General features: G+C 42.5%; 2 protein-coding genes, 1 long non-coding RNA gene and 2 other non-coding genes across 5 annotated transcripts; 1 reads left to right on the top strand and 4 right to left on the bottom strand.

Moving 5' to 3' along the window:
* Positions 1–25,790: 25,790 nt before the first annotated feature.
* On the bottom strand, positions 25,791–43,728 carry LOC142385946 (protein NLRC3-like). The gene is made up of 7 exons (XM_075472621.1): positions 43,679–43,728; positions 42,751–42,882; positions 37,853–37,931; positions 37,490–37,697; positions 35,825–37,342; positions 27,791–27,989; positions 25,791–25,986 (listed from the first exon to the last, which is right to left on the bottom strand). Exons 1-7 carry the CDS (start codon positions 43,726–43,728, stop codon positions 25,791–25,793), a joined length of 2,382 nt encoding a protein of 793 aa, XP_075328736.1.
* Positions 43,729–55,143: 11,415 nt separating this feature from the next.
* LOC142385839 (uncharacterized) lies at positions 55,144–55,680 on the bottom strand. The gene is made up of 3 exons (XR_012770236.1): positions 55,635–55,680; positions 55,461–55,549; positions 55,144–55,344 (listed from the first exon to the last, which is right to left on the bottom strand). It is a non-coding gene; the product is annotated as an uncharacterized LOC142385839 (long non-coding RNA).
* A 3,477-nt stretch (positions 55,681–59,157) lies between these two features.
* On the bottom strand, positions 59,158–59,229 carry trnam-cau (transfer RNA methionine (anticodon CAU)). The gene has a single exon. It is a non-coding gene; the product is annotated as a tRNA-Met (tRNA).
* A 14,027-nt stretch (positions 59,230–73,256) lies between these two features.
* trnah-gug (transfer RNA histidin (anticodon GUG)) lies at positions 73,257–73,328 on the top strand. Its single transcript has one exon. It is a non-coding gene; the product is annotated as a tRNA-His (tRNA).
* A 19,412-nt stretch (positions 73,329–92,740) lies between these two features.
* Positions 92,741–105,849, bottom strand: LOC142385473 (NLR family CARD domain-containing protein 3-like). Its single transcript, XM_075472049.1, has 7 exons — positions 105,807–105,849; positions 104,887–104,997; positions 104,677–104,802; positions 99,650–99,728; positions 99,287–99,494; positions 97,354–99,139; positions 92,741–92,936 (listed from the first exon to the last, which is right to left on the bottom strand). Exons 2-7 carry the CDS (start codon positions 104,952–104,954, stop codon positions 92,756–92,758), a joined length of 2,448 nt encoding a protein of 815 aa, XP_075328164.1. The 5' UTR covers positions 104,955–104,997; positions 105,807–105,849; the 3' UTR covers positions 92,741–92,755.
* Between the last annotated feature and the right edge of the window lie 22,476 nt (positions 105,850–128,325).

The raw sequence follows: 128,325 nt of genomic DNA, 5'->3' as shown, positions 1-128,325 counted from the left end.
CTGAGCTGTGAATGTGATGAGCATCGGCCATCTTTGCATGTCTGAGTTTACAAGCTGAGATTCCTGTTTGAAACGGCTGTTTTCAACCGGCTCATGAAGAAATCTATCAACCCCTCCAAAGTATAAAACATTCAGAGTAAAGGTTTGATCAGAAACAAAAATGAAAAAGATGTCGCTTGATGAAGAAAATTCTATCAAGATCTTCTCTAACAACTTTTTCTTTAACCTTCTTCTTTCTGCATCTTTCTAATAAGTAAAGAGAGACTTTACCTCCAGCTTCATCTTCATCAGGAGGATTTAAAGGACAAGACCGTTTTTTGACATTGGGCCCTTGATTTCACATTATAACATGATGTTCTACTCACCCCTGCTTGTTGTTGGTCATTTGGAGCTGTTCCGAAGATATTCGAGAGGCGTCTGGCTGCTCTCTTGAGATATTCGGCCATGAAACGGTTTCCTATGGGCAAGCTTATACAGGCACAAACTATGCTGTTTATAATTTATTAATTACTCTACACTAGCACTGATGACGTGGAGGTGCGTCGCTTACTTAAAAAAATCCGGGTTACTGTAATTTTGATTTTTTGTCGTAAAGTGGGTGTTACTGACGTCATCGTCGTGCTACTGCCACAGACAGCCCACAGACCTGCTGCCTGTTTATTCATTCGGCTAAAATTCAAAATTAGTAACCCGGATTTTTTTAAGTAAGCGACGCACCTCCACATTATCAGTGCTAGTGTACAGTAATTAATAAATTATAAACAGCACAGTTTGTGCCTGTATAAACTTGCCCATAGGAAACCGTTTCATGGCCGAATATCTCAAGAGAGCAGCCAGACGCCTCTCGAATATCTTCGGAACAGCTCCAAATGACCAACAACAAGCAGGGGTGAGTAGAACATCATGTTATAATGTGAAATCAAGGGCCCAATGTCAAAAAAAACCGGTCTTATCCTTTAAGTGAAGCAGCTTCTTATCCTTCATCCGTGTGTGCAGCCACACCTTCATCTCTTCTCTGTGAAAAAATGTCGTCTGGCTGCTCTCACTGAGCATTCTTATCATTTTCTTGTTTCCATAACATGCATGAGTTGTATCTTGGCGTGTCTTGTTGTCCCTCTGTTCCCAGCTGCCTCTATTTTAGATCTAAAGAAATGAATGATCACTTTTCTTTGTGGGACACATTTTCATCAAAGTGTGGAGAATCAGTGTAAGACGATATGAGTGAATGGATGGATGAATGAATGAGTTCAGAGATGGTTCAAACAGCTCTTCAACATGTTGAAGTCATCAGTTACAGAGGAGACTGAAAGCAGTTTACAGCATTTAAGGGCTGTCAATCATCTTTAATGGTGCCACATGTGACCAGTTTGTCTTTGTTACCATAACTGGACAAACACTGATGATCAGGACTGAATAAATGTCATTGATCCATGTTCAGTTCAGCTCTAATGTAACTAATGTCTGCTGGAACTGTGACGGAAGGGGACTTTTTTGCCTTCTTGTGGTGTAAAGATAAACTGCATGATGTCAGTTTCATGATGCAGAAACTCCGTGAAGAAAATAAATGTGGAAATATATAGACTTTTCTCTTCTTTTTGTTGAAGCTCCAACCTCCATCATATCATAAAGATCTAATCCATCCTTTTCCTGTTCCTGCTGCACACACCTGTTATAGGATAACCAGCAGGATATCAGAGTCTCCTGAGGTGACACCACAGTTTGTAATATAGATGTTGGAAAATTGATCAGAACAACATACTCACACTAAATTAAGCAAAAGCTGTGTTTGTAGAACCAATAGGAGGCTGTTGATGTCTGCAGTGATTTTAGTGACATTAAGACTCGTTAGAGCGGAGTTATTGAATATTCCTGTAGCAGGTGTTGCACTTTGTAGATGGTCCCTTGGCCCTCGCCTCTGCGCCACTGCGGTCACGCCATCTGCGCTTCAGAGAGGCGCGGTCGCGCGATCTACACTTGAAAATCGAGTGCGCGTTGCCGTCTACATTGCGTCGTACGATAAAGCGTTTGAGCCCAATGCACGATGTATATGGCCAGATTAAAATATTCATAAAATATTCAAATTTGTTTCTGAAAAATCCACCTGATTCTTGTTCTACATGTCCCCAGCTACCTCTGTGGTGATTTTTATTATCATTTTGTGATTATTTGATGCTGAAATCATCGGTGACATCCCCCCATCTCTTTAAATCACTCTTCTTCTTTCCTTTTTCACAATCTGGTTTCATTTCAACATTTTTGCCTTTTACTTGCTTGATGTTCTTGTATGTGTGTGTGTGTGTGTGTGTGTGTGACCATATTCCTTATTGGACATCCAGCCCTACCTGCACCAGCCCAAATCAACTGGTCATCTCTACCTTGTCTGCACCTCTCATCAGTGCACTGCAGCCAAACAGGGAAGAGACAGAACCAAACTGAAATCATCACCAGAACACCCCACAGTGAGCAGTTTAAAAAATAAGCAAGCTAACTCAAAACTGTGTATCAAGGAGGCCCAGGCATGACCTGATTCTTGACTTGGAATGATGTGACGTTGTGGAGCTTTAGTACCATGGACTGGCAATTCCAGAGCTCAGAGCAACAGTGGATGTGACAAATATATATGCTGCATGTAATCTACAACACATCTGCAGATACTCCTATCCTGGCTTTCATGTTGCTTTACTGCTGCATATTCCTAAATATTGAGATTTCAAACACAAGGTTCACGGCTACTTCTGACATAGCTTTTAATTTTGCTTTACTGCAGGAATTTCCTATAAAGACATGTTGGAATTAAAAAAATACACTGTTAAATAAACAAAACAAACAATTTGTCCTTTTTTTCAGCTGTTGCCCAGATGTTCCTGTGTAATACCATGTATTTTATCGAGATGTGGTTTTATGGGGTTAAATATACCATATCTCTCCATTATTTATCTGCACTCCTTCATTTTTTGACTTATTTCCCTTTTTTTAAGTTTCACATCTCCATGTTAAACTTAATTTTCCAGCTTTTTAGAAAAAGTTTGCATTCATGTGACACAGCAAATAAACTATTTCTTGATAACAATTTGATGTTGTACACAGCTAGATAGATCACCTATACCCTTAAACCTATAGCCACACTATATCGACAGTTCAGTGTAGGCATTAGGATGGAAAATAAATGATAGTTTTAGTTGTGTAACGGCTTAACTGTAATGTCCTCATAATGTGATCTTCACTCATATATAGTTCTGTTAAATCATTTTTAAATATGTTGAGTTTTAAATATGTTAAATCTGATTGCTACATCAGATTTATCAATATTAAGTTTCTTTGGGAATCTGAGAAGACATTTTATTAAAATTCTCAACAAAATCTTCCATGCAAGTGGCCACTATGATAGGGTTTATTTTTTTAAACTGCTCACTGTGGGGTGTTCTGGGGATGATTTCAGTTTGGTTCTGTCTCTTCCCTGTTTGGCTGTAGTGGACTGATGAGAGGTGCAGACAAGGTAGAGATGACCAGTTGATTTGGTCTGGTGCTGTCACGCCCATGGACTCATGTTTTTAGTTTTATGTTTTAGGTTACGTTTTAGTGTTTTGGTTCATGTCTTGGTTTTTAGTTTTGCCATTGCTTTTCCCCTCACATCACGGGCCAGTTCATTAGTTGATTCACTGCACCTGTTTATTCCCCACCAGCTCCACCTTGTGCCCAATCACTCTCACTCCCTATTTAGTTCTCACTCCTTTGTATTTCTTTGTGAGATTCTTACCTTACCCACATGACCTGCCTGCCTCGCTTCCCGTTGTTACGCATGTTCCCCGTCATCTTCTAGTTAAGTATTTATTTATTGCCATGCCAAGTTCCTTGTTTATTTTTCCACAGTAGTTTTTTTAATCCGGCTCAGACGCGCTTTTTGTTTGTACTTTGTTTTTGTTAATAAACCCAGTTTTCTATTTTGAAGTCCGCATCCGTGTCCTACCTTCACCTCCCCTACACCCCCCTGACAGGTGCAGGTAGGGCTGGATGTCCAATAAGGAATGTGGTCTCTCTCTCACACACACACACACACACACACACACACACACACACACGGACATCAAGCAAGTAAAAGGCAAAAATGGTGAAATGAAACCACATTATGAAAAAGGAAAGAAGAAGAGTGATATAAAGAGATGGGGGGATGTCACCGATGATTTCAGCATCAAATAATCACAAAATGATGCAGTGAAATAACTTGAAAATCACCACAGAGGTAGCTGGGGACATGTAGAACAAGAATCTGGTGGAGTCGGCAGAGAACATTTTGATTTGGTTCAAAATTAAGTTTTCAAATCTGACTGCAGAAATGAGTTTGATTCTGAATATGCTTCAATAATTTTGTTCTATCATTTTGTTTTAATCATTAAAAAGAATGTAAAACCACCAAGTAATGACAGGTGTATGTATTCCAACAAATGAAAAATCAACTTCAATATAGATTTCTGAGTTTACGGGGTGCACTTGAATGCACCATAAATCCGCTCAAACGCTTTACCGTACGACGCGATGTAAACGCGTATCGCTATCGCAAGCCAACGCTGCCATATCCACACGTCGAGAGCACACACTATATATCTTAAAGATCGCGTTCTGTTTTTTTATATCACGCATGGTATAAGGACACCCGTAAAAAGCGCCCCTTTTCCTCCTTACGGGACGCGCTGTATAATGCTTGAGCACGCGTGCCGAAATACACCACGCGTCCTCTAGATGGACAGCTGAGCATTGTCCCTTTAAAGTATTGCTGTAGCAGTTATTATTGCTGAGGTTGAAGCACCATTTATTGTTACAACCAGCTGTGTCCTGTGAGTTTTAACATTATATAATCAATCAATCTGTGGTCTATAGCAGGTACAGTCTAGATCAGGCCCAGGACACAGCTGGTTGTAACAATAAATGGTGTGAGGATCATGTTCTTTGATTTCTCCAGTGCATTTAACACAATTCAGCCTGATCTGCTTCGTCTGAAACTCCAGAAGACTCAGGTGGAGGCCTCAACAATCACCTGGATTAATGACCACCTGACAAACAGACCACAGTTTGTCAGACTGAAGAATTGTGTGTCTAACCAGGTGATCAGCAGCACAGGAGCACCACAGGGGACTGTACTCTCACCATTCCTTTTCACTCTGTACACTTCAGACTTCCAGTACAAGTCAGACTCCTGTCATCTACAGAAATATTCAGATGACTCTGCAGTTGTCGGGTGTATCAGAGATGGACAAGAAGCTGAGTACAGAGAGCTGGTGGACCGCTTTGTGGCATGGTGTGGGAACAATCATCTCATCTTGAATGTTAACAAAACAAAGGAGATGATTGTAGATTTCAGGAGAAACAGGGTCAGATCAAACCCTGTTTCCATCATGGGAGAAGAAGTGGAGGTGGTTGAGGAATATAAATACCTTGGTGTTCATGTGGACAACAGACTGGACTGGAGACACAACAGTGAAGCCATCTACAAGAAAGGACAGAGCAGACTGTACTTCTTGAGGAAGCTAAGGTCCTTCAAGATTTGCAACAAGATGTTGCAGATACTCTACAAGTCTGTTGTTGAGAGCGTCATTTCCTCTTGCGTCATCTGTTGGGGCAGCAGCATCAGAACCAGGGACCTAAAAAGACTCAACAACCTGATAAGGAAGGCTGGTTCTGTTCTGGGGACGACTGTGGAACCTCTGGAGACAATAATGCAAAGAAGGATTTTGCATAAAATCAAGAGAATTGTGGACAACCCTGAACATCCTCTCCATGAGACTGTTATCAGAAAACAGAGTCTCTTCAGTCAAAGGCTTCTTCAGTTTGGATGCAAAACGGACCGTTACATGAAATCTTTCCTGCCCACAGCCATCAGCATCTATAATAACTCCTTGATTTAATTGAGCTACATCAACATTTAATTTCCTTCTGGGATAAATAAAGTATTTTTGAATTGAATTGAATTATTGGGCTGTAGGATATTCCTTCTTTGATAAATGTCAAACATCCCCCTCCTCTGTCAATCTCTCTGTCATATCTTATATTATTATATCCTTTTAAGACAAATTCTAGTTGTGGCTTTAACCATGTTTCTTGAATGCAAATGATATCTAGCTTAATTGGTAACTCCTTTACATATCTTTTGAATTCTTTGCAATTAAACTACGTTCATTCCACTGTAGAATAGAAAAAAAACCATAATCCATTTAACCAATATGAATTCCATCATGGTTAGTATTTAACATTTCATGTACTTTATCAGCCACTGTAATGATCCCCAGGTAATTATTGGCTGCTTCCACTACTGATTTTATCCTATCACTTTTCTTAGTATGCTGCATAGTGACATTGACTATTGAACAGATAAATGCAACAAAATTGTTCTTGTTTACCAGCATTGTATCTTCTGATGTTTTTGCCTTATATTCATTAACTTCTGAGATGGCAGTCAGAATGCTTGCTTGCTGTATTCTTTCATGGTCATGACCTCTGTCATTCACCCTTCTGTCTGGAGTTTTAGCATCAACCCTATTTCTGTTTTTTTTCCATTGGAAGGGCAGACCTGTGACTGGCTCTGTCATTGTTCACTTTTTTAAGTGCTTCTGCATATGACGTTTGATGTGTAACTTTATATATCTGAGCTTCTCTCGCCTCTTTTTTGCTTTTCACAGCCCCCATTTGCTGCACTATGCTTTCCTCCACAATTACAGCATTTTATTTCAGCTATTTCCCCACATTTACCATAGTCATGCTCCCCTCCACATTTAGCACATCTAGTCTTGCCTCTGCATTGTGCCGCAACATGCCCAAATCTTTGGCATTTAAAGCATCTTAATGGGGGTGGTATGTATTCTCTCACTTGATAACTCATATATCCCATTTGAACTTTAGAAGGCTTTTCCATCTTAAAGTAAAGTAGTATCGACAAGCTCTCAACTTTCTCTTTTCCTTTAGTCAGCCTTTTTGCATCCATAATCTCACCTCCTTTTAGACTCTTTTTAATTTCATCAATAGAAACAGATATCGGTATTCCTGAAATCACCCCTCTTGATTTTGATGTTGTACCTGGTATATGGGTTGTAATCTTGATACCATTTAACTTTTCTTTGCTTAATATTTTTTTTCGCTGCTCTTCAGATGCTGCAAATATAAGCAATCTGCCATTACCCAGGAATCTAGCATGATTAATAGTTCCTATCTCTTTCTCAATTGCTTTTGTTATATGAATTGGATGTAAATCTGGACCTCCACACTGATCAAACACTACTACAGCTTTAAATGTTTCAGGGGCTTGGCACATCTAAGGTGAAGCTCTTTATGGAGCAGCTGACGAGCTGTAACACAAAACACCTGTGGTAGCAAGGTAGGCCTGAAACACAGGAAAGGGTAAGAAAAGGTGTCTCATGAAGAGAGCTCCCCTCCTGGAGGTCAGGGACCGTAACACACCTCAAAGCTGAGATTTAACATCTCTCATTGTTTACATTTCCTGTTAAATAAATCTTCTAAAAACTAAAGTGTAAGAGTTCAAAATGTTGAAGTGACTGAAGCTTCCAGGAGCTGCTGCTTCATCATCCTCAGAATCATGCTGTGTGCTGGGCTGCAGCTCCATGCCTCCATCTACTGGGCTGATGGTAGAACTCCAGCAGCTTCCTCTGCCTCAGACTCTACAGTTTAACTTTATCACCTTTCTGAGAAATCAACATAATTAATATAATTATGATAAAAAGGGAAGGGTTTTAAACCATGTGTTTAACCACCAATAATCTCTGGTTACAGCACCAAAGGGTCCAAGATGAAGAGATTAGCTTTAACTAATCTCAAATATAGTGAGGGGCGTCACCGTGCTGCAGCTGATGTGCAGATGAAGGTAGAAAGTGTGTGTGAGCTGATGTGAGTTCAGCAGCATGGATCAGTGTGAGGACACTAAAACCTCTCTGTGTGGGGAACATGAGAGCCAGAGCAAAGCTCAGAGGGGAGATGACTATCTCTAACTGTCCATGACTCTTCTATCAGCTCTCACATCAAACCATCAGCAGCAAACTTCTCCCAGTGCTGGAACTGGAGCCAGCTGTGTCCTTCCAGAGTGACACAGAGAGGATTTTATTCAGCTTAGGAGCAATATTCTGCCTCAGTGAGTTGTGTTTGAGTGGTGGTGGTGAAATGTAAAGAACTGTCTTTCTGCAGGGAAGTGGCTTTGGTGGGGTATGAACATGTAAAAACTATCAGAGGGTGCATGTGTGGCTCTCTGCTGATGATCATCTACCCCACAGTTTGTTGCTCTGCGTGGACTTGATTGTATGCGAGCTTCCCCTGAATAACTATTTGCATATGCTGAGCAGCTGCTGCGGTCCTTCATGTGCAAAACTTTAATCGGAACATCAGTGAAACGAGTAACCAGAATAGCTCTGATAATTCTAGTGATCCAGTTAGTGATCTAAATGTAACTGGCTCTTAGATGAAGGAGGACCCAGATTCACCTGCAGGAGTCAGAGGAATGAGAACTTCATCATCGGCCGGCACAAACATAGAGCAGCAGCAACATGAGCAGCTTTGACATCAAATCAAAGCCACTGACCCCCATTGTTGACATGACAATGAGACACAGTTGATGCTAACCTAGGACTTGCACATCAATGTAAAAGTGCTCTCTGTCTTTATTGATGCAACATCAGAAGGTGCAGGTTCACTACCACTTACTTCAACAAGCCACCACTGTCCCAGGTTTTGGATGAGGCCCGATCAGACCTTTAGTTGTGGAAAAAACCTCGAGAATAAGTGGTTGTTGTTGCAGGGTCAGAGCTTCTCTGCTGTCCTTGAGTAAGCTGCTGCACACATGCATTGGGAGGAAGACATCTATAAGGAGGGGGACTGTTATTTTTCCATATTTTGCCAGTTATCACGTTATATGTTTTACTTTTCGTGTTGATTTTGTTCTGTTTCATCTTGAATTAGTTTACTTTTGCACATCAGTCAGTTTGTTTCCCGTTTCATTTGGTTTGCTCAGTCCCTTCTGCATTTTATTTAGTTTTTATCTGCTTTTGCTTCACTCCTGGTTACTGTTACTGAGTGTATTAGTCATCACCTCCCTCAGCCCATGTATGACCACCTGGCCTCAGTTTGGCTCTTCCACCACATAAAGGCTGAACAACACCACTCCCGGTTTGCCTGTTGAACTTGACTTTATTATCTTTAGCCTCAAGGCCTCTGAACTGCTTGAAAGTCAAATTTCTTGCCATCATTTGTTTCACAAATGTTTACAATAGACTGAATTACAAAAGGTTAAAATCACTGGACGTTATCCAACAAAAAGAATGTCACAATGACTGATCTTGTAAGAGGTTTCATTTTCTTTTATACACCAGCCTGCCTCTTGGATATTACCCAGATACATCTGCAGCAGCAGAAATGGTTGTATATGCAACTCAAGTTGGCAACTTTGTTGATACGCCATGTTTCACACCTGCAGGCCGTTTGAAGTGCTGGACATAAGGCAATGCATTAAGAGAAAACAGCCTAAAGCTTTCAAATGGCAGCAAAATGATAAAAGCCATCATATAAACCAGTAAAAAGAATATCTCCCTCCTTCTCTGGGAGCACAGTAACAGATCTAACATGTGTTTTATTACATCCTTGTGTGATATGCAGCTTTGATGCTCAAAGCAGAGCAGTGACTGCCACCTCTACAGTGGGGGAATGTGGTGACCTCTGCAGGGAGAGTCCAGGGAATCAGAGCTGAAGCACAGAGGAGAGGGAGCAGCAAGAACCTACAAGTTGTATTTGCTCAAACCTTTAAGCAAAGACAACTTTCTCCTTAAGGTGACAGAGTTCTGCTTTAATGTTACAGTGGGTTTAATTTAGTGTCAAGATACCAGACTCCAGGGCCCAAAAGCCAACCGGTTTGAAAATGATTGATTAACTGATTTCTTTCCACATAGTAAACTAGGAAAGCCAGATTTAAGAGTTAATTCCTCTTGAAGCAGACGGAGACAGGAGCTGGAGACTGAGGCAGGTACAGGTAGGCTACCGAGCGTTTCCAGGTGGATGTTGAATGGAGCAGTCGGTGAAGTGAGTGCTCATCAAACACAGCTCCAAAGCAGTCCCCAGGTCAGAGCCAGCCTTCTTTAGCAGTTTGCTCAGTTTCTTTGAGTCGCTGGCTCTGATGCTGCTGCCACAGCAGATGGTGCTGAAGAAAGATGCACTCTCCACCACACACTTAGAAAAGATATGCAGCATCTTGGTGCAGACACTGAAGGATCTAAATTTCCTTCATAAGTACAGTCTGGTCTGTGCTTCTTTAAGACAGCTTCAGTGTTGCATATCCAGTACAGTCTGCTGCCCAGGTAAACTCCCAGGTGTTCCTCAGCCACCTCTTCTCCTGGGATGGAGACGCTGTTTGGCTTATTCGTGCTCCTCCTAAAATCAGCAGCTGAGGTGATTATTCCCACACCAGGCCACAAAGTGGTTGACCACCTCCCTGCCTCTTGTCCTTCCTTCCCTGGTTACCTGTCAGATTTTATTACTCATTTAAAAGCTTTGAATAGTTGGACGGTTGCCTCTGTCTATGATCTGTGAACTGCTTACTTACTCCCCTGATTGCTGCTCACACGGCCCACTGTTTAATATAACTGACCTGTTCATTAGATGGAAATGAATCCCTGCATACTTCTAAAAATCACTTTATTTTGAGGCTTTTTCTTCAAATTAAAACCCCACTTTCATAATTACTCGGGACTCTTTGTAAAATGCAAATAAAGCCAGAAAGATATGATCTTAGAACTATTAAAAAGTTATATCTAATTAGAGATAGTGTAAGTTCGGTGCCATCTGTTGGTTTCCTTAGCGAGGAAATAGTTTTTGAATTGCTCTGTATGAATGAATTGGATTAATTGGATTATAATTATAATGAATTGAACTCCAATTGGCCTGAATTGGACTTTATTACTGAAGTGCCCTGAGATAGAATAGAAAAATACTTTATTTATCCCCCAATGGGGGAAATTCAAATTCGTCAAGTAGCTCAACATTTTTTTTTAAATATTTACAATGATTGAATTAACAACAATAAAACAACAATAATAATACTACTACTAACTAAATAATAATAAATGACGAAATGCCAAAATAAACAAATAAATAAAAATCAATTTGAGAAGAACTCAGCAGTCACTGCTATAAAGCCTTATGGCTGTGGGAACAAAGGACCTCCTGAACCTCTCAGTCCTGCAGCTGCAGAGAGATGAGCCTCTCACTGCAGCTGCTCCTCTGTCCTGCCAGGATGCTGTGGAGAGGATGTTTATTATTCTCCATCACAGAATCTAACTTCCTCCTCATCCGTTTCTCCACCACAGCACTGAGAGGGTCCAGCCTTCTGCCTACAACAGAACCAGCCTTTTTCACCAGTTTGTCCAGGCGCCTACAGTTTCTGTCTGTAGTGCAACTCCCCCAGCAGACAGCAGCATAGAACAGTGCACTCTCAATGATAGTGTGATAAAACATGCACATCATATCACTGCAGACATTGAAGGACCTGAGCCGTCTCAGGAAGAATAGACGGCTCTGGCCCCTCCTGTACACTGCTTCTATGTTGGCAGACCACTCCAGTTTATTATCCAGCACCACCCCCAGGTATTTGCAGGTCTGAACAGTCTCTATCTCCCCTCCATCAATGCAGACTGACTGGTATGGAGTTTTAGATCTCCTGAAGTCCACCACCAGCTCTTTGGTCTTGGTGGTGTTCAGGAGCAAACAGTTGTTTTTGCTCCAGTCAGTAAAGGCCTCCACAAGGTCCCTGTACTCCTTCTCCTGTCCACCGCGCACACATGCCACAACAGCCGCATCATCAGAATACTTCTGAATGTGGCAGGACTCTGAGTTGTACCTGAAATCCGATGTGTACAGGGTGAAAAGAAAAGGAGCTAAAACAGTACCCTATGGAGCCCCAGTACTGCATTCCAGTGTTCCAGAAACACATTTCCCCATCCTGACATACTGTGGTCTGGCAGACAAATAGTCTATAATCCATGATGTCAGGGAGGGGGCCACCCATACCGAGCAGCTTGTCTTTCAGTATGGGAGGTCATATGGTGTTGAAGGCACTGGAGAAGTCAAAGAACATGACTCTCACTTATGAACCAGGCACATCCAGATAAGCATATGCCCGATGCAACATGTACATAATCGCGTCTTCCACTCCTATGTGTTTCTGGTAGGCAAACTGGAGGGGATCAAGAGCCTCAGCAACCTGCAATCTCATGCGACGAACAAGAAGTCTCTCCAAGGTCTTCATGATATGAGATGTCAAAGCCATCGGTCTGCCGTCATTCAGCTCCACCGGTTGCCCTAATTTGGGCACCGGTATGAGACAAGAAGTTTTCCACAGTACTGGGACTTTTTCCATCTGAATGCTCATATTGAAGAGCCTCTGAAGAGGGACTGCTAGTTGACCAGCACAGTCCCTCAGAAGCATTGGACAGACTCCATCTGGGCCTGAAGCCCTCCCTGACTTAAGTCTCCTGAGCTCAGCTCCAACCTAATCTATAGTTAGATACAGAGGTTGTAGTGGAGGGATGGCGACAGGAGTGATGTTGCTATCATTCATAGAGATGGGGGTGGGGGTGTAGCTGGACAGAGGAGGGCCAGTGATGGGTGTTGCTGCAGAGGTGGAGGTGCAGCTGGACTGAGGATGCCTGGAGATAGAAGCTGCCAGGAACTGCAAACTTAACCTGAAAGTCCTGCAGCTCAGAATCATAGTTTAAGAGTAATTATTGAGCCTGAATATCACAGCACCTCTGAGCAAAGAAAGATAAAAAAAAATCATCTTATGAGGAAGTGGGGCTGACCCCGTTGTTGGGCAGGACACCTGCTTTTCAAGACTGTGATAGCTGATCAAAGGAAAAACCCACACACAGTCACATGTGAAAGTGCTCCTAAATATGACAGATTTTAAGCCTTTACTTTGAAATAACTGGCCTCTCTGTACCATAATCACTTACAGAAACACATACAAGTAGTGTTCATTTTACTTGTGGTCTTGTTCACATGTAAACGCAACACATTAGGATGGAACTTTGTCACTTCCTGTTTAGGTTTAGCCAATAACGCAGGGTTGGGACTTTAAAAATCCAGATTTCTTAGCGAGGGTTAGGAAATGATCATGGTTAGGGGTCAAATGTAATCTTTTGACAGGGAGTTGGTACCTTATTTGGATAAAGGACAGTCTTTGAGTTAGGATTCAATTCAATTCAAGCAAGAAAGAATGCCTTTCTAATCCCAAATTGAAAAAGAAAACGTTACAGTGATTGCTTTTCCACAATTTACATATTACCTTTACATGTGACTATGTGTCCCAGCAGGAAGCTGAGGACTTCTGTCCTGTGAATAGTTTTATCAGCTGTATAAATAAATATATATGATTTAATGTTCAACTCTTCATACAAATTTCTGTGTAACTATATAAAAGATTTATAAGAAAAAATGACCCTGTTCTACACTTAGTCCAATTTGAGAAGAGCTAATGTTTGGATGCTGTTTTTTCTTTTGAAATGAGTTTAAACCTGACTTCAGCATACTTTGCCTTTAAGCTGAAGGTGGGAAGTGTTTATTTCAGAGGTTTTTGGTCATTTGAATATGAGTGACTATGAACTTTTTAAAAATCTTCTCAGTGGAAACTTTAGAAAAGAGTGCAGACTTTGACATTTCTCAAACCTGATATTTTTCCTGTTGGAAGTATGTTGTTCCACTTTTCTGGGTTTCTGAGAGTGTTTTCTTCATGTTGGGATGCAACAAGTCCTCAGCAGAAGTTAGAATCTTCCAGAACTGGTGGAGTTAAATGTGAAGACAAAAAGTTGTGTAGACTGATGGTGTTTATGTTTGTTTTTAAATGATGCTGCGATGATGCTTCTGAGGAGGGAACCATGGCGATCATGGAATTCCTCTGGGCTGTGGCCAGAAAGCTAAGAATCCTCTCACGGAACTGCAAACTTAACCTGAAAGTCCTGCAGCTCGGAATCATAGTTTAAGAGTAATTATTGAGCCTGAATATCACAGCACCTCTGAGCAAAGAAAGATAAAAAAAAAGTCATCTTATGAGGAAGTGGGGCTGACCCCGTTGTTGGGCAGGACACCTGCTTTTCAAGACTGTGATAGCTGATCAAAGGAAAAACCCACACAGTCACATGTGAAAGTGCTCCTAAATATGACAGATTTTAAGCCTTTACTTTGAAATAACTGGCCTCTCTGTTCCATAATCACTTACAGAAACACATACAAGTAGTGTTCATTTTACTTGTGGTCTTGTTCACATGTAAACACAACACATTAGGATGGAACTTTGTCACTTCCTGTTTAGGTTTAGCCAATAACGCAGGGTTGGGACTTTAAAAATCCAGATTTCTTAGCGAGGGTTAGGAAATGATCATGGTTAGGGGTCAAATGTAATCTTTTGACAGGGAGTTGGTACCTTATATGGATAAAGGACAGTCTTTGAGTTAGGATTCAATTCAATTCAAACAAGAAAGAATGCCTTTCTAATCCCAAATTGAAAAAGATAACGTTACAGTGATTGCTTTTCCACAATTTACATATTACCTTTACATGTGACTATGTGTCCCAGCAGGAAGCTGAGGACTTCTGTCCTGTGAATAGTTTTATCAGCTGTATAAATATATATATATGATTTAATGTTCAACTCTTCATACAAATTTCTATGTGTAACTATAAAAAAGATTTATAAAAAAAAAAATGACCCTGTTCTACACTTAGTCCAATTTGAGAATAGCTAATGTTTGGATGATGTTTTTTCTTTTGAAATGAGTTTAAACCTGACTTCAGCATACTTTGCCTTTAAGCTGAAGGTGGGAAGTGTTTATTTCAGAGGTTTTTGGTCATTTGAATATGAGTGACTATGAACTTTTTAAAAATCTTCTCAGTGGAAACTTTAGAAAAGAGAGCAGACTTTGACATTTCTCTAACCTGATGTTTTTCCTGTTGGAAGTATGTTGTTCCACTTTTCTGGGTTTCTGAGAGTGTTTTCTTCATGTTGGGATGCAACAAGTCCTCAGCAGAAGTTAGAATCTTCTACAACTGGTGGAGTGAAATGTGAAGAAAAAAAGTTGTGTAGACTGACGGTGTTTATGTTTGTTTTTAAATGATGCTGCGATGATGCTTCTGAGGAGGGAACCATGGCGATCATGGAATTCCTCTGGGCTGTGGCCAGAAAGCTAAGAATCCTCTCACGGAACTGCAAGTGTAACCCATAGTTACTAAACTGTCACGTTTTATTGTGGCGGGTCGGACTGAGGGTGCGCGCCTTTAAATGCCGGGTCGGAGGTGAGCTGATTGCTTGTTCCACAGCTGTTGCTGTCACTGCTGTCTCTGTGACAAGTGTTGGTGTTCCTTAAATTCCTTAAATCAGCGCTATTCATGCATCTGCTGAAAACAACTCAGCCGACAGTGTTTTCTTTTCTTTTTTTCCGATAACCACTTGACGGTGAGTCATCTGTTACATTTGTTTGTTTTAAGAAGTAATCATATTGAACGCCCATGCAACATTTTGGTGATTGGATGCTAATTAGCATTGCTAGCGTGATGTTATGTTTGTGGGGACTTGTTTGAAATTCATTTGATGTTTTATCATAAGGAAATGAAATTGATTGTTTATGGAATATTTTGTTGATATGCATTTACTGACCGTAGTCATTAAATGTATATCATAAAGACTTGGAAGTGCACTTAACTGGATTCATTTTACTAATTTTGATAGCCTTATTGAAATAAAATGAAACGATTATCATGGTGATAAGCTTTTTTGTTGATTAACCATGATTACTTAATTTATGATTTATTGTTTGAGCAGTCAAACTATTTAATGCTAATTGTCCTTTTGTTTTGACCTGGCTTAGGTCAGGTTTTTGTATATGTATGTCGAGTTCCGACCCACCCAGGATGGCGAGCTACTGGATCACCGCAACAGGGTGGTAGGAAGTATCAGACACCAAGTTCCTTCTATGGACCTGTTGCCTTTGAATTATCGGATTTATTGCCTTGGATTATTATTGATGAACTATTAATTCATTTCGTCTACAATTGGACCAAGAAAAAGTGAAACTCTTGGGTGTCGTCAGAGGTTGTAATTATTTATTTCTCATATGTTTATCCAACTGTTATTATTGTATATCTTTCTAGAAAATATACAAATGATATTTGGATCCTGATTATTTTAATACAAGTACTAAAAGGTATTTTCAGTCTCTGAGTGATTTATTGACACACACTGGCTCCGTAGTCAAACCTACCTCTGATTGCTTTATTTTAGCATTTGCCGCAGTACCGTGCCTAGCCGACTCAGCATTACACAAACTTAACCTGAAAGTCCTGCAGCTCGGAATCATAGTTTAAGAGTAATTATTGAGCCTGAATATCACAGCACCTCTGAGCAAAGAAAGATAAAAAAAAAAACTCATCTTATGAGGAAGTGGGGCTGACCCCGTTGTTGGGCAGGACACCTGCTTTTCAAGACTGTGATAGCTGATCAAAGGAAAAACCGACACACAGTCACATGTGAAAGTGCTCCTAAATATGACAGATTTTAAGCCTTTAAGGCTGAGTTATACTTCTTTTAACTGCGCTTGCGTCTTGCGCGTATGTTAATGGCTCGAGATGTTTATACTTCATTTTGCTTTGTCGGCGGTTGCGTGTGCTGCGTGGCGATTCACCGCCAGGACAGTAGGTGGAGTAGCGGGTTTTTTCAATGACAAGCCTACTACGATGAAAGGAAATTCACCGCCAGGACCTCTTTGGCAAGTCTCTCTTCTATAGATTCATGCTTCTTCTTCTTCTTGTAAATAGCTGGTATTTTGTCAGATTTTCAACACCTTTGGGGTCTAAACGACTACTTTCTCGCCTGCAAATGTTTCAAATGTTGCTAAAGTTCTATATTTACAGAGTTTAGCCTATAGCTTAAGGGAAATCAGCTTTTCAGGCCGGCTGATTTCGGCTCGGGCAGGAGTGAAGTGCACAGTGTGTAAACGCTCTGCATACTGTCAGATCGATCAAGTAGTAGGCGGTTTCGAACACAGCCAGTGGCTTGCGCTTGCGTCTTGCGTGAAGTTTAGAAAATTGAGGTGACACACGCAAGCGCGCAAGGGGGGGCTTGCAACCGCGCAAGGGCTTGTGTTGCGTCTTGCGTTACCGACTATAAACCAGGCTTTACTTTGAAATAACTGGCCTCTCTGTACCATAATCACTTACAGAAGCACATACAAGTGGTGTTCACATGTAAACACAACACATTAGGATGGAACTTTGTCACTTCCTGTTTAGGTTTAGCCAATAACGCAGGGTTGGGACTTTAAAAATCCAGACTTCTTAGCGAGGGTTAGGAAATGATCATGGTTCGGGGACAAATGTAATCTTTTGACAGGGAGTTGGTACCTTATTTGGATAAAGGACAGTCATTGAGGTAGGGTTCAATTCAAACAAGAAAGAATGCCTTTTTAATCCCAAATTGAAGAAGATTACATTACAGTGATTGCTTTTCCACAATTTACATATTACCTTTACATGTGACTATGTGTCCCAGCAGGAAGCTGAGGACTTCTGTCCTGTGAATAGTTTTATCAGCTGTATAAATAAATATATATAATTTAATGTTCAACTCTTCTCACCAATTGCTATTTGTAACAATAAAAAAGATTGATTCATAAAAAAAAATGACCCTGTTCTACACTTAGTCCAATTTGAGAAGAGCTAATGTTTGGATGCTGTTTTTTCTTTTCTATGAGTTTAAACCTGACTTCAGCATACTTTGCCTTTAAGCTGAAGGTGGGAAGTGTTTATTTCAGAGGTTTTTGGTCATTTGAATATGAGTGACTATGAACTTTTTAAAAATCTTCTCAGTGGAAACTTTAGAAAAGAGAGCAGACTTTGACATTTCTCAAACCTGATATTTTTCCTGTTGGAAGTATGTTGTTCCACTTTTCTGGGTTTCTGAGAGTGTTTTCTTCATGTTGGGATGCAACAAGTCCTCAGCAGAAGTTACAATCTTCTAGAACTGGTGGAGTGAAATGTGAAGAAAAAAAGTTGTGTAGGACTTCCTGCTTCGTCCTGCGGACGCTTACTCTTCCTGCTCTCTGCTTGCTTTGCTTATTTTATTGATTTTTATCGTGATTTTTTTTTTTTTTTTTTTTTCCACGTGAGCCTACCTGCGATAGCTTCTGGACACTTATAAATCTCTGGGATTAAAGTTTTTTTAACAGAAACAGCAACATTTTTTATAGTCCTTTATCTTCAGCGCTACGTGTGCGTGGCCTACACACAGCTGAAGCCTGATCTACAGCGTCCGGGCACCTAGCACTCAGCTTAAGCTAAATAACCTGGAAAGGTGCTAACCGTTAGGCTAACTAGCAGCAAGATGCCTCCCTTCTCCACAGATGACTACTACAGCCTCCTGCAGAAGATTGCAGTACTGGAGACAAAAATCCATCGCTTAGAAGTAAATGTGGAGGTAAATGGACTGTGTGGAAATGAAACAACCTTGCCATTGATTCAGAATAGTGGAGACGAACAAGCTAACTCACAGCTAAGGAGCACAGATAACGCGACCAAGAAAGCAGACTCTGTGCACTATAATAAATCATCGAATAATAATCCTCCCTGGAACCGTCTCGGTGCAAAACCAAAAAGTAAATCATGTCTCCTGGAAGTGGGAGGACGTATCACAGGCAGGGCACAGCAAGCTGAAATATGTGAAACCGACTGGCCTTCACTTCCCACCAGACAGAGGAGGTCTTCTACCCCTGTACCCCTGGAAACAGGACTGGACATCCGTGAATGGGAAGGTTAACAACAAACTTCCAAAACAACCGAGTGTGAAACTGCAGAACAGATTTGCTCCACTATCGAAGGACTCTGGATCTCTATTGGATGACCATCCATCCCAAAGCAGCAAGGCAAGGACTGAAAACCTGTCAGAAAGTAAAAGGCCACAGGGAAAGCTAAAGGCTGGGCCTGAAACTCTGATTGTGGGTGACTCTGCCGTAAATGATGTACAAAGGATGTGCGGTAAGAATACTAAAGTCCTCTGCTTTCCTAGGGATATGGTCAACGATATGAAGGAGAGAATTCCTGAAATTGCAAATGGATATCCAACTGTGACAAACATCGTTCTGCATACAGGGTCAAACGATGTGTCCAAGCAACAATCTGAGGTTCTGAAACGGGACTTTATTGGATTATTAAACGCAGTGAGCTTGCTGAATGCAGCTGTATTCATCAGTGGACCTGTACCACCCGTCAGAGGAGGAGAGCAAAGATTCAGCAGGGTGTTGGCTCTGAATAAATGGCTTTTATCGGCATGTGCTGACCACTCAGTGCATTTTATTAATAATTTTAACATTTTTTGGGAACGCAGGCATCTTTTTAAGGCAAATGGATTTAATTTTAACAAGACAGGGGTGAAACTGTTCACCTCCAACTTATTTTACTTCCTACGTCATCCATCTGTGCTCGGTGCCAAGACTGAGATAAACCAGGAGTTATCTCATAGAAAGGAACAAACAAAGCCCAGCAGAAACCTTGAGGAGGAACTCCATCTGCCCCCACCCGGGAAGAGCTTCAGAAAGGAGAGACATGAGGCAAGAAGAGTTAGAACACAGAGAGTTGCACTCTAAAATATCTTTAAATAAAGTAAACATACCTAGTGTGCCACAGACTGCTCCCAAACACGAGGGGGCAAATAATACCTCTAAAACACTCAAGTTGGCTTTATTAAACGTTAGGTCTTTAGCTGGGAAAACATTTTTAATGAATGATTTTATCACTGAGCACACCCTGGATTTTATGTTTTTAAAGGTGATAAAGGTTGAATGGGGCATTAATCCTTGTTCTGTGATGTGATATGTAGCCCCAAAAAAAATTGGTTGGGTCTGTAATGGCTCAGAACCTCCCTAAAAGGTTCTCTGAAACAGCTATGTTACTATGCTGGGTTTAAAATGCGTCGTTTCAGAGCTTATCTGGCAACCTCATTAGCCGCTTTCGGACTGTAGGCACCTTTGGCAGTTCTAATAACCTTTTAATCCGCGGGGCCGTTTTCTCCCGTGTTCGGACATACAGGAACTCGGGGCTTTCTCCCTTAGTTCCTATAACCATTTCAGCTCCTTCTCCGAGGTCGGGTCTTTTCATGGTTCTATAGAACGCATCTAACGGAGGTGTTTGGTGGTCGGTAGCTACGCCCTTTGTCATGCTGTCGCGGCTGCAATGTTTACTCATACAACACGGACAAAACCGGCGCGTGTTTAATAAGTTAAACTTACACTTTGTCTCCTTTGTCTGCAGCGCTCTGCTCTCCTTTCTTCCTTCATGAAATGAAAAAGTATCGTCTCCTGACTCTCTCTGTGAGCTTTTCCAGCCTTGATATTAGACGCCTGATGTGATCGTCCATGATTAATATCACCATCATGCAGACCATGCACGGTGGCCTCCCCGCTCTCCATATTAGCTTCTTGGTGGTGTTTTTTCTTCTCTCCTTACTTTTACCGGGTTTTGTTTTGTTTTGTTTTGTTGTTGAATGTGGAGCTAAACGGCTAAAGTAACACGTCACTGACGCAGACGGCTGCGCGCGGCGCATCAGTCCCGACCTGGTCCCGACTCTTGGAGAAATGTGCGAGGCTAATGTTAGGCGAAATGTTAGCAGAATGACGACATGTTTTTTTAATGGGAGGACTGAGGGCTCTCCGTGTGCGTGGAGACTTAAATTAGGTATTTATAGATAAACGACTGGTGGGCTACATCTTCACTACATCAGTATGGGGGGAATTGATCATGCTGAAATTATTACTTATTTTATCCAGTCAGGCTGGAACACGAATAAAAAGCCTAGCCTGTTTGTGGACACCGACTGTGGTGTGTGTGTGTGTGTGTGTGTGCGCGTGCGTGTTTTGTGGAGGAATAAAATCTCGCTTAAGTCAAATAAATGAACAAAGTCCGTTATGTGCCCTGGTAGTTGATTTAATCAAAACACATGCTCATACAGAACATGGAGAGCTCTCCCGTTGCGGCGCGTCACACAAGCTTTTATACAGTGATACAAACAAGTTACACAGAAAGGAGTTATTTCTTGTCTGGCACGCGAGGCGCGATCTCGTGAGGTACATGACGTAGCTTAACGTAAATCAACAGGACCTTCTCACAGTAAGGCTTAGCGCATCCCACGCATGAAACTTACAGATAAGGACACAGATGTTCGCAGGTTGCAAGTTGCAGGGCAGATTATACTATTAATATCATGTTTTTGCAAAGCAGAGACAATCGTGTTGTTGAAACAGAGACAGAGTGCAATTAAAGTTCAGTGTCTGGTCGTTCAAAGTTCAGTGTTTGGTACAGCACACATTACATAAATATAAGATTGTCTGCAACATGGGTATATAAGATTACCTGTAACATAAGTATATAAAGTATATAAATTCTTTCACAGTTTCTGTCACAGAGACCATTCAGAGTCTTTATTTTCAACTAATGCTATGAGTAGATTTACTTTATTTGAAGGTGTAAAAGTGACATGCGCCTGTCATTAGCATTACAGTACTTAAAGGTCCCATGGCATGAAATTTTCACTTTCTAAGGTTGTTTAACATTAATATGAGTTTCCCTAGCCTGCCTGCGGTCCCCCAGTGGCTAAAAATGACGATAGACCTAAACCATGCACTGGAAATTATTCTCCGCCTTTGGAAATGTGACCATGCAGGTGGCCTGATCGGGAAAGCTGCCTGGTATGATGTGGCACCTGTTATGACGTGGAGGTTGTTTCCACCCAGAGCCAATAAACTGCCTTTCTCCGCCCACAGCTCTTTGGCCAGCTCATTGCTCTGTACGTAAAAAATCTGTTTAGAGCTCCTGCATCAGAACCTCTAAAGAGCCAGTGGACAGATTTTGTTTTTTTCTGGGAAAGTGATGACAGAACCGAAGAGATTTGTGTATGTGTGCGCCAAATATTTCACCGACGAATGTTTCCAGGACTTGGGCTAATACCGAGCCCAAGGGAGAGCCCAGACACCCTGCGTAGGAAACTCATTTCAGCCGCTTGTATTCGCGATCTCATTCTCTTGGTCACTACCCACAGCTCGTGACCATAGGTGAGGGTAGGAACATAGATTGACCGGTAAATCGAGAGCTTAGCCTTATGGCTCAGCTCATTTTTCACCACGACGGGCCGGTGCAGAGCCCGCATTACTGCAGACGCCGCACCGATCCGCCTGTCAATCTCCTGCTCCATTCGCCCCCTTACTTGGGGAAGTAAGTACTCATTCCCGAGTAAGTAATTTAACGCTCTATTATTGTGTTGCTTTCCTGTATGTACAGTATAGTTACATAGCTTGTTACCACAGGAAAGGGTTTGTATCGTTAGCAGCTAACGTTAGCTAACGGTTAGCTATGCAGCTAATAGCATCTGCAAGCTGTTATCTCTGCCAACTGGGCTGTTGGAGGTGTTTGCATGCCCATGAGATGGTTAGCTCGCTCATTTTAGACCAAAACCCCCTACTTCAAGCTTCCTGAAGAAGAATGAATCTGCAAATTCAGTGCATTTCATCAGGATAATGATTCATTCATGGTTCCAGTCAAAACGGTCAGTCTGTCTGTGTCGTTAGCTCTGCAGCTAACAGCTCGGTCATGTAACAGTAAATAGCATGAGGTATACAAGTGGACACCTCATTTACTGTAACGCGAGTGTTGTGTACTTATTTGTTGTTTTGGTAGCCGTCCTGCTGTTGGTGTTATGGCGCGCACGATATCTGCCTTTCCCCGGATTGAAATGACTCGCTCCGTGCATCTTTGCAAACCAGAGCAATCAGCTGAGAATGTCAAAATCCTCACTCCTGCTTTCCCCTTCACGCACCCCTTTTTTGCTGTGTCTTGTGTAGCACTTGCTTGATGTTTGACTGTGTTAGGAGAGGTGTTCAGTAACTAGTTCGTCATATTGTCAAAGTAAGCTCATATCAACAGGTTTCGCTAGTTTTACGGCATAGGGCTGCCGTGCCATCTACATGCCATAGCGATTCACAAAACATTTGCGCAAGGTACAACGGGCGTAAGTAAGGCCACACCCCCACAAAACAGCTCATTCTGGGGATCCTAAGGAAAGCTAATTTTTGGGACTGGCTGTAATTCAGAATTTTGGGGAAAAAAAACTCAGATACAGTATTAGGGGACCACTAAAGCCTATAGAAATATATAAAAGCCTCCATTTATTTTCATGCCATGGGAACTTTAAACCATCATTAATGTAGGCAAGGCTATAACGTATCTAGTGCCATTCCATTTTGTAGGCTTATGTAAAGTTGACTGGTGTGCAGATATTGCAAATACCCAATGACATCAGTCATAGATATCAAGTGTGTCATTAATGTTTATGACACTTTCATGTAGACACCAAAGTGTTCAGTGTTATTTTAGCTTGTTATAACTATATTGTTTGCAGGTGTTACAGGTTACAGTTGCCCATGTAATATTAGTGAAACATTGCTTTGCTGAAATGGATTGATAGGTAACCGGAAAAATACGAAATTAATATTCCTGCCTCTGTCATTTTCGGTAATTTTCAACCCTCCGCTACATCAAACACAGACTGAGGAGTTGCCTTTTTGCCAGCAAACTGGAAGCTATATGTTGATGGTCACCGAGAAAGATGTTCTTGTGTCCCTTGATACTGACACAGTGATTGACAGAGTGGCAGAGAATTCAAATTCAAATTCAATTAAAAAATACTTTATTTATCCCAGAGGGAAATTAAATGTTGATGTAGCTCAATTAAATCAAGGAGTTATTATAGATGCTGATGGCTGTGGGCAGGAAAGATTTCCTGTAGCGGTCAGTTTTGCATCCAAACTGAAGAAGCCTTTGACTGAAGAGACTCTGTTTTCCGATAACAGTCTCATTGAGAGGATGTTCAGGGTTGTCCAAGAGTTGTCTAAGAAGAGCGATTTAATGAAGAAACTGCTTTTGTAAGGTGAGGAGATTTATTTAAATGAATACATTTGTGTTAGGATTTAATTGCATTTTTCACAGGAAGTGATGAGATTACTTGTGTGATCGTATAAATATTCATGGTGGGCCGCCATGGCCAAAAATGCCCGGGCCATTTTTTGGTCCCAGTCCAGCAGCCCCGGGTCCCAGCAGCCCCGGGTCCCAGCAGCCCCGGGTCCCAGCAGCCCCGGGTCCCAGCAGCCCCGGGTCCCAGCAGCCCCGGGTCCCAGCAGCCCCGGGTCCCAGCCGCCCCGGGTCCCAGCCGCCCCGGGTCCCAGCAGCTCTGGGTCCCAGCCGCCCCGGGTCCCAGCCGCCCCGGGTCCCAGCCGCCCCGGGTCCCAGCCGCCCCGGGTCCCAGCCGCCCCGGGTTCCAGCAGCCCCGGGTCCCAGCCGGTGGTCCTTTGCTGCAGGTCATCCTTCCTCTCTGCCTACTTCCTGTTCATCTTGCTGTCAAATAAAGGCCGTCTGCCATGGTCTATGAATCTTTGCTAGTGATGGAGAAACTGAAGCTTTCTGAACCACTGAATCAATATGAAGCCATTGTGTAGAAATAGTTCAGTGTTTCAAAGCATTTGATCAAATTAATTATGGCGCCATCTGCTAGCCACCCTTCAACAGCATTTTAAAGGGCAGGGTGTCATAAGACAGTGAGCCACTGTTCTGCATAACAATAAAGGTTCGATGAGCATCTTCAAATGTTTGACTGTTTGATTAGAGAAATTAATAATATACTTGTGTTATAATGTGATTGTGCCATCATAAAATGTAACAGAGATATGATTTAGTAATATTTATAGAAAGGTTAAAAGATGTTTATTTAACAACAAGATCATTTCAGCCGAGTTGGGCTTCAGTCTGTTCCTCTTCTTTGTTTGTCATAATAATAATAATAATGATAATAATAATCAAATGTTCCTTTCAGGTTCCCACATTTCCATCAGGTCAGTCGTCTCTAAAGCTGCTCGTCTCTGACTGAATCACACCGACAGCTTTTCATTTCCACTGATGGATTTAAAGATTAAAAGATGAAAGATTTACAGATTAAAAGTCCGTTTTTAAAGGCAGAAAATTAAGCCGAGAGAATAAAACAGGTGTCAAACTTTAGACTGTGGCTGTACTTTGAATTCAGATGGAACTGAAGGTTTAAGGATCGTTTCCATTACTGATCATTTCTAACCCAACTTTAACAATATTATCGCAAAGGAAGAAAAACACAGAATACCAACACACACCAACAGGATATACATCATCATCATCATCAGTCAGAGTCTCTCTGCACACAAGCTGCTGCTGCTTCATCCTCTCAGCTCACATCGTCCTGTTCATCACCATGACTCCCACCTGTAGAGAGAAGAGAGGAGATAAACGAGTGTTTCAGAGCATCTCTTCCTCAGCTGCCATCAGCTTTAATAAATATAATGTAATAAATAATAAATAAAGTCAAATAAAATACAGCTGAGAGCTGCATGGACCTCCAACCCTCTACTGACCTCAGAGTCTGCAGTTTGTTGTGTGGACAAACAGCTCCTTCACATCTGATTTCTTCAGGTAGTTCCTGCTCAGGTCCAGTTCTGTCAGATGGGAGGGGTTGGACTTGAGAGCAGAGACCAGAGAAGCACAGCTGATCTCTGACAAACTGCAGTTCCTCAATCTGAATAAAGAATAAAACATAATTTAATGAATCATCATTTCATCAACTAAACCACTGAAGAAGAAAACAGACTTTACCATGAAGACCAGCACAACTTTCACATCATATTAATCTGAACAAACAACTAAAACATGGTGTCTGACCTCAGAGTCTTCAGTCCACAGTGAGGACTCTGCAGAAAGCTGCACAGCTCCTTCTCTGCAGAGTCACTGATGTTTATGTTCCAGCTCAGGTCCAGTTCTGTCAGATGGGAGGGGTTGGACTTCAGAGCAGAGACCACAGAAGCACAGCTGATCTCTGACAAACTGCAGAACTCCAATCTGAATAAAGAATAACACATGTGAGCTGAAGTCAACAGGATGCAGGTTAAAACAGTCAAACAGAACAAGTGAAAAAGAGCTCTCATTAATATTAATGACAACATGCTGCTGCTTCAATAAAGACGGAGTGACTTCAGCTCTTAAACTCTGCCAGCTCCACCAGTGGCTCCATCCATACAAACTCATGTTGTGCAGCCAAATGATTCAAGTTTCAAAGAAAACAAACATGTCAGGAGGAACTTTGGAGCAAATGGGAACAAACTGATAGAAATGGAGATCAGGTTCACTGTTTTATTGAAGGTTAAAGGCACAAAAACATGGTGCAGTGATGTTTAATGGAATCAAACTTCTTTAAAGAGTCGACAGCAGAAGAACTTGTTACTGTGACTTGTTGTGTTTGAATATTTCAGTCAGTGCAAACATTACAGAGCCTTAGAAAAGTGTTGGAACCATCCAGAGGTGGACTGATTGATCAGTTTGGCTGATTAATGGATGCTGATGGACGCTTTGACTAACTATCAGAATCAGTCAGGTATTCTGGCAGTCAGGATTTAACCCCCCTGTCAGCTGACGTCCTGGCTCTCAAAGCAGGTCAGCAGCAAAAGTTTGAAAGTGAAAAAACGGATCAGAAGGTGGAAAAAAGTTCAGAATCTGACAGAAAGTTTGAATCTGAAAACAGAAAACATCTCAAATATGAAGAAATGAGACTAAAGTGGAAATAAAACATTATGAAAGAAGAATGAACTTTACATTCAAACTGAAATAAACGTCTGCTGCACTTTTTTTCACTTTGAATCTCGTTTTTTGTTCCTCAGAGAAACTGATGAAGCTTCATGTTTGTTATCTGCTGTTTCTCAGCCTGCATTCACTCACATGCTGCTCACAGCAACTCTGAGCTCTTACTGAATAAAACAGGTGGGAACAGCTCCCACACAGCCAGCAGGGGAACAGAACAGCATGTATCTGCAGTGATGCAGCAGTCCCTGCCTCCCTCCTTCATGGCAGCTCAGTGATCATCCTTTGTGTCTGTGTTGGGCTCACCTGCACAGGGTCGCAGCACTTCACCTGTTCAGCTTCTCTTTGGCTGCACAGATATCAAACACTGACTCTGCTGCATGTTTTCACACATTTCTCACCTGATGGAAAGCTGCTCACACACACTCACAGCCTCCTTCCATCTGCTGTTACCTAGCAACAAGTTAGCTCACAGCTTTTCTTCCATCCATCATCCAATCATGTTATTCTTCTTCTGATAAACTCTTCTTTGTGTTTTCCTCACAGTCACTAAATGTCAGCATCACTTTCAGTTGGACTTGACATTGTGTAACAGAGGGAATTATTGATAGAATTCATGAAATAAAGCTCAACTGAAAGTGATTTCCTTTCAGTTATCAGTGGGAGAAGCTTTTTGGCTGGATTTTGTCATCATGAATGAATCTGACTGAAGATAACTGCTGCTGTGATGAAAGCTGCTTTCTAACCAAGTCAAAGATTGTTCATTTCCAACAGTGTTGGAGGGGAGTTTGTTATTATCAGCTGATTAACGGGCTTTTGGAGTTTTGCTGCTCCAAACTGTTGTTATTGTTTCAGCCAGAAATATTCACCAACTCTGGAGCTCTAGAAGCATCAGCCAGTGATTCTAGATTTGTTTCTTACTGACAGATTCACTGTGTTTTCTTATTATTTAATGAATTATCATTTCATCAACTAAACCACTGAAGAAGAAAACAGACTTTACCATGAAGACCAGCACAACTTTCACATCATATTAATCTGAACATACAACTAAAACATGGTGTCTGACCTCAGAGTCTTCAGTCCACAGTGAGGACTCTGCAGAAAGCTGCACAGCTCCTTCTCTGCAGAGTCACTGATGATGTTCCAGCTCAGGTCCAGTTCTGTCAGATGGGAGGGGTTGGACTTCAGAGCAGAGACCAGAGAAGCACAGCTGATATCTGACAACCTGCAGCTCCTCAATCTGAATAAAGAATAAAACATGTGAGCTGAAGCCAACAGGATGCAGGTTAAAACAGTCCAACAGAACAAGTGAAAAAGAGCTCTCATTAATATTAATGACAACATGCTGCTGCTTCAATAAAGACGGAGTGACTTCAGCTTTTAAAGCTGCAGTCTGCAGGATATGTTGTTGTCATACGTAAAGTCCTAATTTTTGGCATTTTAAGAGTTTACATGATCTATCAGAACTCTTGAAGTTGAAAACGGTGACCTCCGTAGTCGCAAAATGCAAGAAATGCTTATTTTTTAACCGAAAAATAAAAAGTTATTCAACTTCCTGTCCCGCCCCATCAAAACACATGAGAACTCGTGCACATCTACATGCACGCCAGATGTGCGTACACGACTCCTCATTCATCAACTCACCTGTCATTTGCGATCATGGAAGACACAGTAAGTAGACTAGCCCGTAATGAAGTTCAATAGTCTAGATAAATAAGCGTGGGGACGAGCCTACCTTGTATCGCGCGTGCACAATCGGTGATTGACAGGCAGCAGAGCCCAGCTCGTAACCTGATTGGTTACCTTTTACCGGTCCGGTCTGCAATTTTGTAAACAAACCTGCTGGCTTTGGAGGGACCTAGCAGGACATATAGGGGACCTAGAGAACTCTTTTTTTTTTTGTATTGAGGTATTTAATGTACTACTTTCAGAATCCCTGGAAAGTTCCAGGCATTATGCTTGAAAAAGAGTTGCAGACTTCAGCTCTTAAACTCTCCCAGCTCCACCAGTGGCTCCATCCATACAAACTCATGTTGTGCAGCCAAATGATTCAAGTTTCAAAGAAAACAAACATGTCAGGAGGAACTTTGGAGCAAATGGGAACAAACTGATAGAAATGGAGATCAGGTTCACTGTTTTATTGAAGGTTAAAGGCACAAAAACATGGAGCAGTGATGTTTAATGGAATCATGGAATCAAACTTCTTTAAAGAGTCGACAGCAGCAGAACTTGTTACTGTGACTTGTTGTGTTTGAATATCTCAGTCAGTGCAAACATTACAGAGCCTTAGAAAAGTGTTGGAACCATCCAGAGGTGGACTGATTGATCAGTTTGGCTGATTAATGGATGCTGATGGACGCTTTGACTAACTATCAGAATCAGTCAGGTATTCTGGCAGTCAGGATTTAACCCCCCTGTCAGCTGACGTCCTGGCTCTCAAAGCAGGTCAGCAGCAACAGTTTGAAAGTGAAAAAACGGATCAGAAGGTGGAAAAAAGTTCAGAATCTGACAGAAAGTTTGGGAATCTGAAAACAGAAAACATCTCAAATATGAAGAAATGAGACTAAAGTACAAATAAAACACTATGAAAGAATAATGAACTTTACATTCAAACTGAAATAAACGTCTGCTGCACTTTTTTTCACTTTGAATCTGGTTTTTTGTTCCTCAGAGAAACTGATGAAGCTTCATGTTTCTTATCTGCTGTTTCTCAGCCTGCATTCACTCACATGCTGCTCACAGCAACTCTGAGCTCTTACTGAATAAAACAGCTGGGAACAGCTCCCACACAGCCAGCAGGGGAACAGAACAGCATGTATCTGCAGTGATGCAGCAGTCCCTGCCTCCCTCCTTCATGGCAGCTCAGTGATCATCCTTTGTGTCTGTGTTGGGCTCACCTGCACAGGGTCGCAGCACTTCACCTGTTCAGCTTCTCTTTGGCTGCACAGCTATCAAACACTGACTCTGCTGCATGTTTTCACACATTTCTCACCTGATGGAAAGCTGCTCACACACACTCACAGCCTCCTTTCATCTGCTGTTACCTAGCAACAAGTTAGCTCACAGCTTTTCTTCCATCCATCATCCAATCATGTTATTCTTCTTCTGATAAACTCTTCTTTGTGTTTTCCTCACAGTCACTAAATGTCAGCATCACTTTCAGTTGGACTTGACATTGTGTAACAGAGGGAATTATTGATAGAATTCATGAAATAAAGCTCAACTGAAAGTGATTTCCTTTCAGTTATCAGTGGGAGAAGCTTTTTGGCTGGATTTTGTCATCATGAATGAATCTGACTGAAGATAACTGCTGCTGTGATGAAAGCTGCTTTCTAACCAAGTCAAAGATTGTTCATTTCCAACAGTGTTGGAGGGGAGTTTGTTAGTATCAGCTGATTAACGGGCTTTTGGAGTTTTGCTGCTCCAAACTGTTGTTATTGTTTCAGACAGAAATATTCACCAACTCTGGAGCTCTAGAAGCATCAGCCAGTGATTCTAGATTTGTTTCTGTCTGACAGATTCACTGTGTTTTCTCATTATTTAATGAATCATCATTTCATCAACTAAACCACTGAAGAAGAAAACAGACTTTACCATGAAGACCAGCACAACTTTCACATCATATTAATCTGAACAAACAACTAAAACATGGTGTCTGACCTCAGAGTCTTCAGTCCACAGTGAGGACTCTGCAGAAAGCTGCGCAGCTCCTTCGCTGCAGAGTCACTGATGGTGTTCCCGCTCAGGTCCAGTTCTGTCAGATGGGAGGGGTTGGACTTCAGAGCAGAGACCACAGAAGCACAGCTGATCTCTGACAAACTGCAGCCCCACAATCTGAATAAAGAATAAAACATGTGAGCTGAAGCCAACAGGATGCAGGTTAAAACAGTCAGACAGAACAAGTGAAAAAGAGCTCTCATTAATATTAATGACAACATGCTGCTGCTTCAATAAAGACGGAGTGACTTCAGCTCTTAAACTCTGCCAGCTCCACCAGTGGCTCCATCCATACAAACTCATGTTGTGCAGCCAAATGATTCAAGTTTCAAAGAAAACAAACATGTCAGGAGGAACTTTGGAGCAAATGGGAACAAACTGATAGAAATAAAGATCAGGTTCACTGTTTTATTGAAGGTTAAAGGCACAAAATCATGGTGCAGTGATGTTTAATGGAATCATGGAATCAAACTTCTTTAAAGAGTCGACAGCAGCAGAACTTGTTACTGTGACTTGTTGTGTTTGAATATTTCAGTCAGTGCAAACATTACAGAGCCTTAGAAAAGTGTTGGAACCATCCAGAGGTGGACTGATTGATCAGTTTGGCTGATTAATGGATGCTGATGGACGCTTTGACTAACTATCAGAATCAGTGGAGTTTGAGGCTGATGGTTGGGAGACCTCCCCCATCTCCAGCAGGAAGCAGCAAAGCTGAAGTCAAGGAGGAGTCAGAGTGTTAAGTTCAGTGTTTCCATTCAGTCTTTAAACATCACAGCTTCCATCAGAGTCACATGATTTAGAAGCAGACAGAAACACAGCCGGCAGCAGCTCCACTGAGAGACTCATCTTCAGGAAATCCAAACACTGGACTAATGAGCAGATCAGTACAGATGCTCGCTACCAAAGCAGCAACTAAAAGATGTATCTTCTGCTGTTATTGGCTCATCCTGTTTTGTTACTGATGATCTCAGCTCAGCAAAGAACACCATGTGAGCAAAGCATCTTCTCACACTGACAGTCAGCTGTTTTGCCGGAGTGAACAGGGCAGACAATACAGCCTCTAAATAAGATATTATCTGTCTTTATTTCACCAATACTATAAGACCAATGACTGAATGAACGCGTACTATTGCACTGTTAGCTCAGAGCTGCCATGTTGTTGTTATTTGGGGCTATCGGGGGATTTCTATACACACGTCTCGTGGCACGGCACGCGTCGATGATGTCATCCCACTGTATTGTCTAAGCCCGGTTCACTCCTGTTATAGGGATATACGCGGATCTCGATTGATATAAATAGTGTCCGAAGGACGCTGACTTTCACCAAACTGTTATCGGTGAGTAGATGAACTTATTTTATGCCAGAAATAAAGTTCAGGTTTAAAAAACGAACTTCCCCTTTAAGGCCCTCGGCCTCTGGAGAAGTCACTCAACCTCCCTCCTTCATACAAAGTCGAGTGTGTCATCACCCAGCAAGGATTGGCTCTTTTAGCCCTTCTGCCCTGAATTCCTCAGGTTTATCTTGTCTTTTTGATCCCCTTGTTCCCTCAATAAACCTTTAAACTCCAACTTAGCATGTGGAAATATTTCATATTCCTCTCCTCTAACCCTAGCTGAGCTGGGCTCTGTAGCTGCAGCCTTTGTGTGTCACTCTGCAGACCGCCATGCTTTCTGTAGGACTGACAGACCTTTCTTCCAAGATATGAATACAGAAAGGACAACTTTTTTTCTCTTACTTTGACTCACTTTAAAAAGTTTCCACAGAGAAGTACATTTAAAAAGCTTAAACTGCACTTTAGTTATTGATTTATTTATTTTTAGAGTTTCTCATGTTCAAAACAGACAGCAAAACTAAATCTACACTTCAGGACGTACTGCGATAGAAAAAATCTGATCCTTTATGCTCACATTATCATTTCTACTTCTGTGTAACTGCTTATGTTGACGCATGCATGAGATTAATAGCTGCACTCGGGAGATCACCACTGTCCGCTCTAAGAACTGAGTGTCCCACAGCCTGGGCGGTATCAACACCGCTATCTGCTCCCAGCAGGACAGAAGGAAATGTCTCATGCATAGACGCAAGCATCCGTCTTCTCTGCCCTATAAAAGCTTCCTGAGAACTCTGCATCTCTGAACATTTGCATCACAGCTTCTGTATGTAAACCTTCCCTTGCTGCAGGATAATTAAATGTCCTCTGCTTTGGAATTTCAGACAGTATTCCTGAGTAGGGTGGAATGCTCTCTCTGGGTCGGGAATGAGATCCTTCCCCAAGTGGAGGAGTTCAAGTATCTCAGGGTCTTGTTCAGGAGTGAGGGACGAATGGAGCAGGAGATTGACAGACGGATCGGTGCGGCGTCTGCAGTGATGCGGGCTCTGCACCGGCCCGTCGTGGTGAAGAAGGAGCTGAGCCAGAAGGCGAAGCTCTCGATTTACCGGTCAATCTATGTTCCTACCCTCACCTATGGTCACGAGCTGTGGGTAGTGACCGAAAGAACGAGATCGCCAATACAAGCGGCCGAAATGAGTTTCCTCCGCAGGGTGTCTGGGCTCTCCCTTAGAGATAGGGTGAGAAGCTCGGTCATCCGGGAGGGGCTCGGAGTAGAACCGCTGCTCCTCCGCATTGAGAGGAGTCAGATGAGGAGGCTCGGGCATCTGGTTAGGATGCCTCCTGGACGCCTCCCTGGTGAGGTGTTCCGGGCCCGTCCCACTGGGAGGAGGCCCCGGGGGAGACCCAGGACACGTTGGAGAGACTATGTTTCTCGGCTGGCCTGGGAACGCCTCGGGGTCCCCCCAGAAGAGCTGGAGGAAGTGGCCGGGGACAGGGACGTCTGGGCTTCTCTGCTCAAGCTGCTGCCCCCGCGACCCGACCCCCGGAGAAGTGGAAGATTATGGATGGATGGATGGATTCCTGAGTATTCTTATTCATGCTGACATACTGAAAACATGCAGTCATCATGACTCTGAGGAGTCTGGGGAGAAAATATCTGATAAAAACAGCAACATTTCTGTGGACTGTGTGGAGCTGCTTTTGGACAGCTTCCAGATTTAGTCTGATTAAAAGCTGTAAAATATCCTTTTTTGTGCCATTTTAATATTAGGAGTCAGACTTGGTGAGCAGCTGGGACTTGCAGATCCTGATTTTAGTCATCTACAGGCATCTGTTTAGAAAAATCACTTGGACATGATTTTTTTTCCCCAGTGTGTTCAAACATGTCTTATTCACTTCCAGTAACACTTAGAAGGATTCTGTGTGTTTGGGAAATACATTCAGCTTCTGATTCACTAAAGGATTATGTGGCTTTGTGGCCCGTTAAATGGCAGCAAACCAGAGGCTGCACATCTGTCTAATTCACAGTCGCCTTCACAAAGGGTCAGGTTCACCTCAAACCGAATAACCATAAAGATATCATCACTCTGTTCCAGTGCAGTGTGAGGAAAAAACAGCTCATATTTCTGTAAAGTAGTTTACTTTGGGTATGTGATGGATCTGTGTTTCAGGACAAATCTACAGGAATGGAAAGGAGTTCAAGCAAAAGAGCACTTTGGTATTTCTTTAAACTGTGTGTTATGTTTTATTATCAGAGTTATTTAAGCCAGATAATCAAAAGGCAGAACAGGTCAACCTGTTTCATTGATCAAGGTACCTGGAAGCTGTTTTTAATCCATTTAAGCCAGAATTATATCAGCTCGCAGCTGAAAAGGTCATGAATCCTTACCTGAGTTTTTTCAGTCTGCAGTTTGGACTCTTCAGTCCAGCAGAAAGCTGCTTCACTCCTGAATCCTGCAGGTTTTTGTTGTTACTCAGGTCCAGTTCTGTCAGGCTGGAGGACTGGGAGCTGAGAACTGAGGACAGAGCTGCACATCCTTCATCTGAGAGGTTACAGCCATCCAGTCTGAGGAGGGAATGAGATGGAAGGAAATAACTTGATCCATTAATCAATCAAACTACATTTATATATGTGTAAGAATTATTTTTCCCTGTTTGTTTCTGTTTATATGCAGAGGTGGGTAGAGTAGCCAAACATTGTACTCAAGTAAAAGTAAAAAATATTCATCCAAATAATTACTTGAGTAAGAGTAAAAAAGTGCTTGGTGAAAAAACTACTCAAGTACTGAGTAACTGTTGAGTAACGTCTGATTTATTTGTTAACACAAGCATTCAATCAGACAGACAAAAATACTAAATAATCATCATTAGGCAAATTAGAGTTCATCCAATTGATGAAATAAATTAAAATGAATTAATTAATAACAAAAAAGCTTAAATTAAAATAATCCAGGTAAATTCAAGTACTTCAATAAAAAATAAAAGAGACTTAGGAAATGTTTAAAACATATGTAACCCATATGTAACCTAAAAAAACAAACATTCGCCTATCCATGGAGGAAAAAACGAGTTTAGGAAACTTACCGCTACATGTTTCCTCAAGTTAGATGTTGAGTTTCTGAATGCTGAAATGTGTGTTTGTTTTGGTTGACACAGAAGACACATAATGTAGCTGCTGTTTCGCACTCTTTGTAAGGTAAACATGCTTTCAGTATGAGGCCTCGTCTGTGTCTTCATTTCCCACCGTTGATTCTGACATTTTTCATCTATTTCTTTTTTAGTTTGCCACGACTGTAAACTGTAAAGCTAACCCGTCCCGCCGCTGAGATTGAGTATGGTCACGTGACGAGACTGCACGGCTACGTTTGATTGGTGAAACACAGTCAGGTGGTAGAGCCTTTGGCGGAAGTCTCCCTCTGTCAGAATAAAACATTAAAATGAGGCGTACGCGGGGGGATAAAAATAATGAGGCGTAGAATACCAAAGAGGTAAGAAGAAAAGTACCGAGCTCATTGTGGCCTAATGTAGCAAAGTAAGAGTACAATTTCTTCTTCACAAATCTACTCAAGTAAAAGTAAAAAGTATAGTGATTTAAAACTACTCTGAGAAGTATATTTTTTTCAAAAACTTACTCAAGTAAATGTAACTCGTTACTACCCACCTCTGTTTATATATCTATGGAAATAAAGTAAAAACATAAAATAAAATCAGCTAAATAGAGTTTTTTTCTCTGTTAATAAGTAAAGAATGTATTTAAAAAGAAATATATCTATGTTGTATGTACAGAGCTTTGTTGGAGGCTTTGACCACTGGCAGCAGCCTCAGAAGAGCCTCCTCTGAAGCAGAGTATTTCTTCAGGTCAAACACATCCAGATCTTTTCCTGATGACAGTAAGATGAAGACCAGAGCTGACCACTGAGCAGGAGACAGATTATCTGTGGAGAGACTTCCTGAACTCAGGGCCTGTTGGATCTCCTCCACCAGAGAACGATCATTCAGTTCATTCAGACAGTGGAGCAGATTGATGCTTCTCTCTGCAGACAGATTCTCACTGATCTTCTTCTTGATGTAATCGACTGTTTCCTGATGGGTCTCTGAGCTACTTCCTGTCTGTGTCAGCAGACCTCGTAGGACACTCTGATTGGTCTGCAGTGAAAGACCCAGGAGGAAGCGGAGGAACAGGTCCAGGTGTCCATTTGGACTCTCTAAGGCCTTGTTCACAGCACTCTGATGGAGATGTTTTAGACCTTGTTTATTGAACCATTTAGGCCACCAGGGGGTTGTTTGCTGCTCCATCAGGTTGAGTCCAGAGTTGATGAAGGTCAGATGCACATGAAGAGCAGCCAGAAACTCCTGAACACTCAGATGGATGAAGCAGAACACCTTCTCCTGGTACAGCCCTCTCTCCTCTTTGAAGATCTGTGTGAACACTCCTGAGTACACTGAGGCTGCTGAGATATCGATGCCACACTCTGTCAGGTCTGATTCATAGAAGACCAGGTTTCCTTTCTGCAGCTGCTCAAAAGCCAGTTTTCCCAGAGACTCAATCATCTTCCTGCTCTCTGGACTCCAGTGTGGATCTGTCTCAGCTCCTCCTTCATACTTGACCTTCTTCACTTTGGCCTGAACCACCAGGAAGTGGATGTACATCTCAGTCAGGGTGTTGGGCAGCTCTCCTCCCTCTCTGGTTTCCAACACATCCTCCAGAACTGTAGCAGTGATCCAGCAGAAGACCGGGATGTGGCACATGATGTGGAGGCTTCGGGATGTCTGGATGTGGGAGATGATCCTGCTGGCCTGCTCCTCATCTCTGAACCTCTTCCTGAAGTACTCCTCCTTCTGTGGGTCAGTGAACCCCCTGACCTCTGTCACCATGCCGACACAGTCAGGAGGGATCTGATTGGCTGCTGCAGGTCGTGTGGTTATCCAGAGGCGAGCAGAAGGAAGCAGCTTCCCCCTGATGAGGTTTGTCAGCAGCACATCCACTGAGGTGGGCTCTGTAGCATCAGTCAGGGGCTCCTTGCTGTGGAAGTCCAGAGGAAGTCGACACTCATCCAGACCGTCAAAGATGAACACAACCTGGAACTGTTCAAAGCTGCAGATTCCTGCTTTTTTAACTTCATTAAAGAAGTGATGAACAAGTTCCACCAAGCTGAACTTTCTCTCTTTCAGCACATTCAGCTGTCTGAAAGTGAATGGAAACATGAACTGGATGTCCTGGTTGGCTTTGCCTTCAGCCCAGTCCAAAGTGAACTTCTGTGTTAAGACTGTTTTCCCAATGCCAGCCACTCCCTTTGTCATCACTGTTCTGATTGGTTCATCTCTTCCAGGTGGGACTTTAAAGATGTCTTCTTGTCTGATGGATGTTTCTGCTCTGCCTGCTTTCCTGGATGCTGCTTCAATCTGTCTGACCTCGTGTTCATCATTAACCTCTCCGGTCCCTCCCTCTGTAATGTAGAGCTCTGTGTAGATCTGATTCAGAAGGGTTGGCTTTCCTGCTTTAGGAATCCCCTCAAACACACGCTGGAACTTCTTCTTCAGAGCAGATTTAAGTTTACGTTCACAAAGTTCTGAATGAAGACAAGAAATAACATCAGTAAATAAACATGTAAACCCTGTACAGAATGAGTATCTGAACATCTGCTGTTCTGTGTGCTGAGACATCAGTAAATGTGTCCTTTATCCAGCAGGTTAAATCTTTAGAGGAATCCTCTTACTGCTCTGCAGACGGTCAGCCAGCTCCTCCTGCTTCATTCTCCTCAGGAAGTGAACTGTGATCTTCACTAACGCCTCTCTGCTGCTCCTCTGCTCTTCATCCTCAGCCTCCCTCTGACTCTCTAAGCATTCTGGGTAATCTGGACTCAGAACCTTCTGCATCTTCTTCAGCTCCTCCTTCACAAAAGTGAGCATGTTGTCCTCCAGCAGCTGGAACAGAAAACTATATGAATGAGCCAATCAGACTGAAACCATGGAGCCAAACATCAGATGGACACACTGACAACCCACTGGTCTACAAAGTGCAGCATGGAGATGGCTGTGAACAGAACAGATGGAAAAGTAGTTGTTGTACATGTACAGACCATAAATATGGAGTCCAGCTGTGTTTGATGCTGCTGGGCAGACGGACCACTGGGACCCTCTGAGCTCTGCTGGTCCACTCTGTGGAGGAATCATGAAGAATGAGCTCACATTCTGTCTGTCCACACAGAGACAAACACAAGGTGAAGGTCCATGAAGCGATGTGTGGATGTGAGCAGTGGATCAGAGGACTCCCTGTAGTGGGAAAGCTTTACTGGTCCTGCTGATCCCACTGAGAACCAACAGCTCAGTCTGCAGCTGCTTGGAGCTTTCAGCTCACTTTGGTTGGGTCCCAGCAGCTCTCACCAACCCCTTCAGAAAGCTTTCCCTCCCTGCTGAAGTGCCCTGGAGCAAGGCAGCCAGAGCCAGTGTGTGCTAGGATCGGACTGGTTGTACTGGGCAGCTCCCAGTGTGAAGGCCTCAGACGATGACTGTTCAACATCATCTGATGATTATTTCCCAAAGAGAGACAAACTTTCATTGTAGCTTCCAAAAGCTGTGTTTAGTTCAGTGGAAGAAGCAGAGTTCCTGTCTGTTTACCAAGTTTCATTTCAGTCTTTCAGGACAAACTTTTGTTCTGTTGCTCACTAATTTGAACTTCTCAAAGCTTGAAGCAGCTAACCAGCACCCTGCTGACTGTTCCTCTGCTGAACCTGGAACACATCACACCTCCATCAGCTCCATGTGGTTCAGACGTTCAGGTTTTTAATTCTGAATAAATCTGTCTGTCCTCCGCTTCTGATGAACAAACTGTTTGGAACCCATTCAAAGTTAACCCAAAGATCATTTTCTGTATCATACATGTTGAAAATGTGTCATTTAAATCAACACAAACAAACAGACACACATATCAATGCTGATAAGTGTGTGAAGGTTCAAACTCTAATGATTAAATCTGTTATCCTTGTAGCAGTCACAGTGCCGTGTGGATTAAGAGTTTTTCAAACTTTGACAAAACCAACATTCCTGTGGGGGATGTTTACGTATGTGGATATAAACCAGGTCTTCATTTTCTTTCCACAAAGGAAAAAGAGACAGAAACTGCCTAATTTACGTTAACCTTCTACCCTTTTGAGAGTTTTTGGGGAGTCGAACTCGCAACAGACGCTCTCCATAAATTGGGATAAACTCGAATGAACAAAGAACCTTTCTGTTGGAAATGTTGGAGACTTACTATCTTATCTTCACCATGAATTGCGGTTGACATATTAACACCCTCTCCCACCAGAGAACCGACCAGATGGCTACACACAAGACTTCACTAAGACTCACTTTTAGTCGAATCTTAAAACTATATTAAATGTGTTTGATAACCGTATACAATTTCTTTCAGGTTTCCAGCTTGATCACAAGACGCATATAGAGACAATTTGTACGATTCTGGCTTAAATATTGACAAGGAACTGATCTTGGTGGAAAATGCCCAACCTGCCTGATGGAACCACATTGCCCCCTAGTGGTCTGCAGTGTTGATTAGTTGAACATTTAAATCCCAGAGGACTCAGTAAAATGGACAATATATGCAACTATTAACTTCTAACGATGTCCCTTCGGTATCTATTTGGTATTTGTTTGGTGTCCCCATTGTTAACACAGAAAATTAACATTGTGTGGTTCACTATTCATATGTCACGATTTCATAGATATTCATCTGAATTTTGAAAGTCATAATCATCAATTACGTTGTGTGTTATTTTGATGTCTTTATATTGCAAGTCTATGTTATAGCTTTAATCTGCATATCTTAACAAGATGTGGTGTTTTCAGAATCACCGAGACAAATGTTCTATGAGACACAGTAATGGAGAAATAAGAGTTTCTTTGTCTCATCCAGAAATCCCCATATAAAAACAGATCATCTTACACAGACACCCAGGCAGACATGCACACAGTTCAAGCATATCATTGGCTGAAAGAGTAGTGTAAGCTTACGTCATGCCCCGCCTCCGAGAATCAAAACCCGGAGCCCGCGAAAAACATCTCGTCTCTCGTTCTCTCGCCTCTCGCCTCTTGCTTCTAGTTTTTGTTCCAGAAGAGTTCCAACCCAGAGTTTCAGAAGGAGATTTGAGCAGAGAACAGTTGCTCAGAGAGATTTGGAGATGGTTTGAGCAGAAGAGAAGAGCTCACCAGAGTTTGGGAGTTTTCCCATAATCTCAGGAGAGAGCGGAAGGACGTGAGGATGAGCGATGCAGAGGACGACCGGAAGGAAGCCCTCCAGAACCCAGTGAGACCCCGGAGACGAGAAAGAAAGACCCGAACAAAGATAAGAACAGAATGAAGTTTTCCTACCCAGAAAGCCAACTCCAAGCAACCTTTTATTAATCTTCTGTGAACTTAAGTTCACTTCATCAGAGAAGCAACGGACCCACTGACACTCGGAAGATTCGATCATCTAACCACAGCCCTCGGCACCATCGTTCCCGTTTCCCAGTGAAAGAACCAACTGAGAAGCTAAAAAGTCAGCCACCACAGCCAGGAAGGCCCAGAGAGCGGAAGAGAAATCCCCTCGGACCCCGCGTGGCCGCTGCCGTGTTCCGAGCTGACTAAGCAGAACTTCAGCACAGTAAGACCGACCCGTTTTCACCTTAAAGTGGGTTTGATGGATGTCTCGAGGCTTTCACAGAATGATACATTAATCCGAAATGTCAGTATTTAGCGTCAAATAGTCAGCCAACCTAAACTATTTGAATACATCCAGTATCTCCCCATTCCCCATATTTTATTTTCCATTCACTAAGTGTTTTATATAATCACCCATATTCAATGCATCTCCTGTTTGTTTTAAAGGTTCATGTTTTGGTCATATCATTTTAATAAATAGTTCATATATCTTTATATGTTATAATCACAGATTGTGTCGTATGCTTTCTTTACGTAATGTCTGTCCAACCAAACGAGAACTTCACGAAAGTAGCGAGATATGAGACTGATTATTACTTGATTATTAACTGATTATTAATTTAACATACCAGGATCGTAAGATTTTAACAGTTTTCCTACCTGACTGTAACGTAAAGTTAAGATTACGGTAGGTGGTGCCCTTAATTCGAGGTTTAAGATAAATCCTTATATTTGATACATATATAATTGACCAAGAACGCTACATCCTCTACTTGGTAATGTCAGAACAGAAGTCCATCCAGACTGATAAAAAGTTTCACTTTACATGAGGACGACTAATCAGTTGCTCAGTCATGACTCAGATAAACTGCCACAAAACCAAACAGATCACAGCTGCTAACATGATGTAGCAGCATCAATACTGACTCCCTCACACTGGGTATCCATGTAACCATCATCAGCTGATGATATGACACCTCCTGGAGTTGGAAATAGCAGCAGGTTACTATTGGAACTAATGAGCTGCTCATCCCGCGTTAGAGCAGACAAACACATGTAAAGCAGCTTTGCTTCATGGTTCACAACCAGAAAAAGAGTGCAGTTACCCATCAGGCTCAGGGATGAGTCTCACCACAGCCCTTTTACAGACAGCCGTTCCGCTTCCTATTCGCCCCATTATACAAAATTTGGCTGCAGTTCAGTTGATTTTGTCTGGGGACGCTGGCGAGCGAGTGCAGAATGACCATTTTCCATAGGACTGGCGCTAATAACTCAAAAAATGTCCCCGCTAGCGGCTGAAACCTGAAAATATTACTGTGATTTCTGACAGAGGGATGTGGATTTATATCAAAAGTAAAATAACCTGGGAGTTATATCTTTCTGTTTTCTTACAGGTCTGGCATTTGCGAGTCAGTATCCGCTAGCATCTAGCTAACGGAATCTGAAGAACGCACGGCAGATTACGACCGGCTGCTTTACGGCACTCGTCCACTGTGCCAGAGTGCTAACCTGGTGCCGCTAACAACAACCAAAGCTAAACCAGAGGCTAGTCAGAGAGTATGTAAAAGGGTTGTGCTGAAATCTGTAACTATTTGAGCTAACACCCCTCTGCTAGCTCAGCGCTAGGACTGACCATGCCCTAAAGTGATGCCACATGCATGACATCACTCGTGAGGCAATACTGACAATAAATGAGTATTTTAAAAAAATCTAGTGAGTCTAAAAAATCTAATCTAAAAAATATAAAAAATTCTATTCAAAGCAATTGCTGCATCTAAGGTGGATCTCATAGTACCACATTCATTCTGACTGCTCTGCACTGCTTCGTTGGCGCCCCCTAGAGTGCAGTACCACCCGGAAAAAGCCGCCAGCTTTCCCTCTCCTCATAATAGAGACTCTCTGGTCTCACCCCCAAACAGAGGAGTTTAATCATCTTGTTCATGAGTGATGATGACAAACTGGAGTAGGAGAGAGATTTTGGGTTTAGTCAGCAGCAATGAGGGCGCTGTGCCATTCTGTTGTGCTGAAGAGGGATGTTAGGACCCGGCTCTGCTCGGGACAGCAGCCTTCTTACTGTGAGGTGACGGTGCTAACCACCACACCACCAAGCAGGCCCCAACATGGACTCCTTTCTTTAATTATCTTTGTATGAGAGACTGAAAAAAATGTGTATCATTTTTATTTTGAGCAAAGTTTAACCGTGGCAGCAGGTGATGGAGGGCTGGGAACAAAATCTATCTGTCCTCCTCCATCCAGCAGCACCTGCCGCCTGAGTGGAAGTTCCTGCCTACACTGTGTTAGAGCCAAAGCACAAAGGCGCCCCCTGCTGGACCAGCTGCTGTCCTACAGACACTCAGAAACACCTGTTGGAGGCAACATCCATTCTTTCCTCTCTGACTCCTGTGTTTGTGGGAAACATCCAACACACACCGCTTCACATATGAACACAGAAATGGATGTGAAGCAGAGCTGAGCTCACATTAAACACATGTTCGAGGAAAAACTGTTCAAACTGACTCTGCTACATTTTACTCTGTTACAACATTTACACTCAGCTCACCTGTTAAAGGATGGATGTTGGTCTGATTTGAATTCAATTGGACAACCCATTGACTCGTTGCTCTTAAAGGACACACAGCTGGGTTCAGGTTCAGGTTCAGGTTCAGGTTCAGGTTCAGGTTCAGGTTTGGATCTGAGAGAAAAACATTTGTTCTATTAAAACTCACAGATTTCCTGAAATTTAACCACAATAAAAACACTGTTTTAATAAAGGCTGTGAGACCAAACATATAATTACAGACCTGGTGGACCAAATTGTTAAGAAAAATGAATAAAGTATTAAAACATCAACGATCTGAACCATTATAACTAATTAATTTTACACCAATAATGTCTTCCTTTGACCAGGGACTCTTCCAGGACACACAGCTGTAATCAGCTCTGAGTCTCTGATGGACTCTGACAGAAAAACACTTCTTTTATTAAAACAGACATGTTCAGGAAAAGTCTCCTTCGCTGTTTCATCAAACTCAGAAATACATGATGACCGGAAAAACATCAGGATACTTTCAATATATTAGACTCCCAGTAAAAATCCATCAATGTTGTTTCCATGGAGACTCATCTCTTAATAAGAGGAGCAGCCAATGAGGTAAACCCTTTTACAGCCTGATAAGAGATCCAAATCAGTCTCCAGGTGAGAATCATCTAAAAGACTTCAGTTACATCTCTGACCACAGGAAGTAGGCAGCAACTCTCCTGCAACTCTGTCATCAAGAGGGAAAACAATTTTGTCTTTCCTGAAACCATTTCACTGACCAGTTAGTAACTCATCACTGAGACAGCTTTCTGTATTATTAATGTTGAAAATGTGTCATTTAAATCAACACAAACTAACAGACACACATCAATGCTGATAAGTGTGTGAAAAAGTGTTCCAACTGACTCTGCTACATTTTACTCTGTTACAACATTTACACTCAGCTCACCTCTTAAAGGATGGATGTTGGTCTGATTTGAACAAAAGAGGAAGACCCATTGACTCGTTACTCTTAAAGGACACACAGCTGGGTTCAGGTCCAGGTTCTGGTTCTGGTTCAGGTGGGTTCCTGTGAATAAAGGTGGTTTGGTGATGTGAGTGCTGAGCTCTGACATGGAGAAGAGTCATGGACAGTTAGAGATGGTCCTCTCACCTCTGAGCTTTGCTCTGGCTCTCATGTTCCCCACGCAGAGAGGTTTTAGTGTCCTCACACTGATCCATGCTGCTGAACTCACATCAGCTCACACACACTTTCTACCTTCATCTGCAGAGGAAACACAGATCATTCATCTGCACATCAACTCACATCCTCCTTTCCATCATTTGGGCTGTAAAAAGATCAGCTGCTGTACTTCCATCAGTCCACTAGATGGAGGCATGGAGCAGCACAGACATCATGATCCTGATGATGATGATGATGATGAAACATTTCCATTCACTGACACACACTGATTATCTGAACCTGCAGCATGATGATAAATCTGCTATCTGAAACACTCTGATGGGCTGAATACAGGACTGAACTGTACATGAAGACCTACACTGCAGATAAGTAGCAGCAGGACTCCAGAAATCCATCCTGCAGGATCACTGCAGACTGACAGGAACCACCAGGGGGCGCTCACTGCTCTCTGTTAAATATTATCTAACTTTATTATATATATTATTATATGAACCCACTGATGAGTCCACATGGTCACACCCAGAGGCTCCAGACACACCTGAATTATGATCCTTCATAAAACAGGTTGAGGATCAGAGTCCAACAGGATCAGAGTCCAGGATTTATCTGGATCTCATATCAGGACAGAGTTTTACTGTGAGTGTGTTCAGAGAGCAGTGATGAACAGAGTGTGAGTGAACAGCACATTCCAGGCAGAGTTCCTCTGTTGGAGGAGAAAACAGCAGCAGACTGAGTGGGAAACATTTCATGTTGCTAACAAGCTGCAGCTCCTCATCAGCACACTGATTGTTGCTGTTTACTCTCAGCTCACATGACTTGTGTCTCATCAGCAGAGGAAATCTCTCTCTGCTCTGAGACTTTGTTAAATGAATCAAAGTGTCACTTACTCAGCTTCTTCCATGAATGTCTTCCCTCTGCAGCTCTCTGCTGTGTGGACCAGGTCTGTGTAGAAGAAGAGGAAATCCTCTGCTCCTTCTCCGACATCAGTCCTCTGTGTCTGCAGGCTGCTGTCACTCTGAAACTCTGCACACCGTAAAAGAGTCTTAAAGTGATCAGAGGTCAGCTTTATATGACGGTAATTCATCAATAAGTAACCTGCAGCAGCTTCCTGCTGCCACTCTGACGAAAGCTGACAACAAACAAGTCTCTTTGTTTGGAATCTGGACCTTTTATTTAAATTAAGTTTTTGTTAAGCAGTTTCTCCGTTTCTTGTCTTTTATATCAAATCAAAAATTATACATTTACATTTCTTGAGTTCTGAGCGCCGGGTAATTTAATCATTTCCATGAATTATAAAACTTACTGAATATTTGTTCTTGATAGAGGCAGACAATAGTTAGGTAATAGTTTCCAGCGATTATCAAGGTAGACTTGACATTTTTCTTTATTTACAGCAACTAATAAAAACTTTAGAAACATCTCAGTGAATGGGTAGGCGTGTCCAGACTTGTGACTGGTTCTGTGTAAAAATATAAAGACGATATGCTGCAGCAGGCCTCTCCATACCTGAGTTTGTGTGGATCCTTCAGAGCAGCCGTCAGCAGCTTCTCTCCTGAGTCTGCTGGATGGTTGGAGCTCAGGTCCAGCTCTCTCAGATGGGGGGGGGGGGGGTTGGAGGTCACAGCTTCAGCCAGAGAAGCACAGCCTTCCTCTGTGATCAGACAGCCTGACAGGCTGCACACACACACACACACACACACAGAAACTCTGAGGCTGTTTTCACATGAGACAATGGTAACAGCTTCATCAATCTGTTAAAGTGACAGCGTTCACACATGGGTGCCTTTTATATTCATGTTCCTCCTGATTCTTTCTGCTGCAATATATATTTGTTATTATTAAATGAAACAGCACACCCCCTTCGTAGAATCCCCACCTTAACATGGTGGAGGGGTTATCTCAATGGGCCTCATGCAAGAACCACTCGTAGGAACAGATTTGCTGTTAAGTGGTGCGTACGAGTTATTTAAGAGAACTTTACACATTCACCAATTTTTTTGTATTTTGAGTTTTCTTTCAGGTATGAACAGAATTTACAATGATGCAGACCTGTCGCAGGAGTCCCGTACTGTTGTTATTCAGATCAAGTTTGCTCGGACTAATGGATTATATTGCAACGACCCAGAATAAGGTTAAAAGCACACAGCTGGCTTGTTTCCTCCTCTCCCTGTCAGTCACTGGACCGCAGGTCATGCCACTCAGGTGTGGGCTGGTGGTTGGTGGAGCAGAGTGGGCGTGGGCCAGTCTGTGTGCAGGTTTGGTGCTCTCCTGCGGGTCGGTTGCAGAGCAGGACTGAGAGTCACCCGTGTTCCTTGGCCAGAATGACTGTACTGGAAGTTGTGATGTGTAAAGCTTAATAAAAGAGCAGTTCGGCAACCGCTGGTCTCAGAGCCTCCGCCAAGTCATTACAATATACTTAATTAACTTTGAAGCAATCAGATGTAGATATATACATTATACCCCATAATTATACTGAGATTATTCTGTTTGACTTAAATGATGCACTGATGGAAGGTTCATTTGACTCTGTATATAGTCCTCTGTGCCTGCAGGCTGCCGTCACTCTGAAACTCTTCACACTGTAAACAGAGCTGAGGCCTTCAGTCCAATCACTGATCAGCAGCTGAACTTAAAAAACAGAAGAAAAGGATTAATCAGTTCATGTAGTTGGAACCAAAACTCTGGTGAAGAGACGACTTCAGAGCAAACTGAAAAGTGTTTTTGTTTCCAGTTTGTGTGTGAAGGAAAAAGCTTTCAGTGTGCTGCATTCAGGACCAAAGCTGAGCCATCTCTGGTGATAAGTCATCTCTCTCAGTGGTCACTGCTGGTGCAGGAGTTACAGGTGAGATGGAAACACTTGATGTCGGAGAATCAGGTGAAGTTATTGGGACTTATAGAAGCTGCTGGACTGCAGGAAAACACTTTAAATGTTTCTGATAGCAAACATCCAATCAAAGGTGTCACAACAAGGTAATAAAAACAAGATTAATGATAAACCTTCATGGGCTGGATGGGAATCCTGTGAAAGTTTGTAATTTATTGATCATTTTCAGGAGGAACTGATAAAAACATGTGGTTAACATGAGTGGTTTTAGAAGCGATGTTGAATTATTTCCATTGCTGTGAGTAATATTAAAGGAGAACTGCGGTATTTTCAACATTAAGCCTCTTTTCTGAGTCGTCTGCAATGTTTTAGAACCCCCCTCACCGTTTTTTTGATGTTTACTGCTGTCTCCAGTATTTGCCTAATTTTGATTCATCTCAACCTGCTTCAGAATGGCAAGTCATGTGCATGTCCAAAAAGGTCCGTAAAAGCACCATAAACGTCCGTTTTCAAAATCATCAACTCACCGGAGTGGTTACTGGTGTGCACTGGTAATCCATATCAAATTTCGTTGCGAAAAGTTGCTTCTGTCGTGTTTTATTTGACATTTTGTACTGGATGTTCGTTGATATTACTCCGCCACCGCTAAGAAAATAGTTCGAGCATGAACGAGCTGCCAAATTATACCCCGGTTTTAAAAAAAAAAACACGTCTATATTGATCAGCATAAATACGCTATCAAGAGCTGTTAAATTACGCCAAGCCTGACGGTGGCAGACATAGAGCATTTCTGCAATGGAAAGGAGTGAGAATCGTGACATCCTGAAATTTTCCCTCCATTCCTCCAGGACAACAAGGCCATTTTCAAAATTTTCCCACTACATAGCAGTCCGTCCGGGTCTATACACTGTATGACTTTAATTTTCAAAAGCACACAAGCGAGTATAGCTCTTAAAAACAGAAATGCTGCTATTACTTGTACCTCCATGCTTGCCAGATAAACAATGGACGTCGGTCTTTTACCGCGGATATTGCCCAAAACTCCGTTTTTGTCTCTTTCAACCAGTTTATACACAAACGCTAAACGGAGTTTTTAAAAAATCTCCACTTTTGCCGGAGTTTTTTTATGCCTCGTTTTCGGAGGAAAAAACTCTGTTTGTGTATAAACGAAAGGCACAAACGAAGGGAAAGGTCTTCGTTTATCAAAATACCCGGGTATGTGTAAACAGCACCTAAGCAGAGAAACCCAGACGTCCCTGTCCCCGGCCACTTCCTCCAGCTCTTCTGGGGGGACCCCCAGGCGTTCCCAGGCGTTCCCAGGCCAGCCGAGATCCAACGTGTCCTGGGTCTTCCCCGGGGCCTCCTCCCAGTGGGACGGGCCCGGAACACCTCACCAGGGAGGCGTCCAGGAGGCATCCTAACCAGATGCCCGAGCCACCTCATCTGACTCCTCTCGATGTGGAGGAGCAGCGGTTCTACTCCGAGCCCCTCCCGGATGACCGAGCTTCTCACCCTATCTCTAAGGGAGAGCCCTGCGGAGGAAACTCATTTCGGCCGGTTGTATTCGCAATCTCGTTCTTTCGTCACTACCCACAGCTCGTGACCATAGGTGAGGGTAGGAACATAGATTGACCGGTAAATCGAGAGCTTCTCCTTCTGGCTCAGCTGATGGCGCACCGATCCGTCTGTCAATCTCCTGCTCCATTCGTCCCTCACTCGTGAACAAGACCCCGAGATACTTGAACTCCTCCACTTGGGGAAGGATCTCATTCCCGACCCGGAGAGGGCAAATTATTATTTCATGGGTAAATTAATCAATCTTTAATGAGGTACTACAAACCCATATGTACAACACACACACACACATGAATGTTATTATAGTGTTATTATATGCATCACATTCGCAGGGCTTCATATGGTGCAACAATCGCTACGCCAGTAGATGTCACCCAAGGGAATTGAATGAAGCTTCGGGTAGTGAACCACTTTATGACACAATGGTTCAAAATGATTCAATGCTTCAAAAAGCCTCGTTTTGCCATCACTAGCAAATACCAAACTACTGTACACCTTTTCAAAGCACGATACACAATCAAGATCACACCAGATCAAGGCCCAGAGGAAAAATGAAGGGGCTTGGCACATTTGAGGTGAAGCTCTTTATGGAGCAGCTGACGAGATGTAACACCAAACACCTGTGGCAGCAAGGTAGGCCTGAAACACAGGAAAGGGTAAGAAAAGGTGTCTCATGAAGAGAGCTCCCCCCCTGGAGGTCAGGGACCGTAACACACCTCAAAGCTGAGATCTAACATCTCTCATTGTTTGCATTTCCTGTTAAATAATTCTTCTAAAAACTAAGAGCGTAAGAGTTCAAAATGTTGAACTGACTGAAGCTTCCAGGAGCTGCTGCTTCATCATCCTCAGAATCATGCTGTGTGCTGGGCTGCAGCTCCATGCCTCCATCTACTGAGCTGATGGTAGAACTCCAGCAGCTTCCTCTGCCTCAGACTCTACAGTTTAACTTTATCAACTTTCTGAGAAATCAACATAATTAATGTAATTATGATAAAAAGGGAAGGGTTTTAACCATGTGTGTAACCACCAATAATCTCTGGTTACAGCACCAAAGGCTCCACGATGAAGAGAACAGCTTTAACTAATCTGAAATATACTGAGGGGCGTCACCGTGCTGCAGCTGATGTGCAGATGAAGGTAGAAAGTGTGTGTGAGCTGATGTGAGTTCAGCAGCATGGATCAGTGTGAGGACACTAAAACCTCTCTGTGTGGGGAACATGAGAGCCAGAGCAAAGCTCAGAGGTGAGAGCACCATCTCTAACTGTCCATGACTCTTCCATCAGACTTCCTGTCTGACAGGAGGCAGCACGTGAGGCTGGGAAAACAGGTCTCAGACTCCCGGACCATCAGCACCGGGCGAACTGCAGGGGGTCCAGGAGAGGGTCTGTGATGGCCTCAGTTTGGCTCTTCCACCACATAAAGGCTGAACAACACCACTCCCTGTTTGGCTGTTGAACTTGACTTTATTATCTTTAGCCTCAAGGCCTCTGAACTGCTTGAAAGTCAAATTTCTTGCCATCATTTGTTTCACAAATGTTTACAATAGACTGAATTACAAAAGGTTCAAATCACTGGACGTTATCCAACAAAAAGAATGTCACAATGACTGATCTTGTAGGAGGTTTCATTTTCTTTTATACACCAGCCTGCCTCTTGGATATTACCCAGATACATCTCCAGCAGCAGAAATGGTTGTATATGCAACTCAAGTTGGCAACTTTGTTGATACGCCATGTTTCACACCTGCAGGCCGTTTGAAGTGCTGGACATAAGGCATTAAGAGAAAACAGCCTAAAGCTTTCAAATGGCAGCAAAATGATAAAAGCCATCATATAAACCAGTAAAAAGAATATCTCCCTCTTTCTCTGGGAGCACAGTAACAGATCTAACATGTCTTTTATTACATCCTTGTGTGATATGCAGCTTTGAAGCTCAAAGCAGAGCAGTGACTGCCACCTCTACAGTGGGGGAATGTGGTGGCCTCTGCAGGGAGAGTCCAGGGAATCAGAGCTGAAGCACAGAGGAGAGGGAGCAGCAAGAACCTACAAGTTGTATTTGCTCAAACCTTTAAGCAAAGACAACTTTCTCCTTAAGGTGACAGAGTTCTGCTTTAAGGTTACAGAGGGTTTAATTTAGTGTCATGATACCAGACTCCAGGGCCCAAAAGCCAACAAGTTTAAAAATGATTGATTAACTGATTTCTTTCCACATGGTAAACAAGGAAAGCCAGATTTAAGAGTTCATTCCTCTTGAAGCAGACGGAGACAGGAGCTGGAGACTGAGGCAGGTACAGGTAGGCTACCGAGCGTTTCCAGGTGGATGTTGAATGGAGCAGTCGGTGAAGTGAGTGCTCATCAAACACAGCTCCAAAGCAGTCCCCAGGTCAGAGCCAGCCTTCTTTAGCAGTTTGCTGAGTTTCTTTGAGTCGCTGGCTATGACGCTGCTGCCACAGCAGAAGAAAGATGCACTCTGCACCACACACTTAGGAAAGATATGCAGCATCTTGGTGCAGACACTGAAAGATCTAAATTTCCTTCATAAGTACAGTCTGGTCAGTCCTTTTTTAAGACAGCTTCAGTGTTGCATATCCAGTACAGTCTGCTGCCCAGGTAAACTCCCAGGTGTTCCTCAGCCACCTCTTCTCCTGGGATGGAGACGCTGTTTGGCTTATTCGTGCTCCTCCTAAAATCAGCAGCTGAGGTGATTATTCCCACACCAGGCCACAAAGTGGTTGACCACCTGCCTGCCTCTTGTCCTTCCTTCCCTGGTTACCTGTCAGATTTTATTACTCATTTAAAAGCTTTGAATAGTTGGACGGTTGCCTCTGTCTATGATCTGTGAACTGCTTACTCCCCTGATTGCTGCTCACACGGCCCACTGTTTAATATAACTGACCTGTTCATTAGATGGAAATGAATCCCTGCATACTCCTAAAAATCACTTTATTTTGAGGCTTTTTCTTCAAATTAAAACCCCACTTTCATAATTACTCGGGACTCTTTGTAAAATGCAAATAAAGCCAGAAAGATATGATCTTAGAACTATTAAAAAGTTATATCTAATTAGAAATAGTGCAAGTTCGGTGCCATCTGTTGGTTTCCTTAGCGAGGAAATAGTTTTTGAATTGCTCTGTATGAATGAATTGGATTAATTGGATTATAATTATAATGAATTGAACTCCAATTGGCCTGAATTGGACTTTATTACTGAAGTGCCCTGAGATAGAATAGAAAAATACTTTATTTATCCCCCAATGGGGGAAATTCAAATTCGTCAAGTAGCTCAACATTTTTTTTTAAATATTTAAAATGATTGAATTAACAACAATAAAACAACAATAATAATACTACTACTAACTAAATAATAATAAATGACGAAATGCCAAAATAAACAAATAAATAAAAATCAATCAATCAATTTGAGAAGAACTCAGCAGTCACTGTTATAAAGCCTTATGGCTGTGGGAACAAAGGACCTCCTGAACCTCTCAGTCCTGCTGCGCAGAGAGATGAGCCTCTCACTGCAGCTGCTCCTCTGTCCTGTCAGGATGCTGTGGAGAGGATGTTTATTATTCTCCATCACAGAATCTAACTTCCTCCTCATCCGTTTCTCCACCACAGCACTGAGAGAGTACAGCCTTCTGCCTACAACAGAACCAGCATTTTTCACCAGTTTGTCCAGGCGCCTACAGTTTCTGTCTGTAGTGCAACTCCCCCAGCAGACAGCAGCATAGAACAGTGCACTCTCAATGATAGTGTGATAAAACATGCACATCATATCACTGCAGACATTGAAGGACCTGAGCCGTCTCAGGAAAAAGAGACGGCTCTGGCCCCTCCTGTACACTGCGTCTATGTTGGCAGACCACTCCAGTTTATTATCCAGCACCACCCCCAGATATCTGCAGGTCTGAACAGTCTCTATCTCCCCTCCATCAATGCAGACTCACTGGTATGGAGTTTTAGATCTCCTGAAGTCCACCACCAGCTCTTTGGTCTTGGTGATGTTCAGGAGCAAACAGTTCTTTTTGCTCCAGTCAGTAAAGGCCTCCACAAGGTCCCTGTACTCCTTCTCCTGTCCACCGCGCACACATACCACAACAGCCGTATCATCAGAATACTTCTGAATGTGGCAGGACTCTGAGTTGTACCTGAAATCCGATGTGTACAGGGTGAAAAGAAAAGGAGCCAAAACAGTACCCTGCGGAGCCCCAGTACTGCATTCCAGTGTTCCAGAAACACATCTCCCCATCCTGACATACTGTGGTCTGGCAGACAAATAGTCTATAATCCATGATGTCAGGGAGGGGGCCACACCCATACCGAGCAGCTTGTCTTTCAGTATGGGAGGCTGTATGGTGTTGAAGGCACTGGAGAAGTCAAAGAACATGATTCTCACATATGAACCAGGCACATCCAGATAAGCATATGCTCGATGCAACATGTACAGAATCGCGTCTTCCACTCCTATGTGTTTCTGGTAGGCAAACTGGAGGAGGTCAAGAGCCTCAGCAACCTGCAATCTCATGCGACGAACAAGGAGTCTCTCCAAGGTCTTCATGATATGAGATGTCAGAGCCACCGGTCTGTAGTCATTCAGCTCCACCGGTTGCCCTAATTTGGTATGAGACAAGAAGTTTTCCACAGTACTGGGACTTTTTCCATCTGAATGCACATATTGAAGAGCCTCTGAAGAGGGACTGCTAGTTGACCAGCACAGTCCCTCAGAAGCCTTGGACAGACTCCATCTGGGCCTGAAGCCCTCCCTGACTTAAGTCTACTGAGCTCAGCTCCAACCTCCTCTATCGTTAGACACAGAGGTTGTAGCGGAGGGATGGCGACAGGAGTGATGTTGCTATCAACCATAGAGATGGAGATGCAGCTGGGCTCAGAATGCCTGGAGGTGGAAGCTGCCGCACAGGTGGAGGTGTAGCTTGGCTTAGGAGACCAGGCGGTGGAAGTTGCTGCAGAGGTGGAGGTACAGCTGGACAGAAGAAGCTTGTTGGTGACAGCAGAGGTAGAGGTGCAGTCAGGCGGAGGAGGAGGCTTGGCGATGCAGGTTGCCATTGAGGTGGAAGTACAGCAGGGCAGTGGAAGCAGTATGGAGGAAGCAGCTGTAGTGGTCGGGGTGGAGGGAGCAGCAGCAGAGGAGGGAAAAGCCACACTGTCAAACCTGTTGTAATAATGGTTGAAAGTATTGGCTCTGTCCACATCACCTTCTACAGCAGGGGTGGCCAACCGGTCAGAGACAAAGAGCCACATTTTTTACTGTGTTACCACAAAGAGCCGCATTATTTTTTGAAAAATGACCGAATTCTCTCCGTTCCATCCGTCTGTTCTTAACTCTCGTCTCGGTCACGTGACGCATCAACGCTGATATTAAATCCACGAACCGAGCAAAATGAGTCAAAAACAGGCGTGTTTGGAAAGCTTCCCAGTGAAGAGACAGAAGAAGAGGCTGTGACCACCTAGAAAAAGAAAGCTGCATTTTGAAGACATGTTTAAGAGTTACCAAAGCGACCAGAGAGCGTTAGGAGGCAGAGAGGATGTTACGTCAGGAGGACGCTGCTAATAAAGTTACATACAAGTACACAGTGGATTCAAGTTTATTATTATATTTACTAAATACCACAGAGTCTGTGTTAGTTGTATTATTTTATTTTGCAGTGTTTATCCGCCACACCTGAAAGGCCGGTCTGTGAAAACATTATCTAACATTAAACCGGTCCATCGAGCAAAAAAGGTTGGAGACCGTTGCCGTATTGAACTCAAACGAAGCGGGAAAAAAAAAAAATTTTGATATGAATGTAAGAGCCGCATGAAACCAGACAAAGATCCTGTTGGGAAGCTGACCAGAGCGGCATAAGTAGGAGGCAGAATCACGGCAGTTTGTCCAAAAATCACCCCAAGGTGTTTATTTACAGGTGCCTGTTTCACGTGTAGCAAAAATATTTACAACAAAAAATATAACTGAACAGTTATCTTAGTTGAACTAAATAAAACTCAACTTAGAACTAAACTAAACAAAACAAAAAAGAAATTAAATCAAATGTACATTGCTACACCCGATCAGCACAATAGTTGCACTCCCTTTCCTCCTCCCAGACAGACTAAAGGCCACTGCTTAAATAGCTTCACCTCACTGGGCAATGCCTCCTTGGTTGTACCAACAGAGGAGGTGAATCCACTGGCTTTTAACTTCACCATGTCAGTTTTCCACATGTCACAATTCATTCACATTACAGTAAAAACACTCATGCCTGTTTTACGTCTTCATCAACATGTTAACCATAGAAAAGGAAATACCAACACTGCACGAAAAGAGGGATTTGTGTCACTGTGGACGGCAGTGAACTTCCGCGAATTTGCCTAATTTTTGGACGCACCTGGGCGCTTGCAGGCAGACAAACTTTAAGTTTGTTGAGCGACAAAATCGTCGGAAACGAACCCAACTTGCGGCGGGCTCTCACAGCGGGGTGCTAATGGCCCAGCGATTAGCACCCCGCTGTGAGAGTGCCTGGACCTCTCACTGGCCTCGCTGGTATTGGACAAAAAAGGCACGTGATTACATGAAAAAGCTCTTGTAAAGCTGACCGCCCATTGGCCAATAAGGTTAATATATGCATACTTTATATGGGCATATCATTCAGCAATTATGATTAATAATTGTGATTATGATTACTAATATTCCTGGGATGTTTGTGTACTTCATATATTCACGTCATTCTTATAAGCTGCGCTATGACTAGGCTAATGCAGGCATGAATGACGTGAATCTATTGAGAATGAAAAAGAAAACTTTTTTTTTTAAAGCACTTTTATTGCCACACCACACAATGTACATAGCTTACATTGTAATAAGAACCATGTTGATAATAAAGAATTGAAAACTATATACACACACTGCTGTAGCCTACAATATACACAATAAGCCTAAACGCCGCCGTTAGGAATCCGCATTCTTCGCATTCCTCCGGTCCCTGCAGAGTCTGCGGAGTTGTCAGACGTCCTCATCCTGGATCAGAAGCTGGCTTCTGGGAGCTGTTGGAATAACCAATAAATAATCAAAACATAGTCTATCCATGCACAGCATATTGACAACTTGTCTATAAAGTAACAAAAGTCATATTGACAGCGTATATGTTCTTACTCTCTTTCACTCTTCTGTGGTGAGACTGGGAGTATTTCGGGTTGGCTTCAAGACGCGCCTGTAGCACAGCACACAGGTCCGTCACGCAGCTAAAAAAAAAACAAGAGGAATGAATAATATGACCAGTGCTTAAAAGTATCAGTGCCAGCCGTGGTAAAAGCCAGCGCCGCTCACCCTCGATAGTGTCCCCGTCTGCCTCTCTGAAGTTCGGACTGTTTGACACCGCCTCCTTCAAGCGACTCGTTACATCCATATTGTGAGGTGACAGTAGCCTGTAAAAACAACAGGCCTATGGTTAATAAAAAAACCTGCATTAACGTAACATCGGGTCCAACTCAACTAGATATTGGGAGAACATTCACTTATTCTTACCCTTGACCTGGATTATAATGCCACGGTGAGTTATGCAGGCGGCGAGCTGCTTCCTATAAAATGAAAACACGAAATTCATTTTTTTTTAAATAAAGCAACTCACACTGGTTTTCACGTGATGGACACAATTAAGTTGAGTTTAGCCTAAAGCCACAGTCAATAACCTACTCTTACCGCGGTATTCGGATTCTGTATCCGCCTTCTCTTGGGGGTGCGCTCTTCAACTTCTCTGGAATGTAACTCCAGTCCGTTCTCGACGGCCATCTTACCTCCAACCTAGCGAATCTCGGTCATAGCATTCAACAGGACTTTCATTTTATCTGCCTGTAAGCAAGTGAGTAAGTAAGTTTAATATACAGCACATTTAAAATCAGCGAGAACTGTCCCAAGTGCTGTACAGTGTCAACAAGACTAAAATTAAACAATCAAATGGTCATGTGCAAGTAGAAAAAAAACACACAAACCTGTAGACCCGCAGAGAGTTTCTGGGGAGTTGAAAGCTAGTAGTCTTCCAGCCACAAACCAGGGCAGTTTTCACAGTACGGGACTCTGTCTGCCTTTCTGTCTGTCTTTCTGCCGCCAGATCTGCTCCTTAAACTTTTTGTTTACACTGCACGACACAATGTTTCTCATACGTGATTGAACGAGAGCTTATGCGAGCCGTTAAGCTCCACCAATCATATGCGTATACGTCATTACACGGAATACTCGCGAGACAACCTCCCGTCCTTTTGCTATTTAATGTTGTCTGACCACAGCTGGCAATTTGCACTGTGTTGACACAAAAATGGACTCTGCAAGGACAAAGAAAAGACCTCGGCGATATTGTGACCATTGTGACACCGAATTAAGCCATACACAATAAAACACTGAGCGCACTACTGCACATTATGTATACAGGCCAGATTTATATATTTTTATTTCTATTTTATTTAAGAAACCTTTTAGAATATTGCTGTTGCATGCTTATTTTATCTTTATCTTATCTTTATTATTATACATTTGGACATCCAGTGCGGGCAACAAAGAAAATAATTTCATTGTTCAGGGAAACACGTTTCTAACTGCACACATGACAATAAACCTTTGAATCCTTGAATCCTTGAATTTTGCCCACAAAAAGCGGTTACAAAAGAGGTGTTTGGGAGAAAAAAAACCAGATATGCATCACCTGTCACCAGCAGACAGCGTGCACCTCTTCTTTTTCAAGACAACACAGCAACAAACTTGGCTGGAGTTGGAGGTGATGGTGAACGTGTAGAAACAGGCCTGCCCACCCCCCACCTCACCTCACCCCACCACACTTGAAAATGACTGTGGCAGCTCCTGACCTGATCACTGGCATTTACATATTAAAGGCTCTCCTAAGGAGGGGAGGGGAGGGGGGCATGGGGGAGCAGTTGCCAGGTCAATTTGCGACAATTTGGGCCAAGTTTTCACTTTTACCACCGCAAATGCAGGGGCTTAACGTATGCGGACATGTAAGGGGCCACATACATCCGCAAATCCCTCTTTTCATGCAGTGCAAATAAACCTAAATAATATCTTAACCTAATGTGTGTCACCTTCCTGATTTGGACTAGTCCAATGACCTCCCCCAATCAAGTTTCACAGAATATAAAAGCAGAAATATTGCAGCACTTCCTCCCTTTGTCTCTGAGCACATGGTGGGTATGGTGAGTAGCACACTTAAATGTTCATTTAACTGATTCTAAGGGAACATAAATCAATAAATTGTGATTGAATTTAACAATACTTGTGAGATGTTGAACTATGAAATATAACCAAACATAATACAAAACACAAACAAATCCGGGATAGTCTGTATCTGTAAAGTGCTGATTACTGATAGTAAAATGATTGAAAACAAACAAGTATGGTGAACTAAAGATGCTATTAATAAATGAGACAAATGGTCTCACCCACTTTGTCACAGCTCCGCATACGGCACAGGAGCCGCGGGTTGGCCACCCCTGTTCTACAGACTGAGAGTTCTTCAGTCTGTATCCAGTGATGGTCCTCATGCCCCTCCACACCTCCTTGGTGTTATTGTTCTCCAGCTGTCTCTCCACCTTTTTCTTGTACTCCACCTTAGCTCGACGTAACGTCTTTTTAAGCTCCTTTTGTACACTCCTCCGCCTTTCTCCATCCCCATTCTGGAACGCCCTCTTTTTCTGGTTCAGGTCTTTGATGTCACTGGTGATCCATGGTTTATTATTTGGATAGCACCTTACAGCAGAGGTCTTCAACAGGGGGTCCGCGGAGGTAATGCAGGGGGGGTCACAAAATCTTTGGTTGATTAGACGATTTTTAACATTTAAAAAAAAAAAATTTTTTATTTTTTTTTTAAACACTTTTTTCTCACAAATTGTGTGCAAACGTGTGCCATCCACAGATGGTTTGAGGATTCATTGTCCCATCTACATGCATGTTTAAAGTTAAAATCTGTGGATTATTTGAATAGCTCAGTGTTGTATGCAAGATGTTTGTTTATAAATGGCAGTGGCACGGCCACCCTGTACCTTGCACATGTTTAAAATAAAAACATGAATATATTAACCTGTGTATTATTTGAATAGCTTAGTACTGAATGTACAATAACAGAGTAGCTATGTTTATACACGGCACTAGGCCCCGTTAAATATAAAACCCAATTGTATGCCATATTAATAGTAGGGGGGTCCCTGCTCCAACTCTCCATCAGTTTGGGGGTCCCTGGCCTGAAAAACGTTGAAGACCCCTGCCTTACAGTCCTCACTGGAATCACGGTGTCCCTACAGAAATTAATGATGGTGCTGACCCTCCTGTCCAAGTTAATGGCTATTTGACATTGTGCTTCCTGCTTCTGAAGAGTGCAGATGTGTCTCTGCTTCCTCCTGCTGCTTATCGCTTTATTTGCTTTTAAATCATTTTACTTCTTTCCACAAGTCTTGGATATAATTTTATTCTTTTTCTTTTAAGTGAACCAAGACTTTTTAAAATCATTTTTATTCTTTTTACAACTTATCTGATGAGCCAGCGACTACAATCCTTTCAACATGCCCTGCCACAATCCCTGGCTTAGGAGGCCAGTGCCTTTTCCACGTGACTATTCAAAATAACAAACACAACTTAAAGAAATTGGGTAAACGATCCTCTTATCCATTTAACAAAAGTGAAAGATTTCAGTCTTTAAGCCGAATAATTCTTTTTTCTTATATCAGAAAAGTGGACTCTGTAGGACACTCATGAGCACACCAAACTAATTTGAATTATCTTTTCCAGGTTTTTTTAATATGAGACGTTAAGTTTGATTTGAAAATATACCGATTTGAAAATATACAGATAGCAGAGGATGGTTTCGATCCATCGACCTCTGGGTTATGGGCCCAGCACGCTTCCGCTGCGCCACTCTGCTTCACACCTTCGATGAGTCTCAAACTCAAAATTCGTGCCTTAGTAAGCCAGTGCCTTTGGAGGACACTCGTGAGCACGCCGAACTAGTTTGAATTAAGAGTGTGTAAAAAGGCTTTCAGAGTTGGTCAAGTGTCAGTTGTGATGATGCCGAATGTTACATCATCATTTATTAATGTGCAGATGTCAGTCTGAAATATATATATCAGAATCAGCTTTATTTAAGTGCCTAGACCCATACAAGGAATTATTTGCTGGCAGTTGTTGTCTCCCACATGCACGTGTCATAGATTACATTTAAAAAATAAATAAATACATTTTATATACATAAAAACTGTCTAAATGACAGTTGTAAAATCACAGTTCTAGGCAGGCATATGAGGGGGCAGGCAGAAATGTGGGGCATTGTCTTGTTCATCTTTTAATAATGATGACACGTTTGTCTTTCTTTGAGTTAACTCGCTTCAACGTTTATTTATTTCTGCATACACGTTCTGAATCATGGACTGGCGGCCTGTCCCGGGTGTACCCCGCCTCTCGCCGATTGACTGCTGGGATAGGCTCTAGCCCGCCCGCGACCCGATTGACGGATTCAGCGGTATAGATAATGGATGGATGGATGGATAATGGATGGACGTTCTGAATCATTTCTCCAGGAAGTGTATCTGTCATTCACATTTACCAGCCCCCTCTATTGGTCACCACTGGTCATGACACATTAATATCAACACAGGCATCATGCGGAAACATCAGGCTCCAGCACTTTTTTCCCCCGTACTTATAGTAACAGTGTTTTCTTCATGGAATTAGGTTGTTAGCTTTGTGTCCAACTCCAACCCGGAGAAGTGGATTGCACTTTGTCAGGCCTCTACCGTCAGACCTGTCCAATTTGGGTGTCCCACCTGAAGGCTAAGCTCCTGCTGGTATAGCTCTTAAGGTCGCTGAGGCACGCAAACCCCCCGACCACAATAAGGTGGCAGCCGGACTGCGAGCTCGCGGAGGAGAAGCAGTCCTGCTCCGCACGTTCGCGTTTCATGCTTGCCGTTGCTAGGCAACGTCACGCGCTTTGAAGATCTGCTTGGTCTGACGTAACAAAGGCTCTGACGCATCTGTGACGTAGGTTTCTTTCTAAAGACATCTGTGATATATAGTCTCATTTCAGCTGTTGGTCTGTCCACCGAACACAGAAGTGTTGATCAGTTTGCAAACTTTGACTACTGAACAGGAAAATAATTATTATCACTTTAACTGAATCTGGAAACATGTTAGGATTGTTTGCTTGTGCTTCTCACCGGATTGCAAGAGGTCTCGGACTTTTCAATCCCCATCCACCCGTACCGATCCTCAACCCTGAAGTTGCACGACTCATAAAGCGGTATCAGGACAATGCTTCTTCCACAGGAACAGAAGGTTTGTTTAAAGTCAAACAGCCGGAGAATCAGTGTAACTTTAGTAAGGTTTATGAGTATGCACAGAAAGGTTATTTTTCCATCAGCGTACCTGAGGAAGAAAGAATCACTGAATCAGAGGACACAGAGACACCAAAGCCCCCTAAAGGAGGAGCTGTTCCACCTACAGTTCAAACTAAAGTTACAGCTGCTGAGGATGACTCTCCTTCAACCAGTGGCCACAATTTAACCGCCAAACAAACAGTTCCAGAAGTCCAGCATGGAGAACGTTGGGATGTTCTTGCAGGTGTTGATACGATGAGAGACCCAGCAGCCGATGCAAGGAATGAGGATGCTTTGTCCAGAAGCAGCTTGGCTCTGCATGAAGATCAGAATGGTTGGATCATCAGAAAGTCCCAGCTGTTCTGCAGCAATATCAAAGCTGCGATTGACAGCACCAGAAGAAGAGTGAAGCTTTGGACGAACCGAGCCTGCACAAGAACTGCATCTGGTGTGGAGAGGATAGGAAAAACACTTTTTTTGCTTTTCGTGATAATCCATAATGTGTCTCCAGAGATAACTATGGTTTTGCTTCTAGGTTGGCTGATGTTACTCAGTCTTCTTTTCAGAGGCCTTTTCGCTGCTTTTCATAAGATTCAAAGAATGATTTGCAATATTTTTTACTGAACCCAGAGATGATCTTGCAGCTCCAAGAACCTGATATCAACCTGCTTATATTTCTTAGTCACCATAGTTTCATGGACCTTCTTTAGACACACATTTGACAGAACTCTTAGAAACATTTTCAGCTGCTTTCATCCAGTCCAGCTCTGACTTTGACGCAGCTGTGACTGAGAACTGCAGCTTTCCACAAGACGACTAAAAGAGACTTTATTCACTAAATTCACGAGACAAAACATTTTCCCTCCCACGGCTGCTCCTGTGGGGGTGAAAGTTCTGCTTCCATCCCCACAGAATAATGCTTTCAATCTAACTCAGGAAAAGTCATGAAAACGTACAGAAACACCCAGATATCTTTAAAATTTTACCTCTTTTTAAAAAAATGCTTTGAATCTAACTCTGATTATAAATGTTGAGAGGACCAGGCGTCCACTCAACATATAAGAAGAGTTAAGAATTCAGGAAAAGTCATGAAAACGTACAGAAACACCCAGATATCTTTAAAATTTTACCTCTTTTTAAAAAAATGCTTTGAATCTAACTCTGATTATAAATGTTGAGAGGACCAGGCGTCCACTCAACATATAAGAAGAGTTAAGAATTCAGGAAAAGTCATGAAAACATACAGAAACAACCAGATATCTTTAAAATTTGACCTCTTTTTAAAAAAAATCTAATTGTTATTCTATAATTAGATGTGAACATATAATTTACAATAAAAATATATATATATATATATAAATAAGAAATGTATTTGTCCATATGTTTAATTAACATTTCAATCGTAAAAACCTGTCGTCAGTTTGTGATCTGATGTGTGATGAGATTACCGGTTTACTTTCTTATAAATGAAATTGAATTGAACAAAGAAACAATCCCTCTTCCTGAAGGATTAATATACAACAAATAAAATAATTTATTTATAATAATCAATTTAAATCTGAAAATCTTGATTTAAATCTTCACTTCAGACATTTGAATAAAGAAATGATTAAAATTGTCTTCTCTGACCAACTTAATTATATATAAAAGCCAAGTTTCCCATCATGTTCCATTAGCTTCCTTTTAATGACACGTTTTAATGGTTTGGGAACTGAGGATACTGATTGTTGCACTTTTTCCCAGTAAGTGGCTGTGCTAACCTTAGCCGACTACGTTTGGGAATTTTCTTTTATATTTTTTTTTTGTCCGTGGGTCTCATTCTTTGGTCAATTTTTCCCGAGGGACGCAGTTCAAAGAGACTGTGTGGGGGGCGAGAGGTGTCTTCCATGATGCTCCCTGTCCTCTTTCGAGCTCTGGAGCAGTACAGATCCTGGATAGAGGGCAGAGGGGCTCCGATAATGTGCTCTGCAGTCCTTACAGTATACGCTGCAGATCCTAATCTCTAAAAATGATGATAAATTATGTTGAAAAAGAGTATGAAGCCAGATTTTGGGAGTGATAACTGGCAGATCATGTTGGAAGGCTGAAAAGAAATCCAAAACCATGCAATATCATACCAAACTAGAAATTTCAAATCATTAGCCTTTATACACGCTATATTACTCCCTAATTGTTCCATAAATTTCCTACTGTGTGGAGGCATGGGAAAACACATACAGAACCAACACTAATCCAGTTTATGTGCAGAAAGCTATGATCATTCTAAATGGGTCAGTGGATGGATTATTATGCACAAACAAACGGAATATTCATTACAGTGCACGCTTTCAAATTTTCTGATTTAGTTGAGCTGATAATGTACAATGCACAAAATAATCTTCAAAACTGTATTCAGAAGTTGTTTGAAATCAGAAAAAAATATTAATTTAGAGGAAAATGTATGTTAAAAAGAAGCAAGGGTCAGGAGAAATATTTTTTTTAAATGCATATCTATTAGATATACATAATGCACATCATGCATTATAACCTTTACAGGTGAACTTAATGTGACCTTCTGTAAACTTTTGAATGCACATGTCCAAATGTTCAATCTTTCAGTACTTTTTGCACAAGTTGCTGTTCTCTAACAAGGAGCTTAAAGGATAAGACCGGTTTTTTGACATTGGGCCCTTGATTTCACATTATAACATGATGTTCTACTCACCCCTGCTTGTTGTTGAACATTTGGAGCTGTTCCGAAGATATTCGCGAGGCGTCTGGCTGCTCTCTTGAGATATTCGGCCATGAAACGGTTTCCTATGGGCAAGCTTATACAGGCACAAACTATGCTGTTTATAATTTATTAATTACTGTACATTAGCACTGATAACGTGGAGGTGCGTCGCTTACTTAAAAAAATCCGGGTTACTGTAATTTTGATTTTTTTTGTCGTAAAGTGGGTGTTACTGACGTCATCGTCGTGCTACTGCCACAGACAGCCCACAGACCTGCTGCCTATTTATTCATTCGGCTAAAATTCAAAATTAGTAACCCGGATTTTTTTTAAGTAAGCGACGCACCTCCACGTTATCAGTGCTAGTGTAGAGTAATTAATAAATTATAAACAGCATAGTTTGTGCCTGTATAAGCTTGCCCATAGGAAACCGTTTCATGGCCGAATATCTCAAGAGAGCAGCCAGACGCCTCGCGAATATCTTCGGAACAGCTCCAAATGACCAACAACAAGCAGGGGTGAGTAGAACATCATGTTATAATGTGAAATCAAGGGCCCAATGTCAAAAAACCGGTCTTATCCTTTAACGGCAAAATTCACAACAGGTGTTTGATCCATGAATCGTTCAACACAACAATCAATACATTTTCTGGTTCGATTAGAATTGGTATTCAAACAGTCCTCCTCATCATGCTCTTCACATTTTGACATTGTGAGACCAAGACCACACCTAACGATTGATCAACAGGACCTCGTCATTGCGAGGCTTCAAACAGGATGTTCTCAGATGGATGTGGCCACTGAGCTTAGAGTGTCACAGAGTGTCATCATCAGCAGGTTGCAACAGAGAGACTGGAGGAGTCACAGAAAGGCATAGAAGTGGACGTCTGTTGGCCACATCCCACACTGATGTCCGCTTCATTGTGAACAGTGCCCTGCGGAACCGGATGATGAATGCCACTCAACTCCAGGCACATTTAAGGGAGGTGAGAGGCACCCAAGTGTCACGTCAGACCATTCAAAACCGTTTACATCAGCGCAGTCTGCGTGCTACACGACCTGCAAGGGAACCTGGCTACACTACCAGGCACAAGTGTCATCGTCTTGCATGGGCCAGGGAGCATTTACGCTGGATGAGGGACCAGTGGGATTCAGTGCTGTTCTCTGATGAAAGTCAATTCACGTTGAGCAGAAATGATGGCCGCCAACGATGTTGGAAACGTCAAGGACAGCACTATGCATCAGCCACCGTTGTCACCAGTTGGTGGTGGTGTTACAGTGTGGGCAGGTGTGTCTAGTCAGTACAAAACTGCCCTGCACTTTGTGAGTGGTACAGTGACAAGCCCATACTACCTGAATAACATCATTAATCCAGTCATTGTGCCCCTGCATGAACAACACAGGCCTAATTCTCAAATGGAGAATGAGAATGGCACTCAGCAAAACTTTTGTTTTGCATTTATACATGAGATTTTTTTTTTTGTCCTATTGCATACCTGGTATTTCTTCTATAGAACGTATTCAATTCTAAAGTTATCTGTGTACTTGTATCCATTAGGCCACTGAGGCGCTTCCACTGCGCCACTCTGCTACACACCTCAGGTGGGACTCGAACCCACAATCCCTGGCTTAGGAGGCCAGTGCCTTATCCACGTGACGATTCAAAATAATAAACAACTTAAAGAAATCGGGTAAACGATCCTCTAATCCACTTAACAAAAGTGAAAGATTTCAGTCTTTTGACACAATAATTATTTTTTCTTACTTATATCAGAAAAGTGGACTTTGGAGAACACTCATGTGCACACCAAACGAGTTTGAATTAAGAGTGTGTAGAAAGGGTTTCAGAGTTGGTCAAGTGTCAGTTGTGATGATGCTGTGAATGTTACATCATCTTTTATTAGTGTGCAGATTAATGTGCAGATGTGAGTCTGTATATATATATATCAGAATCAGCTTTATTTTGTCAAGTGTGTAGACCAGGGGTATTCAATTAAAAGTCACTGAGGTCCAGTTATTAAATTTTGTCGAAGTAGAAGGTCCGAACCGAAGTCCAGCTTGTGTCTTCTAGCCTTCCCCTATGTCCACATTTTCATATGGTTTCAACAATATCTATGGTTAATTTCCAATGCAGGAAATGAACTGAGTGCACAAATCTATTTTACCATAAATAAAAGTGGTCCCAATCAAATAAATTCAAGGCCTTTATTTCAGATTAAAGAAAAAATAAATAAAAACGTGCAAACCGAGTGGAATAACTATTTTTTCTCTTAAATTAAAGCGGTCCCAACCTGAGGAATCAAAGGCCTACAATTCGAGTAAAAAAGTCAACTCAGAAAACAACTAAAAAGTGCAAACAGAGTATTGACTTAACATTTTCTCTTTGTTCTTAAAATAAGGAGCTAATGAGGGCATACTTTTCAAGAAAATAAAAGTCCACATATTCAGAAAACAAGTGGCTTTTTAGGGGGGGAAATGCAAACAGAACATTTTTCTTTGAACTTTTCTCTTTTATTTCTTCTTCTTTTACTTTTCTTAATGAGAAAAATGGGCATGTGGCTGACTTGCCAGTAATTTAAATCTTGGTTGGAATGGAGTTAGTGCCATTCTCATGCAGACATGTAGGTGTTCATTGTTGAGCCTAGAACGGTACTTGTTTTTGACAATGTTCATAGTGGAAAAAGCTGACTCACAGCTGTAAGTCGATCCAAACATAGTCAAGGTGTTAGACACTCTCAGAAACAGTCTGTAACCAGAAAGTAGCAGGGTTAGATGCCTCAAAATGCTCTCTTAATGCAGCATTTCCTTGCAGATCAATGAGCTCAAGCTGTAGAGATCCTGCATGTGCCCACTTGTATGTCTGAGACAATTGGAAAATCCTCTGACTTCTCTGATGAGGAAAGGATTCTGAATAAGCAGGAGGAGCTGCTGCCCAAGGTAGAAGCTGTTGAACCTGTTACTGAAATTTCTAATCAGCTTGTTGATGAAGTCAACATATGGAGAAACAGCTCTCTCACCCTGAATCTGTTCCTGCAGTTTTGGGAAGTGTTCACACTCTCCTTCAAGATCTTCTTTGAAAATGTCCAGCTTCCTCTGGAAAGAGCGAACAGCTGTCATCACATCAGCAACTGAATTGTTTTGGCCCTGTAGCTTTAAATTCAGCTCATTAAGATGTGATGTAATGTCAACCAAAAAGGCAACCATCTCCATCTTGTGCTCATCTTGCAGAAAAATCGAAAACTGTGTTGCTCTCTGACTCTTGACCTGCTCTAAGAAAGCTGCTATTTCTTTTCGAACAGACCAGAAACGTCCCAGTGCATAGCCTTTACTCAGCCACCTCACATTGTTGTGCAGTAGCAGGTCATTAGCCTTTGCCTGAACATCTTCCAGGAATTCTCTCAGGAGGCGATGCTGAAGGGATGAGGATGCCCTAAGGAAGTTGATGAGTTTCATCACTGTGTTCATTATTTCAGCAAATTGTTCTGATAGAGTGGCACACAGAACAGTCTGATGGATGAGACAGTGATAAGCAATAAGATCTGGGTTGTCCTCTTTCATCCGGGGCACAGCCCCCTTCTCTTTTCCCACCATGGAAGGGGCACCATCTGTGGTGACAGAGACAACCCGCTTCATATCGATGCCCCTCTTTTATTGCTGCATATATGTCCTCTCCTCTTGTGTGTGTTTCAAGTGGCATTAGACCCAGCAGGTCCTCACAGAGCTCCTTCTTATCTTTGTGAAAAAGTCTCACATACACCAAAAGCAGGGCATTGTCAGTAACATCTGTAGACTCATCAATGGCCAAAGACAGGCATGGTGCACTCTGAATAGCTGCATCAAGCAATGCCAGTACATCATATTTCTGACTTTCTGGTTGCTGTTGTAGCTGACATCGGGTTTTGTTTGATTTTTTTCACACATCTCGTCTTTTTGTTTTCCCTCAAATAATGTCTCAGCAACGGCGTTTAAGCACTCTTTCACAACGGCCCCATCACTAAATGTTTTTTTATGTTGCCCCAAAATCCACGCTACTTTTAAGGAACATTCGTTTGCACGTTGCTGGGCTGTAAATGTATGTGTGATGAGTCGGGTCGACCTGTCATACTGTGCTTGCAGTTCGGTTATTTTGCGTGCCCTCACCTCGGACTTCAGGGGATAACTTTGCTCAAAAGAGCTGTGCTTTGTTTGATAGTGGCGCTTCACGTTGCCGCTTTTAATTAATGCCACGTTTTTGGAGCATATGAGGCACACTGGTTTTGAACTGTTCGCCGGAAGAATGAACATAAATTTCCTCTCTGCTTCTTGTTCTACTGTGATGCGCTGGTTAAACTGACGATTTTATTGGCTCAACTGAATGAAGCTATTGTCGTATTAACTGGAGTAGCAGCACCCGCTGTCAATTAGCCACGACCGTCCAAAATAATGCGTCATGAAAATGACTTAATCTCGTGAATTTACCATTGGTCACGGGTCCGGACAGATCCTAGCCTGGCGTCCACAATCTCGAGGAGATGGTGGTCTGGGAAATAGGTGTGCATTTTCTCGTATTTGAGGTGTGGTTTACGAATACCTAGAGCCGTTTATTGGGCGCTACGAATGTCTATCAAATGGCGTCAGGTTCTTCCCATGCTGCTTTGCGCGTGATTCATAGCCAATTGTATCACTTATACCAGATGACGACAGAAATTCGACGAGGAAGAAGAAAAAAAAAAAGTAAAATAAAAGTAAACTTGCGCTCTAAGCTACTTAAAGTGATGGTTCAGAGTAGATTCGAGTAGCCCCTGACTGCAGACCGCAGATCGGGGCGGAGATCAACGTTGAGGGGGCGGAACGTTGAGGGGGCGGAGCTCAATGACTCCTTTGCGGGTGCCATCTGGTGGCGGTGCTCAACGTTGATGCTCAACATAGAACAACACATTGAACCGCAGAAGAAGACTGTGTGGAGGAGAAGAAGTAGATTCGTTTTTTAATGTGCTATTTTGCAATATTTGTGACAGACAAGGAAGAAAGTTAAAAAAAAATCATTTTAAAATATGCTATGTTCTCTGTGACGATACACTGTGTTCTTAGTTATTAGCTTAGTTATTATCTTACACCACGGAGACGACTGAGAAACTCAGCGCTAATTTTCAACAGCATGTAGTGACTTCCGGTTTTCAAAAATAAACAAGAACTGTCAATTTTTTATTTAAAAAAAGAAAGAGAGATGTGTGTCTCATAAAACAAGTTGTAGTACTATGCCCCTACACTCGTTTTTTTTTTTAAATAAATAACACCGAAGCTTCGAAGCATGCTTCAAACTCGCTGGAGAAATTGTCGAAAAAAAAAAAAATACGTTTGAGCCCTACTGTGCAAAAACTACTTTTCTTGAATAAAAACACGTGAATTAACACAAGCACCCTCTTTATTACACCAAGCACACTCCCAAAGAAAATATGAATGACAAACCAAAAATGTTCACATTGTTTTTAAATGATTGTGTTATTATATACAGAAGAGATGTATCATATTTGCTTTATTTGGTGCAACAATCGCTACTGCCAGTAGATGTAACCCAAGGGAATTGAATGAAGCTTCGGGTAGTGAACCACTTTATGACACAATGGTTCAAAATGATTCAATTTCTATCACCAGCTGCAGGTTTTCGTCCCAAACAGGCAACAGTACGACAGTCTTGACTCAGATAATCAGCGGATCTCAGTCTGAAGATAGTTGATTGGTCAAACTGTGTGCTCATATATATATATATATATATATATATATATAATTATCTATCTAATATATATAATTGTTTCATATATATAATTATATATCTAATATATATTATTATAATTGTTTTATATATATAGTTATAATTGATTCCTTATTTTAGGCAACTCGGTGCTGCTTGCTGTTTGTGAATGTGCTGCATGGTCTCCGCCACCGGATGGCACCCGCAAAGGAGTCATTGAGCTCCGCCCCCTCAACGTTGATCTCCGCCCCGATCTGCGGTCTGCAGTCAGGGGTGCTTGGTAGATTCACCCTAGGGTCATTTGAAACGTGACATCCAGCCAAGTTTTTCCGATCTTGGCTGAACATCTGCCGAGTTACCGAGTTATCCCGAATAGCTTAGTACAAGCACTAATGGACCCTGGCAGTATCTCCAAAATTACCACACTAAAATCACATGCCATGACACCAAACTTCTACAGTAGTACAAATATGGTCTGTACTCACAAAACGATGCATTTGGAAGTATCAAACTGCACAAATGCACAAAAGGTGTCAAAGTATCAAACATCCAAACAGGCCCCAATTACAAATAGGGCCTTTTTAAAGGTGCCGTTGGCAACTTGTTTTAAGTCATATTAGCTTGAACTGTCATGGGATTCAGGAAGTAGAATATTAAATAGGCTGCCCTCTCCAGGGGAGCCTCTCTCCCCCGGTCTTCTAGATCCCCATACCCCTCTCCCTTCTGGCTCCTGTACACAGTACACATTCACACACGTAGGGTTTGAGGGCGGGTGTGTTCTGTGGGGGGCAGCGGATGGGTCCACGTAGGTGGTCCCCTTTGCTGCACTCTGCAGCCCCCCGCCCTTGTTTTAATTACATCTTAGACATTACTAATCATGAGACACACACACACACACACATTAGGTTTTGGGGGGCGATAGCACTGAGTGGTATCTGGTGGGCGGGGCTCTTTGGGTATGTAGGCTGCCCGGAGGGCCACGCTCCCAGTTCCACAGGGTTGCTTGCCCCTCAATTTTAAATGCTCACTATTAGAAAATATCAAAGAGCCAGAGGGGAGAGGGGAGGGGTCTTCCCGCACCCCTGTTGCCTGGTTGCTGCCTGGGGCGGGGGGGTGGGGGATGGATGCATGTGCTGTGCAAGTGTTTGTGGATGTGTTTTTTTTTTCTTTATGTATGTATTTATTTATTTTATTATTATTATTGTTATTATTATTATTATTATTATTATTATTATTATTATTATTATTATTATTATTATATTTTTTTCTCTTATATGATTTATGGGGTGACTGGGTCTGGGTCCTGCTGTCCTCTGGCCTGCTTGTGCTGTTCCTGATGGGGGGGGGGGGGGGCATTCTCCCCGCTGCTCGCAGCCTCACCCACCTGTGGGCACGTCTTGACTCCCGGGGTGCTTGCCCAGGGGCACTGGGGCAGGCGCTGGCCCACTGCGGTTGGCTGTCTGGGGCGCCTGGCCCTCTCGTGTGTTGGGCAGGGCCCCTGCCGGGGGGTTTTGGTGGCGCTCGGGCTCACGGGGGCTGGTTCCGGCGCGCGGCCCATGTCTGGGTGGCGGGGGCCTGGCGGGGCAGGTAGGCTGCCGCCCGGGGGGGCTCTGCCCGATGCTTGTGGGGGCTCTGTCCGGGAGCTTCCTCTGCTGTCTTCTGGGGGGATGCGTGGTCGTCCCTATGATGGGCTTCCCGGGTTCTGTGCTCCTTGGGGGCTGTTGGTGGCCTGGGTCTGGGGTCCCTCTCGGCCTGCTTCTGATTGCTGGAGGGGGGGGGGGGGGGGGGGGGGGGTTGTTGTGACACTATATACTGATATTTAAGCATGGTTATTATGTGGGACCATCTATGTGTATTGCATGTTCATGCACACACACTCACACTCACACACATTCATTAGCCCAGTAGCATGCTCACTATACTCACTAAGCAGTTGTTGTGCTGTCCTGTGGTTTAAGGTCACCTGTGTATTATATGAGATTGCTGCTGCTTGTGTTTTTTTGTTTTTTTTGTTTGTGTGTTTGTTCTCTGCTTGTCTGCTTACAGGTGCTCCTGGTGCTTCTAAGGTTGGATTCCCCACAAAAGCCGTGACTCGTCTTCAGTTTTGTTTTTACAGGTGTAGCTGGTTGTCGGATTTTTCATTGTTTTTTATGTTTGTCTCTTCATGTTTCTGTTCTTTTTTTACTCTTCTTCGCTTTCCCTCTCTCTCTGTCTCTGTATAAATATATAACTTCATTAAATAAAAAAATACTTTAAATTGTTAAAAAAAAAAAGAAAAAAAAAGAATATTAAATAGGCTGTTTAGGAAAAATCCCGAATTCTGTAGCTCCCTCTAAAGCCTGTAATCGTGCTTGCAAAAATCGAGCGCTCCCGGCTGTTTTTAACCAATTACGTTAGGGGGGAGGAATCGCTACCTGTCAATCACAGCTTGTGCACACGCTGCTATCGAGCCCGCCCCCCTCCCCCCATTCACGCGAACGAAAGTTCTCCCGTCAGAGACCAGATTGATATTGGCTTCTTAGCGAAAATGGCACAGCAGCCGAAAAAAAACAAATCTTCCCATTCCACCTTTGCCAACTACTGCCTACACATCCAAAATTTCGAAGAAGAGGAAAAAAGAAGTCCTTCGAAAAGGACGTTCGAAGAAAAGAAATTGACCGAGCGCGGAATGAAACTCGGGTCAACATTGGAGTAGCATTTGAGAGGTGGAGAGAACTAAGGGACCTCAAAGGCTTCAAGTTGGATGCAGACTTGGCCATATTTCTTCTCGACAGGTAATTACAGTTGTTATATGAATCTCTTTCTTGTTTTATAGTAAACAACGGTTACACTCGGTCTAGTTATGTTGAGCTGAGCGTGAGTCTGCCCCCAGCTTGTGTGCGCGCACACTGGTGTGAACTCACGTGCACAACCTCGTCCACAGAGGGGGAGGGGTTTGGAGCTTGGTAGAGGTTGGGGGAGGGACCTGAAAGTTGTATCAGTTCGAATTTTCCGACTTTAGTCTCGGAATTTTGAAAACCTGCCGACGGCAGCTTTAATGAGCCGTTAAAGGCCGCATATGCTATGTGTTTTTCAGCTCTACTTAAAGGCAAAGTTTTCGCACATGCCGCCACGAACATGGTGTAAACAACCCAGCAACAGACGATGAAGCACGTGTGAGAAATGAATGGATGGATAGACCTTTCCAAAAAAATAACCAACACCAAAAGCGTGGACCTTTGCGCTGGACAATGTCAGGGTATATTGAGGATCAACATCTGTGTTGGACAATGTGGAGACTTTCCCAGATAGGTAAATGCCAGATATGTGTTTGTAACGGCTGAATGCATGTTAGAAACTGAGGCTGATTTGATCTGAAACGCACGTGAAACTGATGGTTTCTCATCACCTTTTACCTTTATTTAACTGATAAACAGGCCCAAGCCCCTGGCTCCTTTCCATAAGTCGTTTGGTAGAGCAGAGAACTGCAGGTGTCCTAGGATACGTATCCTAAGCCTGGTTACATGCATTCATACATCTGATGAAAAGAAGTATTCGTCGCTCCCTTCGATAGCTCAGTTGTTAGAGCAGAGGACTGTAGGTGCCCAATAACAGACATCCTTAGGTCGCTGGTTCAATTCTGGCTCGAAGGATGTGCCAAGTTTGTGTGTACAGAGGCCCTGTAGGCCTCCTCCATTAAACCTTTCCAAGCTGTTGGAAGGGCTCTTTTTCACAAGACTCTGCCGCTCTCCTTTTCCATTTCTGAAGGGCTAGTGGCACAATGGATAATACGTCTGAGTACAGATCAGAAGATTCTAGGTTCAACTCCTGGCTAGCTCGGCACGCAAGCTTTAGCTTCCGACGTCTCTCCCACTGCTGCAGAACAGGAACTCATGAAAACTTCTTCACACGACTCTCTCTCTGAGTATCCCAGCACACTTATGCCCCAAAGATGCCACATACCGTGCCGTCTTGCAGCTCCAAAAGGAAACTTCTTCTTCCATCTATATCTCTCCTGACAATTATTTTGCTCCAAATGGAAAAAAAACCTGCCTGAAAGCCACATGCAGCAGAGCTAGATTTGCTATCCTTGGGATTTGAAGGTGTTTTGAATCACATAAATGTGGAAACCCACACACAACCAAACAGGACAGCCTGCCGTGATCGTATAGTGGTTAGTACTCTGCGTTGTGGTCGCAGCAACCCCGGTTCGAATCCGGGTCACGGCAACACCAGGCACAAATGTGTTTTTTTTGCATTGCTAAAAAAATAATCATTAATTAATTAATTTAAAAGTGAAGAGTGCAGATAAAATACTTTCAAGTGAAATATGCACAGCTAAATAGAACTGTTTTCAGTCTAGATTTAAACATTGTCAGAGTTGAGGCCTGTCTCACATCTTCTGGAAGGCTGTTCCAGATTTTAGGAACATAAAACTGAAACGCAGCCTCACCTTGTTTAGTCCTGACTCTGGGCACCAGCAGGAGACCCCTCCCTGAGGTTCTCAGAGCCCGAGTTGGTTCATATGGCTCTAACATGTCAGAGATGTACTTTTGCGCTTGACCATGAAGAAACTTGTACACAAGCAGAGCCGTTTTAAAGTCTATTCTCTGAGCGACAGGAAGCCAGTGCAGAGACCTGAGCACTGGACTAATATGGTCGTATTTCCTGGTTCTAGTCAGGACTCGAGCAGCAGCATTCTGGATGTACTGCAGCTGTCTTACAGCCCGTTTAGAGAGCCCAGTGAGCAGGCCGTTACAGTAGTCTAACCTGCTGGAGACAAACGCATGGATCAGTCTCTCTAAGTCTGGTTTAGACACTATTCCTTTGATTCTGGCAATGTTTTTTAGATGGTAAAAAGCTGCTGATGTTACTGATTTAACGTGGCTGTTAAAGTTCAGGTCTGAGTCCAATATTACCCCGAGATTTCTAACTTGATTATTAGGTTTAAGAGAGAGAGTCTCAAGGTGACTGATAACACTTTCTTTTTGTTTCTGTAGGCCACAGACAATGATTTCAGTTTTGTCTGAGTTTAGCTGGAGGAAATTTCTTTGCATCCACACACTGATCTGTTCGATGCAGCGACACAATGTATCTACAGGCCCGTGTTCTCCTGCCTGTCAGTGACACGTTGATCTGAGTGTCATCTGCATAGTTGTGGTAGGACACATTATAGCTGCGTATTAGCTCGCCTAATGGAAGTATACAGATTGAACAATACGGGTCCCAGGATTGACCCCTGGGGAACCCCACAGGTCATAGCCATTTGGTCTGAGACACAGTTACCAATTTCAACAAAATATTTCCTGTCCTCCAGATAGGACTTGAACCAGTTTAAAGCACGACCAGAGATTCCCACCCAGTCTTCTAACCTCTGTAATAAGTTTGCATGGTCAACTGTGTCAAAGGCAGCACTCAGGTCCAGCAGAACTAAGACTGTGACTACTTGCATCTGTGTTCAGGCGGATGTCATTTGTCACATTGATCAGAGCTGTCTCAGTGCTGTGGTGGGGCCTAAAGCCTGATTGGAAAGTATCAAAAGCATTGTTAGACAGGAGAAAGTCACTAAACTGTTGGTATACAACTTTTTCTAGGACTTTGCCTAAGAATGGCAGGTTTGATATGGGCCGGTAGTTGTTCAGTACTGTGGCATCAAGATTGCTCTTCTTTGGAAGGGGCTTAATGACAGCGGTTTTTAAGGCCTTTGGAAATGTTCCAGTCTGGAGTGAGATGTTGACTAGATGAGTGAGTTGTGGTAACAAACTGCTCAGCACAGACTTTACGAATCTAGTGGGCAACTCATCAAGGCAGCATGTTGATGAACTCAGACTGCAGATGATCTCTTCAACTGTTTTGTCAGTAACAGGTGTGAAATGTGTCAGCTCTAGGTGTCTAGCAGGCTGCAGAGTAGTTATTTGTGTTGTGGAAATTATTACATTTTTAATGCCTTGAACTTTGTCATTAAAGAATGTTGTAAACTCATTACACTTAGATGTAGAAATTAGTTCTAAAGGCAGTGAAATTGGAGGGTTTCTTAATCTTTTTACTGTAGCAAACAGGACACGAGAGTTATTACTGCAGTTTTTGATGATTTCAGATAAATAACTCTCCCTTGTTCAACGCAAAGTCTGGTTGAACACACATAGCTTTTCTTTTTAAGTCTCATAATGAACCTGGAGCTTTGACTTGCGCCATTTCTGTTCGGCTCTCCGGCACTCCCTTTTCTGGGCCCTCATCGACTCTTCTTTCCTCCATGGCGCCCTTTGCCTACTTTTAACCATTCTAACCTTGACAGGAGCAATGGTATCCAAAACATTTAAGAAACTTGATGTGTAAGAGTTCAACAGATCATCAACATCAAAACACAGGGTGTTCTCAAGCCTAATCATTTCCATAAACTGTGTGCCTGTTCTGTCATTTATGAGTCTTCCCCGAACAACTGCAGACCCAGCTGCTGGTTTGGGTGTAACAGATAGGTCGAAGAAAACACAGAAATGATCAGATAAAGCAACATCGACGACATCCACGTTTGAAATAACAACACCCCTTGAAATGAGCACATCTAGGATGTGCCCCCTGCTGTGGGTGGGTTCAGTCACATGCTGAGTTAGACCAAACATTTCAAGGACAGCAGTGAGCTCTTTAGCTTGCATGTTATGGGCTCCATCCACATGCGCATTCAAGTCCCCTGTTATGACTAAACAGTCAAAAGCAGTGCACACAACTGAAAGTAGTTAAGTAAAATCATCAATAAAACTATTCTGTGGTGGTTTATAAATGGTGATATAAAGTATGGAAGATTGTTTTATCTCCATTTTGAATGACATATACTCAAATGATGAAAAAAATCCAAATGACAACTTGTGGGTGGGTATATTGTCCCTGAACATGGCACAAACACCCCAACCCCTCTTGTTTTGTCTTGTTTCAGATACAAAATTGAACTGAGGTGGACTAGACTCAATCAGGACTGCATTTGCTGTATTTTTGTCGAGCCATGTCTCAGTTAAAAACATAAAATCAAGATTGTGAAAGGAAATAAAACTATTTATCAGGAATGATTTGTTACTTAAAGATCTGACATTGAGTACTGCGTGTTTGAGATTAGTTATAGTTGAACTGGATGCTGTGTTCTTACAAGGGATATGGATCAGATTTCTCTGATTGGACAGTCTGATTGTCCCTGTCTTCACTCCATCCTTGGACCTCTGGTTGAGATGGTGTTTACCAACACAGAGGCCTTTAGTGTCCTAGACAACAGCATTGACGCTGTTGGAAATAACAGCTGTGGGCACCGATGGTGGGGGCCGAGCTGGGGGGGCTTTGGTCAGTGGAGTAGGCTGAGGAGGGAGAGGGGCTCGATGATTCTTTGAGGATAGAATTCTTGATCTTGCCATGTTTGGTGTGAGAGGAACCATTTTAATCCCTGATTTCACCAAGCTTTCAAGGTGATCAGGAAATCTCCTGGGTGACAGTGGAGAAGAGAAAGATAGTGAAACATCTCTGGAGGGTGGAGATGCAGCAGGTGGGTCCCAGGCCTGTGGTGGGGGCCGTGGTGAAGGAGATGGAGGAGCTGCTGAATCCTGTGTTTGGGATGCTGTGGCTGCTGCTGTGGCTGCTGCTGTGGCTGCTGCTGTGGCTGCTGCTGTGGCTGCTGCTGTGGCTGCTGCTGTGGCTGCTGCTGTGGCTGAATCCTTTGCTGGCTCCTCTTTTCTCGCTCCTCTTCTCTCTCAGCGGCAGCACGGGACCCTGGCCCCTTCTGATGCCTCAGAGCATGGAGAAGATTATCCGTCAGTCCTCTCACTCCACCTCTGTTCAGATCAGATCATCTCTTTGCCAGAAAAGATTAAAGTTCTCAATGAAATGAGGTCCTCTGGACTCACAGACTTTGGACAGCCATGTGTTCAACTGAAGCAGCCGGCTGAATTTGTTTATCCTCCTCTCGATGTTTGGGACAGGTCCACTCATGAACTTTGGTATCACCACTTTATCAAGACTCTCAAATAGTTTCTCAAAGTCTTTTTTTAAGATTTCAGACTGATTCTCTCTGATGTCCACTGCACCAATGTGCACAGTCAGCTGTTTTTTTTTTATTTGAATTGAATTTGAATTTGAATTGTTTCACCCCTTGGTGTTTTGCCAGTACCTCAGGTAGTAGTTTTGTGTTTTGTCAGAGACAGTGGCACTTGGATAGCTGCAAGTAACTATTCTGTTTATGTTTATATTAGATATGGCTCCATCTCCAAGCACAAGAGTGTATTTGACCTTGACACTCGTCACAGTTTCTCTGTCCATGTGCTGCTTTGTACCGTCTCTCTGTCTGTTACACTCAGTCACATTTGGCTCTGACAGTGTAAAAATCTGTTTGTTAACTTTATTCCGGGTGATGTTAAATATCCTCCATTGATTCCAACAGTTTGACGATTCTTCGGCTTAGCACCAAGTCCATTATAAGTGTCTTTACAGAGTCTTGGAAAAGACACAGTATCATTTAGATTTAAGTTGGAGGTAGCAGTTTTTTCACCCTTTCCTTTGGAAGTAAATGTGGACTTCTTACCACTGGATTCCATTGGGAGCGTTTCAGGAAGTCCCATTTCAGTTTCTAAGGCAAAAATCATTTCTTGTAGCGCCCAAATTTCTTGTTGATATATCTGACAGCTTTCACAGGGCATGTTGAAAAGATTGTAGTCGCTGGCTCGTCAGATAGGTTGTAAAAATAATAAGAATGATTTAAAAAAAGTCTTGGTTCACTTAAAAGAAAAATAATAAAATTATATCCAAGACTTGTGGAAAGAAGTAAAATGATTTAAAAGCAAATAAAGCGATAAGCAGCAGGAGGAAGCAAAGACACGTCTGCACTCTTCAGAAGCAGGAAGTAACCAGTTGGTTGGTTTGGACAGCAGGTGGTGCTGCTGCCAGTGTTCGAACTACGGGGGGACTCGGGGGATCCGAGACCCCCTGAAAATGTTGGGGGGTCTCTAAAATATTGGCAAAATGTGATTTCCCCTGATGAGTTATGATTGCAGACGCGATGCGCGTGTGGAGGTGTGGTGCCTGTGTGCGTAATTGGCATAAAACTGTGCTGTCCGCCTCGTATGATTCTGTATAGATTCTCATTTGTTTTTGAGATCCGCGGTCTGAGTCAAGCGCAAGCAACTGAAAGGACACTGAAGCACACCTGGATCATCGGGATGAGTGTCCAGAGAAGTCTGAATATAGTTGACCTGCACTCGTATTTAATCTGTTCGGTTTAAGTTCACCTCACATGTTGCTGTCATTGTTCGTATGTTTTGGCATCAAACACAAAATTAATTTTATTACTGGGCATTACTGGGCGCTTCGAACAAGTGCACCACCATTTGTCGGTCACCCTGTCTCTCACAGCTGCAGCTGTGGCTCCAACTTCAGCTAGGACCACTTCTCTGTCCCTCCTCTCTCTCTTTGCCCGTTCTAACTCCATCTGGTGAAGTTCAGCATCTGTATATTCTGGTTCATAAAGATATCCCTTTAGCTCTGTGGTAAAAGGGATGTCTTCATCATTGGTGTCGTAGTCAGACATGATTACGTTAACTTTCCAGCAGTAAACACCGTGAAACAGGCGCGGCTGTCGGCAGGCGACATCGCGCAATGATACTGCAACCTAGTGCCAAACGATTGTGAGGTGTAACTTTTACGGAAAATACGATTTTGTGATGCAAATGTATTACTCTTTTGAATGCATAGTCTTTTCAGAAGCAAAACGCTTTATTTTAAAAGCCCAGCCAACTAGCCGGACTACTTACGTCACCGCCAAAAAGAGGCTGGAACTCGGCTCACAGGACGCAGCGGTGGGTAGGAAAATGTTCATAAATGATATTGCTAGTATGGGATGTCGTACAGCTTCATGTCAAAAGAGGCGAACTATCCCTTTAACTTCAAGCTCAGTTAATGGAACAACAGTGAGACAGAAACAAAGTGCCTTTAGCTCAGCTGGTGCAGGGGCTCGGTGTACTGAAACTGCAGGTCCTCACAGGTCCCAGCAGCCCCGGGTCCCAGCCACCCCGGGTCCCGGCAGCCCCGGGTCCCGGCAGCCCCGGGTCCCGGCAGCCCCGGGTCCCGGCAGCCCCGGGTCCCAGCCGGTGGTACTTTGCTGCAGGTCATCCTTCCTCTCTGCCTACTTCCTGTTCATCTTGCTGTCAAATAAAGGCCGTCTGCCCTGGTCTATGAAGCTTTGCTAGTGATGGAGAAACTGAAGCTTTCTGAACCACTGAATCAATATGAAGCCATTGTGTAGAAATAGTTCAGTGTTTCAAAGCATTTGATCAAATTAATTATGACGCCATCTGCTGGTCACCCTTCAACAGCATTTTAAAGGGCAGGGTGTCATAAAACAGTGAGTCACTGTTCTGCATAACAATTAAGGTTCGATGAGCATCTTCAAATGTTTGACTGTTTTATTAGAGAAATTAATAATATACTTGTGTTATAATGTGATTGTACCATCATAAAATGTAACAGACATATGATTTAGTAATATTTATAGAGAGGTTCAAAGATGTTTATTTAACAACAAGATCATTTCAGCCGAGTTGGGCTTCAGTCTATTCCTTTTCTTTGTTTGTAATAATAATAATAATGACAATAATAATAATGAAATGTTCCTTTCAGGTTCCCACATTCCCATCAGGTCAGTCGTCTCTAAAGCTGCTCGTCTCTGACTAAATCACACCGATAGCTTTTCATTTCCACTGATGGATTTAAAGATTAAAAGATGAAAGATTTACAGATTAAAAGTCCGTTTTTAAAGGCAGAAAATTAAGCCGAGAGAATAAAACAGGTGTCAAACTTTAGACTGTGGCTGTTCTTTGAATTCAGATGGAACTGAAGGTTTAAGGATCGTTTCCATTACTGATCATTTCTAACCCAACTTTAACAATATTATCGCAAAGGAACAAAAACACAGAATACCAACACACACCAACAGGATATACATCATCATCATCATCATCATCATCATCATCAGTCAGAGTCTCTCTGCACACAAGCTGCTGCTGCTTCATCCTCTCAGCTCACATCGTCCTGTTCATCTCCATCACTCCCATCTGTAGAGAGAAGAAAGAAGAGAGGAGATAAACGAGTGTTTCAGAGCATCCTCAGCTGCCATCAGCTTTAATAAATATAATGTAATAAATAATAAATAAAGTCTAATAAAATACAGCTGAGAGCTGCATGGACCTCCAACCCTCTACTGACCTCAGAGTCTGCAGTTTGTTTTGTGGACTCTTCACAAGATCAGACAGCTCCTTCACCGCTGATTCTTTCAGGTAGTTTAACCTCAGGTCCAGTTCTGTCAGATGGGAGGGGTTGGACTTCAGAGCAGAGACCAGAGAAGCACAGCTGATCTTTAACAAACCGCAGTTCCTCAATCTGAATAAAGAATAAAATATTATTTAATGAATCATCATTTCATCAACTAAACCACTGAAGAAGAAAACAGACTTTACCATGAAGACCAGCACAACTTTCACATCATATTAATCTGAACAAACAACTAAAACATGGTGTCTGACCTCAGAGTCTTCAGTCCACAGTGAGGACTCTGCAGAAAGCTGCACAGCTCCTTCTCTGCAGAGTCACTGATGATGTTCCAGCTCAGGTCCAGTTCTGTCAGATGGGAGGGGTTAGACTTCAGAGCAGAGACCACAGAAGCACAGCTGATCTCTGACAACCTGCAGCTCCTCAATCTGAATAAAGAATAAAACATGTGAGCTGAAGCCAACAGGATGCAGGTTAAAACAGTCCAACAGAACAAGTGAAAAAGAGCTCTCATTAATATTAATGACAACATGCTGCTGCTTCAATAAAGACGGAGTGACTTCAGCTCTTACACTCTGCCAGCTCCACCAGTGGCTCCATCCATACAAACTCATGTTGTGCAGCCAAATGATTCAAGTTTCAAAGAAAACAAACATGTCAGGAGGAACTTTGGAGCAAATGGGAACAAACTGATAGAAATGGAGATTAGGTTCACTGTTTTATTGAAGGTTAAAGGCACAAAAACATGGTGCAGTGATGTTTAATGGAATCATGGAATCAAACTTCTTTAAAGAGTCGACAGCAGCAGAACTTGTTACTGTGACTTGTTGTGTTTGAATATCTCAGTCAGTGCAAACATTACAGAGCCTTAGAAAAGTGTTGGAACCATCCAGAGGTGGACTGATTGATCAGTTTGGCTGATTAATGGATGCTGATGGACGCTTTGACTAACTATCAGAATCAGTCAGGTATTCTGGCAGTCAGGATTTAACCCCCCTGTCAGCTGACGTCCTGGCTCTCAAAGCAGGTCAGCAGCAAAAGTTTGAAAGTGAAAAAACGGATCAGAAGGTGGAAAAAAGTTCAGAATCTGACAGAAAGTTTGGGAATCTGAAAACAGAAAACATCTCAAATATGAAGAAATGAGACTAAAGTGGAAATAAAACACTATGAAAGAAGAATGAACTTTACATTCAAACTGAAATAAACGTCTGCTGCACTTTTTTTCACTTTGAATCTGGTTTTTTGTTCCTCAGAGAAACTGATGAAGCTTCATGTTTCTTATCTGCTGTTTCTCAGCCTGCATTCACTCACATGCTGCTCACAGCAACTCTGAGCTCTTACTGAATAAAACAGCTGGGAACAGCTCCCACACAGCCAGCAGGGGAACAGAACAGCATGTATCTGCAGTGATGAAGCAGTCCCTGCCTCCCTCCTTCATGGCAGCTCAGTGATCATCCTTTGTGTCTGTGTTGGGCTCACCTGCACAGGGTCGCAGCACTTCACCTGTTCAGCTTCTCTTTGGCTGCACAGCTATCAAACACTGACTCTGCTGCATGTTTTCACACATTTCTCACCTGATGGAAAGCTGCTCACACACACTCACAGCTTCCTTCCATCTGCTGTTACCTAGCAACAAGTTAGCTCACAGCTTTTCTTCCATCCATCGTCCAATCATGTTATTCTTCTTCTGATAAACTCTTCTTTGTGTTTTCCTCACAGTCACTAAATGTCAGCATCACTTTCAGTTGGACTTGACATTGTGTAACAGAGGGAATTATTGATAGAATTCATGAAATAAAGCTTAACTGAAAGTGATTTCCTTTCAGTTATTAGTGGGAGAAGCTTTTTGGCTGGATTTTGTCATCATGAATGAATCTGACTGAAGATAACTGCTGCTGTGATGAAAGCTGTTTTCTAACCAAGTCAAAGATTGTTCATTTCCAACAGTGTTGGAGGGGAGTTTGTTAGTATCAGCTGATTAACGGGCTTTTGGAGTTTTGCTGCTCCAAACTGTTGTTATTGTTTCAGCCAGAAATATTCACCAACTCTGGAGCTCTAGAAGCATCAGCCAGAGATTCTAGATTTGTTTCTGTCTGGCAGATTCACTGTGTTTTCTTATTATTTAATGAATCATCATTTCATCAACTGAACCACTGAAGAAGAAAACAGACTTTACCATGAAGACCAGCACAACTTTAACATCATATTAATCTGAACAAACAACTAAAACATGGTGTCTGACCTCAGAGTCTTCAGTCCACAGTGAGGACTCTGCAGAAAGCTGCACAGCTCCTTCTCTGCAGAGTCACTGATGGTGTTCCAGCTCAGGTCCAGTTCTGTCAGATGGGAGGGTTTGGACTTCAGAGCAGAGACCACAGAAGCACAGCTGATCTCTGACAAACCGCAGCCCCACAATCTGAATAAAGAATAAAACACGTGAGCTGAAGCCAACAGGATGCAGGTTAAAACAGTCAAACAGAACAAGTGAAAAAGAGCTCTCATTAATATTAATGACAACATGCTGCTGCTTCAATAAAGACGGAGTGACTTCAGCTCTTAAACTCTGCCAGCACCACCAGTGGCTCCATCCATACAAACTCATGTTGTGCAGCCAAATGATTCAAGTTTCAAAGAAAACAAACATGTCAGGAGGAACTTTGGAGCAAATGGGAACAAACTGATAGAAATGGAGATCAGGTTCACTGTTTTATTGAAGGTTAAAGGCACAAAAACATGGTGCAGTGATGTTTAATGGAATCATGGAATCAAACTTCTTTAAAGAGTCGACAGCAGCAGAACTTGTTACTGTGACTTGTTGTGTTTGAATATCTCAGTCAGTCCAAACATTACAGAGCCTTAGAAAAGTGTTGGAAGCATCCAGAGGTGGACTGATTGATCAGTTTGGCTGATTAATGGATGCTGATGGACGCTTTGACTAACTATCAGAATCAGTCAGGTATTCTGGCAGTCAGGATTTAACCCCCCTGTCAGCTGACGTCCTGGCTCTCAAAGCAGGTCAGCAGCAAAAGTTTGAAAGTGAAAAAACGGATCAGAAGGTGGAAAAAAGTTCAGAATCTGACAGAAAGTTTGGGAATCTGAAAACAGAAAACATCTCAAATATGAAGAAATGAGACTAAAGTGGAAATAAAACACTATGAAAGAAGAATGAACTATACATTAAACTGAAATAAACGTCTGCTGCACTTTTTTTCACTTTGAATCTGGTTTTTTGTTCCTCAGAGAAACTGATGAAGCTTCATGTTTCTTATCTGCTGTTTCTCAGCCTGCATTCACTCACATGCTGCTCACAGCAACTCTGAGCTCTTCCTGAATAAAACAGGTGGGAACAGCTCCCACACAGCCAGCAGGGGAACAGAACAGCATGTATCTGCAGTGATGCAGCAGTCCCTGCCTCCCTCCTTCATGGCAGCTCAGTGATCATCCTTTGTGTCTGTGTTGGGCTCACCTGCACAGGGTCGCAGCACTTCACCTGTTCAGCTTCTCTTTGGCTGCACAGCTATCAAACACTGACTCTGCTGCATGTTTTCACACATTTCTCACCTGATGGAAAGCTGCTCACACACACTTACAGCCTGCTTCCATCTGCTGTTACCTAGCAACAAGTTAGCTCACAGCTTTTCTCCCATCCATCGTCCAATCATGTTATTCTTCTTCTGATAAACTCTTCTTTGTGTTTTCCTCACAGTCACTAAATGTCAGCATCACTTTCAGTTGGACTTGACATTGTGTAACAGAGGGAATTATTGATAGAATTCATGAAATAAAGCTCAACTGAAAGTGATTTCCTTTCAGTTATCAGTGGGAGAAGCTTTTTGGCTGGATTTTGTCATCATGAATGAATCTGACTGAAGATAACTGCTGCTGTGATGAAAGCTGCTTTCTAACCAAGTCAAAGATTGTTCATTTCCAACAGTGTTGGAGGGGAGTTTGTTAGTATCAGCTGATTAACGGGCTTTTGGAGTTTTGCTGCTCCAAACTGTTGTTATTGTTTCAGACAGAAATATTCACCAACTCTGGAGCTCTAGAAGCATCAGCCAGTGATTCTACATTTGTTTCTGTCTGACAAATTCACTATGTTTTCTCATTATTTAATGAATCATCATTTCATCAACTAAACCACTGAAGAGGAAAACAGACTTTACCATGAAGACCAGCACAACTTTCACATCATATTAATCTGAACAAACAACTAAAACATGGTGTCTGACCTCAGAGTCTTCAGTCCACAGTGAGGACTCTGCAGAAAGCTGCAAAGCTCCTTCTCTGCAGAGTCACTGATGATGTTCCCGCTCAGGTCCAGTTCTGTCAGATGGGAGGGTTTGGACTTCAGAGCAGAGACCAGAGAAACGCAGCTGCTCTCTGACAACCTGCAGCTCCTCAATCTGAATAAAGAATAAGACATGTGAGCTGAAGCCAACAGGATGCAGGTTAAAACAGTCCAACAGAACAAGTGAAAAAGAGCTCTCATTAATATTAATGACAACATGCTGCTGCTTCAATAAAGACGGAGTGACTTCAGCTCTTAAACTCTGCCAGCTCCACCAGTGGCTCCATCCATACAAACTCATGTTGTGCAGCCAAATGATTCAAGTTTCAAAGAAAACAAACATGTCAGGAGGAACTTTGGAGCAAATGGGAACAAACTGATAGACATGGAGATCAGGTTCACTGTTTTATTGAAGGTTAAAGAAACAAAAACATGATGCAGTGATGTTTAATGGAATCATGGAATCAAACTTCTTTAAAGAGTCGACAGCAGCAGAACTTGTTACTGTGACTTGTTGTGTTTGAATATCTCAGTCAGTGCAAACATTACAGAGCCTTAGAAAAGTGTTGGAAGCATCCAGAGGTGGACTGATTGATCAGTTTGGCTGATTAATGGATGCTGATGGACGCTTTGACTAACTATCAGAATCAGTCAGGTATTCTGGCAGTCAGGATTTAACCCCCCTGTCAGCTGACGTCCTGGCTCTCAAAGCAGGTCAGCAGCAAAAGTTTGAAAGTGAAAAAACAGATCAGAAGGTGGAAAAAAGTTCAGAATCTGACAGAAAGTTTGGGAATCTGAAAACAGAAAACATCTCAAATATGAAGAAATGAGACTAAAGTGGAAATAAAACACTATGAAAGAAGAATGAACTTTACATTCAAACTGAAATAAACGTCTGCTGCACTTTTTTTCACTTTGAATCTGGTTTTTTGTTCCTCAGAGAAACTGATGAAGCTTCATGTTTCTTATCTGCTGTTTCTCAGCCTGCATTCACTCACATGCTGCTCACAGCAACTCTGAGCTCTTACTGAATAAAACAGGTGGGAACAGCTCCCACACAGCCAGCAGGGGAACAGAACAGCATGTATCTGCAGTGATGAAGCAGTCCCTGCCTCCCTCCTTCATGGCAGCTCAGTGATCATCCTTTGTGTCTGTGTTGGGCTCACCTGCACAGGGTCGCAGCACTTCACCTGTTCAGCTTCTCTTTGGCTGCACAGCTATCAAACACTGACTCTGCTGCATGTTTTCACACATTTCTCACCTGATGGAAAGCTGCTCACACACACTCACAGCCTCCTTCCATCTGCTGTTACCTAGCAACAAGTTAGCTCACAGCTTTTCTTCCATCCATCGTCCAATCATGTTATTCTTCTTCTGATAAACTCTTCTTTGTGTTTTCCTCACAGTCACTAAATGTTAGCATCACTTTCAGTTGGACTTGACATTGTGTAACAGAGGGAATTATTGATAGAATTCATGAAATAAAGCTCAACTGAAAGTGATTTCCTTTCAGTTATCAGTGGGAGAAGCTTTTTGGCTGGATTTTGTCATCATGAATGAATCTGACTGAAGATAACTGCTGCTGTGATGAAAGCTGCTTTCTAACCAAGTCAAAGTTTGTTAATTTCCAACAGTGTTGGAGGGGAGTTTGTTAGTATCAGCTGATTAACGGGCTTTTGGAGTTTTGCTGCTCCAAACTGTTGTTATTGTTTCAGCCAGAAATATTCACCAACTCTGGAGCTCTAGAAGCATCAGCCAGTGATTCTAGATTTGTTTCTGTCTGACAGATTCACTGTGTTTTCTCATTATTTAATGAATCATCATTTCATCAACTAAACCATTGAAGAAGAAAACAGACTTTACCATGAAGACCAGCACAACTTTCATATTATATTAATCCGAACAAACAACTAAAACATGGTGTCTGACCTCAGAGTCTTCAGTCCACAGTGAGGACTCTGCAGAAAGCTGCACAGCTCCTTCGCTGCAGAGTCACTGATGGTGTTCCAGCTCAGGTCCAGTTCTGTCAGATGGGAGGGTTTGGACTTCAGAGCAGAGACCAGAGCAGCACAGCTGATCTCTGACAAACCGCAGTCCTCCAATCTGAATAAAGAATAAAACATGTGAGCTGAAGCCAACAGGATGCAGGTTAAAACAGTCCAACAGAACAAGTGAAAAAGAGCTCTCATTAATATTAATGACAACATGCTGCTGCTTCAATAAAGACGGAGTGACTTCAGCTCTTAAAGCTGCAGTCTGCAGGATTTGTTGTTGTCATACGTAAAGTCCTAATTTTTGGCATTTTAAGAGTTTACATGATCTATCAGAACTCTTGAAGTTGAAAACGGTGACCTCCGTAGTCGCAAAATGCAAGAAATGCTTATTTTTTAACCGAAAAATAAAAAGTTATTCAACTTCCTGTCCCGCCCCATCAAAACACATGAGAACTCGTGCACATCTACATGCACGCCAGATGTGCGTACACGACTCCTCATTCATCAACTCACCTGTCATTTGCGATCATGGAAGACACAGTAAGTAGACTAGCCCGTAATGAAGTTCAAAAGTCTAGATAAATAAGCGTGAGGACGAGCCTACCTTGTATCGCGTGTGCACAATCGATGATTGACAGGCAGCAGAGCCCAGCTCGTAACCTGATTGGTTACCTTTTACCAGTCCGGTCTGCAATTTTGTAAACAAACCTGCTGGCTTTGGAGGGACCTAGCGGGACATATAGGGGACCTAGAGAACTCTTTTTTTTTGTATTGGGGTATTTAATGTACTACTTTCAGAATCCCTGGAAAGTTCCAGGCATTATGCTTGAAAAAGAGTTGCAGACTTCAGCTCTTAAACTCTCCCAGCTCCACCAGTGGCTCCATCCATACAAACTCATGTTGTGCAGCCAAATGATTCAAGTTTCAAAGAAAACAAACATGTCAGGAGGAACTTTGGAGCAAATGGGAACAAACTGATAGAAATGGAGATCAGGTTCACTGTTTTATTGAAGGTTAAAGGCACAAAAACATGGAGCAGTGAAGTTTAATGGAATCAAACTTCTTTAAAGAGTCGACAGCAGCAGAACTTGTTACTGTGACTTGTTGTGTTTGAATATCTCAGTCAGTGCAAACATTACAGAGCCTTAGAAAAGTGTTGGAACCATCCAGAGGTGGACTGATTGATCAGTTTGGCTGATTAATGGATGCTGATGGACGCTTTGACTAACTATCAGAATCAGTCAGGTATTCTGGCAGTCAGGATTTAACCCCCCTGTCAGCTGACGTCCTGGCTCTCAAAGCAGGTCAGCAGCAAAAGTTTGAAAGTGAAAAAACAGATCAGAAGGTGGAAAAAAGTTCAGAATCTGACAGAAAGTTTGAATCTGAAAACAGAAAACATCTCAAATATGAAGAAATGAGACTAAAGTGGAAATAAAACACTATGAAAGAAGAATGAACTTTACATTAAACTGAAATAAACGTCTGCTGCACTTTTTTTCACTTTGAATCTGGTTTTTTGTTCCTCAGAGAAACTGATGAAGCTTCATGTTTCTTATCTGCTGTTTCTCAGCCTGCATTCACTCACATGCTGCTCACAGCAACTCTGAGCTCTTACTGAATAAAACAGGTGGGAACAGCTCCCACACAGCCAGCAGGGGAACAGAACAGCATGTATCTGCAGTGATGCAGCAGTCCCTGCCTCCCTCCTTCATGGCAGCTCAGTGATCATCCTTTGTGTCTGTGTTGGGCTCACCTGCACAGGGTCGCAGCACTTCACCTGTTCAGCTTCTCTTTGGCTGCACAACTATCAAACACTGACTCTGCTGCATGTTTTCACACATTTCTCACCTGATGGAAAGCTGCTCACACACACTCACAGCCTCCTTCCATCTGCTGTTACCTAGCAACAAGTTAGCTCACAGCTTTTCTTCCATCCATCGTCCAATCATGTTATTCTTCTTCTGATAAACTCTTCTTTGTGTTTTCCTCACAGTCACTAAATGTTAGCATCACTTTCAGTTGGACTTGACATTGTGTAACAGAGGGAATTATTGATAGAATTCATGAAATAAAGCTCAACTGAAAGTGATTTCCTTTCAGTTATCAGTGGGAGAAGCTTTTTGGCTGGATTTTGTCATCATGAATGAATCTGACTGAAGATAACTGCTGCTGTGATGAAAGCTGCTTTCTAACCAAGTCAAAGATTGTTCATTTCCAACAGTGTTGGAGGGGAGTTTGTTAGTATCAGCTGATTAACGGGCTTTTGGAGTTTTGCTGCTCCAAACTGTTGTTATTGTTTCAGACAGAAATATTCACCAACTCTGGAGCTCTAGAAGCATCAGCCAGTGATTCTAGATTTGTTTCTGTCTGACAGATTCACTGTGTTTTCTCATTATTTAATGAATCATCATTTCATCAACTAAAGCACTGAAGAAGAAAACAGACTTTACCATGAAGACCAGCACAACTTTCACATCATATTAATCTGAACAAACAACTAAAACATGGTGTCTGACCTCAGAGTCTTCAGTCCACAGTGAGGACTCTGCAGAAAGCTGCACAGCTCCTTCACTGCAGAGTCACTGATGGTGTTGTAGCTCAGGTCCAGTTCTGTCAGATGGGAGGGGTTGGACTTCAGAGCAGAGACCACAGAAGCACAGCTGATCTCTGACAACCTGCAGTCCCTCAATCTGAATAAAGAATAAAACATGTGAGCTGAAGCCAACAGGATGCAGGTTAAAACAGTCCAACAGAACAAGTGAAAAAGAGCTCTCATTAATATTAATGACAACATGCTGCTGCTTCAATAAAGACGGAGTGACTTCAGCTCTTAAACTCTGCCAGCTCCACCAGTGGCTCCATCCATACAAACTCATGTTGTGCAGCCAAATGATTCAAGTTTCAAAGAAAACAAACATGTCAGGAGGAACTTTGGAGCAAATGGGAACAAACTGATAGAAATGGAGATCAGGTTCACTGTTTTATTGAAGGTTAAAGGCACAAAATCATGGTGCAGTGATGTTTAATGGAATCATGGAATCAAACTTCTTTAAAGAGTCGACAGCAGCAGAACTTGTTACTGTGACTTGTTGTGTTTGAATATCTCAGTCAGTGCAAACATTACAGAGCCTTAGAAAAGTGTTGGAAGCATCCAGAGGTGGACTGATTGATCAGTTTGGCTGATTAATGGATGCTGATGGACGCTTTGACTAACTATCAGAATCAGTGGATTTTGAGGCTGATGGTTGGGAGACCTCCCCCATCTCCAGCAGGAAGCTACAAAGCTGAAGTCAAGGAGGAGTCAGAGTGTTAAGTTCAGTGTTTCCATTCAGTCTTTAAACATCCCAGCTTCCATCAGAGTCACATGATTTAGAAGCAGACAGAAACACAGCCGGCAGCAGCTCCACTGAGAGACTCATCTTCAGGAAATCCAAACACTGGACTAATGAGCAGATCAGTACAGATGCTCGCTGCCAAAGCAGAAACTAAAAGATGGATCTTCTGCTGTTATTGGCTCATCCTGTTTTGTTACTGATGATCTCAGCTCAGCAAAGAACACCATGTGAGCAAAGCATCTTCTCACACTGACAGTCAGCTGTTTTGCCGGAGTGAACAGGGCAGACAATACAGCCTCTAAATAAGATATTATCTCGATTGATATAAATAGTGTCCGAAGGACGCTGACTTTCACCAAACTGTTATCGGTGAGTAGTAGAACTTATTTTATGCCAGAAATAAAGTTCAGGTTTAAAAAACGAACTTCCCCTTTAAGGCCCTCGGCCTCTGGAGAAGTCACTCAACCTCCCTCCTTCATACAAAGTCGAGTGAGTCATCACCCAGCAAGGATTGGCTCTTTTAGCCCTTCTGCCCTGAATTCCTCAGGTTTATCTTGTCTTTTTGATCCCCTTGTTCCCTCAATAAACCTTTAAACTCCAACTTAGCATGTGGAAATATTTCATGTTCCTCTCCTCTAACCCAAGCTGAGCGGGGCTCTGTAGCTGCAGCCTTTGTGTGTCACTCTGCAGACCGCCATGCTTTCTGTAGGACTGACAGACCTTTCTTCCAAGAAATGAATACAGAAAGGACAACTTTTTTTCTCTTACTTTGACTCACTTTAAAAAGTTTCCACAGAGAAGTACATTTAAAAAGCTTAAACTGCACTTTAGTTATTTATTTATTTATTTTTAGAGTTTCTCATGTTCAAAACAGACAGCAAAACTAAATCTACACTTCAGGACGTACTGCGATAGAAAAAATCTGATCCTTTATGCTCATATTATCATTTCTACTTCTGTGTAACTGCTTATGTTGACGCATGCATGAGATTAATAGCTGCACTCGGGAGATCACCACTGTCCGCTCTAAGAACTGAGTGTCCCACAGCCTGGGCGGTATCAACACCGCTATCTGCTCCCAGCAGGACAGAAGGAAATGTCTCATGCATAGACGCAAGCATCCGTCTTCTCTGCCCTATAAAAGCTTCCTGAGAACTCTGCATCTCTGAACATTTGCATCACAGCTTCTGTATGTAAACCTTCCCTTGCTGCAGGATAATTAAATGTCCTCTGCTTTGGAATTTCAGACAGTATTCCTGAGTAGGGTGGAATGCTCTCTCTGGGTCGGGAATGAGATCTTTCCCCAAGTGGAGGAGTTCAAGTATCTCAGGGTCTTGTTCAGGAGTGAGGGACGAATGGAGCAGGAGATTGACAGACGGATCGGTGCGGCGTCTGCAGTGATGCGGGCTCTGCACCGGCCCGTCGTGGTGAAGAAGGAGCTGAGCCAGAAGGCGAAGCTCTCGATTTACCGGTCAGTCTATGTTCCTACCCTCACCTATGGTCACGAGCTGTGGGCAGTGACCGAAAGAACGAGATCGCCAATACAAGCGGCCGAAATGAGTTTCCTCCGCAGGGTGTCTGGGCTCTCCCTTAGAGATAGGGTGAGAAGCTCGGTCATCCGGGAGGGGCTCGGAGTAGAACCGCTGCTCCTCCACATCCAGAGGAGTCAGATGAGGAGGCTCGGGCATCTGGTTAGATGCCTCCTGGACGCCTCCCTGGTGAGGTGTTCCGGGCCCGTCCCACTGGGAGGAGGCCCCGGGGAAGACCCAGGACACGTTGGAGAGACTATGTCTCTCGGCTGGCCTGGGAACGCCTCGGGGTCCCCCCAGAAGAGCTGGAGGAAGTGGCCGGGGACAGGGACGTCTGGGCTTCTCTGCTCAAGCTGCTGCCCCCGCGACCCGACCCCCGGAGAAGTGGAAGATTATGGATGGATGCATTCCTGAGTATTATTATTAATTTACCTGACATACTGAAAACATGCAGTCATCATGACTCTGAGGAGTCTGGGGAGAAAATATCTGATAAAAACAGCAACATTTCTGTGGACTGTGTGGAGCTGCTTTTGGACAGCTTCCAGATTTAGTCTGATAAAAAGCTGTAAAATATCCTTTTTTGTGCCATTTTAATATTAGGAGTCAGACTTGGTGAGCAGCTGGGACTTGCAGATCCTGATTTTAGTCATCTACAGGCATCTGTTTAGAAAAATCACTTGGACATGATTTTTTTTCCCCAGTGTGTTCAAACATGTCTTATTCACTTCCAGTAACACTTAGAAGGATTCTGTGTGTTTGGGAAATACATTCAGCTTCTGATTCACTAAAGGATTATGTGGCTTTGTGGCCCGTTAAATGGCAGCAAACCAGAGGCTGCACATCTGTCTAATTCACAGTCGCCTTCACAAAGGGTCAGGTTCACCTCAAACCGAATAACCATAAAGATATCATCACTCTGTTCCAGTGCAGTGTGAGGAAAAAACAGCTCATATTTCTGTAAAGTAGTTTACTTTGGGTACGTGATGGATCTGTGTTTTAGGACAAATCTACAGGAATGGAAAGGAGTTCAAGCAAAAGAGCACTTTGGTATTTCTTTAAACTGTGTGTTATGTTTTATTATCAGAGTTATTTAAGCCAAAATCAAAAGGCAGAACAGATCAACCTGTTTCATTGATCAAGGTACCTGGAAGCTGTTTTTAATCCATTTAAGCCAGAATTATATCAGCTCGCAGCTGAAAAGGTCATGAATCCTTACCTGAGTTTTTTCAGTCTGCAGTTTGGACTCTTCAGTCCAGCAGAAAGCTGCTTCACTCCTGAATCCTGCAGGTTGTTGTTGTTACTCAGGTCCAGTTCTGTCAGGCTGGAGGACTGGGAGCTGAGAACTGAGGACAGAGCTGCACAGCTTCTCTCTGAGAGGTTACAGTCACTCAGTCTGAGGAGGAAATGAGATGGAAGGAAATAACTTGATCCATTAATCAATCAAACTATATTTATATATGTGTAAGAATTATTTTTCCCTGTTTGTTTCTGTTTATATGCAGAGGTGGGTAGAGTAGCCAAAAATTGTACTCAAGTAAAAGTAAAAAATATTCATCCAAATAATTACTTGAGTAAGAGTAAAAAAGTGCTTGGTGAAAAAACTACTCAAGTACTGAGTAACTGTTGAGTAACGTCTGATTTATTTGTTAACACAAGCATTCAATCAGACAGACAAAAATACTAAATAATCATCATTAGGCAAATTAGAGTTCATCCAATTGATGAAATAAATTAAAATGAATTAATTAATAACAAAAAAGCTTAAATTAAAATAATCCAGGTAAATTCAAGTACTTCAATAAAAAATAAAAGAGACTTAGGAAATGTTTAAAACATATGTAACCCATATGTAACCTTAAAAAAACAAACATTCGCCTATCCATGGAGGAAAAAACGAGTTTAGGAAACTTACCGCTACATGTTTCCTCAAGTTAGATGTTGAGTTTCTGAATGCTGAAATGTGCGTTTGTTTTGGTTGACACAGAAGACACATAATGTAGCTGCTGTTTCTCACTCTTTGTAAGGTAAACATGCTTTCAGTATGAGGCCTCGTCTGTGTCTTCATTTCCCACCGTTGATTCTGACATTTTTCATCTATTTCTTTTTTTGTTTGCCATGACTGTAAACTGTAAAGCTAACCCGTCCCGCCGCTGAGATTGAGTATGGTCACGTGACGAGACTGCACGGCTACGTTTGATTGGTGAAACACAGTCAGGTGGTAGAGCCTTTGGCGGAAGTCTCCCTCTGTCAGAATAAAACATTAAAATGAGGCGTACGCGGGGGGATAAAAATAATGAGGCGTAGAATACCAAAGAGGTAAGAAGAAAAGTACCGAGCTCATTGTGGCCTAATGTAGCAAAGTAAGAGTACAGTTTCTTCTTCACAAATCTACTCAAGTAAAAGTAAAAAGTATAGTGATTTAAAACTACTCTGAGAAGTTCTAGAATGCGCTGCTGAGGGTGGCAGCATGTTGGAGTAGCTCTGTACCTCACATTGAGATTTTTCTTTTTCTCTAAATTTCATTCCTGTTATTTCTTGGAAGAAATTGCATTTTTTTGGACAACTGTTCCTTCCTGCCTTGGATGCTGTGCAGCTGGATTAATTTTTCCCAATACTTTTGTATATTTTACTCTTTTGTCATGATGCATCACCATAGCAACAAGGTGGTTTACAACAGGGAGCAGCTGAATAACTTTGGAAAAGCAGAAATAATTCGACAACTGAAGCCAGAAATCCCACTGGAATTGAAAAGGAGGCGTCGTGGATGCAGAGCAGGAGCAAAGAGGAGAGAAAGAAAGAAGAAGTTCAAACCATCTCTGCCATCCTGCATCATGGGAAATGTAAGATCGTTAGCTAACAAGTTGGATGAACTTTTAGCCTTGATAAGGACTCAGCAAGAATATCGGGAATGTAGCATTATGTGTTTTACTGAGACATGGCTACAGGATCATATACCCGACTCCAGCGTCTCTCTGCCGGGCTTCCTGACTGTACGAGCAGATCGAGATATAAAGACTAGCAGGAAAAGGAAAGGGGGTGGATTGGCAGTGCTTGTCAACAACAGATGGTGTCACCCAGGACATGTTACTGTGAAGAGTCGTCTCTGCAGTCCTGACATTGAACTATTGGCAGTAAGTTTTCGTCCATATTATTTGCCAAGAGAGTTCACCAGTGTTGTTTTGGTGGCTGTTTATATTCCACCCTTAGCTGTTGCCGACACTGCATGTGATGTCATCAGTTCCGTTGTTGCTAAGATACAGACTCAACACCCCAATTCTTTTGTGGCAATATCTGGTGATTTTAATCATGCCTCACTCTCTGCTACACTGCCAACTTTTCAACAGTTTGTCAGCTGCTCTACCAGAGAAAACAAGACATTGGATTTGTTTTACACAAATGTCAAGGATTCATACATTTCCAAATCAAGACCTCCCCTGGGAATATCAGATCACAACCTTGTTTTTCTCTGTTCAGCATATAAACCCCTTGTCCAGAGACTACCTGTCACAAAAAGGACTGTTAGAAAGTGGTCAGAGGAAGCTGAAGAAGCCTTACAGGGTTGTTTTGATGCAACCGATTGGATTTCTCTTTGTAAGCCACATGGAGAGGACATTAATGCCATGACTGAGTGTGTGACTGACTATATAAACTTCTGTGTGGACAACACCATCCCCACCAGAACAGTGAGATGCTTCCCTAATAACAAACCCTGGATCACCAGTGAGCTAAAGGAACTATTGAACAAGAAAAAAAGAGCCTTTAGGGAGCGAGACAGGGAGTTACTGAGGAGTATACAGAAGCAGCTCAAAGTCAAGATCAGAGAGAGCAAGGAGGTGTATAGAAAGAAACTTGAGAGTAAACTGCAGAGGAACAATATCAGAGATGTGTGGTCAGGAATGAAGAAGATCACAGGCCTCAAGCAGAGGGAGGATCGGATGGATGGAAGTCTGGACAGAGCAAATGAGCTGAACACATTCTTCAACAGGTTCAGTTCAGGAACAAGCTCACCATCCTCCCCTCCTGTTCCCAGCCCAAGAGACATCCCACCCTCCTCTGACCCACAGCTTTCCTGTAACATCTCCACCTCCACCTCAGTCATGGATTCTTCTGCTTCCACTAGTTTGTCTTCAACCCAATCAGGAGATGCTGCTGTCCCCTTTGCCTCCCTCTCCCACTTTTCTGTTTCTAGAAGTCAGGTGAAGAGGCAATTGGAAAGACTGAACCGGAACAAGGCTGCAGGTCCAGATGGTGTCAGCCCCCGAGTCCTGAAGGCCTGTGCAGAGCAGCTCTGTGGGATTCTGCAACACCTTTTCAACCTTAGCTTGACCCAAGAGAAGGTACCACTGTTGTGGAAGACATCCTGTCTGGTTCCGGTACCAAAGAAAACTCACCCCTCAGACATCAATGATTACAGACCTGTTGCCCTGACGTCCCACATCATGAAGGTCCTGGAGAGACTCCTGTTGACCCACCTGTGTAAGCAAACCAGCACATATCGGGACCCCCTGCAGTTTGCTTATCGCCATGGAGTTGGAGTTGAAGACGCTATCATACACCTGCTTCAACAAACCCACTGTCATCTGGACAAAGCAGGCAGCACTGTGAGGATCATGTTCTTTGATTTCTCCAGTGCATTTAACACAATCCAGCCTGATCTGCTTAGTCTGAAACTCCAGAAGACTCAGGTGGAGGCCTCAACAATCACCTGGATTAATGACTACCTGACAAACAGACCACAGTTTGTCAGACTGAAGAATTGTGTGTCTAACCAGGTGATCAGCAGCACAGGAGCACCACAGGGGACTGTACTCTCACCATTCCTTTTCACTCTGTACACTTCAGACTTCCAGTACAAGTCAGACTCCTGTCATCTACAGAAATATTCAGATGACTCTGCAGTTGTCGGGTGTATCAGAGATGGACAAGAAGCTGAGTACAGAGAGCTGGTGGACCGCTTTGTGGCATGGTGTGGGAACAATCATCTCATCTTGAATGTCAACAAAACAAAGGAGATGATTGTAGATTTCAGGAGAAACAGGGTCAGATCAAACCCTGTTTCCATCATGGGAGAAGAAGTGGAGGTGGTTGAGGAATATAAATACCTTGGTGTTCATCTGGACAGCAGACTGGATTGGAGACACAACAGTGAAGCCATCTACAAGAAAGGACAGAGCAGACTGTACTTCTTGAGGAAGCTAAGGTCCTTCAAGGTTTGCAACAAGATGTTGCAGATCTTCTACAAGTCTGTTGTTGAGAGCGTCTTTTCCTCTTGCGTCATCTGTTGGGGCAGCAGCATCAGAACCAGGGACCTAAAAAGACTCAACAACCTGTTAAGGAAGGCTGGTTCTGTTCTGGGGACGACTGTGGAACCTCTGGAGACAATAATGCAAAGAAGGATTTTGCATAATATCAAGAGAATTATGGACAACCCTGAACATCCTCTCCATGAGACTGTTATCAGAAAACAGAGTCTCTTCAGTCAAAGGCTTCTTCAGTTTGGATGCAAAACGGACCGCTACGGGAAATCTTTCCTGCCCACAGCCATCAGCATCTATAATAACTCCTTGATTTAATTGAGCTACATCAACATTTAATTTCCCTCTGGGATAAATAAAGTATTTTTGAATTGAATTTGAATATTTTTTTCAAAAACTTACTCAAGTAAATGTAACTCGTTACTACCCCACCTCTGTTTATATATCTATGGAAATAAAGTAAAAACATAAAATAAAATAAGCTAAATAGAGTTTGTGTCTCTGTTAATAAGTAAAGAATGTATTTAAAAAGAAATATATCTATGTTGTACGTACAGAGCTTTCTTGGAGGCTTTGACCACTGGCAGCAGCCTCAGAAGAGCCTCCTCTGAAGCAGAGTATTTCTTCAGGTCAAACACATCCAGATCTTTTCCTGATGACAGTAAGATGAAGACCAGAGCTGACCACTGAGCAGGAGACAGATTATCTGTGGAGAGACTTCCTGAACTCAGGGCCTGTTGGATCTCCTCCACCAGAGAACGATCATTCAGTTCATTCAGACAGTGGAGCAGATTGATGCTTCTCTCTGCAGACAGATTCTCACTGATCTTCTTCTTGATGTAATCGACTGTTTCCTGATGGGTCTCTGAGCTACTTCCTGTCTGTGTCAGCAGACCTCGTAGGACACTCTGATTGGTCTGCAGTGAAAGACCCAGGAGGAAGCGGAGGAACAGGTCCAGGTGTCCATTTGGACTCTCTAAGGCCTTGTTCACAGCACTCTGGTGGAGATGTTTTAGACCTTGTTTATTGAACCATTTAGGCCACCAGGGGGTTGTTTGCTGCTCCATCAGGTTGAGTCCAGAGTTGATGAAGGTCAGATGCACATGAAGAGCAGCCAGAAACTCCTGAACACTCAGATGGATGAAGCAGAACACCTTCTCCTGGTACAGCCCTCTCTCCTCTCTAAAGATCTGTGTGAACACTCCTGAGTACACTGAGGCTGCTGAGATATCGATGCCACACTCTGTCAGGTCTGATTCATAGAAGACCAGGTTTCCTTTCTGCAGCTGCTCAAAAGCCAGTTTTCCCAGAGACTCAATCATCTTCCTGCTCTCTGGACTCCAGTGTGGATCTGTCTCAGCTCCTCCATCATACTTGACCTTCTTCACTTTGGCCTGAACCACCAGGAAGTGGATGTACATCTCAGTCAGGGTGCTGGGCAGCTCTGCTCCCTCTCTGGTTTCCAACACATCCTCCAGAACTGTAGCAGTGATCCAGCAGAAGACTGGGATGTGGCACATGATGTGGAGGCTTCGGGATGTCTGGATGTGGGAGGTGATCCTGCTGGCCTGCTCCTCATCTCTGAACCTCTTCCTGAAGTACTCCTCCTTCTGTGGGTCAGTGAACCCCCTGACCTCTGTCACCATGCCGACACAGTCAGGAGGGATCTGATTGGCTGCTGCAGGTCGTGAGGTTATCCAGAGGCGAGCAGAGGGAAGCAGCTTCCCCCTGATGAGGTTTGTCAGCAGCACATCCACTGAGGTGGGCTCTGTAGCATCAGTCAGGGGCTCCTTGCTGTGGAAGTCCAGAGGAAGTCGACACTCATCCAGACCGTCAAAGATGAACACAACCTGGAACTCTTCAAAGCTGCAGATTCCTGCTTTTTTAACTTCATTAAAGAAGTGATGAACAAGTTCCACCAAGCTGAACTTTCTCTCTTTCAGCACATTCAGCTCTCTGAAAGTGAATGGAAACATGAAGTGGATGTCCTGGTTGGCTTTGCCTTCAGCCCAGTCCAGAGTGAACTTCTGTGTTAAGACTGTTTTCCCAATGCCAGCCACTCCCTTTGTCATCACTGTTCTGATTGGTTCATCTCTTCCAGGTGGGACTTTAAAGATGTCTTCTTGTCTGATGGATGTTTCTGCTCTGCCTGCTTTCCTGGATGCTGCTTCAATCTGTCTGACCTCATGTTCATCATTGACCTCTCCGGTCCCTCCCTCTGTGATGTAGAGCTCTGTGTAGATCTGATTCAGAAGGGTTGGCTTTCCTGCTTTAGGAATCCCCTCAAACACACGCTGGAACTTCTTCTTCAGAGCAGATTTAAGTTTACGTTCACAAAGTTCTGAATGAAGACAAGAAATAACATCAGTAAATAAACATGTAAACCCTGTACAGAATGAGTATCTGAACATCTGCTGCTCTGTGTGCTGAGACATCAGTAAATGTGTCCTTTATCCAGCAGGTTAAATCTTTAGAGGAATCCTCTTACTGCTCTGCAGACGGTCAGCCAGCTCCTCCTGCTTCATTCTCCTCAGGAAGTGAACTGTGATCTTCACTAACGCCTCTCTGCTGCTCCTCTGCTCTTCATCCTCAGCCTCCCTCTGACTCTCTAAGCATTCTGGGTAATCTGGACTCAGAACCTTCTGCATCTTCTTCAGCTCCTCCTTCACAAAAGTGAGCATGTTGTCCTCCAGCAGCTGGAACAGAAAACTATATGAATGAGCCAATCAGACTGAAACCATGGAGCCAAACATCAGATGGACACACTGACAACCCACTGGTCTACAAAGTGCAGCATGGAGATGGCTGTGAACAGAACAGATGGAAAAGTAGTTGTTGTACATGTACAGACCATAAATATGGAGTCCAGCTGTGTTTGATGCTGCTGGGCAGACGGACCACTGGGACCCTCTGAGCTCTGCTGGTCCACTCTGTGGAGGAATCATGAAGAATGAGCTCACATTCTGTCTGTCCACACAGAGACAAACACAAGGTGAAGCTCCATGAAGGGATGTGTGGATGTGAGCAGTGGATCAGAGGACTCCCTGTAGTGAGAAAGCTTTACTGGTCCTGCTGATCCCACTGAGAACCAACAGCTCAGTCTGCAGCTGCTTGGAGCTTTCAGCTCACTTTGGTTGGGTCCCAGCAGCTCTCAGCAACCCCTTCAGAAAGCTTTCCCTCCCTGCTGAAGTGCCCTGGAGCAAGGCAGCCAGAGCCAGTGTGTGCTAGGATCGGACTGGTTGTACTGGGCAGCTCCCAGTGTGAAGGCCTCAGACGATGACTGTACAACATCATCTGATGATTATTTCCCAAAGAGAGACAAACTTTCATTGTAGCTTCCAAAAGCTGTGTTTAGTTCAGTGGAAGAAGCAGAGTTCCTGTCTGTTTACCGAGTTTCATTTCAGTCTTTCAGGACAAACTTTAGTTCTGTTGCTCACTAATCTGAACTTCTCAAAGCTTGAAGCAGCTAACCAGCACCCTGCTGACTGTTCCTCTGCTGAACCTGGAACACATCACACCTCCATCAGCTCCATGTGGTTCAGACGTTCAGGTTTTTAATTCTGAATAAATCTGTCTGTCCTCTGCTTCTGATGAACAAACTGTTTGGAACCCATTCAAAGTTAACCCAAAGATCATTTTCTGTATCATACATGTTGAAAATGTGTCATTTAAATCAACACAAACAAACAGACACACATATCAATGCTGATAAGTGTGTGAAGGTTCAAACTCTAATGATTAAATCTGTTATCCTTGTAGCAGTCACAGTGCCGTGTGGATTAAGAGTTTTTCAAACTTTGACAAAACCAACATTCCTGTGGGGGATGTTTACGTATGTGGATATAAACCAGATCTTCATTTTCTCTCCACAAAGGAAAAAGAGACAGAAACTGCCTAATTTACGTTAACCTTCTACCCTTTTGAGAGTTTTTGGGGAGTCGAACTCGCAACAGACGCTCTCCATAAATTGGGATAAACTCGAATGAACAAAGAACCTTTCTGTTGGAAATGTTGGAGACCTTACTATCTTATCTTCACCATGAATCGCGGTTGACATATTAACACCCTCTCCCACCAGAGAACCGACCAGATGGCTACACACAAGACTTCACTAAGACTCACTTTTAGTCGAATCTTAAAACTATATTAAATGTGTTTGATAACCGTGTACAATTTCTTTCAGGTTTCCAGCTTGATCACAAGACGCATATAGAGACAATTTGTACGATTCTGGCTTAAATATTGACAAAGAACTGATCTTGGTGGAAAATGCCCAACCTGCCTGATGGAACCACATTGCCCCCTAGTGGTCTGCAGTGTTGATTAGTTGAACATTTAAATCCCAGAGGACTCAGTAAAATGGACAAGATATATGCAACTATTAACTTCTAACGATGTCCCTTCGGTATCTATTTGGTATTTGTTTGGTATCCCCATTGTTAACACAGAAAATTAACATTGTGTGGTTCACTATTCATATGTCACGATTTCATAGATATCCATCTGAATTTTGAAACTCAAAATCGTCTCTATTATGTTGTGTGTTATTTTGATGTCTTTATATCACAAGTCTATGTTATATCTTTAATCTGCATATCTTAACAAGATGTGGTGTTTTCAGAATCACCGAGACAAATGTTCTATGAGACGGAGTAATGGAGAAATAAGAGTTTCTTTGTCTCATCCAGAAATCCCCATATAGCACAGATCACCTTACACAGACACCCAGGCAGACATTCACCACAGTTCAGGCATATCATTGGCTGAAAGAGTAGTGTAAGCTTACGTCACGCCCCGCCTCCGAGAATCAAAACCCGGAGCCCGCGAAAAACATCTCTCGTCTCTCGTTCTCTCGCCTCTTGCTTCTAGTTTTTGTTCCAGAAGAGTTCCAACCCAGAGTTTCAGAAGGAGATTTGAGCAGAGAACAGTTGCTCAGAGAGATTTGGAGATGGTTTGAGCAGAAGAGAAGAGCTCACCAGAGTTTGGGAGTTTTCCCATAATCTCAGGAGAGAGCGGAAGGACGTGAGGATGAGCGATGCAGAGGACGACCGGAAGGAAGCCCTCCAGAACCCAGTGAGACCCCGGAGACGAGAAAGAAAGACCCGAACAAAGATAAGAACAGAATGAAGTTTTCCTACCCAGAAAGCCAACTCCAAGCAACCTTTTATTAATCTTCTGTGAACTTAAGTTCACTTCATCAGAGAAGCAACGGACCAACTCTGACACTCGGAGGATTTGATCATCTAACCACAGCCCTCGGCACCATCGTTCCCGTTTCCCAGTGAAAGAAGCAACTGAGAAGTCCGCTAAAGTCAGCCACCACAGCCAGGAAGGCCCAGAGAGCGGAAGAGAAATCCCCTCGGACCCCGCGTGACCGCTGCCGTGTTCCGAGCTGACTAAGCAGAACTTCAGCACAGTAAGACCGACCCGTTTTCACCTTAAAGTGGGTTTGATGGATGTCTCGAGGCTTTCACAGAATGATACATTGATCCGAAATGTCAGTATTTAGCGTCAAATAGTCAGCCAACCCAAACTATTTGAATACATCCAGTATCTCCCCATTCCCCATATTTTATTTTCCATTCACTAAGTGTTTTATATAATCACCCATATTCAATGCATCTCCTGTTTGTTTTAAAGGTTCATGTTTTGGTCATATCATTTTAATAAATAGTTCATATATCTTTATATATGTTATAATCACAGATTGTGTCGTATGCTTTCTTTACGTAATGTCTGTCCAACCAAACGAGAACTTCACGAAAGTAGCGGGATATGAGACTGATTATTAATTGATTATTAATTTAACATACCAGGATCGTAAGATATTAACAGTTTTCCTACCTGACTGTAACGTAAAGTTAAAATAACGGTAGGTGGTGCCCTTAATTCGAGGTTTAAGATAAATCCTTATATTTGATACATATATAATTGACCAAGAACGCTACATCCTCTACTTGGTAATGTCAGAACAGAAGTCCATCCAGACTGATAAAAAGTTTCACTTTACATGAGGACGACTAATCAGTTGCTCAGTCATGACTCAGATAAACTGCCACAAAACCAAACAGATCACAGCTGCTAACATGATGTAGCAGCATCAATACTGACTCCCTCACACTGGGTATCCATGTAACCATCATCAGCTGATGATATGACACCTCCTGGAGTTGGAAATAGCAGCAGGTTACTATTGGAACTAATGAGCTGCTCATCCCGCGTTAGAGCAGACAAACACATGTAAAGCAGCTTTGCTTCATGGTTCACAACCAGAAAAAGAGTGCAGTTACCCATCAGGCTCAGGGATGAGTCTCACCCCCAAACAGAGGAGTTTAATCATCTTGTTCATGAGTGATGATGACAAACTGGAGTAGGAGAGAGATTTTGGGTTTAGTCAGCAGCAATGAGGGCGCTGTGCCATTCTGTTGTGGTGAAGAGGGATGTTAGGACCCGGCTCTGCTCGGGACAGCAGCCTTCTTACTGTGAGGTGACGGTGCTAACCACCACACCACCAAGCAGGCCCCAACATGGACTCCTTTCTTTAATTATCTTTGTATGAGAGACTGAAAAAAATGTGTATCATTTTTATTTTTGAGCAAAGTTTAACTGTGGCAGCAGGTGATGGAGGGCTGGGAACAAAATCTATCTGTCCTCCTCCATCCAGCAGCACCTGCCGCCTGAGTGGAAGTTCCTGCCTACACTGTGTTAGAGCCAAAGCACAAAGGCGCCCCCTGCTGGACCAGCTGCTGTCCTACAGACACTCAGAAACACCTCCTCCAACATCCATTCTTTCCTCTCTGACTGCTGTGTTTGTGGGAAACATCCAACACACACCGCTTCACATATGAACATAGAAATGGATGTGAAGCAGAGCTGAGCTCACATTAAACACATGTTGGAGGAAAAACTGTTCAAACTGACTCTGCTGCATTTTACTCTGTTACAACATTTACACTCAGCTCACCTCTGAAAGGATGGATGTTGGTCTGATTTGAATTCAATTGGACAACCCATTGACTCGTTGTTCTTAAAGGACACACAGCTGGGTTCAGGTTCAGGTTCTGGTTCAGGTTCAGGTTCAGGTTTGGATCTGAGAGAAAAACATTTGTTCTATTAAAACTCACTGAAATTTAACCACAATAAAAACACTGTTTTAATAAAGGCTGTGAGACCAAACATATAATTACAGACCTGGTGGACCAAATTGTTAAGAAATATGAATAAAGTATTAAAACATCAACGATCTGAACCATTATAACTAATTAATTTTACACCAATAATGTCTTCCTTTGACCAGGGACTCTTCCAGGACACACAGCTGTAATCAGCTCTGAGTCTCTGATGGACTCTGACAGAAAAACACTTCTTTTATTAAAACAGACATGTTCAGGAAAAGTCTCCTTCGCTGTTTCATCAAACTCAGAAATACACGATGACTGGAAAAACAACAGAATACTTTCAATATATTAGACTCCCAGTAAAAATCCATCAATGTTGTTTCCATGGAGACTCATCTCTTAATAAGAGGAGCAGCCAATGAGGTAAACCCTTTTACAGCCTGATAAGAGATCCAAATCAGTCTCCAGGTGAGAATCCTCTAAAAGACTTCAGTTACATCTCTGACCACAGGAAGTAGGCAGCAACTCTCCTGCAACTCTGTCATCAAGAGGGAAAACAATTTTGTCTTTCCTGAAACCATTTCACTGACCAGTTAGTAACTCATCACTGAGACAGCTTTCTGTATTATTAATGTTGAAAATGTGTCATTTAAATCAACACAAACGAACAGACACACATCAATGCTGATAAGTGTGTGAAAAAGTGTTCAAACTGACTCTGCTACATTTTACTCTGTTACAGCATTTACACTCAGCTCACCTGTTAAAGGATGGATGTTGGTCTGATTTGAAGTAAAAAGGAAGACCCATTGACCGGTCACTCTTAAAGGACACACAGCTGGGTTCAGGTTCAGGTTCAGGTCCAGGTTCAGGCTCTGGTTGGTTCCTGTGAATAAAGGTGGTTTGGTGATGTGAGTGCTGAGCTCTGACACGGAGAAGAGTCATGGACAGATAGAGATGGTCCTCTCACCTCTGAGCTTTGCTCTGGCTCTCATGTTCCCCACACAGAGAGGTTTTAGTGTCCTCACACTGATCCATGCTGCTGAACTCACATCAGCTCACACACACTTTCCACCTTCTTCTGCAGAGGAAACACAGATCAATCATCTGCACATTAACTCACATCCTCCTTTCCATCATTTGGGCTGTAAAAAGATCAGCTGCTGTACTTCCATCAGTCCACTAGAAGGCGGCATGGAGCAGCACAGACATCATGATCCTGATCCTGATGATGATGATGATGAAACATTTCCATTCACTGACACACACTGATTATCTGAACCTGCAGCATGATGATAAATCTGCTATCTGAAACACTCTGATGGGCTGAATGCAGGACTGAACTGTACATGAAGAGCTACACTGCAGATAAGTAGCAGCAGGACTCCAGAAATCCATCCTGCAGGATCACTGCAGACTGACAGGAACCACCAGGGGGCGCTCACTGCTCTCTGTTAAATATTATTTAACAATATTATATATATTATTATATGAACCCACTGATGAGTCACCATGGTCACACCCAGAGGCTCCAGACACACCTGAATTATGATCCTTCATAAAACAGGTTGAGGATCAGAGTCCAACAGGATCAGAGTCCAGGATTTATCTGGATCTCTTATCAGGACAGAGTTTTACTGTGAGTGTGTTCAGAGAGCAGTGATGAACAGAGTGTGAGTGAACAGCACATTCCAGTCAGAGTTCCTCTGTTGGAGGAGAAAACAGCAGCAGACTGAGTGGGAAACATTTCATGTTGCTAACAAGCTGCAGCTCCCCATCAGCACACTGATTGTTGCTGTTTACTCTCAGCTCACATGACTTGTGTCTCATCAGCAGAGGAAATCTCTCTCTGCTCTGAGGCTTTGTTAAATGAATCAAAGTGTCACTTACTCAGCTTCTTCCATGAACTTCTTCCCTCTGCAGCTCTCTGCTGTGTTGGACCAGGTCCGTGTAGAAGAAGAGGAAATCCTCTGCTCCTTCTCCGACATCAGTCCTCTGTGTCTGCAGGCTGCTGTCACACTGAAACTCTGCACACCGTAAAAGAGTCTTAAAGTGATCAGAGGTCAGCTTTATATGACGTTAATTCATCAATAAGTAACCTGCAGCAGCTTCCTGCTGCCACTCTGAGGAAAGCTGACAACAAACAAGTCTCTTTGTTTGGAATCTGGACCTTTTATTTAAATGAAGTTTTTGTTAATCAGTTTCTCCGTTTCTTGTCTTTTATATCAAATCAAAAATTATATATTTATATTTCTTGAGTTCTGAGCGCCGGGTAATTTAATCATTCTCTATCCTCTTTCAAGAACAAGTATTCAGTAAGTTTAATAATTCATGGGAATTATTAAACTTACTGAATATTTGTTCTTTATAGAGGCAGACAATAGTTAGGTAATAGTTTCCAGCGATTATCAAGATAGACTTGGCATTTTTCTTTATTTACAGCAACTAATAAAAACTTTAGAAACATCTCAGTGAATGGGAAGGCGTGTCCAGACTTGTGACTGGTTCTGTGTAAAAATATAAAGACGATATGCTGCAGCAGGCCTCTCCATACCTGAGTTTGTGTGGATCCTTCAGAGCAGCCATCAGCAGCTTCTCTCCTGAGTCTGCTGGATGGTTGGAGCTCAGGTCCAGCTCTCTCAGGTGGGGGGGGGGGTTGGAGGTCACAGCTTCAGCCAGAGAAGCACAGCCTTCCTCTGTGATCAGACAGCCTGACAGGCTGCACACACACACACACACACACACACACACAGAAACTCTGAGGCTGTTTTCACATGAGATACACAACAGTAACAGCTTCAACAATCTGTTAAAGTGATAGCATTCACACATGGGTGCCTTTTATATTCATGTTCCTCCTGATTCTTTCTGCTGCAATATATATTTGTTATTATTAAATGAAACAGCACACCCCCTTCGTAGAATCCCCACCTTAACATGGTGGAGGGGTTATCTCAATGGGCCTCATGCAAGAACCACTCGTACGAACAGATTTGCTGTTAAGTGGAGCGTACGAGTTATTTAAGAGAACTTTACACATTCACCAATTTTTTTGTAGTTTGAGTTTTCTTTCAGGTATGAACAGAATTTACGATGATGCAGACCTGTCGCAGGAGTCCCGTACTGTTGTTATTCAGATCAAGTTTGCTCGGACTAATGGATTATATTGCAACGACCCAGAATAAGGTTAAAAGCAAACAGCTGGCTTGTTTCCTCCTCTCCCTGTCAGTCACTGGACCGCAGGTCATGCCACTCAGGTGTGGGCTGGTGGTTGGTGGAGCAGAGTGGGCGTGGGCCAGTCTGTGTGCAGGTTTGGTGCTCTCCTGCCGGTCGGTTGCAGAGCAGTACTGAGAGTCACCCGTGTTCCTTGGCCAGAATGACTGTACTGGAAGTTGTGAAGTGTAAAGCTTAATAAAAGAGCAGTTCGGCAACCGCTGGTCTCAGAGCCTCCGCCAAGTCATTACAATATACTTAATTACTTTGAAGCAATCAGATGTAGATATATACATTATACCCCATAATTATACTGAGATTATTCTGTTTGACTGATGCACTAACTGAAGGTTCATTTGACTGTATATAGTCCTCTGTGTCAGCAGGTTTCCGTCACTCTGAAACCCCCTCACACTGTAAACAGAGCTGAGGCCTTCAGGCCAATCACTGATCAGCAGCTGAACTTAAAAAACAGAAGAAAAGGATTAATCAGTTCATGTAGTTGGAACCAAAACTCTGGTGAAGAGACAACTTCAGAGCAAACTGAAAAGTGCTTTTGTTTCCAGTTTGTGTGTGAAGGAAAAAGCTTTCAGTGTGCTGCATTCAGGACCAAAGCTGAGCCATCTCTGGTGATAAGTCATCTCTCTCAGTGGTCACTGCTGGTGCAGGAGTTAAGCCTGGTTTATAGTCGGTGACGCAAGACGCAACGCAAGCCCTTGCGCGGTTGCGTGTGTCACCTCAATTTTCTAAACTTCACGCAAGACGCAAGACGCGAGCAGAGCTATAGGCTGTGTTCGAAACCGTCTACTTCTCCTACTATTCCTACTAGTCATACTTTTTTAGGTTACCGGATGTACACTAGATGCATACTAGATTTGCCGAAATGTTGAGTATTCATCATGAGGTTACTTGTCACCCTCAAACTACCCAAGATGCAACGTAACGTGACGTCGCCCATCGCCATTTGAACGGTCAAATTCCGTTAACGGGACGAGAGCAGTCAAAACGGCATAACCGGAAGTGCGTTGCTCACTGCGGCTAGCTTTAGTAGCGCCGAATTCGTGGGAACAAAATTGTAAATAGCCGGTATTTTGGCAGGTTTTCAACACCTTGGGGGTCTAAATGACTACTTTCTCGCCTGAAAATGTTTCAAATGTTGCTAAAGTTCTATATTTACAGAGTTTATAGCTTAAGCGAAATCAGCTTTTCAGGCCGGCTGATTTCGGCTCGGGCAGGAGTGAAGTGCACTGTGTGTAAACGCTCTGCATACTGTCTGATCGATGAGTATGCCGTTTTCAAGTATGTAGTATGTAGTAGGCGGTTTCGAACACAGCCATAGAGTAGCCACTCTGGACGCGAGCACAAGCCACTATCAACATCACATCCGGCGGCGTGTTCATCTTCCGGTTTCATCCCCTAATAAAAGACCGCTGTTTTCAAACGCCAAGGTAGAAAGCGAAGAAGAAGAAGAAGAAGAAGCATGAATCCCATAGACATAATATATATATATTATGTCTATGATGAATCCACTTGAAGAGAGACTTGCCGAAGAGGTCCTGGCGGTGTATTTCCTTTAATCGTAGTAGGCCTGTCATTGAAAAAACCCGCTGCTCCACCTACTGTCCTGGCGGTGAATCGCCACGCAGCACACGCAACCGCCGACAAAGCAAAATGAAGCATAAACGTCTCGAGCCATTAACATAGACGCAAGCGCAAGGGCAGTTAACTTTTTCGGTGCCATTGACGTCTATAGACGTCAATTTAAAAAAAAACGTTCACTGCTAAAGACGTCTATAGACGTCAATTGCGTTTTTTAACGGAGCGGGCTGGGGGACAATCTAGCGGAGTTTGTCACTAAATCTTAGGCTTGTAAACACTAAACAGAGAATATACTGGCAAAATTACCCGCTAGGTGGCAGCAGTGCCACTATGCACAAAAAAAAAAAGAACTCGTTTTCTCCATTTTTTGGGTCAAACAGCTGTTTTTGGTGAAACCAACCTATGTTCTACTGTCTATTACTAAAAGACTGAAAATGGTAGAAACAAACTTTTTTTTCCTGATGAAAGAAGAGAGTCTACTCTTTCTTTTGGTAATTTCGGTGTGTACATAGTCATAAGACACACTTTTCTGTGGGTCTTGGAAAATCAGTCAAAATACTGAAAAACACTTGGCAGTATGGGTGTCTCTGCACTGAAAATGGCTGGCAGCCAATGAGTTAAAAGAGGTGAGATGGAAACACTTGATGTCAGATAATCTGGTGAAGTTATTGGGACTTATAGAAGCTGCTGGACTGCAGGAAAACACTTTAAATGTTTCTGATAGCAAACATCCAATCAAAGGTGTCACAACAAGGTAATAAAAACAAGATTAATGATAAACTTTTATGGGCTGGATGGCAATCCTGTGAAAGTTTGTAATTTATTGATCATTTTCAGGAGGAACTGATAAAAACATCATGTGGTTAACATGAGTGGTTTTAGAAGCGATGTTGAATTATTTCCATTGCTGTGAGTAATATTAAGGAATCCTGCTGTTGGTGAGAAAGTCCCCACCTGTTAGCTGCCCCGCCCCCATCAGGGGTGGAGCTCTGACTCATTCCAGGCAGCAGCTCACCTGTGTCTCAGTCTGTGGAGGACAGTCCTCTCCTTTAACTCTCTTTGAACAAACTGTGAGTCTGAGCTTTGCCTTCAGTAACTTTCCTGTTTGTTTCTGCTCTGTAATGTTTGGGGAACATCTTCACTTCTTATGTCAGAACAAACTTTGATCACTCCTGAGTTTGAAGGTCAGTCTACATGATGTTTACATCGATTAGGTGGATTTAAACCGCTTTTATGTTTCCATTTCCTAAAAATCAAACTGTTTCCAACATTAAAGTCAGACACAACAGCTTCCTGCTGCTTGAGTAAAATGATGGTGTTACTTTATTGTTGTATATCACATATGTCAAAGTCAAGGCCCGCGGGCCAGATCCGGCCCGCAAATTAATTATCTATGGCCCCCTGGATGATATTTAAAGGAGAACTGCGGTATTTTCAACATTAAGCCTCTTTTATGAGTCGTCTGCAATGTTTTAGAACCCCCCTCACCGCTTTTTTGATGTTTACTGCTGTCTCCGGTATTTGCCTAATTTTGATTCATCTCAACCTGCTTCAGAATGGCAAGTCATGTGCATGTCCTAAAAGGTCCGTAAAAGCACCATAAACGTCCGTTTTCAAAATCATCAACTCACCGGAGTGGTTACTGGTGTGCACTGGTAATCCATATCAAATTTCGTTGCGAAAAGTTGCTTCTGTCGTGTTTTATTTGATATTGAGTTCTATTGAAGACTGGATGTTTATTGATATTACTCCGCCACCGAAAAGAAAATAGTTCGAGCATGAACGAGTTGCTTCAATGTTACAGTGGGTTTAATTTAGTGTCATGATACCAGACTCCAGGGCCCAAAAGCCAACAAGTTTGAAAATGATTGATTAACTGATTTCTTTCCACATGGTAAACAAGGAAAGCCAGATTTAAGAGTTAATTCCTCTTGAAGCAGACGGAGACAGGAGCTGGAGACTGAGGCAGGTACAGGTAGGCTACCGAGCGTTTCCAGGTGGATGTTGAATGGAGCAGTCGGTGAAGTGAGTGCTCATCAAACACAGCTCCAAAGCAGTCCCCAGGTCAGAGCCAGCCTTCTTTAGCAGTTTGCTCAGTTTCTTTGAGTCGCTGGCTCTGATGCTGCTGCCACAGCAGATGGTGCTGAAGAAAGATGCACTCTGCACCACACACTTAGGAAAGATATGCAGCGTCTTGGTGCAGACACTGAAGGATCTAAATTTCCTTCATAAGTACAGTCTGGTCTGTCCTTTTTTAAGACAGCTTCAGTGTTGCATATCCAGTACAGTCTGCTGCCCAGGTAAACTCCCAGGTGTTCCTCAGCCACCTCTTCTCCTGGGATGGAGACGCTGTTTGGCTTATTCGTGCTCCTCCTAAAATCAGCAGCTGAGGTGATTATTCCCACACCAGGCCACAAAGTGGTTGACCACCTGCCTGCCTCTTGTCCTTCCTTCCCTGGTTACCTGTCAGATTTTATTACTCATTTAAAAGCTTTGAATAGTTTGGACGGTTGCCTCTGTCTATGATCTGTGAACTCCTTACTCCCCTGATTGCTGCTCACACGGCCCACTGTTTAATATAACTGACCTGTTCATTAGATGGAAATGAATCCCTGCATACTCCTAAAAATCACTTTATTTTGAGGCTTTTTCTTCAAATTAAAACCCCACTTTCATAATTACTCGGGACTCTTTGTAAAATGCAAATAAAGCCAGAAAGATATGATCTTAGAACTATTAAAAAGTTATATCTAATTAGAAATAGTGCAAGTTCGGTGCCATCTGTTGGTTTCCTTAGCGAGGAAATAGTTTTTCAATTGCTCTGTATGAATGAATTGGATTAATTGGATTATAATTATAATGAATTGAACTCCAATTGGCCTGAATTGGACTTTATTACTGAAGTGCCCTGAGATAGAATAGAAAAAGACTTTATTTATCCCCCAATGGGGGAAATTCAAATTCGTCAAGTAGCTCAACATTTTTTTTAAATATTTACAATGATTGAATTAACAACAATAAAACAACAATGATAATACTACTACTAACTAAATAATAATAAATGACGAAATGCCAAAATAAACAAATAAATAAAAATCAATTTGAGAAGAACTCAGCAGTCACTGTTATAAAGCCTTATGGCTGTGGGAACAAAGGACCTCCTGAACCTCTCAGTCCTGCAGGGCAGAGAGATGAGCCTCTCACTGCAGCAGCTCCTCTGTCCTGTCAGGATGCTGTGGAGAGGATGTTTATTATTCTCCATCACAGAATCTAACTTCCTCCTCATCCGTTTCTCCACCACAGCACTGAGAGGGTCCAGCCTTCTGCCTACAACAGAACCAGCATTTTTCACAAGTTTGTCCAGGCGCCTACAGTTTCTGTCTGTAGTGCAACTCCCCCAGCAGACAGCAGCATAGAACAGTGCACTCTCAATGATAGTGTGATAAAACATGCACATCATATCACTGCAGACATTGAAGGACCTGAGCCGTCTCAGGAAGAAGAGACGGCTCAGGCCCCTCCTGTACACTGCGTCTATGTTTGCAGACCACTCCAGTTTATTATCCAGCACCACCCCCAGGTATCTGCAGGTCTGAACAGTCTCTATCTCCCCTCCATCAATGCAGACTGACTGGTATGGAGTTTTAGATCTCCTGAAGTCCACCACCAGCTCTTTGGTTTTGGTGTTCAGGAGCAAACAGTTCTTTTTGCTCCAGTCAGTAAAGGCCTCTACAAGGTCCCTGTACTCCCTCTCCTGTCCACCGCGCACACATGCCACAACAGCCGTATCATCAGAATACTTCTGAATGTGGCAGGACTCTGAGTTGTACCTGAAGTCTGATGTGTACAGGGTGAAAAGAAAAGGAGCCAAAACAGTACCCTGCGGAGCCCCAGTACTGCATTCCAGTGTTCCAGAAACACATTTCCCCATCCTGACATACTGTGGTCTGGCAGACAAATAGTCTATAATCCATGATGTCAGGGAGGGGGCCACACCCATACCGAGCAGCTTGTCTTTCAGTATGGGAGGCCGTATGGTGTTGAAGGCACTGGAGAAGTCAAAGAACATGATTCTAACATATGAACAAGCCACATCCAGATAAGCATATGCCCGATGCAACATGTACAGAATCGCGTCTTCCACTCCTATGTGTTTCTGGTAGGCAAACTGGAGGGGGTCAAGAGCCTCAGCAACCTGCAATCTCATGCGACGAACAAGGAGTCTCTCCAAGGTCTTCATGATATGAGATGTCAGAGCCACCGGTCTGTAGTCATTCAGCTCCACCGGTTGCCCTAATTTGGGCACCGGTATGAGACAAGAAGTTTTCCACAGTACCGGGACTTTTTCCATCTGAATGCTCATATTGAAGAGCCTCTGAAGAGGGACTGCTAGTTGACCAGCACAGTCCCTCAGAAGCCTTGGACAGACTCCATCTGGGCCTGAAGCCCTGTGTCTGTCCTGGCACCCCTCCGAATGAAGTTGTTGGCGCATTTCGAGGAGGCACCGGGTGACGCCCACTTAATCAAAGAAATGAAACGACTCATGGCTGAAGATCTGAGAGGGCGATATGTGGACGAAGAACCATTCTTACTTCGCGCAGCTGCGTTGGACCCCCGATTCAAAAAGCTTCCTTTCCTCAGTGATGTGAGAAGAAACCAAACCTTTGAAGATATTGCTGAAGAAGCGGCACAGCTAAAGGAACAGAGGGTAAGTTGCTTCTCATTTTAGTAATTTAATCTAAATAATAACACTGATAAAGCCATTGTCTCATTGAAATTTGAGCACTCTACCCTACCTTTTACTAATAAGTCTCTGTTTATGTGTGGGTCTGTGTTACAGAATGAGTCAGAGCAGGCCCAGTCTGAGCGTGAGCAAACACCTCCTCACACTTCTGACCAGATTCCTAGGGAGCCACATGATGTGGATGAGCTAAATGATGTGAATGAGAAACGTGAGGAAGAAACCACTGAAGGCATGTACTGTTATATGTAACACACAACTAATCAAGTAAATAATAACTAGATGAGTAGAACTATAATTAAGTATTTTTTTTCTGTGCCATTATAAAATGCCCTCCTGTTCCCAAGAAATCAAAGGTGTTGGAGGACCTGTTTGGCGAGTCCTTCTGTACTGAGGACCCAAGTGTCAGAAACAAAACATCCAAAGAGCTAGCCTATGATGAAATTAGGAAGTACAGAGAAGTTGCATCTTTGGGCCCAGGTGGTAAGGTGTTAGATTGGTGGAGAGCTCACCAGGCTGAGTTTTCTCTCCTTGCAGACCTGGCCAAGACTTACTTATGCATTCCTGGCACAAGTGTACCATCAGAACGGGTATTTAGTACAGCAGGGGACATTGTGTGTTCAGAGCGCAGTGTATTGTCCTCTGAGCATGTGGACCAGTTGATTTTCATGAAGAAAAATCTGTCCAGGAGTACCATTGAGAGTATTGAAATGTAGGTCAGCCCGCTTGTTTTTTTTTTTTTGCCTTTATTGGGCTGTGGGCTTATGTCCTTTTGTTATTTTTTATTGTTATTGCACTTTAAAGCTGCAGTCTGCAACTCTTTTTCAAGCATAATGCCTGGAACTGTCCGGGGATTCTGAAAGTAGTACATTAAATACCCCAATACAAAAAAAAATGAGTTCTCTAGGTCCCCTATATGTCCCGCTAGGTCCCTCCAAAGCCAGCAGGTTTGTTTACAAAATTGCAGACCGGACCGGTAAAAGGTAACCAATCAGGTTTACGAGCTGGGCTCTGCTGCCTGTCAATCACCGATTGTGCACGCGCGATACAAGGTAGGCTCGTCCCCACGCTTATTTATCTAGACTTTTGAACTTCATTACGGGCTCGTCTACTTACTGTGTCTTCCATGATCGCAAATGACAGGTGAGTTGATGAATGAGGAGTCGTGTGGGCGCATCTGGCGTGCACGTAGACGTGCACGAGTTCTCATGTGTTTTGAAGGGGCGGGACAGGAAGTTGAATAACTTTTTATTTTTCGGTTAAAAAATAAGCATTTCTTGCATTTTGCGACTACGGAGGTCACCGTTTTCAACTGCAAGCGTTCTGATAGATCATGTAAACTCTTAAAATGCCAAAAAGTAGGACTTTACGTATGACAACAACAAATCTTGCAGACTGCAGCTTTAACTGTTTTTTTTGTGTTCTATTTGCAAGGCCCTTACTATAGCTCAAGTCAACTGACCACAATTACCTCATACTTCTAAAATGCATTTTTTTTCTTTTATGGGCTGTAAGAATTTGTGGAGTTTTTGTTGCAGTGAGTTCACCTACTGCAAAGGATATTTTCAAAATGTAGCCAATTTTGTATGAAAGAAAATTGCAGTGTTGATTTACTTGCACTGTAGGTCAGTCTTTGTTTTTTTTTTCTCTTTTTTTATACAGTGAATAGGCTAATGGCCATACTAGACCTGCACAGTAAGCACTGAAGTGTGTGTGTAGAATACTGTTTCTGTATTCTCAATAAAAGGAAAATTATATTTTTGTTGATTTATTTCAAACTTATTATATATAAAAAGTGTAAAAATATTGAGAATCGAATCGAATCGTGGGGAATTCTGAAGAATCGAAAATAATCGAATCGTTGGCTTATGAAATCGAAATCGAATCGAATCGCCATGAAGGTGCCGATTTACACCCCTAGTCCCTACAGAAGTTAATGATGGTGCTGACCCTCCTATCCATGTTAATGTCTATTTGACATTGTGCTTCTTGCTTCTGAAGAGTGCAGACGTGTCTCTGCTTCCTCCTGCTGCTTATCGCTTTATTTGCTTTTAAATCATTTTACTTCTATCCACAAGTCTTGGATATAATTTTATTATTTTTCTTTTAAGTGAACCAGGACTTTTTTTAATCATTTTTATTCTTTTTACAACTTATCTGATGAGCCAGCGACTACAATCCTTTCAACATGCCCTGCCACAATCCCTGGCTTAGGAGGCCAGTGCCTTTTCCACGTGACTATTCAAAATAACAAACACAACAAAAAGAAATTGGGTAAACGATCCTCTTATCCATTTAACAAAAGTGAAAGATTTCAGTCTTTTGACAGAATAATTATTTTTTCTTATATCAGAAAAGTGGACTTTGTAGGACACTCATGAGCACACCAAACTAATTTGAATTATCTTTTCCAGGTTTTTTTAATATGAGACGTTGAGTTTGATTTGAAAACATACAGATAGCAGAGGATGGTTTCGATCCATCGACCTCTGGGTTATGGGCCCAGCACACCTCCGCTGCGCCACTCTGCTGCACACATATGGGTGGACTCAAACGTAAAATCCCTGCCTTAGGAGGCCAGTGCCTTTGGAGGACACTCGTGAGCACACCAAATTAGTTTGAATTAAGAGTGTGTAGAAAGGCTTTCAGAGTTGGTCAAGTGTCAGTTGTGATGATGCCGAATGTTACATCATCATTTATTAATGTGCAGATGTCAGTCTGAAATATATATATCAGAATCAGCTTTATTTAAGTGCCTAGACCCATACAAGGAATTATTTGCTGGCAGTTGTTGTCTCCCACATGCACGTGTCATAGATTACATTTAAAAAATAAATAAATACATTTTATATACATAAAAACTGTCTAAATGACAGTTGTAAAATCACAGTTCCAGGCAGGCATATGAGGGGGCAGTCAGAAATGTGGGGTATTGTCTTGTTCATCTTTTAATAATGATGACACTTTTGTCTTTCTTTGAGTTAACTCGCTTCAACGTTTATTTATTTCTGCATACACGTTCTGAATCACTTCTCCAGGAAGTGTATCTGTCATTCACATTTACCAGCCCCCTCTATTGGTCACCACTGGTAATGACACATTAATATCAACACAGGCATCATGCGGAAACATCAGGCTCCAGCACTTTTTTTCCCCGTGCTTATAGTAACAGTGTTTTCTTCATGGAATTAGGTTGTTAGCTTTGTGTCCAACTCCAACCCGGAGAAGTGGATTGCACTTTGTCAGGCCTCTACCGTCAGACCTGTCCAATTTGGGTGTCCCACCTGAAGACTAAGCTCCTGCTGGTATAGCTCTTAAGGTCGCTGAGGCACGCAAACCCCCTGACCACAATAAGGTGGCAGCCGGACTGCGAGCTCACGGAGGAGAAGCAGTCCTGCTCCGCACGTTCGCGTTTCATGCTTGCCGTTGCTAGGCAACGTCACGCGCTTTGAAGATCTGCTTGCTCTGACGTAACAAAGGCTCTGACGCATCTGTGACGTAGGTTTCTTTCTAAAGACATCTGTGATAGTCTCATTTCAGCTGTTGGTCTGTCCACCGAACACAGAAGTATTGATCAGTTTGCAAACTTTGACTACTGAACAGGAAAATAATTATTATCACTTTAACTGACTCTGGAAACATGTTAGGATTGTTTGCTTGTGCTTCTCACCGGATTGCAAGAGGTCTCGGACTTTTCAATCCCCATCCACCCGTACCGATCCTCAACCCTGAAGTTGCACGACTCATAAAGCGTTATCAGGACAATGCTTCTTCCACAGGAACAGAAGGTCTGTTTAAGGATGTTGAGGATGACTCTCCCTCAACCAGTGGCCACAAATCTCCCGCCAAACAAAAAGTTCCAGATGTCCAGCATCGAGAAGACAGGAACCAGCCTGCAGCTCCAACACATTTTAAAGAAGGAGCCTTCAGAGGATTAAGAAAGCTGCATCAGAAATCTGCCATTTCAAGAGGACTGGACTGCTTATCTCATGAGACACCTGATGATCCTTATATGATGCACAGGTGGAATTTAGATAATGAGAATCTGAGACGTTCTGCAGATGTCAGAGATTCTCAACCTGTAGTTCATAAAGAAGAAAAAAGTAATGAATCAGAGGACACAGGGACACCAAAGCCCCCTAAAGGAGGAGCTGTTTCACCTACAGTTCAAACTAAAGTTCCAGCTGCTGAGGATGACTCTCCCTCAACCAGTGGCCAAAATTTAACCGCCAAACAAACAGTTCCAGAAGTCCAGCATGGAGAACGTTGGGATGTTCTTGCAGGTGTTGATACGATGAGAGACCCAGCAGCCGATGCAAGGAATGAGGATGGTTTGTCCAGAAGCAGCTTGGCTCTGCATGAAGATCAGAATGGTTGGATCATCAGAAAGTCCCACCTGTTCTGCAGCAATATCAAAGCTGCGATTTACAGCACCAGAAGAAGAGTGAAGCTTTGGACGAACCGAGCCTGCACAAGAACTGCATCTGGTGTGGAGAGGATAGGAAAAACACTTGTTTTGCTTTTCGTGAGAAACCATCGTTTGTCTCGAGAGATAACTATGGTTTTACTTTGGCTTCTTTTCAGAGGCCTTTTCGCTGCTTTTCATAAGATTCAAAGAATGATTTGCAGCTCCAAGAACCTGATATCAACCTGCTTATGTTTCTTAGTCACCATAGTTACATGGACCTTCTTTAGACACACATTTGACAGAACTCTTAGAAACATTTTCAGCTGCTTTCATCCAGTCCAGCTCTGACTTTGACGCAGCTGTGACTGAGAACTGCAGCTTTCCACAAGACGACTAAAAGAGACTTTATTCACTAAATTCACGAGACAAAACATTTTCCCTCCCACGGCTGCTCCTGTGGGGGTGAAAGTTCTGCTTCCATCCCCACAGAATAATGCTTTGAATCTAACTCAGGAAAAGTCATGAAAACATACAGAAACACCCAGATATCTTTAAAATTTTACCTCTTTTTAAAAAAATGCTTTGAATCTAACTCTGATTATAAATGTTGAGAGGACCAGGCGTCCACTAAACATATAAGAAGAGTTAAGAATTCAGGAAAAGTCATGAAAACATACAGAAACACCCAGATATCTTTAAAATTTGACCTCTTTTTAAAAAAATGCTTTGAATCTAACTCTGATTATAAATGTTGAGAGGACCAGGCGTCCACTAAACATATAAGAAGAGTTAAGAATTCAGGAAAAGTCATGAAAACATACAGAAACAACCAGATATCTTTAAAATTTGACCTCTTTTTAAAAAAATGCTTTGAATCTAACTCTGATTATAAATGTTGAGAGGACCAGGCGTCCACTAAACATATAAGAAGAGCTAAGAATTCAGGAAAAGTCATGAAAACGTACAGAAACACCCAGATATCTTTCAAATTTGACCTCTTTTTAAAAAAATGCTTTGAATCTAACTCTGATTATAAATGTTGAGAGGACCAGGCGTCCACTAAACATATAAGAAGAGTTAAGAATTCAGGAAAAGTCATGAAAACATACAGAAACACCCAGATATCTTTCAAATTTTACCTCTTTTTAAAAAAATGCTTTGAATCTAACTCTGATTATAAATGTTGAGAGGACCAGGCGTCCACTAAACATAGAAGAAGAGTTAAGAATTCAGGAAAAGTCATGAAAACATACAGAAACACCCAGATATCTTTAAAATTTGACCTCTTTTTAAAAAAATGCTTTGAATCTAACTCTGATTATAAATGTTGAGAGGACCAGGCGTCCACTAAACATAGAAGAAGAGTTAAGAATTCAGGAAAAGTCATGAAAACATACAGAAACACCCAGATATCTTTAAAATTTTACCTCTTTTTAAAAAAATGCTTTGAATCTAACTCTGATTATAAATGTTGAGAGGACCAGGCGTCCACTCAACATATAAGAAGAGTTAAGAATTCAGGAAAAGTCATGAAAACATACAGAAACAACCAGATATCTTTAAAATTTTACCTCTTTTTAAAAAAAATATAATTGTTATTCTATAATTAGATGTGAACATATAATTTACAATAAATATATATATATATATATATATATATATATATATATATATATATATATATATATATATATATATAAAAATAAGAAATGTATTTGTCCATATGTTTAATTAACATTTCAATCGTAAAAACCTGTCGTCAGTTTGTGATCTGATGTGTGATGAGATTACCGGTTTATTTTCTTATAAATAAAATTGAATTGAACAAAGAAACAATCCCTCTTCCTGAAGGATTAATATACAACAAATGAAATCATTTATTTATAATAATCCATTTAAATCTGAAAATCTTGATTTAAATCTTCACTTCAGACATTTGAATAAAGAAATGATTAAAATTGTCTTCTCTGACCAACTTAATTATATATAAAAGTCAAGTTTCCCATCATGTTCCATTAGCTTGGGCGGCCGTGGCTCAGTGGTTAGAGTCGGTCATCCAATAACCAGAAGGTTGGCAGGTTTGATTCCCTCTCTCGTCACTTAAAAACATTGGTGGAACTGAAAGCTGGAGGGGTGGCAGTCCATCTCCTTGTCATGGCCAAAGTGCCCTTGAGCAAGGCACCGTACCCCCATGCTCCCCGGGCGCTGTGAACAGCTGCCCACCGCTCCAGGTTGGCATCTGTCTCTATGAGTGTGTGAGCCTGTGCATGTGTGTGTCAACAGGTGCCAGCCTGGATGGGTTAAAAGCAGAGGACAAATTTCATGTGTATGCACGACAAATAAATCTGATCTTAATCTTAGCTTCCTTTTAATGACACCTTTTAATGGTTTGGGAACTGAGGATACTGATTGTTGCACTTTTTCCCAGTAAGTGGCTGTGCTAACCTTAGCCGACTACGTTTGGGAATTTTCTTTCATGTTTTTTTTTTGTCCATGGGTCTCATTCTTTGGTCAATTTTTCCCGAGGCGCCTGCCAGAGGGACGCAGTTCAAAGAGACTGTGTGCGGGGCGAGAGGTGTCTTCCATGATGCTCCCTGTCCTCTTTCGAGCTCTGGAGCAGTACAGATCCTGGATAGAGGGCAGAGCGGCTCCGATAATGTGCTCTGCAGTCCTTACAGTATACGCTGCAGATCCTAATCTATAGAAATGATGATAAATTATCTTAAAAAGAGTATGAAACCAGATTTTGGGAGTGATAACTGGCAGATTATGTTGGAAGGCTGAAAAGAAATCCAAAACCATTGCAATATCATACCAAACTAGAAATTTCAAATCATTAGCTGTTTTACATGCTAAAGGACAGTCTTTGAGTTAGGATTCAATTCAATTCAAACAAGAAAGAATGCCTTTCTATTCCCAAATAGAAAAAGATAACATTACAGTGATTGCTTTTCCACAATTTACATATTACCTTTACATGTGACTATGTGTCCCAGCAGGAAGCTGAGGACTTCTGTCCTGTGAATAGTTTTATCAGCTGTATAAATAAATATATATGATTTAATGTTCAACTCTTCATACCAAATTATATGTGTAACTATTAAAAAGATTGATTAATAAAAAAAAATGACCCTGTTCTACACTTAGTCCAATTTGAGAAGAGCTAATGTTTGAATGCTGTTTTTTCTTTTGAAATGAGTTTAACCTTCGTCTTGTTAGGGTCAGCACCGACCCGTTTTTAGGTGTTTAGATGTCCGTTTTTTTCCTCCACAATTTATCTGCGTTCTCACAAGCGTCTTGGGGTGGATATCTGTCTACCCATGGGAACAGGGAAAACATATAAAACTCGCAGTTTGCCGATGTAGTATGCACACCCCGGACGTAGGTGGCAGTAGCAACAATACCTTGTTGTTATATGAGTTATATATTAATAAATATGAGAAATGCCTGTTTTGTGGCTACTTCCTCCGCGTCAGTTGGAAGAAAATGGCGAAGCGCGGCGGCAACAATAGTACGCCTTCAAACTTTGTTTGGACAGATGATGAGGTCCAGTTGCTCCTGAACACGACACTGAACTACAAAGCCAGGAAGGCAGTGGATAATGTGGATTGGGAGAGTGTCCAAAATAAATATAGTGAGATATGGGAGTCGTTAATGGAGAACTACCCATTTAACGTGTGCAAAAAACGCACTTCTGCGTTTTGAACTGTTCCTACGGCGACGAGAGGTTGGATCGTTTTCAAGATCTCCACTCTGGAGGGCGTTTGCGTTTTCTCCGTTTTGAACTCCTAAAAACGCCGTCGCCGTGTGCAAGATAGGCACATCTGTCGAAATGTTTTACGTTTATCTGTCGTTACCGTTGTCGTGGGCACGTAGCCATAGTTTAAGAGTAATTATTGAGCCTGAATATCACAGCACCTCTGAGCAAAGAAAGATAAAAAAAACTCATCTTATGAGGAAGTGGGGCTGACCCCGTTGTTGGGCAGGACACCTGCTTTTCAAGACTGTGATAGCTGATCACAGGAAAAACCCACACACAGTCACATGTGAAAGTGCTCCTAAATATGACAGATTTTAAGCCTTTACTTTGAAATAACTGGCCTCTCTGTACCATGATCACTTACAGAAGCACATACAAGTAGTGTTCATGTTACTTGTGGTCTTGTTCACATGTAAACACAACACATTAGGATGGAACTTTGTCACTTCCTGTTTAGGTTTAGCCAATAACGCAGGGTTGGGACTTTAAAAATCCAGACTTCTTAACAAGGGTTAGGAAATGATCATGGTTAGGGGTCAAATGTAATCTTTTGACAGGGAGTTGGTACCTTATTTGGATAAAGGACAGTCTTTGAGTTAGGATTCAATTCAATTCAAACAAGAAAGAATGCCTTTCTAATCCCAAATTGAAGAAGATTACATTACAGTGATTGCTTTTCCACAATTTACATATTACCTTTACATGTGACTATGTGTCCCAGCAGGAAGCTGAGGACTTCTGTCCTGTGAATAGTTTTATCAGCTGTATAAATATATATATATGATTTAATGTTCAACTCTTCATACAAATTTCTGTGTAACTTTATAAAAGATTTATAAGAAAAAATGACCCTGTTCTACACTTAGTCCAATTAGAGAAGAGCTAATGTTTAAATGATGCTGCGAAGCTGAGGACTTCTGTCCTGTGAATAGTTTTATCAGCTGTATAAATAAATAAATATGATTTAATGTTCAACTCTTCATACCAATTTCTATGTGTAACTATAAAAAAGATTGATTTATAAAAAAAATGACCCTGTTCTACACTTAGTCCAATTTGAGAAGAGCTAATGTTTGGATGCTGTTTTTTCTTTTGAAATGAGTTTAAGCCTGACTTCAGCATACTTTGCCTTTAAGCTGAAGGTGGGAAGTGTTTATTTCAGAGGTTTTTGGTCATTTGAAAATGAGTGACTATGAACTTTTTAAAAATCTTCTCAGTGGAAACTTTAGAAAAGAGTGCAGACTTTGACATTTCTCAAACCTGATATTTTTCCTGTTGGAAGTATGTTGTTCCACTTTTCTGGGTTTCTGAGAGTGTTTTCTTCATGTTGGGATGCAACAAGTCCTCAGCAGAAGTTACAATCTTCCAGAACTGGTGGAGTGAAATGTGAAGACAAAAAGTTGTGTAGACTGATGGTGTTTATGTTTGTTTTTAAATGATGCTGCGATGATGCTTCTGAGGAGGGAACCATGGCGATCATGGAATTCCTCTGGGCTGTGGCCAGAAAGCTAAGAATCCTCTCACGGAACTGCAAACTTAACCTGAAAGTCCTGCAGCTCAGAATCATAGTTTAAGAGTAATTATTCAGCCTGAATATCACAGCACCTCTGAGCAAAGAAAGATAAAAAAAAAAAACTCATCTTGTGAGGAAGTGGGGCTGACCCCGTTGTTGGGCAGGACACCTGCTTTTCAAGACTGTGATAGCTGATCAAAGGAAAAACCCACACACAGTCACATGGGAAAATGCTCCGAAATATGACAGATTTTAAGCATTTACTTTGAAATAACTGGCCTCTCTGTACCATAATTGTAGAGTTAGGTAGTTCTAACTTAGAAATCAGTACGGAGAGAGGTTCACAGCGTGTATCGTTGAAGCATCCCTTTATTCAACTCCCTTGTTTACAAGCCCCCCAGCCTAACCACTAGGGGGCAACATAACATCATGTGTCCTATAAATTTATTAACACTACATCCCCCTTTCTAAGATCAGTTGTACTGGTCTATGACTAAAGGTTATACTAACCCCCCTGTACTGTAACAGACTGGCTTACAGGCAAGTTGCTCTGGCTCTGGTAAGATGGTCTGCGCTGCTGGCGCCACAGGCGTAGTGACGAGGGGATTTCGGTTGCGGCGCAGGATCCCTCTTGGAGTGTCTATGATGTATGACCTTGGTGCTTCCGTCTGTCTTATCACTGTCCCCTTCTCTTTCGTGTCCTTTACTCAGACATGGTCGCCTGGTGTCACACTTGTGAGATGCTGAGCTCTATGTCTTTTGTTAAAGTTCCAACTCAATCTCTGCCTCTTCCTCTGCTCCTCCTCTTTGAGTTTGGTTATGTCAGTCCAGCCTGGGGTCAGAGATGACAGAGTGACCAGAACTGTTGTTCTGAGCTGCCGGCCCATTGGCAGCTGTGCTGGACTGTACCCGTTGGCGAGTGGAGTGGCTCTGTAAGCCATGAGGGCTAGATATGGGTCTTTCTCTTTCTGGAGGAGGCCTTTAACTGTCCGCACAGCACGTTCTGCCTCTCCATTGCTCTGAGCGTATCTGGGGCTGGACGTTGTGTGTGTGAACCCCCACTGTGTTGCGAATTTAGTGAAGCATTCAGACGCGAACTGGGGTCCATTGTCTGTCATGACCTCAGACGGTATGCCATGCCTGGCGAAGATAGACTTGCAATGTTCCACTACTGCTAATGATGTTGTTGATGTGAGTTTAGCTACCTCAATGAAACGGGAAAAGTAATCTACCACTAATAGATACTGGTTATCATTCCACTGAAACAGGTCGGCACCCACCTTTGCCCATGGTCGGTCGGGGAACTCTGTAGGAAGCAGTGGCTCTCTGGGGTTGACTCTTTCTCTTGAACATGTGTCGCAGCTCTCTACCACTTTCTGAAGCTGTGTACACAGTCCCGGCCACCAGACATATTGTTTGGCTCTTTCACGACACTTTGCTATACTTTACTAATGCATGCTTTTATTTCCAGTCGTATTGACTACTGTAACGCCCTGCTTTCTGGTCTTCCAAAAAGAAACATTTTAGGTTTACAACTTTTACAGAACTCAGCAGCACGTGTGCTGACGAAGACCAGAAAGCGGGCACATATTACACCGGTTTTAAAATCGCTGCATTGGCTCCCTGTGTGTTTTAGGATTGATTTTAAGGTTCTTTTATTGGTTTTTAAATGTCTTAGGGGTCTTGGACCTTCTTATCTATCAGAATTGCTTTTACCATATGAACCCTCGCGCACCCTGAGATCCTCTGGCACTGGCCTTTTAATAATACCCAAAGCAAGAACACAAACTTACGGTGAGGCATCTTTTCCGCACTATGGCCCCCGTCTGTGGAATAGCCTGCCGGAAGACCTGAGGGCCGCAGAGAGTGTTGATATTTTTAAAAACAGGCTCAAAACCCACCTATTTAACTTGGCTTTTAACTAATGTCTCATTTATACATTCATTTAATTATTTTAGTAATTTATATTTTTAGCCCTTTTATTATTTTATTCTTTTTACTTTTTATGACAGAGTTCATTTAGCTATTTCCTATTATTATATTATTTTATTTGATCTATTTATTTATTTAATGTTCTTAGCCTTTGTAGTTTTATGTTCTTATTCCATATTCCCAGTGTTTCCTCGGTGGGGACCATCTGTACTGGGGGCTGTGATCAACTCTGGCTGGGATGTCTCTGACTCGTGGTGAGCATTGGCTTGGCCGGGTAGGGGGTCTGCGGCAGTGCTCCACTGCTGTGGGCCCCTCGCTGGCCTATTAGCTTGGTGTGTGCCCGGGTGGAGGCGTCCTGGTCGTGGGTTGTGAGCAGCACCCAGTGCAGATGGCCTCCTGTTATGGTGTTTCCTGACCTGGCTCCTCTGTATTCAGCCACACGTTTCTAAGTTCATTTTATTTTATTTATTTATGTATGTATGTATGTATGTATGTATGTATATACGTGTAAGTGTGTATATATATATATATGTATATGTATATATATGTGTATATATATATATATATATATATATATATATATATATATATGTATATGTGTATATATATGTATGTATATATATATATGTATGTGTATGTGTATGTGTATGTGTATGTGTATGTGTACGTGTACGTGTATGTGTATGTGTATGTGTATATGTATATATATATATATATATATATATATATATATATTGTAGCGTTGACACGTTATTAATTAATATTTACCTCGAAAATAGCAGGGACACCACCTCTTTTATTTTAATTTGTTACGTTACAGTCCAAAGAGGAAGACTGTTTAAAATCTTGCAATCCTAGTATGTTATATTAAGAATCAGTCTCATTCTGAGTCGTGCGTCCTATTTGGAGTGGTAATCGGCTTTAGTAACTGTCTGTGACGCTCTTAAATGGGTTAATATAAACATTTATTCAACATTGCACAGGTATATAGGTGTATAAACAATTGATAAGAGACAGAATATGGGTACTTTGCAATAGTTGTAGGGAAACACGGTTGAAAGGGAGAGATGACTTAGCTAAACGGGAGGACTAGTGACCTGGGGTTAAAACATTAATACTGAGTCTGGTTCTTCACACGGAACTGCTATGGCTAATCACTTCGGCCGGTTATTTCCTACGGATCTCTGCACAACCATCACCTCCAGAGGAAGGATTCAGCACTCCGAGTTCAGCAGAGTTCCACTGCTCCAAAGATATCAGACTTTATGCACCTTACTTTTGCCGTAGAGTATCGTGGTTATTTACAAGGTGAGCGTCAGTCCTTGGAGACCACGTTTCCTTGGTTACCAGCGGCTGGGCGTCGTTGTTGGAGACCACGTTTCCTTGGTGACCGGCTGGGTGACGTTTAGTCGGCTGTTCTTCTTGGGCCGGGCGGTGTGATTTAGCAAACACTCGCGTGTATCGGACCAGACTTTTATAAAAAAAAGGGAAGTCTAAAAAAATGGGAATTAATAGTTACGGAGTAAAATAGAGAGAGGACAGAAGAGTTGCGGGGAAAGGCAAGATTACAAGAGGTCAAAAATTGTAAGCATAAGCTTAGGGGACAAAGGGAGTGGTCAAGGCTTGGAGGACCACAGGGAGGTCCCAGAGTTGCGGATTTTGAGAGTAAACAGTAAGAGCGAGCTAAGAGGGGGGAGATGGTAGATATGAGAGAGAGAATCTCTGGTGCGCTCGGGTTTTAAACTCGAGGTCACATGTCAGCTTTCGTCCAATCAGCGTTTCACTGTCCCCCAACCCAAAAAGCTAAAAAGGGGGGTGGAACTGAGAACAAAAGGGAAAATTCTCTCTTTCAAATGCATTTACCTACGTTACACTGATTTATACAATATAATGTTCTTAACAGACAATATTGTCACATAAAAGCAGGCATAAACACAAATATGAGCATGAAACACTTATTAGCATACAATACTTCATATTATCATGACAAAAATGGTAATGACAACTTTGCTTGCTGTTAATTTAGAATGATCTGCAGCTGTTTGGGTAATACCTGTGGAATTAAACACTATTAGGTTATGCATTGCACATAATGAGAACATTAAACATCCGTAGTTGAAATTGTCCATGGTTGTTTAGGCTGACATAGTGAAAAGTGTCCGTTATCCATGTCCTTTGGGGGGCACTGTGGCTCCACGAGAGGGATTCCTTTTAAATCCAATTTTCATAACTTGATAATTAATGAAGGTACAAGAATGGCGAATGTTTCAAAATGATCTGTAGGTTTGTCCAGTAATGATTTTCACACTTTCAGTCTACGGAAAGCGAGGTTTATAGTGGAATTTTCACTCTCTGAAAATAGGGAAGTGTGGCATTCCTTCAGGTTGGACCAGCAGGACAGTTGAGGCTACATCTGCTCTCTTATCAGGAGGTGTCCTACATAATTTATTATTCGTAGCTGGTCTGGGGGAGAGAAGACTCGGAAACAAAGAACCCCATTTAGTTGGTCTCACATCTGGCTCCGTTATCTCCTTCGAGCTGATCCGTTGAGGGGGTCGTAAAGAGGGTACGTTTCTTGATGTCAAGAAAGGTTGGATCTTTATGTAAACATCTCTGTGCTCTGTCTTTCCTGAGAGCACGCTACATATCCCCCACTTGATTTGGAGGTGTCCTGGGGAGATCTCGGAATCACGGAGGAGTAATCCCAGTGGTCTCAGGTTCAGAGGTTGAGGTCTTCTCTGAGGTGGTTGTTGGCTTTTTCTATCTTGTAGTACTATTTTACTGTAAGACTTATGGAATTAGAAAAAAAAAACTTATAAAAAGATATAACGAATTTAACTACGCTTTCTTAAGGGACTATAGTCGTAGCCTGAAACTAATGTCTAACCTATCTTCTAGCTAATTCTTTATAAAAGGGTAAATGGACTAAGTAACAAAGAAAAATCAAAAAGGGGCAGAGGTGACAGAAAAGTTGGCTTAGAGTTATACTTCATTCGCTAGTTCGTGGACTGCGGGGGAATATATGACTCGGGGTTCTTCCGATTCTGTCTCCTCATCAAAAGTCACTAGATCGGTGGTGTTTTTGTCCTGATCTGGCTTCTTACGTTTGTTACGTCTCGTGGTCCATTTGAGTAGGATAATTTGGCCCTGGAGGGCGTTAGCGCGTCGAGAATATAGGTACGCGATTCCGAAGGTGAGGAGGTAGCCTAGGGCAACCATAGTCGCGGTTACTGTGTCGGGGCC

This window comes from Odontesthes bonariensis, chromosome 8, assembly GCF_027942865.1.
Source record: "Odontesthes bonariensis isolate fOdoBon6 chromosome 8, fOdoBon6.hap1, whole genome shotgun sequence".
NCBI classification, from domain to species: domain Eukaryota; kingdom Metazoa; phylum Chordata; class Actinopteri; order Atheriniformes; family Atherinopsidae; genus Odontesthes; species Odontesthes bonariensis.
Note: the sequence above shows the minus strand (reverse complement) of the source record. Positions and strands in the feature narration are given on the sequence as shown.

Coding starts and splice junctions, on each gene's coding strand:
- LOC142385946 (XM_075472621.1), bottom strand. CDS start 43,728: ATGGGTCTTCCTCTTTTGTTCAAATCAGACCAACATCCATCCTTTAAG. Junction 37,343..37,489: donor GGCTGACCGTCTGCAGAGCA/GTAAGAGGATTC, acceptor GTCTTCATTCAG/AACTTTGTGAACGTAAACTT. Junction 25,987..27,790: donor TGTGGACTGAAGACTCTGAG/GTCAGACACCAT, acceptor TTCTTTATTCAG/ATTGGAGTTCTGCAGTTTGT.
- LOC142385473 (XM_075472049.1), bottom strand. CDS start 104,954: ATGGATCAGTGTGAGGACACTAAAACCTCTCTGTGTGGGGAACATGAG. Junction 99,140..99,286: donor GGCTGACCGTCTGCAGAGCA/GTAAGAGGATTC, acceptor GTCTTCATTCAG/AACTTTGTGAACGTAAACTT. Junction 92,937..97,353: donor AAAGCCTCCAAGAAAGCTCT/GTACGTACAACA, acceptor TTTCCTCCTCAG/ACTGAGTGACTGTAACCTCT.